This window comes from Giraffa tippelskirchi, chromosome 3 (assembly GCF_054371585.1).
Source record: "Giraffa tippelskirchi isolate mGirTip1 chromosome 3, T2T-mGirTip1v1.2.pri, whole genome shotgun sequence".
In the NCBI taxonomy this organism is placed as follows: Eukaryota; Metazoa; Chordata; class Mammalia; order Artiodactyla; family Giraffidae; genus Giraffa; species Giraffa tippelskirchi.
Genome location: NC_137277.1, coordinates 57,181,965 through 57,326,143, shown reverse-complemented (window position 1 = coordinate 57,326,143; position 144,179 = coordinate 57,181,965). Strand labels below are relative to the sequence as shown.

The 144,179-nt window shown below is 45.5% G+C and overlaps 1 protein-coding gene and 3 long non-coding RNA genes across 10 annotated transcripts; 3 read left to right on the top strand and 1 right to left on the bottom strand.

Moving 5' to 3' along the window:
- The first annotated feature begins 42,130 nt into the window (after window positions 1-42,130).
- Window positions 42,131-98,724, top strand: HLF (HLF transcription factor, PAR bZIP family member). 7 transcript variants are annotated; one of them, XR_014079956.1, is made up of 5 exons: window positions 42,131-42,787; window positions 44,930-45,265; window positions 88,833-89,053; window positions 94,435-95,113; window positions 96,380-98,724. XR_014079956.1 is itself a non-coding variant. In XM_081581671.1 (4 exons), the coding sequence occupies exons 2-4, from the start codon at window positions 44,966-44,968 to the stop codon at window positions 94,648-94,650; spliced, it is 732 nt and encodes a 243-aa protein (XP_081437797.1). In that variant the 5' UTR covers window positions 42,131-42,787; window positions 44,930-44,965; the 3' UTR covers window positions 94,651-98,724. The 7 variants fall into 7 exon arrangements, 5 of the variants coding, with proteins under 5 accessions (XP_081437797.1, XP_081437796.1, XP_081437798.1 ...); XR_014079955.1 differs by having other exon boundaries at window positions 94,435-96,576; window positions 96,879-98,724; XM_081581671.1 differs by having other exon boundaries at window positions 88,838-89,053; window positions 94,435-98,724.
- LOC145542590 (uncharacterized) lies at window positions 60,297-69,705 on the top strand. The gene is made up of 2 exons (XR_014079958.1): window positions 60,297-60,830; window positions 62,000-69,705. It is a non-coding gene; the product is annotated as an uncharacterized LOC145542590 (long non-coding RNA).
- LOC145542589 (uncharacterized) lies at window positions 63,407-73,133 on the bottom strand. The gene is made up of 2 exons (XR_014079957.1): window positions 68,379-73,133; window positions 63,407-66,637 (listed from the first exon to the last, which is right to left on the bottom strand). It is a non-coding gene; the product is annotated as an uncharacterized LOC145542589 (long non-coding RNA).
- A 32,117-nt stretch (window positions 98,725-130,841) lies between the features above and the next one.
- On the top strand, window positions 130,842-136,625 carry LOC145542869 (uncharacterized). Its single transcript, XR_014080201.1, has 2 exons — window positions 130,842-132,916; window positions 133,703-136,625. It is a non-coding gene; the product is annotated as an uncharacterized LOC145542869 (long non-coding RNA).
- The last annotated feature ends 7,554 nt before the right edge of the window (window positions 136,626-144,179 follow it).

Genomic DNA, 144,179 nt, shown 5'->3' with positions numbered 1-144,179 from the left:
GGAGATCCAACCAGTCCATCCTAAAGGAGATCAGTCCTGGGTATTCATTGGAAGGACTGATGCTGAAGCTGATACTTTGGCCATCTAATGCGAAGAGCTGACTCATTTGAAAGTACCCTGATGCTGGGAAAGATTGAAGGCAGGAGGAGAAGGGGACGATAGAGGGTGAGATGGCTGGATGGCATCACCAACTCAATGGACATGGGTTTGGGTGGACTCCAGGAGTTGGTGATGTACAGAGAGGCCTGGCATGCTGCGGTTCATGGAGTCGCAAAGAGTCGGACACAACTGAGCGACTGAACTGAACTGAAACTTTAAGAAAATATCATGCATTATTCCTTGCTAATTTCAGTTTTTTTGAAGGGAAACATAGATGATCAAAACTGGTTCAGAAGGATGTCCACTTAGTCGGGTCTATAGCTTTCGGCTCTCTGAATGACGACCCTTGTCCACCTGATCACACATCCATAGTGGGTCATGCAATTATTTTGTTTGTATGTTTTGTCAAGAGCAATCAGGTATTTCGAAAAGCATTTCATTACCTCCAAATTTTCTTTGATTATGACTTAATTTTTTAAGAACTGAAATGCACCAGAATCCAGCCATGGCTGCATTCAAAGGCTCCTCTAAAGCTTCCCCACCCCTGGCCCTTTTCTACTGTCTCTCTAGCAGAGAGGAGGTGTCCTCCATTTGCCATGCTCTATGCTCTGTGAGTTATGTCAGGTGGCTTGGGGAAGGGCCAGAGAATCATAAACGCTTTCTCAAACTGGTGACTCCTGGTGATTTCAGGCTGGTTTCCAACCTGTTTGCTGAGGTAGGAGGGAGGACGGAGTTCTTAGTGAATGCCATCCACACACACCCTTCCAGACTTATTGCCGGGCCCTGCAGACCATCTCTGCTTCTCCCTCTGGGAAGGAACCAGAGGTGAGCTCTGATGTCCCTTGGAGTCTTTCTATATCTCTAGCTGATCCCAATTTCCTCTCATGAGAAGCAAAACCAAACCTCCCAAAGCTACCCATGCCAGCTACGGCCCACTTCATCTTCCTGGCGACAGGGCCCCCTGAGGACCTTCCCTCAGGTTCTGGGAAGAATGTGAGAGAGCACAAAACCACCTTTCAGGGCGCGCACCCACGACTACAGAACGCACATCCCCACTCAGGCCAGGAGGACTGCCTTTGCGCCTGCCTCCTGCTGCGGTCTCTGGACGGAGCCCCGTCCCCAGCCCTGAGCACCTTCCTGACTTCAGTGCAGGCTCAAAGCAAGCCTGCCCCAGGAGGCATCCACGAGTCCCCCTCACAAGCGTCCAGGTCACTCAGCACCCGTGGCCTTAGCTCTCACGGCCCTCTCTCTGTCCCCCTCGTGTTAGACTGCTCAGCACAGAGAGCTCCACTCGCTCACTGGCCTGCAGGCTTCTCTGTGGCACAGTGACTGACGCACCTTTATTTCCCCCACAGGCACTCATTATCCTAAAAGCTGCCTGAGTTCCTGATGCCCTGAATGAAGCACTTACTTCCGTTTCTTCTGGGACACATCACAAGCGATTCCTCTTTCCAAACACGCTGCCACCTTCCAACTCGCTCCCAGGAGCCCCCGGCTGAGTTCTCTTTCTTAGAATCAGGGAGAGGCCTCTGGGTTCTTTCCCAGCGCACGCCCACACTGCACACACCCATCTGATGCCACCTTAGCCTGTGGGCGAGGAAGCCACAGCAGCTCTTCCTGGGCCCTCCACACCCTCTCCCGGGGTAAAGACATCAGGGACCCCCTTCAGTCAGCTTAGGGAGGAGACCAAGACCTCCGCAGGCGTGCACCTCCCAGGAGGAAGTTGGGACGGTGGTACCTACAGTGGACCACAAGCTAAAAACTCAGGCTCTCATCAAAGTCTTTTCTGAGTGATCTTTTGAAGGGCCACTTCTCTTCCAGATTTCTTCTCTGTAGAGATAAAATCAGTGCCTCCCAAGCGTTTCCAGCTTCAAACCCTAATATGAAAACGAAAACAAATAAAATACAGACTTGTCCTGACTGAAATAGAAAGGGATGTGCCTTAATCTCTCTTGCTTGATTTCTCTTTCCCTGGTTTCCTCTCCACCCGGCAGCTGGCCCCATTAGAGCTCCTGGGAACCACAGGACAGTTTGAAACCACTGCATAGATGGTCACTGAGGATCCCTCTTCATCTGAGTTTCTGATCTGTAGCTTGGACAGCAGCAATGGCCCGATATGGAGGGGAGTTGAGGGCAGCAAAAGTCGTTACTGAGGAGGACCTGAGATCTACCCAGGAACGTGGTCACTGTGTATGCACACGGGTCACATACCGAAGCCCCAGGCCACGGCAGTGTGCGGCTGCTTAGAAGCGGGGCTGCATTTATCAGCCTCTGCGTTCTCACCACTTGGCGTGTGGTTGTATCAAAGCTGCCATCTCTCTATCACATTTGACGACTTAGTAATTATGAGTTACTCTCCATGCCTCCTCTGACAGAGCATTACGTTCTACACTGCTTTGTATCTAAACTATTAATAGTTGGTTGTGCATCGGTCTTGTCACTCTGCTGTAGGATACCCGAGGTGTCCTATTCATCTCTGCCCACAACCAGGCACAGAGGACAGAACAAGCCAAGGGTGAGAAGCCAGGCGAGTCAACCTGAAGGTGTCCATAAAGCAGCCGGAGACCCAGCAGTAGTGAGTTTGAGTGGGGAGAGGATGATCATTTTTAGCTGTGATGGGGTTAGGACACGGGGCTAGACTCTGGTGGGCAAGAGGAAGGCCCCCAAGGGCAGCATAGTACTGAAGTTCTAAGTGCAGGCTCTGGACTTGTGGCGACCAGCATGGAAACTACTCTGTGCCTCAACTCATCCTTTGCCAGCTTGAGTGGATAATATTACTCACCTCAGAGGGTTCTTTTGAGAATGAACAACGTAATGCGTGTAAAGTAGTTAGCATGGTGCTGGGCACCTAATAAGTTCTCAAGCATTAACTATGATGTCATTATTTTTGTGTGCAATTCATAAAACACTTTCCCAAATCAGCCCCAATTTCTCCGAAATATTTAGTAGGTTGGGGGCTCTGAAAATAGCCATGAAAGGAAGACTCTCAATGAACTACTAATAAATAGTTGGGCGAGGTCTTACTTGGAGCAGCTGGAGCAAAATACCATAGACTGAGTTATAAACAACAGGAATTATAAACAACAGAAATTTATTGCTTAGCGTTCTGGAGGCTGAAAGTTTGGACCCAAGGTGACAGCATGATTGCCTTTGGTGAAAGTCCCCGTCCTGTTCATAGCCCATGAGTTCTTGCTCACATGCTGGCCAGGACCAGGGTGCTCTCTGTGGCCTCTCTTATGGAGCACTAATGCCATTCATGAGAGTCCCACCCTCATGACCTACACACTTCCCAAAGACCCATATCCTGGTAAAATCATCAAAAGAGAAACACACTCAGAGATAGACAGGCATGCCTGATTCTTTGCTTCTGGGTCTGTCACACACACACACACACACACACACACACACACACACACACACACACACCCTTTTCCAGATGTCCCCTGTCACAGAAAGCACTCTTGGCTCTGCCCCTCCAGGGATGATCCTTGAGCCAACATGGAGAAAAGCATTCTCAGCACAATTTCCATTGAGAAGACTATGGTTCCTTGGGATGAGGAAAGCCTATGATAAAATGTTGGGCGTGAACTGAAAAAGTAACTAGTATTACTACAGAGAATGGAGTACAAGAAACTATTCAGGCCCTTGAATGTTCAGGCCCTCCTTTCCTCTCTTACACACTGAATCCATCCTTTACAAACAAAAGTGGATACACATGTGAAATCTCTTGCGGGGTCACTGCTGCTTTCTCCTGGGCCCTGGTGAGCACAAGGTTTTGTCTGTGCCCTCCAAGGGTCTGTTTCCTCAGTCCTGTGTAAGTTCTGGGCTTTGCTGGAGCAGCTGTGAAGAGAGACCCTGCATCCAAGGTAAGAGAAACCCAGGTAAGACGGTGGGCACTGAGAGAGGGGATCAGGGGGCAGACAGACTGAAACTACAGTCATGGACAACTAGCCAATCTGATCATATGGACCACAGCCTTATCTAAGTCAGTGAAACTAAGCCATGCTGTGTGGGACCACCCAAGATGGACGCGTCATGGTGGAGAGGTCTGACAGAATGTGGTCCACTGGAGAAAGGAACAGCAAAACGCTTCAGTATTCTTGCCTTGAGAACCCCATGAACAGTATGAAAAGGCAAAAAGATAGGACACTGAAAGATGAACTCTCCAAGTCAGTAGGTGCCCACTATGCTACTGGAGATCAGTGGAGAAATAACTCCAGAAAGAATGAAGGGATGGAGTCAAAGCAAAAAAACACACCCAGTTGTGAATGGGACTGGTGATAGAAGCAAGATTAGATTCTGTAAAGAGCAATATTGCATAGGAACCTGGAATGTTAGGTCCATGAATCAGGGCAAATTGGAAGTGGTCGAACAGGAGATGGCAAGAGTGAACGTCGACATTCTAGGAATCAGCGAACTAAGATGGACTGGAATGGGTGAATTTAACTCAGATGACCATTATATCTACTACTGTGGGCAGGAATCCCTTAGAAGAAATGGAGTAGCCATAATGGTCAACAAAAGAGGCTGAAAGGCAGTACTTGGATGCAATCTCAAAAACGACAGAATGATCTCTGTTCGTTTCCAAGGCAAACCATTCAATATTATGGTAATCCAAGTCTATGCCCCAACCAGTAATGCCAAAGAAGCTGAAGTTGAACAGTTCTGTGAAGACCTACAAGACCTTCTAGAACTGACACCCCCAAAAGATGTCCTTTTCATTATAGGAGACTGCAATGCAAAAGTAGGAAGTCAAGAAACACATGGAGTTACAGGCAAATTTGACCTTTGAGTATAGAACGAAGCAGGGCAAAGGCTAATAGAGTTCTGCCAAGAGAACGCACTGGTCATAGCAAACACCCTCTTCCAACAACACAAGAGAAGACTCTACACATGGACATCACCAGATGGTTGACACCAAAATCAGATTGACTATATTCTTTGCAGCCAAAGATGGAGAAATCAGCAAAAACAAGACCGGGAGCTGACTGTGGCTCAGATCATGAACTCCTTATTGCAAAATTCAGATTGAAATTGAAGAAAGTGGAGAAAACCACTAGACCATTCAGGTATGACCTAAATCAAATCCCTTATGATTATACAGTGGAAGTGAGAAATAGATTCAAGGGATTAGATCTGATAGACAGAGTACCTGAAAAATTATGAATGGAGGTTCATGACATTGTACAGGAGACAGGAATCAAGACTATCCCCAAGAAAAAGAAATGCAAAAAGGCAAAATGGTTGTCTGACGAGGTCTTACAAATAGCTGAGAAAAGAAGAGAAGTGAAAGCCAAAGGAGAAAAAGAAAGATATACCCATTTGAATGCAGAGTTCCAAAGAATAGCAAGGAGAAATAAGAAAGCCTTCCTCAGTGATCAGTGCAAAGAAACAGAGGAAAACAATAGAATGGGAAAGACCAGAGATCTCTTCAAGAAAATTAGAGATACCAAGGGAAAATTTTATGCAAAGATGGGCACAATAAAGGACAGAAATGGTATGGACTTAACAGAAACAGAAGATATTAAGAAAAGGTGGTAAGAATACACGGAAGACCTATACAAAAAAGATCTTCATAACCCAGATAACCACGATGGTGTGATCACTCAGAGCCAGACATCCTGCATTGCGAAGCCAAGTGGGCCTTAGGAAGCATCACTATGAACAAAGTTACTGGAGGTGAATGGAATTCCAGTTGAGCTATTTCAAATCCTAAAAGATGATGCTGTGAAAGTGCTGCACTCAATATGTCAGCAAACCTGTAAAACTCAGCAGTGGCCACAGGACTGGAGAAGGACAGTTTTCATTCCAATCTCAAAGAAAGGCAATGCCAAAGAATGCTCAAACTACCGCACAATTGCACTCATCTTACACGCTAGCAAAGTAATGCTCAAAGTCCTCCAAGCCAGGCTTCAACAGTACATGAACCGTGAACATCCAGATGTTCAAGCTGGATTTAGAAAAGGCAGAGGAACCAGAGATCAAATTGCCAACATCCGTTAGATCATATAAAAAGCAAGAGAGTTCCAGAAAAACATCTACTTCTGCTTCATTGATTATGCCAAAGCCTTTGACTGTGTGGATCACAATAAACTGTGGAAAATTCTGAATGAGAAGGGGATATCAGACCACCTGACCTGCCTCCTGAGAACTCTGTATGCAGATCAGGAAGCAACAGTTAGAACTGGACATGGAACAACAGACTGGTTCCAAATCAGGAAAGGAGGACATCAAGGCTGCATACCATCATCCTGCTTATTTAACTTATATGCAGAGTACATCATGAGAAATGCTGGGGTGGATGAAGCACAAGCTGGAATCAAGATTGCCAGGAGAAATATCAATAACCTCATATGTGCAGATGACACCACACTTATAACAGAAAGCGAAGAAGAACTAAGGAGCCTCTTGATGAAAGTGAAAGAGGAGAGTGAAAAAGTTGGCTTAAAACTCAACATTCAGAAAACTACGATCATAGCATCCGGTCCCATCACTTCATGGCAAATAGATGGGGAAACAGTGGAAACAGTGAGAGATTTTATTTTGGGGGCTCCAAAATCACTGCAGATGGTGACTGCAGCCATGAAATTAAAAGATGCTTGCTCCTTGGAAGGAAAGTTATGAGCAACCTAGACAGCATATTAAAAAGCAGAGAGAGTACTTTGCCAATAAAGGTCCATCTAGTCAACCCTATGGTTTTTCCAGTAGTCATGTATGGATGTGAGAGTTGGACTATAAAGAAAGCTGAGCACTGAAGAATTGATGTTTTTGAACTGTGGTGCTAGAGAAGACGCTTAAGAGTCCCTTGAACTGCAAGGAGATCCAACCAGTCCATCCTAAAGGAAATCAGTCCTGAACATTCATTGGATGGACTGATGCTGAAGTTGAAACTCCAATACTTTGGCCACCTGATGCGAAGAACTGACTCAGAAAAGTCCCTGATGCTGGGAAAGATTAAAGGCAGGAGGAGAAGGGGACGATAGAGGATGAGATGGTTGGATGGCATCACCAACTCTATGGACATGAGCTTGAGTAAACTTCAGGAGTTGGTGATGGACAGGGAAGCCTGGCGTGCTAAAGTACATGGGGTCACGAAGAGTCAGACATGACTGAGTGATTGAGCTGAACTGATGTGAAATCTATACATCCCACTTCACAGGCCATGTTTGTAAAATAAGTTCATTTTTCCGCTAATAATAAAATCTATGACTCTAAGTTTACACTTACTGTTGAGAGACTCTTTCTCCCTGCCATGCAATTGCTTCTTTCTGTGATTCCAAATTATTGGGAGAATTAAATAAGTTATTACAGAAAAAGTGTTTACACTAGTGTCCAGCTCAATTCTAACAGAACAGCACTCACTCAATAAATATTCTTTATTATTATTCCCACAATCAATATCATTCTCAGTATTTCAGCTTGTCCAGTGGGGCTTCCCAGGTGTTGCTAATGGTAAAAAGACCACCTGCCAATGCAGCAGATGTAAGAGATGCAGGTTCAATCCCTGGGTGGGGAAGATCCCCAGGAGGAGGAAATGGCAACCCACTCCAATAGTCTTCCCTGGAGAATCCCACGGACAGAGGAGCCTGGCGGGCTACAGTCCATGGGGTCGCAAAGAGTCGGACACAACTGAAGCAACTTAGCAGACATTGGAGTCTGAATTTGGGAAGCCAGCTAGAGGAAAAGGATGTCACGGATGCAATGGTTATTGACACTGCTCACAAGTGTTCAGGCTCCCTGGTCTTCCCAGCACCAGCTAGAAGTGGACTCACTCAACTGCCTATGGTTGGGTAAGGCCACATGACTAGTTCTGGCCACTGGGTTGTGAATGAAAGCAACACATGTTCGTCTCCACGATGGAGTTTTAATTGCTGATGCAGAACCTGCCAGAAGACCAGTGATGCTGCAGATGAGGGCTGCTCCTTCTATCTCTGTGCTCAGCTGAGAACGGTGATGAGATGGAACGGAATTCCTGCCAGCTTGTAATGGCTGTATAGCACGAGCAAGAAATGTCTTCACTCTTTTAGCCACTAGGGTTTGGGTTTGTTTGTTTCTGTGACTCACTCTAGCCCAACACCAGGAACTCGATTAACCCAACACGAGCTATTGCATGGCAAGTGCATCACCAAAGGAGGCTGTGGCTTACTGAAAATTCAAAAAAGTTTTTTTCCAGTGGCTCTTTCTGCCACAGCATCAGGGCCAGGACATGGGGGGAGGTATTTCTGGGAAAATATGAGAGGAGGGAAAATAAGGTTCCTCCTTCCAGCATTTTGCTCAACTATGAGCCCCCAATGTTGTGGTCATTCCTTGCTAACACTAACATAAGTTGGTTCAGCCCCAAACACATGCTTCATCCTCAGTTTGACAAATGCCCTGTCCCCAACCAAGTCACCTCTCCATCACTGTGATATTTTGGTATCCTTTTCCACCTACTGGTTTCAGTCAGTACCATCTAAATCGTCAGAAATTTTCAAAGATGTTAAACATCAAAAAGGAAAGTAAAAGGGAGTTTCCAGCCCTTTCAAAACTTAGCTCCTTATGCAAATATGCTCAAATCTACCATCTAATCTTTAAGTTCTCTATACTGGAAGAATGGATGGCTTTGTCACACCCCAAATGTCTCCCAATTCCCACATATCAGATATCTGGTTCTTTCTCCTGGCTTTCCATAGCATCACAGCAGTGGGCAGAAACCTTTATGGACCACTTCTCAGGACCTCTGCAATTTTCTGTTTTCAAGGAATTTTCACTATGTAACATACATGGTGATGACATAGCATGGCACAAACACAGAGGATACAACTGGAATCATTCCTGACTCCTTCCTCTCCTTCCCATATACCCAGTCAAGTGATGGTGAGCTATCTTTCATCCTGCTTCCTAGGGAAGGATGATAAGAGGGGGGCCTGGGCACGGGAAGTGCAGGGAACGGCTGTGGGGTGACTGTAACCGGCTGGCCTATCACGGAGCACACGTGAAACACCCTTGGGTACTCTCTGGTGTAAGTGGATGCGACTGGGACAGGATGAGCATGTGGGAGCAGGAGCCAGGGCAATGTTCATAATTACTGTGCGTCTACATCCACAAGGGCTATAAACCTGGGACACCTGGTTTCTTACACTCCATCCTCTCTCACTCCTCTCCAATGCAGCCCTCCCCTGTGCCAATAAGTCTGGCCGCTAATCTTGAGAAAACTGGATTCATTTGTACTCCTTTGCTCACATGGCATTCAACCGTCTATATAGCTCTTCCCGTGTCCTCTGTTTATTTGACCTAATCTAAGCAATCCTTCAAAGCCCTCTTCTGTTTCTTAACTCTTTAAACTAAGCTCTGCCTATGTGGTCTCTCTCTGCCACATTGCATTATCATCCATTTATGCACTTAATTGCATGCCGTCTCATCATTATTTTAATAGTTTCCAAGTGTCTTATTTTGTTTGCCTAACTTAACTACATTTCCTTTGAGTTTAGGGGTCATGAATGTCTTCCATTTTTCTACAAGAACCCTTGTGCTTCCATATATAGTAGTAGTCTAATACTTATTGTATGTGTGGATGAAGAAATAGCGCGTACATGTGGTATGTGTGTGTGCGCTTAGCCGCTGAGTCATGTCCGACTCTTTGCCGGCCTCCTCTTTCCATGGGATTTCCCTTGCAAGAGTACTGGGGTGGGTTGCCATTCCTTTCTCCAGGGTATCTTCCTGACCCAGGGATCGAACTCGTGTCTCCTGCATTGGCAGGCAGATTCTTTACCACTGGGCCACCTCGGAAATCCTACAGTATTCGTATAATTCTTTTATATGGTTCTGCCAAAATGACATCACTTAATGTCGCACCATAACTTTGTTTTTGTAGTAGTGGAGATAGATTTTCTCTGATGTAGCACACCCTCATTAGGAAGATGTACATTGTGGGGAAAACTGCAAATTCACCGGCTGCATAACTTGGGATAAACCAAGATCTATCATCCAACCCACACCTGAAAAAGGGGACAATAATAGCAATAGTAGTAATAAAAATGGTGTGGGGGCACTGTGTTTGCCTCCTCAAGATCCACATGTAGTATGTTTGCTTGTTCTTTCTAGTCCCCCTCAAAGCAGGTGGATAATGGACTAAACCAAATGAATGAAAATAATCCTGTCTCCAGCTACAGTTGTTGGTTCAGATGTGGGCATTTGTCCCAACTCAGGCCAACAAGTAAAGGGAAGGTGTTTGCTTGCTGACTCTGAAAAAGACACATTTTCACTAAGTGAGACCTTCCCAAAACTTTAGATGAAACTGACATCATGGAAAGCATGGCAGACAGATGGAAAGAAACTAGTTACTGGTGATATCGTTTAGCTGCTGAATCAAACTGTCCCTGAAGTCCATCCTGACCTAGACTTGCGTAAAATGAGCTACCTGTTCAAGGTCAACTCAATCCACTTAGAGTTGGATTTTCTGTTACTTGCAACCAAATATAACTGGTATACCTATAAAGACAATAATAGTTCATCACAAACTCACAGAGTAATTGGGAGGGTAGAGGTTAATCACAGATGCAAAACTGCTGCATCGGTTTTACCATGCAAATATTTGTTGCTGACAGTTGCTGTGTTACAATTTCTTCCCTTAAGACACAGAACATGGAGAGAATCTTAAAGGTGTAGCAGTCTTGTTGGGGAGTTATCTTGGGCATTAAAATTTTTTCTCAACAGAGATTCCAGAAAGCTTGAAACATTAAAATACAAACTGAACGGGATAAAAAGTGCAGCAGATACTGCCTATGACAAATTTCTAGAAGGAAATGATTTATATAAAACCTGGTGCATAGCACAAAGTAAGTGCTAAATAACTTTTATCAATTTTAATTTTTAAAAATAAATTAATCACACAAGGTACATCGAAGTTACCAAAGTTAGTATCGAGTCAGTCTCTCTTCTTCCCCGGGACCCCTCAATCATCCGATATACCTTCCTTTGCGTTTCTTTTGTGTCTTTCCAGAGCTACTCTATAGGTGCCAGTAATATCCCATACACACTGCTGTGCTCCATTTTATTTTTTAGATCCCATCATGTAACCTGGAGGTGTCTCCGTTATCAGCGTCTATAGGGCTGTCCATTTCTTTTTAAACACTGCAAAGAATTTCAAACATTGCCTAAACGCAGTTTCTTTCCATGAATGTGACTTTAGAGCGTTTCCTACCGTTTGCGGATGTCACACAGTGATGTCATGATTATCCTTCTAGGGAGACATTTCACAGAATTGAGAGCGCATCTGCAGGATGCATTCTGAGCCGTGGAACTGCTGATTCAAAGGGCTCGTGTACAGTAACTTTGTTTTCATTTCTGAATTCACGAATGCTAAATTCGATGTTCTGGGGCAGCCCGTGGGGCACCTCAGCAGCTCTCTGGGCCGTGGGTAGACACTGGGGTGGTGACTGAGGAACCCCCAGCTCGCGCTGAGCTGAGCCGGGTCCCCCTTGCGCGCTCTGGGCCCGGCCCGCCACCCCGCCCGCGGTCCGGAGGAGCGGCACGTGCGAGTCCACGTGAGGCGGCCGGGGCGCGCAGAGCGCAAGTGCGCCTGCGCGGGCGGCGGGAAAAGTAGGTCAGACTCCCGCGTCACGTGACCCGTTCCCCTCAGCGCCCCCGGCGCCTCCAGCCCGGGCGCAGCCGGCAGGCGCTCCGCAGCCAACGTGAGCGGCTGGCGCGGCCCGCGAGCGCCGGGCGCCCGCGAGGATTCGCCGGTTCTCGTCCCTCCCGGGCTCTCCGCTCCTAAGTCGGGCGGGCAAAAGGAGCGCCGCTCGGCACCTCCCATCGCGGAGTAGGAGCGAACCGCAGAGGGCGGCGGCCTCCCCTCGCTGACTGGCGCGCGGCTCGTCGAGGCGCCGCCGCCTGCAGGGAGAGGGCGCGTGGCCGCCCTACGTCAGCCAGCCTCCACGGAGCCTTCGCGGTCCGTGTGTATCAGACGCTCAGGGAAACGAGCTGTGTCCAGGGAAGTCTTCCCAGCCTAGGGACCGAATCCAGGTCTCCCGCACTGCGGGCAGATTCTTCACCGCCTGAGCCACCAGGGAAGCCTGAGGAAACGGGAGAGGGTGACTGGCTCCCGGACATTTGCAGGAATGCTCCTCAGGCCCAGTTTCTAATCTGCCCCCCGACCCCTGAGATACCTCACTGCGAGGATTTTAGGCACATTTCTCACCTTCCACAGGAGACTTCAGAGGTGATGGGTGCCCATGGGGCTGGGTGTGTGTGAGGCAGCTCTGAATCAACCGAAGCCTGGATTTTGTGTATTAGAAAAAACTATTTCTTGTCTCCACCCTTTCTGATTTTAAACTTTTTGCACAAAGACAGGCTCCTCCTAAGTGGGTTGCAGACCAGTGGAAGAGACCAACAAAGTCAATGGGCCACACCGCAGTGGGCTGTAAATCCTTCGATAGAGGTGTGCCAAGGTGTTACATAAGCACAAAGGAGGAGGGGCACCCAAGCGCAGGAGTGGGTACCCTGAGTCTTGACGGCTAAGTGGGAGTTAGCTGGCAGAAAAGTAAGGCAGAGAGGGTGGCTAAGTGTTCCAAACAAAAGGAGCTACTAATAGTTACATAATGTTTCCCTCACAGAATTCTTCACTATAATTGTTTTAGCCATGCATGTAGTTGGAATGTATGTAGTTTCCATTTATGTTATTCTAAACCAGTCTTTAATGAACATCATTATGCACAATGCTTTCCCCATTTCACTTTTAAATAAATCCCAGGAAAAGGATGGCTACACAGAAGTCACAAATATTTTGTAACTTTTGTAAAGCACTGTCAAAGTGTTTTCCAAAAAGAGTTATTTTAAATTTGTATGAAGGTAGCATTTAAATATTTAGCATTGAGGCAGTAAGTCACCCTTTTAAGTATTTCAAATCAACATAGTCTGATGAGATTAATGTTTTATTTACCAAAATGCCATAAATCGTAATATATGCATTTCTAGTTTTCATGACCCATGATGAAATTCTGATTGAATTCAAGTCTGAAAAATGGAAAATATCAGATCAGTGCATTTCATCCTTATAGGGAACCAGGTAGCATGTGTACGTGTGTGTGTGTGTTTGTGTGTGTGTGTGTGTCTGTCTGTGTTGGGAGTGGGGGTTGAGGGTTGAGGGACAGAGAATAGGAGTGAGAGAAACTAAAGCAGTACTAAAGTCCAATACTTGTCTCTGGTTACTTTCTTGCTGTGAATCAAGAGGGACAGAGAAGTTAGCTCCACACAAGTCAGAACAAGCCAGGAAAATTCCACACCTTGCAGCAAATGTCAGAACAGCAGCAGAATCAAAGGGGTCCAGAGTTTGACCCAAAAGACCACTATAACTTAGAGGAAGCCTGGTCACGTGTTGGGAAGGAAATTCCAGAAACCTTCATGTTTCCCGGCTAAGTCTCTGTTGGCATCTGTACCTACAAGAAGAAAACAGTACTGTGACACTCAAAAGGATATTTAGGGGAAAACGTAATTTAGGTAATAGGGACTATGAAAGCAGAACATACCTTCCTTTTTGCCTGTATTAAGCTAGATAGTTAAGGAGAGTAGAAGCATGGTACAGTTTTGATTTTGCAGACACAAAACTATAGTTCACATCGTATTTTTCCCTAATATCTATGCTGCATATTGGGTAATGACCATATACTTTGGGGGAAGGGACTTACCTCCCAGCAGCCTCTGGGGCTGGCCTTGATTGAGTTAACGAATCAGAGTAGTCCCATTGCTGTTTCTATGAAAATTAAAAGAGTTAATTCAGCAAAAGCACTTAGAAGGGTGACTGCCACATGTTAAGTGCTCAGTGGACATTTGTTGTTGATACTGTTGTTATGGTTAGTGTAACAATGACTCTTAAATCAGAGAAAGCCTGAACTTGTTCCAGTGGTTACTTGATGAACTTCTTTCTCCTAGGATGGAGATAAAGAAGATGTGTAACTACTGGTACCATCTTTCCACCTTGAGGGGAGCCAAGCCAAGCCAACCCTCCACCTGATAGAAAAGGTGGGGCAGAGGAGGCCACACCCTGATCAAATTGCACTTGAAGCCTGCACTACCTCGTGATACTTCAGTTGTTTGAGACAAACACATCCCATTTGTTACTTTGGTCATTGAAGTTGTTGTTTGGTTGCTAAGTCATGTCCCATTCTTTGCTACCCCATGGACTGCAGCACTTCAGCCTCCTCTGTCCTCCACTATCTCTTTGAGTTTGCTCAAATTCATGTCCATTGAGTTGGTGATGCTATCTAACCATCTTATCCTCTGCCACCCCGCTTCTCCTTTGCCTTCCATCTTTCCCAGCATCAGGGTCTTTTCCAATGAGTGTGCCCTTTGCATCAGCCAAAGTATTGGAGCCAAAGTATTGGAGCTTCAGCAGCAGTTCTTCCAGTGAATATTCAGGGCTGATTTCCTTCATGATTGACTGGTTTGATCTCCTTGCAGTTCAAGGGACTTTCAAGAGTATTCTCTAGCACCACGATTCGAAAGCATCAATTCTTCAGTGCTCAGTCTTCTTTATTGTCCAAATTCTTATACATGACTGTTGGAAAAACCATAGCTTTGACTATGTGATGTCTCTGCTTTTTAATATACTGTCTAGGTTGGTCATAGCTTTCCTTCCAAGGAGCAAGCATCTATTAATTTCATGGCTACAGTCACCATCCACAGTGATTTTGGAGCCCAGGAAAATAAAATCTGTCACTGCTTCCACTTTCCCCCTTCTATTTACCATGAAGTGATGTGGACCAGATGCCATGATCCCAGTTTTTATTTTTTTTAATGTTGCATATAAGCCAGCTTTTTCAATCTCTTCTTTCACCGTCATCAAGAGGCTCTTTGGTTCCTCTTCACTTTCTGCCATTAGCAAGGTATCCTCTTGAACGTCTGGAAGTTCTCGGTTCACGTATTATTGAAGTCTCGCTCGGAGGATTTTGAGCATGACTTTGCTAGCTTGTGAAATGGGTGCAATTGTGCAGAAGTTTGAACATTCTTTGGCATTGCCTTTTTTTGGGGTTGGAATGAAAACTGACCTTTTCTAGTCCTGCAGCCACTGCTGAGTTTTCCAAATTTGCTGACAAATTGAGTGCAGTGCTTTAATAACATCACCTTTTAGGATTTGAAACAATTCAGCTGGAATTCAGACACTTCCACTAGCTTTATTCATAGTAATGCTTCCTAAGGCCCACTTGACTTCACACTCCAGGATGTCTGGCTCTAGGTGGGTGACCATACCATCGTAGTTATCTGGGTCATTAAGACCTTTCTTGTACAGTTCTGTGTATTCTTGCAACCTCTTCTTAAACTCTTCTGCTTCTGTTAGGTCCTTACCATTTCTGTCCTTTCTTATGCCCATCTTTGCATCAAAGGTTCCCCTGATATCTCCAATTTTCTTGAAGAGATTTCTAGTCTTTCCCATTCTACTGTTTTTCTCTATTTCTTCACATTGTTCATTTAAGAAGGTTTTCTTACCTCTCCTTGCTATTCTCTGAAACTCTGAATTCAGTTGGATATATCTTTCTCTTTCTCCCTTGCCTTTCATTTCTCTTCTTTTCTCAGCTATTTGTAAGGCCTACTCAGACAACCACTTTGCCTTCTTGCATTTCTTTTTCTTTGCGATGGTTTTGGTCACTGCCTCCTGTACAATATTATGAACCTCTGTTCATAGATCTTCAGGGATTCTGTCTACCAAACCTAGTTCCTTGAATCTGTTTGTCACCTCCACTGTATAATCATAAGGGATTTTATTTAGGTTATTCCTGAATGGTCTAGTGCCTTTCTCTACTGTCTTCAATGTAAGCCTGAAGTTTGCAATAAGGAACTCATGACCTGAGCCACAGTCAGGTCCAGGTCTTCTTTTTACTGACTGTATAGAGCTTCTCCATCTTTGACTGCAAAGAACATAATCAATCTAATTTCAGTATTGACCATTGGAGTTAGGTTATCTGTTATTTGCCAACAACAACAGGTAACAAAAGTGCATGTCTTAAGAATGAGATGATACTCCCATATTTGAACATCTGCCCATGTTTATTTCATTATACGATTCTTTTACTTTTCCTCCTAGAGCGAGGAAAAGGGGGAGGGAAGAAGAATTGTCCGTAGTGGAAGCCGGGATCTCAGGGAAATATTTTGTTGTTGCTTCTCAGTGTACCATCCCAGGAAGGCAGGTTCCAGCCCAAGGGTTCTTAACCAAGGATGCACATCAGAATCACCTGTGACAGTTTTTACACACATGCCCATGACTCTGCTCCTCAATATTTTGAATCAGTGATTCTGGAGAAGGGCATGGATCTGTGGAAAAAACTACAGGTATAATGCATCACACCACTAGCTCTGAACTGATGTTTGATCCAAACATTTCCTCCGAAACCATTCCTGGGTCCTTTTGGCCAATGATGCTAAAACACCTGGAAGCCTATGGACATAATCCAGAAAAACTGCACACATATATCTTATCTGCAGTTAAGAAGGACAATTCTTTTTTTCCAAAGTTACATATTAAGTATTTTAGTTGGTTGAGTGGGGAGAAAACATCCAAGTAGCTTAAATTTTTACTTATTTTGCCATTCTAATTGCAATTAGCATTTCTGAAGCTAGAAATAATGTTTTGTTACAGTGCTGATGTACTCCAAACAACAACAAAACTTTGCATGGCATTTGCAGTAGATGCAGAGCAGTATTTGGTATCAGTGTTCTTTGTTAAATCACAGGTATATTTTGGAATTACAGCACTAAAATAACAACAGGCTTGATTCCATCAACTCTCTTGGAGGGTTTGTGTAAGGAAATTGTATTTGCCTGCTGAACTGTAGATTAAACAGGTTCTTCCACTGCTTCAGCCTTGCATCTCTGTGGCTGCATAAGGAATTTGTTCTCACTGGACTTCAGTAAAGAGCACCCAAAGAGAAAAAAAGGGAAAACTTTACCCAACACATTGAAAAGCAGACAATTTCCTGCTTTCCCCAAAGTCCACCTTTTGGTGCAGTGGAATAAGCAGATATTTTGAAGTCAAACAAAACTGTTTCGAACCCCAGCTCCTTCCAGCCACAACTAGTTTACATGTGTAACTACTTGTTACTTCACCTTCTGAGCTACAGTGATTTGACTCTGTGCATGGCAAGTCACACTCATGTGGCAGGGCGGATGGCTGTGAGTATCAGAGTAAAGATGATGTATGTAAAGTGCTTGGCGTGTGATGGGTACCCTCAACTGAGTCCTGGCATCATTATTATTATTTTCTTAGAAAGAAAAAAAATATGCAAATAAGCAAGGATTTACTTTTTCTTCAAAGTTCCCTCTTAATGAGAGGAATTCAAAGGAATGAAAATAAATTTGGAAATCTCCAACTTGCCTCTTGGTAACCACAGATGCTAACTCTACCATGGCTGCTTCTTTATAGACGTGTACAAGTACGAAGTTATATAAGCACAAAATGTGTACGTGTACTAAGGTATATGAGACATTCTCAAGGGAGCGAAAAGGAGCCCTTAAACTTCCTTTGATCTGCACATTAGCTGTGAATTGGTAGTTCCACTTGAAATAGAGTGAGAGCTCAAACTCCATGGAGTTGAGGCACAGTCTTTTTCAATATGGGGAAAGTTGATTCAAATAGAATATGTAGTATTTACAAGATCTCAGATTCTTATAGAACCTAAGATTAGTAAGTACAAAGCAGGTGGCTGTAAACTATACTTCAGTTGTTAAGAGGAAAAGGAAGAAGAAAATTGAGCCCTTAAAAATATTAACCTGTTTTTAAAAAAAAAAAAAAATTAACCTCTTAAAGTTCTGAACTAGTTTGGGTCAAATTTTTGTATCAGCCTGAGTTTCCAGCGAAGTGGAAGCAGAAAGGAAGGAAGGGTTGTGATATTAACATCAGACATTCAAAACCAAGGGGAAGTATAACTACCCCAAAGTATGCTTGTGTGCATGCTCAGTCGCTTCAGTGGTGTCTGGCTCTTCACCACCCTATGGACAGCAGCCTGCTAGGCTCCTCTGTCCATGGGATTCTCCAGGCAAAAATGCTGGAGAAGGTTGTCATGCCCTTCTCTAGGGGATCTTCCTGACCCAGGATCGAACACGGGTCTCCTGCATTGCATGCAAGATTCTTTACCATCTGAGCCACCAGGGAAGCTCCATCCCAAAGTATAACTGTCACAAATGTTTTCATACGAAATAACATAACACAAAAAAGGTAAAACATGACTAATGTTGTTGAAATAAACATCAATAGTTTACCCTGTGTATAGAGAATACACATTTTTTTAAGCATTGAAACGTTTATAAAAGTAACTACAAACACTTGACAAATTATCAGACATAGACATAGTATTAGCATTGGTCAACACTAAAGGAATTTGGAGTGACATTTAGGCTTTCTGTGTTCTTTCATATTATTTGAATACTTTAAATCAACATTTTTATAAAAAAAATAAAGATTATTTTAATTTAAAAATAATGTCTAATAATTACTGGCTGCTCACTGTTTTGCAGGTATAGGTGTAGCATGTGTCCTGATACTTCATTTCATCCTCACAGGAACACCTGAAGTAATATGGCAAACACTGATGGCATCAACCTTCCCCTATGTATTTTTTCTCTACTTTATCCATAATAATAGAAGTTTTAGGTAGACATGTACCACACAGCTAAAGACAAGTTTTCTCAGCCTCCCTGGCTTCTAGGTGGGCAACTGATTGGATGTGAGAAGATACGAGTACGACCTCTGTCCTGCCTCGTTCTTTTGACCTTTCCTGCTGGTAGAATACAGACACTGGACATGGTGGGAAGCCATATTCAACCAAGACTAAGAGGGCCTCCTGCAGGGCAGAGAGAGTAACAAGAGAGAGAAAAACCTGGGTTCCTGATGCCAGGGAGCTCCAGACCAGCCTTGAACTGTTTGCATTCAGGCTGCTATAAGAGGGAGAAATAAACCTCTGTCTGTATTTCTGGCTGTGCTGGGTCTTTGTTGCTGTGCATGGGATTTCTCTAGTTGCAGCAAGCAGGGGCTGCTCTTAATTGTGGTCCATGGGCTTCTCATTGTGGGGGCTTCTTGTGTTGCAGAGTATAGGCTATAGAGCACACAGGCTTCAGCAGTGGTGGCTCCCAGGCTCCAGAGCACAGTCTCAGTGATTGCGCACAGGCTTAGCTGCTCTGAGGCATGTGGGATCTTCCCGGACCAGGGATCAAGCCTGTGCTCCCTTCATTGGCAGGTGAATTCCCAATCACTGGACCACCAGGGGAGTCCATAAACCTCCATCTGATTTAAACCACTGTTAAGTTGGTATCTGTTAAAGATACCAAATCAATATTGTGTTATTATCTTCTATTGTGTAGATTTTCTTTTGAGAATTGTAACTTTTACCTTATGTTTTATAACCACAATTATTTAAAAATTCATTTTATGCTTCATATTTTCAGTGTTTACCAATAATCCTTCTGTGCCTCAACACCATCCCTTTTGTAAGTATCTTACTCTTAATTATGCCCAGTGGCCCTCGTGGTATCTTTTCACTACAAAAGAAAGATATGAGTGACATATTCCCAGAGGTCTTCATATTTGAATGGCAATTTTTAAAAATTGAAATATAGTTGATTTACAATATGGTGTTAATTTCAGATATACAGCATAGTGATTTAATATTTTTTTCAGATTATACTTCATTACAGGTTATTAGAAGATAATGGATATAATTCTCTGTGCTACACAGTATATCCTTGTTGCTGATATATTTAATGTATAGTAGTGAATCCCATGCTGCTAATTTATCCCTCCCCCTTCCCCTTTCTCCTTTGGTAACCATAAGTTTGTATTTTATGTCTGTGAGTCTGTTTATGTACATAAATTTGTTTTATTTTTTAGATTCCACATATAAGTGATATTATATAGTATTTGTCTTTCTCTGACTTATTTTACTAAGCATAATAGTCTCTAGGTCCATCCACATTGCTGCAAATGGTAGTATTTCATTCTCATTTATGGCTGAGTAATATTCACATATATATACACATATCACATCTTCTTAATCTAATAGTCTGTTGATGGGAACTTGGGTTGCCTCCAACTTGGGTTGTCTTGCCTATTGTAAATAGTGCTTCAATGAACATTGAGGTGTCTGTATCTTTTCAAATTACTGTTCTCATTTTTTTTTCTGAATATAATAACATGGAGTGGAATTTCTGGATCACATGGTAGTTCTGTACTTAGTTGTTTAAGCTCTGAACTGTTTTTCATAGTGGTTGCACCAGTTTACATTCCCACCAAGAGTGTACAAGTGTTCCCTTTACACCTCTCCAACATATTGTTTATAGACTTTTTTATGATAGCCATTCTGACTGGTGAGGTGATTCCTCACTGCAGTTTTGATTTACATTTCTCTAATAATTAGTGGTGTTGAGCATCTTTTCATGTTCCTGTTAGCCATCTGTATGTCTTCTTTGGGCAAATGTCTGATCAAGTCTCCTGCCCATTCCTCACCCCCTTTTTTAATTGAATTGTTTGTTTTTTTGCTATTGAGTTGTATGAACTGTTTGTATATTTGGGTATTAACCCCTTGTCAGTCACATAATTTCCAATTATTTTCTCCCATTCTGTAAACTATCTTTCTGCTTTGTTGATGGTTTCCTTTGCTGTGCAAAGGCTTTTAATTTTAATTAAACCCCACTTGTTTAGTTTTGCTTTTGCTTCTTTTGCCTTGGGAGACTAATCCAAGAGAACATATCCACAATTTATGTATAAAAATGTTTTGTCTATGTTCTCTTCCAGAATTTTATGGTTTCATGTCTTCCATTTAGGTCTTTAAGCTATTTTGAGTTTATTTATTTATTGTGGTACAAGGGAATGTTCTAATCTCATGCTTTGACATGGAGTTGTCTAGCTTTCCCAGCACTTGTTTTTTTTTCTCTATCATATATTTTTGCCTCCTTTGTTGTAGATTAATTGACCATTGGTGGGTGGGTTTATTTCTAGGCTCTCTATTTTGTTCTATCGTTTTGTCATGTCTATTTTCTTCTGCCAGTATGACACTCTTTTGACTATTGTAGCTTTGTGGTATAGTCTGAACTCTGGGAAGATTATACCTCTAGCTTTGTTCTTTTCTCTCAGGATTGCTGTGGCAATTCAGGGTCTTTTGTGGTTCCATATAAATTTTAGGATTATTTGTTTTAGTTCTGTGAAAAATGTCCTGGGTATTTTGATAGGGATTGCATTAAATCTGTAGACTGCTTTGGGTAGTATAGCCATTCTAATAATATTGATTCTTGTAATCCAAGAACCTGAGATACTGTTCCATTTCTTTGAATCATCTTCAGTTTCCTTCATCAGTTTTTTATAGTTTTCAACATATAAGTCTTTTACTTCCTTGGTTAAATTTGTTCCTCAGTATTTTAAGTTTTCTGATGCAATTTTAAATGGGATTTTTTTTTTTTTTTTACTTTCTCTTTCTATTTCATTATTAGAGTGCAGAAAAGTGTAACAGATTTTTGTATTTACTTTGTATCCTATAACCTTGCTGAATTCTGTTATTAGTTCTAATAGTTTTGGGGTGGAGAATGACAATTTGTTTATTTTAGAATCCTTTCTTTTTGGCTGTATTATCTGGCATGTGGGATCTTAGTTCCATGACTGTGTCCCCTGCATTGGGAGCACAGAGTCTTAACCACTGGCTGCCAGGGAAGTCCTGTGTTTTAGAATTCTTGAGTCATTTTCCTTCCCTCTTAAGTCTCTTGGGATTGCTTTTTGTTGTTGTTATTTTTGTTACCTTCTGGGCTGAAGGTTGCTTTGAGATCAGCTTGATCATTTCTTCTTTTGGAATAACCTGACTTCTGCTGGGGCACTTTGGGATTGTAAACTTAAGACTAACAACTTGACAAAGATTATGTGATAGCAGTAGTCAATAGTAATCATTTTAAAAAATACTATAGACCCTCTATTGTGTAGTTCTTTGGTTTCCATCTTTCCATTTTCTTACTATATTAACTTTTCTTTTTATTCTTTTATCTTCAGTATGCCAACTGTCTAAACTCATTCATCCATTCAACAAATATTAAGTAAATTCTGGCCACCATTCTTAATATTACTATGTGCCAGGCATTGTTCTATATGCCAACAGTAGAGTAATGAACAAGACAGACAAAGTTTCCACTCCATGGAGCATACCTTTTTGTGGAAGGAAGCAGAAAATAATTAAACAGAAAACTAAGCAAGATCCTTTCAGATGGAGATACGTTTTGGGAAAAAAAAACCAGGATGATCTAACAGCGTGACTGCCAGGAAGTAGTGGATTAAGGACTTCAGTGTTTGAGCTGAACCCTGAATGACCTGAAGAAGCCATCCATCCATGATCCACATTTCTGCTTTCTTTGTATCGCGAAAGCCCAGTAGAGGGTTTCTGGAAGTGGATTCCAAAATATATCTCAAATCAGATCACTTCTCACCACCTCAGCTTCTACTACTCTAGACCAAGCCATCTCTATTTCTCCATTGGTCTCTCTGCTTCCACTCTCATGCATACTCTCTTGAAGCTGCTTTCCTTTACCATCCATGTAACTTCTGAAGAATCAGTCATATTGGGTCACAACCTTGCACAAATCCCTACAGTGACTTTCTATGACAGAGTTATTTTCAACCAGGAAGCATTTATTTCTTCTCCTTTTGCTAATAGAATTACCTAATTTTTAGCTAGGAGGCTTCCCTGGTGGCTCAGTGGTAAAGAATCCACCTGCGAATGCAGGAGACACGAGTTCAGTCCCTGGATTGGGAAGATCCCCTGAAGAAGGAAGTGGCAATGCACTCCAGTATTCTTGCCTGGGAAATTCCATGGACAGAGGAGTCTGGTGGAGCTTCAATCCATGGGTTTGCAAAAGAGTTGGACACAACTTAGTGACTAGACAACAATTTTAGCTAGGCACATTTCCCAGCTTCCTTTGCAGCCAGTTTTGGTTATGTGACCAAATTCTGGTCAACAGGATGTGAACAGAATTGATATGAACAATTCTAGATTGTGCCCTTAAGAAGAAAAGAGCTGTCGGGACTTCCCTGGTGGTCCAGTGGTTAAGAATCCACCTGCCAATGAAGATCCCATATGCTGCGGGGCGACTAAGCCTGTATGGCACAACTTCTGAGCTTGGGTCCTAGATCTCGTGAGCCTCAAATACTGAGGCCTGTGGGCCCTAGAGTCTATGCCCGCTCATCAACTGGAGAAGGCACTGCAATGAGCAGCCCTTGAAACATAACTCGAGAGTAGCCCTTGCTCACCAAAACCAGAGAAAGCCCACACAGTGACGAAGACGCAGTGCAGCCAAAGATAAAGGAATAAATATTTTAAAAGCAGATGAAAATAGCTGTCCTTTCCTTCTCCTTTCCCCTGGTTCCCATGGGGACCATGTGGTGGTGACCTGCCTTCCACTGTAGTTGGTGGCAAACTATGGGAGATGGTAGGAGAATGAGAGCAAAGGTGGTTCCTGACACTGTGGAGGCCCTGGGGTTGCGTACTTTCAGACTGATGAGAGCGAGAGAAATAAACTTCTGTGTTACTAAAACCATTACTACCTAGGGCTGTGAGCAGAAATGATGTGTGGTACTTCTGGGTCATGTCTCAAAAGAATAGATCACCTTGCCTTTCCCTGACTTTGCTGTCTAGGGTACAAACACAATGACAGCAGAGAGAGAAGCCATCTGAGGTTCAGAAGTGGAAGCAGTGTCCTGAGGATGGTACAGTCTGACACTAGGCTGGTATGTGAGAGAGAAATACCTTCTAACCTGTTGGAACCTCTGTACTGTTGGGGCCTCTTTGGTACAGCATCTTAGATCCTAACTAGCTGATACATTTCCTTTTACACTTAAATCGGAAGTCCTAAATAAGAAGACAGTATGTCCACCTCATAGGGAGGCCAACACCTAGCACAGTGTTTGGAACAAAGGATGTACTAAAAATAGCAGACCCCTGTCCCTCCCCCCACTTAACTCAGCACATAATTTTGATGCCTGAAAACCCTAAGGTCAATGTGACTATGTTTTAATGGGAAACTAAATACTGGTAATTAGAAAATGTTGTTCGTAAGAGGATCACATCACTGCATATGTTGGCCAGGAAATGTCTTGCTATAATTTTGACATTAAAAAGTTTCCAATTCTTTGGGAAAATAAGGCATTGTTGATTGCATGCCTTATAACTGTCACAGATAGCTCTTTATCCAATCTAAGCCTTAGTTTTCTCACACTTCTTAGAGCGCCTGCAGGAATGAATTCATCAGACATTCAGTGGCAGAAGCTTGATGTGTTAGCCCCGTGTGGTGGTACTGGTTCTTTTCTTGCACAGTTAAAGCCTGTGAATGTCAGCCCACCGCCAGGGCATTAATTAAATTGGGCAACAGTCAGAACTCTGACTAGAAAATCCGTGGAATAGTGGAGAGAGGCCTCATCTTGCTCAGCCTCCTCCAGCGGCTGCTAGTACAGGGAGAAAAAGGCAGCCAACGGGATTTCTACCAAACACCAAGGATATTGGTGCTTTACACACATTGTTTCCTTCATTCCTCACAAGGCCCCCTTAAAATCATTATTATGATCCCCATTTTATTTTTTAATTTTTTAAAAAATTATTTTCTATTTTTGGCTGCACTGGGTCTTTGCTGCTGCTGGTGAGTTCTCCCTAGTTGTGGTGAGTGGGGGCTACTCTTTGTTAACAGCGGTGCATGAACTTCTCATTGCAGTGACTTCTCTTTTGCAAAGCACAGGCTCTGGGTGACTGGGCTTCAGTAGTTGCAGCACGTGGGCTCAATAGTTGCGGTGCTCAGACTTATTGCTCTGTGGCATGTGGAATCCTCCTGGACCAGGGATCAAACCCATGTCCCCCGCATTGGCAGGCAGCTTCCCATCCACTGTGCCACCAGGGAAGTCTGATCCCTGTTTTTCCAATGAGAAAACCAAGGCTTAGGATACTTGGCTGTTTGTTCACAAATGCTGAACAAGGAAGTTGTAAAGCCAGATTCTCTTGTGTTTGTTAAAAACTCATGCTCCCTCTACCTGAAGACCCTGCCCCCATCCCAAGCTTCTGACAATGTGATGAGAGATGTCAGGGAAAGGCGTTCTCAGGCCTGGGGCACTCTGAGCTCAGTGTCCTCATCTGAAAACAGGGGCGCTGGGATGAAGCTAGATGAACTCAGCTCTTGTGGGAAGAAACCTGTGAAACCTGCAACTGGTGTAGGAATGAAAAAGTGCTTTCCAATCTGCATGTTGGACCAAGGTCTACAATCCTGTTCCTTGCAGCCACACACACCCTTGGGCCACAGCTTCCCCACAAGCCCCAAGAAAGTCAAGGATCTATGGCTTTGTTTACTAAATGTATACTGAGCACCTTCTAGGAGCCTGACCTTGTGCCCGGGTGACGCTGGTCAACAAGACGTGTGTGATTCCTGGCCTCACAGAGCTTATACTTTAGCAGGGGGCGAAAGCCAGAAACAAATAAACAAACAGTTACACATTTTTAAAAGGTGTTTACAAAGAAGCAAATAAGGCTTTGAGAAAAAAAAAGGGTAACTTGTCTTTAGAGAGAGTGGGGGTGAGGGGCAGACCTGGAAGGTCAGGTTTTGACTGACTGGTCCAGGCTGAGCTCCAGGCAGAGGGAGCAGCATGTGTAAAGGCCGAAAGCTGGAAAGAACGAACTGGATTCAAGGACCTGAGGCTTGAATAAGTGAAGCTAGAAATAGAACCAGGCTCCAGAATCTGCAAGGCAGAGACTGAGCGCTCCGGTAAGGAGCTTAGATTTTAGCTGAAGTGAAACAGAAAAGCCAGAGAAGGATTTTAAACAGGGAAGAAAAGTGATCCAATACCCTTACCTTTTAAAATCCTCATGCCTTTGGGGGATAAATTTATTGAAGTATAACTTAAGTTCACAAAAGTCCACATATTGTAAGTGTTCAGCTCAATACATTTTAACAATGTGAAGATCTTTATTTAAACAGAACCCAGATCAAGAAACAGAACATTACTGCAAGTCCAGAACCTTCCCAATGTCCCACTCCATTCATGTATCCACCCCTGACTCATGCTAAAGATGTCTCCTGGCAGCTTGTGAGCGATTAGGATCAAATTTTCAGGAGTCTATGAACTGGTTGTTAAACACAGCAACTATCAAAAATTTATATAAATTTCTAATTAGATACATTGTATTAAAAGGTTAGAAGTTTTAGAAATTAATGTATAGTAGCAGAAAGCAGATCAGTGCGACCTGGAGATGGAGGGGCAGGGAGGGAAGGAGGAAAGGGTCACACAAGGGCACCAGGAAATTTGGAGATTGGTAGGTGTATTTGTTATCTTGATTGTGGTGACAGTTTTGTGAGTATATACCGAAATCAAAACCTGGTGTGTACTGAAAATCATGTGTAGTTTACTGTATGTCAATTATACTTCAACAGAACTGTCAAAAAGAAAGGTGCCTGGAATGTAGCTTGCTAAATATTTGTTGAGAAGCTGGATAAATTCAGACAGACTAGGAGGGTTCAAGAATGACACTAATGGAGAAAGTAGCATCTACATATATACACTACCATGTGTAAAATAGATAGCTGGTATCAAGATTGCTGGGAGACATATCAATAACCTCAGATATGCAGATGACACCACCCATAGGGCAGAAAGTGAAGAAGAACTAAAGAGCCTCTTGATGAAAGTGAAAGAGGAGAGTGAAAAAGTTGGCTTAAAGCTCAACATTCAGAAAACTAAGATCATGGCATCGAGTCCCATCACTTCATGGCAAATAGATGGAGAAACAGTGGAAACAGTGAGAGACTTTGTTTTTTGGGGCTCCAAAATCACTGTAGATGGTGACTGCAGTCATGAAATTAAAAGACACTCCTTGGAAGGAAAGTTATGACCAACCTAGACAGCATATTAAAAAGCAGAGACATTACTTAGCCAACAAAGGTCTGTCTAGTCAAGGCTATGGTGGTTTTTCCAGTAGTCATGTATGGATGTGAGAGTTGGGCTATAAAGAAAGCTGAGAGCTGAAGAATTGATGCTTTTGAACTGTGGTGTTGGAGAAGACTCTTGAGAGTCCCTTGGACTGCAAGGAGATCCAACCAGTCCATCCTAAAGGAGATCAGTCCTGAGTGTTCACTGGAAGGTATGATGTTGAGGCTGAAATTCCAATACTTTGGCCACCTGATGCGAAGAGCTGACTCATTGGAAAAGACCCTGATGCTGGGAAAGATTGAAGGCAGGAGGAGAAGGGGACGACAGAGGATGAGATGGTTGGATGACATCACCGACTCAATGGTCATGAATTTGGGTAAACTCCAGGAGTTGGTGATGGACAAGGAGGCCTGGCGTGCTGAGGTCCATAGGGTCACAAAGAGTCTGACACGACTGAGCAACTGAACTGAACTGAACCTAGCTGAACTGAGCTGGTGTTGTTGTGTAACACAGGGAGCCCAGCCTGGCACTCTGTGATGACCTGGATGGGTGGGAGAGGGGAGGGAGACTCAAGAGGGAGATGATATACGTGTAATTATGGCTGATTCACATTGTTGTATGGCAGAAACCAATACAACATCGTAAAGCAATTTTCCTCCAATTAAAAAATAAATTAAAAAAAAGGAAAAACAAGAATGGTGCAAATCGAGAGGGTAGTTGGACATCTGAAGTCATTTCAATCATGTATCTTAGAAGGCATTAGCTGTTTCAAATTTGCATGTGAGTGAGGGTACAGGTCATTTGGAACATAGGAAAAGGTAATAAATACTCAAAATTCTCTACTTCCTGTGAATTCTACTATATTTTATTAGTATTTATGCTCTTGAGGTTATTTACATCTATCTGTCCAGTGGAAATTCCATATAATGTTGTGCTGCAATACAGCTTCTCCCAACTCTGCATTAAATGGCATTGTATTAGCAACTTGAAATTGGCTGAGACAGGAGTTTTTACACCCAGGAAAACAGCCAATACTGGCTTCTAGACCCATAGAAACTTTATACACAGTGCATACTCTTATGGATCTGATCTCTTTGGCTTCTTCCATACTGCATTTATGAGACATTCATATTGTTACATGGAGTGGATTCACTGAGGGGAGAATCAATAGCAGGGGTACAAGGATAGGAGAGGTGGACACCAGTGAAGAGGCACTTTTGGCCAGATTTTGCTTTTAGGATGATATCAAGGAGGAGGCGGAGCTTTGGGATGGAACACGCTGTAGTTGGCCCTGATCCCAATGTCAAGAAGAGTCACAGCTCCTGGAAATGTTGGGGGAAGAGACAGGATTGAGGATTGCATGAAAAGTAAAATGTTCACACACACACACACACTTCTGAAGATAGAGCACCAGCTACAGGATTTTTAGAAAATCCTTGGAGTATTAGGTGTACAGGAAATAAATACGGTAAAAGAGACGAGGTTCTTGTAGACAAAGCAGATTGCAGCCATGAAGACTCCCATACTTTTGTTGAAAAAGCAGGGGTTACTGTAGAAACTTGGTTTCAAGGAATTCCTTAGTTTGAAACAGGATGAGGAAGAGAAGGAGGAGGAATCTTACCTCAGTGGTGAAACTGTACTAATAAGACAGAGAGGAGAAAACAAGGATAAAGATCACAGACAGGAAGGGCTGATGTTTATTAAGGTTCAATATACAAAGGTCTGAATGAGCTGAAAGCAAAGGAAATACTTCCATTCTTTTGCGTACCTTTGTGTGTTTGTTCATTCATTCATGCATTTAATATCTATGTTTCCAGCAGAAGGCTCAGTGCGTTTGGTGAAGAGGCAGTGTCTGAGCCTGGAACTTTGCTTTTAGAGCTAAAGTTTTATTTTGGCTGGAGAGGAAAAGACCAGACATTCAACAGAGGAGAGAGACAAGGAGGAGACGGAAGAGTGAGGGAGGGGAGGAGGCAATATGGAACAGAAGGAGGAAGCCAGCCCTTCTGCTTTTCCTCCCCCTTCCTTTCTTCCACAATAGCAACTGCCCAAGTTGCTTAGTCGTGTCTGACTCTCTGCAACCCCATGTAGCCTACCAGGCTCCTCAGTCCATGGAATTTTCCAGGCAAGAGTACTCTGAGTGGGTTGCCATTTCCTTCTCCAGGGAATCTTCTCAACCCAGGGATCAAACCCGGGTCTCCCGCATTGCAAGCAGACACTTTACCGTCTGAGCCACCAGGGAAGCCCAGGGGGAGAGCGTTCCCTTTTATTTCTAATTTTTTCAACTTACTAGTGTTCTAGTATAGAACTGTCTAGCTATCACGAAGACTAGTACAAAGATAAGCTCTAAAACTGATGTAGGACCTAGGGTAGCATTTTTACAGTATAATTCCGGAACCACCTAAATCAGCATAACTTTCTGTAGTGGTTTGAATCTGGTCCCATCAAGAAGAGATGTCAAGGAACTTCCCTGGTGGTCCAGTGGTTAAGAATCTGCCTGCCAATGCAGGGGACATGGGTTCAATCCCTGGTCTGGGAAGATTTCACATGATACAGGGTAACTAAGCCCATGTGCCACAAGTACTCTAGAGCCTGTGCTCTGCAACAAGGGAAGCCCCTGCACTGAGAAGCTGGCACATTGCAATTAGAGAGTAGCCTCTGCTCATCACAACTAGAGAGAGCCCACACACAGCAATGAAGACCCAGAGCAGCCAAAACCAAAAAAAAAAAAAAAACAGAAGAAGATATGTCCAAGTCCTGACCTCCCAGAACCAGTGAATGTGACCTTATTTGGAAATACCATCTTTGCAGATGAAATCAATTTAAGAATCTCCAGGTAAAATCCTCCTGTATATAGGATGAGTTCCAAACCCAATGACTGGTATCCTTATAAGAGAAATCAGAGGGATATTTGAGACCCACATCAGAGGCTAAAGCCATGTGGAGGTGAAGGCAGAGACTGACGTGATGCAGCCACAGCTAAAGAATGTCCGGAGCCCCCAGCAGCCGGAAGAGGCCAGGAGAGATTCTTCCTGAAGGGCCTTTGCAGGGACCCTGATCTACCAATATCTTCAGTTTAGGCCTCCAGAACTGTGAGATAAAAATTCCTTTCATCTTCAGATACCACATTTGTGGTGATTTGTTAGGGCAGCCCTAGGAAACTAATTGGGCTGTGCTAAGTCGCTTCAGTCGTGTCTGAGTCTTTGTGACCCTACAAACCATAACCCACCAGGCTCCTCAAGAATACTGGAGTGGGTGGCCATGCCCTCCTCCAGGAAATTTTCCCGACACAGGGATTGAACCTGCGTCTCTTACCTCTCCTGCATTGGCAGGCGGGTTCTTTACCCACTAGGTCCACCTGGGAAGCCCTAGGAAATGATCCACCTTGATGCAAACATAGTGCAAATGACTTAACAAGTAAATAACAACAACAGATTACTAAATGCAAACTCAGCAGCAGGCCCAGGAATCTACATTCTAAGAACTCCTCTAAATGGTAGTATATAAGGCTTGACAACAGAGTGTGGCTTCTGTCTTTTGGGATGGAAGTGGCCCAATATTTCAAGATTTTTTTTTTAAATGAAATAGGAAATCCCAAAGACTGCCTTCCACTTTCTCAGCACAGAACTCAGGTTTATCAGGCAGAGGCATGAACCCAGATTACTGTTATTGGAGACGTATAATTACTTAAGCCCTGACTGAGTAGCAACTGGAGCCACAAGCCTGGAGACCTGGTAACTGGTCTCACTGGACAGGAAACCTATCTGATTCTGCAGAAACTAATGAGGAAGGAGAGCTGCACGGTCAAGGGCTGGTGTAGGCAGGTAAATAGAAACCAAGCTGGAGAGGTAATGGAGAATCTGGGAAGCTTGATAACAAACACAACTAACACTCAGATGTGGATAAAAGCTGATGGGTAGAGGCGGAAGGACCAAGCTACTGAGCTCTGTAAATGATATTTTCCACGCCTTTGAAGGTAGGCAAGTAGGAACAGTTGAAATGTGAGTAGAGAAAACAACCATTAGGCAAACTAATCAGCACATTTGGATGACCCAGGCAAATGACTCTAGATATTGGTGCTGCCCCCACAAAATCTATATGTTTATGCTTTCAAACCGGTATGTGGTGGGTACAGTGTTAGGTATGGTGACGAATACCAAGAGAAAAGAACCACACTCTAGAGGAGCAGAGAGGAAGATGGACATGAAGCCAAGAGTTTCTGGGGCACAAAGGAGGATGAAGTGTTTTTGAGGGCATTGGGGAGATTTCAACAAGGAGTGGCAGCTGTGCTGAGCCCGAAGGCCGAGACAGGCATTCCTGAGGGCTGTGAGAGCGGGACTCCTCGTGGTCATCCAGCTCACGCTCTGGGCCAGGCTCTAGTCCCAGTCCTTTCCATGTATTAATGCACTTAATCCTCCCCTGTGCAGTGGGTACAAGGGCTACCCTCGTCTAATGGCTGGGGAAACTGAAATTCCAAGAAGCTGAGGGACTTGCCACACATCATCCGACTGAGAGACAGTGGCCAGGTTTTGAGCTCCTGGGTCTTGTTCCTGAGTTATCTGATGCCTGCTGCCCTGCTGGGGGAGCTGAAGTACAGATGGCGGGGCCGGGGCTGGGGCTAGGACAAGCCTGTAAGCTGGTGCCCAACTGGGGCGGGCGTCTGCTGCAGAAGAAGGGTGGGTTTCATTCTGCAGGCAGCATGGGGATACTGAGGAATCATAAGTGAAAGAAAAGAAGCCAAATTCCAATTTGACTTTTGGAACATAAGTTTGGAGGAACACTGCTTTGGGAAGGCAGGAAGTGATGACGGAAAGTTCAGGGGCAGCAGTGGGTAAGGAGGCTCCCCTCGAAGGAGATCTGCAGCAAACCTTAACCAAGGAGTGGCAGTGAGGACGGGAGGGTCGGTTCTGTAGCTTCTAACTTGCTGACCCAGCAAAGTGGTGCCAGTGGGGATGGGGGGAGAGGAGATGTGACAAGGGGAGGGCTTGGTTCATTTGAGAGTAGGAGGAAACAGGAGTACTATTTAGAGTTATTTTGAAAAGAGGATTAGATTCTCAAACATTTGGAAAATTATGGAGTTTGGTGGCATCTCAGCTTACTTGGTTGAACAAGATAACTGTGCTAGCCAGGTCACACTGTTTCTGTTTTTTTCATATTGCAATGGTCTGACATTTGACATCTTAAAATCCTTCCTACCCCTTTAGGGGCTAGACAATTCTTTTTTAAAAAAATTAACTTGGTTGTGCTGGCTCTTGGCAGCCTGCAGGATCTAGTTTCCTAATCAAGGATCAAACCTGGGCCCCCTGCACTGGGAGGAGAGAATCTTAACCACTGGACCATCAGGGGAGCCCTGGGGCTGGACAATTCTTACAGATAGCAAAGGACTCACTGGGAGCACACTCTTGAAATACAAATGAACCAACCCAGAGCCATACCTCCTCTACCTGGCCTGAACACACTCGGGGCGATATTACTTTGCCTTGATTATCCTGGGTACTCTGCAAATAGGACCACCCCTAAAGCCTGCAGCTGATATCATTGAACTGGCCAGCTACAGACTGTGGACCCTTCCCTGCCTCGCCTTTCCGGCAGAAATTAAAGGCCATGGCCCAGGTTCTCCGCTCACTCCTGCCCCTTCAGCCTCCTGACCAGCACAGGGGCGTCCCCATATGGCCAGGCATGGGGTGCCATGCCTCCTGTCCTAGGGCCTGTGAGTACATTAAACTTGTTTTCACAAGCCTCTCCTTGTCCTTGTCTTCTCTTGAAGCCACACTTGACTGCTCATCACCTGAAAAAGCACAAAACACAGGCAAAATCACCAACTCTGTCACCAAAAGAAACTTTCCACAGCCACAGACTGTGCTGTTATCCTTGAGGGCAGAGATGGAAGAATATGGTAATCTCATTGCAAATTCATCTCTCCTCACAGAAGACAGTTCTGGGCAGAGATAGGATGCAATCCCCATATACTGAAAGCAGTTTATTAGACTATCAACTTTAATCTGGATAAAATAATTAAGCTGCATAGGGCTTGGGTTTAATTTGTCTATTATTTGGTGTTTAGTTAGCATTTATGTGTGCAAGTTGAACCCAACATTTGGAAAGCAGGGGACAACTCTCTGACAGGAAATTGGTAAGACTCGAAACCTAAAGAAGGAGGTTGAGGGGACCCAATCCATTGTCTACAATGTGGGGAGAGGAGGCCTAGGAGCTGCCAAGGACCAAGCAAGGCCCTCTGCAAGCGTGGTAGTGGGGGGCATATAGAGGAGTGGGTCATTACTCTGATAGAACAGGGTTTCTCAGCCTTAGCACTGCTGTCATTCTTGAGCCAGATCGTTCCTTGTGGGGCCGTCCTTTGCTCTGTAGAATTTGAGCAGCAGCCCTGGCCCCTACCCACCAGAGGCCAGAAGCAGCCCCATCCCCAACCCAGATTTGGGAGGAGCAGAAATATCTCCAGACATTTCCAGATGTGCTGAGGGGAGGGAGCAAAATCCTCCCTGTTTGCAAACCCCAGAGACTTAGATTAGATTCCAATTTTTGCTACTTATTAGCTATGTGGCCTCAGCCTGTTAGTCAACCTCTCAAACTTTCAATAGCCTCATTCCTAAAAAGAAAGCAGTGAGCATATGTGATTTTGTCTGCCAAGAACCCCCTCAGTTCAGTTCAGTTCAGTCTCTCAGTTGTGTCCGACTCTTTGCAACCCCATGGACTGCAGCACACCAGGCCTCCCTGTCCATCACCAACTCCCGCAGCTTACTCAAACTCATGTCCATTGAGTCAGTGATGACATCCAACCATCTCATCCTCTGTTCTCCCCTTCTCCTCCTGCCTTCAATCTTTCCCAACATCAGGGTCTTTTCATATGAGTCAGTTCTTCGCATCAGTTTGAGTAAGCTCCGGATGTTGGTGATGGACAGGGAGGCCTGGTGTGCTGCAGAGACAATGAGAAGGCAAAGCAAAGCCAACCCAAACTCCCCATATTCGCCTCAGCCAGTGTGGCTTTGGCTTATGACATCCCAAGAATTTTCATCAATAAAAAGGTATCAGTGTCTATTTCCTAGCATTGTCTTGAAGATGGTCTGTGATGATGCAAAGTACTTAGCATATAGGGATTACCCTATAGCTCAGATGGTAACGAATCTGCCTGCAATGCAGGAGACCCAGGTTCAATCCTTGGATTAGGAAGATCCCCTGGAGAAGGAAATGACAATCCACTCCACTATTCTTGCTTGGAGAATTCCATAGACAGAGGGGCCTGGTGGGCTATAGTCTATGAGGTCGCAAAGAGTAGGACATGACTAAGTGACTAATACACAATTAACACCCAGATTTCTATTCCTTACCCTTTAGTAAGATACAGGAAATGGATATATTTTCCCTACTCTGGTTGAAAGGCTATTCGGAATCTGCTTTATTGGATTCTTTCATTGAACTTCAAACTCATACATCTTTTGGAGTCTGGGAGAAACAGAAGGTGGCTACCCTGGGGAAAGGGAGAAAAATGTGAAAAAAGAAAAGGACACACACACAAAAAGGAAAGGACACGTGTGTTTGGATTAAAAGGAGCATCTAATATCATGGGCCAAATAAACAGATATGTAGATCCACAAATGGAACATCCCTGCAAAGGAACAGAAAAACAGAAAATGTGAAAGTGCCCGAGTTAACAAGTTCTCACATTTGTTTCAGTCAGTCAGTTTAGTCACTCAGTCATGTCCGACTCTTTGCGACCCTATGGACTGCAGTACGCCAGGCCTCCTTGTCCATCATCAACTCCCAGAGTTTACTCAAACTCATGTGCATCGAGTCAGTGATGCCATCCAACCATCTCATCTCATCCTCTGTCATCCCCTTCTCCTCCCGCCTTCAATCTTTCCCAAAATCAGGGTCTTTTCAAATGAGTCAGCTCTTCGCATCAGGTGGCCAAAGTATTGAAGTTTCAGCTTCAACATCAGACCTTCTAATGAACACCCAGGACCGATCTCCTTTAGGATGGACTGGTTGGTTCTCCTTGTAGTCCAAGGGACTCTCAAGAGTCTTCTCCAACACCACAGTTCAAAAGCATCCATTCTTCGGTGCTCAGCTTTCTTTATAGTCCGACTCTCATATCCATACATGACTACTGGAAAAACCATAGCCTTGACTAGTCGGACCTTTGTTGGCAAAGTAATGTCTCTGCTTTTTAATATGTTGTCTAGGTTGGTCATAGCTTTTCTTCCAAGGAGAAGCATCTTTTAATTTCATGGCTGCAGTCCCCATCTGCAGTGATTTTGGAGCCCCCCAAAATAAAATCTCTCACTATTTCCACTGTTTCCCTATCTATTTGCCATGAAGTGATGGGACCGGATGCCTTGATCTTAGTTTTCTGAATGTTGAGTTTTAAGCCAACTTTTTCACTCTTCTCTTTCACTTTCATCAAGAGGCTCTTTAGTTCTTCTTTGCCTTCTGCCATAAGGGTGGTGTCATCTGCATATCTGAGGTTATTGATATTTCTCCCAGGAATCCTGTGCTTCATCCAGCCTGGTGTTTCTCATGATGTACTCTGCATGTAAGTTAAATAAGCAGGGTGACAATATACAGCCCTTCCAAGCACCTTCACATGTGTTCTCATTTAATCCTCCTAGTGATTCTGTGAGCTTTAATTTTTATTTCACACAAAGAAAATGGAGATCAGAAAGGTTATCCAAGGTCACAGGACAGAGGAAGAATTTGAACCAGAGGGAAGCCCAGTGAGTTTACTGGATGGATGACTGTCATTCATTTACTGCATGGAGGTTAAGAGCACACGTTTCAGAGTCAAGCAGAGCTGTTTTCAACTCACAGCTTTTCCATGTCCCAGCTAGGCACAGGACCATGGCAAGTCACTACTTTCTCTGAGCTTCACTGTTCTCATCTATAAAATGGGGGTGACAATGCTCCACACCCTGTGCCGATGTTACAAGTAAAAAATGAGATAATATATTAAAAGTGTCTAATGCTGTGCCAGAACACAGTTAAGCACACAATAAATGTGACTTTTCCTTCTTTGTGTTGTTCTAATTACTACTTTAGTAGGAGCAGTAGAAGATTCTGAGGTATATCTCACCCCAAACTCTGAACTTATTCTACTGTAACACACTGCATTAATTTTTTTCTCTCCCTTTTCAACATACTGTATATCTGTTCTTTCCTTCTCATCAGCACAATTTTTCTTCACTTTCCTCTGGATTTCAATAAACCACACATACCTGGCTTACCACATCTACCGCTTTTTTTGTTTGTTTTAGAAATTAATATTAAAGAATTAAAGATAGTTTAAACAAAACCCCATGTATTTGGAAATTAAACAGCAATGTATCGATGATGGGTGTATCTAAGATGGCTTACTACCTCTTACAGGTATCTGTCTGTCCCACTCCTTATCATTTCATTTAGTAAGTGCCCCAGAACCCAGATCTAGGGTCGGAAGCCCAGCTCTGGTCCTTCACATGAGTCATCCTTTGGAAAAGAGCTTAGCCTGCTAAATACGTGTTTGTTTTTGGTTTGCATGTTCCTGCGACTCCACTTTCACTTTTCACTTTCATGCCCTGGAGAAGGTAATGGCAACCCACTCCAGTGTTGTTGCCTGGAGAATCCCAGGGACGGGGGAGCCTGGTGGGCTGCCGTCTATGGGGTCGCACAGAGTCGGACACAACTTACGCAACTTAGCAGCAGCAGCAGCAGCAGCACCAAGTGAATGGATTTGAGGGTCTCTGGTAGTTAAGCTAATTAAATATAATTTCCCCGTCTTCGGTGTTTTAGCTGGGATAGAGGTTTCAGGAAGGAGAGAGGGGAAGCTGGGTTAGGCGTACCCAGCTCAACTCCCATGTGATGTCTTTTACTTCTGAATTAATTCCCTGGATAAAGTGCCCTTTCTGGCAACAAGATAAACAGGTTCATCTAGAGGTTTGGCTTGCTGGCACATAAAGCCTTCTATAACCCCAGTGGCTGCTTCTCACCACCCCAGGCTCCCAGCTGCTGGTAGGGTACAGTGGCAGGTATTGTGTGCTCAATAAGCTTTCACACCTACTGGGAGCCTGAAACACAGACACTGCTTACCCTGCAAAGACCTTTCTGCAGACCTGCAGGGCAGTGCCAAGGTGGCAGCGTCAAATCTGCCCCCACTAGGCTGCAAGAAAGACTTCCTCAGTCTCACCCAAGTTCTGAAATGACAGGCCAGGTGGAAACCACTGGCTGGACAGAAGGCTGATTCCCACACTGTCAGGGCAGAGCAGGGCTGTGCTGACAACTTTTAAGAGGTTGTCTGAGAAAGCTTTCTTCTATGGTCATTTCTATTTTTAGGACAGTGCCACACTCCAGGAGCCTCTGCTATCCTTCCCTACTTGAAGAGACAACTAAAGAGTTTCCACTGACCTGTTAAATGTTCTCCTTATAGAATTTATTTGTTTGGATGTATGCAACAGAGGTTTAGCTTTGACCGTTTTTATCCCCCAAGCACATGCAGGTTAGGACAGGAGGGCTGAAAATATTCACTTTTGTAACAAAAAGCATTCAATAGACTTGATTATTTATTCTTAGACATAAAAAGCAAATTAGCCATAGCCTCTGCCTCTAGGCTCCTATTTACCTTAACATGGACAGCTTTGTAGAAGGTCTTGTAACAAACCAAATGGGCCATCCAAAGTGAGCCATTCATTTTAGCCTTGAACTTGGATAAGCTTTGTTCTGCTGCTTGATATGAATCAGAGCCAGGAAACTTAGAAATAGCATTATTCTGTTCTTGGAAATAAAGCATCCATTTTCCCTTGGGGATCAAAGGTTTCGATCACTCACAAATATACAGTCAAATAATTTTCAATAAATGCACCAAAGCCATTCAAGGGGGAAGTAAAAGTCTTCTAATAGTTGCTGCTAGAACAATCAAATATTCCCATGAGAAAAAAAAAACAGAGCCTCACCTCTACCTCAGTGCTATCCACAAAATTTAATTTGAGATGGGTCATTGACTTAAAAGGAAAAGCTTAAACTATAAAAGCTTTAGAAGAAAATATCTCCAAAACTCAGGATTCTTAGTTCACCAAAAGTAACAGCCATGAAAAACCTTTTAATAAATTGAACTTCATTAAATTAAAGTTACGTGAGTCCATGATTTTTGCTCATGGAAAGGCAATGTTAAGAAAATTAATAGGAAAGCCACAGACTGGATGGAAACACATGTGTCTGCCAAAGGACCTGTATCCAAAGTATACAAAGAACTCCTAAAATTCAATAATATAAAAGACAAACAACCCAATTTTAAATTGGACAAGGGACTTGGACAGAAAAATATACAAATGATTGAAATGCACATGAAAAAGTGCTTAACATTGTCATCATGAAAATTCAAATTAAAAGCACAATGAGACATTCATCCACTTTAATGGCTAAATACTTTAAAATTGACAGACGTAAATGTCAGTAAGAATTCAGAGCAATCAGGATTCTCAACTGCTGCTGGAAATGCAGAATAAGTCACCTACTTTGGGAAGTTGTTTGGCAGTTTCTCATAAAGTAAAACATGTATCCTTCCAATGAAACCAATTGCACTCCTATTTGTTTATCCAAAAGAAATGAAAACACATTCACAAGTCAATTTCCTTTCTCCATATCTTGACCAATGTCATTCCTTTCTGGAATTCCCTTTTTCCTATCTGCTTCCCTGATTTCCACATGTACAAATACCACGCATTCTTTTTATTTATTTATTTTTGATGTGTACCATTTTTAAAGTTGGGCTTTCCTGGTGGCTCAGATGGTAAAGAATCTGCCTGCAATGTGGATTCGATCCCTGGGTTGGAAAGGTCCTCTGGAGGAGGGCATGGCAGCCCACTCCAGTATCCTTGCCTAGAGGAGAATCCCATGGACAGAGGAGCCTGGTGGGCTACAATCCATGGGGTCGCACAGAGTTGGACATGACTGAAGCGACTTAGCAGCAGCAGCAGAGCGACTAAGCACAGCACAGCACAGCACATTTTAAAGTCCTTATTGAATTTGTTACAACATTGCTTCTGTTTCACGGTTTTGGTGTTTTTGGCCATGAGGCATGTGGAATTTTAGCGCCCTGATTAGGGATTGAACCCACACCTCCTTGATCACCAGGGAAGTCCCAAAATACTATGCATTCTTAATGTCTTGTTTTGAGAAATCTTGCTGGTTCCCTTCCCTTTTCTTTTTTCTCCAGACCTCTTTTGTACTCTTTCTGTGTTTCTCATGTGCGTGTGTGTTAAGTCACTTCAGTCGTGTCTGACTCTTTCTGACCCTATGGACCATAAACCACCAGGCTCTTCTCTCTATGGGATTCTCCAGGCAAGCATATTGCAGTGGGTTACTATGCCCTCCTCAAGGAGATTTTCCCAACCCAGGAATCAAACCCGCATTTCTTATGTCTCCTGCACTGGCAGGTGGATTCTTTACCAGTAGCGCCACCTGGGAAGCCCGTGTTTCTCATATACCATCACTTTTCACATTGGTTACACATGGCATATCACCAGCCAGTCTCTAAGCTCCCATCTGACCTGATCCCTCTGGTCTGACATCTTTGCATGGCACCCAGAGCTTTACACAAGTTGTTTTGAACTAGTATTGAATGAATGACTGAGTGGACATATATTCATCAAATGACATGCTGGACTTATGGTCAGAAGATCTTTATATAATGATTGATAAATTCTCTAATCTTATTTGCCTTTAAGATAAAACAACTGTGGTAGACTCTTACTTTGGAGACCTCCTAATGAACTATGCCACCCAACTTCCGCCCCCCTGTATAGTCCCTCCTCAGATTGACTTGAGATTTGGCTACATGTCTGACTTTGACCAGTGGAACATTAGCAAGCAAAATCTCAATGAGTGCTGCAGATTGATGCTTATCTTAGACAGCTGGCTCTTGGCAGCCCTGAGCTGTCATTAAGAAGTCAGACTACACTGCTGGAGAGGCCACACAAAGGCCACGTCAAAGCAGACGAGCCTTAACACTTTATGTAGAGGGAGAGAAGGCCATCTCAATGTCCCAGCTGAGTCTAGTCCAGATTGCAGAATGAGGAGAAAAAATAAAACAGCTCTTCTTTGAAGCCAGTAGATTTTTGAGTAATTGTTTGGAGATGTCATCTCTATTTACCCATTTCTGTTCCTTTAAAACAATATTGTAATGTGAATATATGCCAGGCTCTAAACTAAACCTTTTTGAGCATTAAAACTATGTCTTATTCATCTTTTCCTCCTCAGTTCCAGTATAGGTCCCTGGGATACAGCTGGTACTCGATACATATATGTGACATTAGCTTAAAGCCTGATGTTTTCGGAATTCGGTTGAAGTCTGAAACACTCTAGCACTGTCTCATCTTTCCTCACAATTTTAAAATGAGGAGAAATGTAGAGGTCACTTGATCATATGCCCAACGAGGAGGAATCTGCGGCTCAGAGAGGGAAAGGCACTCACCAGGAGCCACCCTGCCAAGGGCACCCTACACCTGGTCTCCTGCCTTCCAAATGCCATCGGGGGCTTCAGGGAAGTGCCACCAAGAATTTCCACCCCTAGAGGTAGTCTTTAAAAAAAACAAAAACTTTTTATTTTGTGTTGGGGTATAGCCAATTAACAATGTTGTGATGGTTTCAGGTGACTAGTGAAGGGACTCAGCCATACACATACATGTATCCATTCTCCAGCAAACTCTCCTCCTATCCAGGCTTCCAGGTAACATTGAGCAGAGTTCCCTGTGCTGTACAGGAGGTCCTTGTTGGCTATGCATTTTAAATATAGCAATCACTGCCCACTCTTAGTCAGAGGTAGTGTTTACAAAGGCCTTTCTGTCTTATTGCAAGATTGTATTAATTTGTGCCCATTCACTCTTGCAGACCTTTCCGGAGATGACGGTAGCCTAATCTTAGCGAGGAGATATGGGAAGGGAGGGTGAGGAAGACCCAGATGCCTGTGTATTGGGGGGGGGGGTGTGCTACCCAGGCCTGGATGCCAGCGCAACCAGACAAGCCATACCCGGCTGCACGCAGTACTCAGCAATCACCACTACCTGGCAGCAAACTGGAGAAGCACGAACCTGTAGCTTCTGTGGGGCCTTGAACAGTTATATTACTTTGGGGAAAATTTTACAAAATCATTTTAAATACCATGCAGACTTTGTAACCCAGGCACAGTTATCCGCGTTCTTTTAGAGCAAATATTCCTGAAATACCATTCGGTGTGTGTGTCTCTCCTGCCCTCACTCAACTTTAGGCCAGAGTGTATCCCTATTGACATTGCCTTGAGAGTTCTGGAAACAGTTCACAGCGCTCCTCTGTGGTTCCCTCTCTGGTTTTTATGTCTCATTTGAACTTCTGCTGCTGCTAAGTCACCTCAGTCGTGTCCGACTCTGTGCGACCCCATAGACGGCAGCCCACCAGGCGTCCCTGGGATTCTCCAGGCAAGAACACTGGAGTGGGTTGCCATTTCCTTCTCCAATGCATGAAAGTGACAAGTGAAAGTGAAGTCGCTCAGTCGTGTCCGACTCTTCACGACCCCATGGACTGCAGCCTACCAGGCTCCTCTGTCCATGGGATTTTCCAGGCAAGAGTACTGGAGTGGGGTGCCATTGCCTTCTCCCATTTGAACTTCTAGCAAGTCCTTATTTTTCCGGGGTTGTGGGAGCGGGGCAAGAGAAAGGGCGCTACACTTAGCTGGGGCCGGGGGAAATATTTAGAAGAGTATCCTCGATTGGATCCTAAAAATCCTGAAGTAGTCATTGCCGAACTTGGCTGCTCCCTAACCACTCTGGGAGCGGGAGTCACCCCAGAGGTCTGATTTAACTGACCTAGACATGCCTGGCCATTGGGTTTGGTTCTCATTTTTCAAACGCCCTAAATTATCCCCCGGTGGAAAACTAAAGAGAAATTTCTCATTCGTCTTCTTACTCTGAAAAAGTTCGCTCCTCAGCGCAGGCCCAAGGCCGGGAGGGACCTGGACTTCGCCGCCCGCCAGCGCCACAAGGCTCCGGAAAGTCGGCGCGCGCGGCGACGCTACACTAGCGGCGGGGGCGGAGCCTCTGCGGAGGCGGAGCAGAGGTGGGCGGAGCCGCGGGCCCCGCCCCCGAACGCCGCTGGGCGCGCGGGGCGGGCACTGACGTCACTCCCGGCCGGCCGCGGCACATGGGCGGCCGGCTGCGCTGGGCCGGGCGCTGCGCTGGGCCGGGCGCTGCGGGGCCGCCGGCGCGGGGGGCAGCGGCCGCGGCGCGGGAGGGGCGGGGCGGGGCGCGCGGCCTCGCGCTCGCGCTCGCGCCGGGGCGGTGCGGGCTCTCCGCCTTCTGCAGCGCTCTGCATGTTTTTCCTTTCTTTTTCGCAATTTTGAGCGTTGTGCATGACGAGAGGTTCGAGGCAGGTGAGAGCATCCCGCCCGCCGCGGAGGAGCCTGCGGGCACTCAGCGCGCTCCCCGGGGGTCGTCTGCGCTGGGAGCCCGAAAGTTCTTTTGATTTTGTGTTTTTATGCAGATGTATTTATAAAGACATAAGTAATATTTTTTTTTTCTTTTTCTTCTCTTACCTCCACCGCCTTGAAAGCTAGTACTTTTGTTAAAGGACGGAGGAAAAAGCTCAGCAACATTTTGGGGGGAGGTTGGAGTTTTGGGTTTTGTTTTGTTTTTTTTTAAGAAAAAAAAATTGAGTGCATCGCGATGGAGAAAATGTCCCGACCGCTTCCCCTGAACCCCACCTTTATCCCGCCTCCCTACGGCGTGCTCAGGTCCTTGCTGGAGAACCCGCTGAAGCTCCCCCTTCATCACGAAGACGGTGAGCGCTGCCCTGCTGGCTGCCCCGCTGGGGGCCCCCCTCCCGGGCCGGGCATCCCCGGAGCATCCCCCGCTCCCCTACTCCCGGCACCCCGGCCCCGCTTGAATGAAATTGAGGCGCTCACCTATCGCCCCACCCCCCCTCCCCCCAAAAAAGGAGGGGACGTTTCTGTCGAGGGGACATTCCGTGTTGCTAGTTGAGCGCCGGGACCCCGGCCGGGCCTTGCGGGTCCTCTCGGGCGGAGCAGGTGGGAGACAGAAGTTGACAGGTCGGCGTCCTCGAGGTCGAGGTGCACCTTCACGCGGAGCGAAAGCGCAGCGCCGGGGCTGGGGGCGCACCGCTCGCCCGGGAGTGAACCCCAGGGCCGGGCTCTAAGCGGGCGGGGGCTCGAGTTAGGGGTCGTACCGCGGAGCCGGGGTGTTTGCAATCGTGCTGATCACAGCTCTTAGTTTTAGCATTTGGAGCTCCCGAGGCGACAGCGGAGACGCCCGTTGTCCCAGGCTGGGTGCTTCAGACCGGGAGATGGGGGCTGGGGTAGGCTGGGGGAGTGGTCCCTGGGCGAGGTGCCGCGCACTTTTCCCGGTAGGAGGGGACAGCGGGGCAGGCTCACGTGTAACCGCACCGGAGCCTTCTCTGGCCTGAGCCCTTTCTGGGTAAGTCCCAAACCTTCCCCGGGCAACCCTGGCTGGGGCAGGCCCGGAGGGGTCTTGCGAGGAGGCGCCAGATCCAGTTGGTGCCGCCAGGGATTTGTCGTTTGGGCTGGCGAGTTTCCTGCCATAGGTATCCCAGGAGCAAATGTGAACTGTGAGGTGAGCCCTGCGGCTCAAGAGTGTGAAGTCTTAAAAGATCCTTTGGCTGCAAGCAGCTGGGGAATAGTCGCATTTTTCTTTCCTAGGACAACCTGTTGCGTTGCAAGAGCTGAGGGGTTTGGTTCCCAGTCTGCAGAACAGAGCTTCCCTCTTAAATCCGCTTTAAGGAGGGGCACTTAGGAGGAAGGTGCTCCCTGCAGTCTTTGGCATCTGTGGGAGTTTTGAAGTCAGATTCTTTGGGAGATGAGACTGTAGAGGATTAGAAGGGATGGCATGGAGGCTGTGTTTCTGTGAGGAAGAAAGTCAGAAGCCAAATTCCTTAATCACAGATTTCACCTGCACTTGACTGCTGGTAGACTTGTTCAAATTCAGAGCCCTGGTTAAAGACCTAATGGGGTGAGGGATACTTGCAGGTAGAAAATAGCTGCAGATCTCCATCATAGGTGCTCGAAGGAACCACCTTTTCTGGTAACTGTGCTTTTGACAGGTTCCATACAGGTATAATTTTTGAGTTTGATCATACATAAGTGTTTGAGGGAGAGGAGGAAGAAAACACTTTTGTATTTTAAACCACACCAAAACACAAAACTCCTTTTGTAGAATACAGTGTACCCCAGTGGCTTTAGCAGCAAACACATGTGCGCTAGGAAGTTCGTAGCTCTCCTCTCTGCAATGTGATACATTGGTTAAGCTCGCTAAGCCTCAGAGCCTCCGTTTCTTCATTGTGAATGGAAGTTGTTACTATTTGCAAATTTATTATGAGACTTTTTGGGGGAGAAACATATAAAAGAACCAGGTATGTTAGCAGGTGCTCAGTACATGGTATCAAAGAAGGGCAGGGAGTCCCTTCTTTACCAAAATTAGAATTACTAATGCACTGGCTTTCTAAATCTGAATGACCTCATATTGTTACTCTAATGAATTTCCTGGAAGATAAATCATGCCTAGTTATTGGCTGTTTTCTTAAAAATCACAGCAGTTGTATGTAATTGCAGGTGTTATTTTCCCACTGTAGATTTAAATTATTATTTGTCTCCTTAAATAATGCACTGAGGGCTGTACTGTCTTGTTTATATCCTAGATCAGTCTCTAGCCCTGTCCCGAGGACTAGGGCTTGCTTTCCAAAGTAAATAGGAAGATGTTGAAAAACAGGCAGAGATCCATGTCCTGCCTGAACTTTTAACTCTAGATCCACAAGAAACAGCAGCCAGAGAACAGCCCCGGTATGTGTGGAAAGTAGTTCTGTAGCAGAAGCCAAGGAGGAGTGATAAAAAAAAAAGTGAGACTTTTTCACTGTCTTTTTTAAACTCCAATATTTTCCCTTTTTTTGCAGCATATAGTAAGGATAAAGACAAGGAAAAGAAGCTGGATGATGAGAGTAATAGCCCGACGGTCCCCCAGTCAGCATTCTTGGGGCCCACTTTATGGGACAAAACCCTTCCCTATGACGGAGATACCTTCCAGTTGGAATACATGGACCTGGAGGAATTTTTATCAGAAAATGGCATTCCCCCCAGCCCGTCTCAGCATGACCACAGCCCCCATCCTCCCGGGCTGCAGCCGACCTCCTCAGCGGCCCCTTCCGTCATGGACCTCAGCAGTCGGGCCTCTGCACCCATTCACCCTGGCATCCCACCCCCCAACTGTGTGCAGAGCCCCATGCGACCAGGTAAACTCCCAGATGGTTCTGCCTTCCCTTGGGGAGGAGGGGAGCGAAGGGGGAGGACGGAGCTGATGTTCACGTCCTAATCCTCAGGGCTGCTTTTATCACAACTGAAAGGGGCATCTTGGATTTCACCCACAGCAGTGGTTATCCCATTTCAACGAGCGCATCACCCAGAGAGTTGGCTAAAGGCCGACGCTATGGAACCTACCCCCAGAAATTCTGATTTTTCAGGTCTGGCTGAGGCCTGGAATATGCATTTTTATCCAGCCCTGGTGGGGATTCTAATGCAGCTGATCCAAGGACTGCAGTTTGAGAAGTGCCAACCTGTGGTTAATGATTTGGATAATTTAGGCGCCTGACTCACCTCTGTCTCTTTTCCTCCTTCCCCGAGTACACAGATAATAGGACCTTGCGGAATGATTTGGGTAGACTGTATAATGCTGTGGTTTACCTGTATTCATTGCTTTTCGGCCTGAAGGGGAACAAGATGTGAGTGAGGGGTGTGGGACAGGTATCTCTTTCATCCATTTCATCTTGTGGTGTTGGTTGAAAATTGAGTCTTAAAGTGATTCTCACCTTAAGCATGACTTAGCCTTCTTCAGCATCAGATCCTGTCTTTCTCTTCACTATTCCTACCAAATCGTTCTTTATTTTTTTTCTTCATTTTCATCTGTTCACCACACATAATCCACTTTTATCAAAACCTACAAGGCTGGCTTTAAATGGTGTTGAAATATTGCACAAAAGCGTTACCTGAAATGACCGGTACTTCAAAACCCACCCGCAAAGGCTCAGATGTAAACACAAGCGAGGGCGCTCTGTCTCTGTGTCTTCAGCCCCCTTTCGTACAAAACACACAGTAAGAAAAGCCGTTTCATGTGCACAGGTAACCAGGTACAAAGATGCAGCAGATAAATCGTTGGGAAGGTCACTGAGCCAGGGGCCTTAGCTGCAGGGAGGCCAGAAAGCAGGGCGGTGGGAGACTTATGCCTGAGATCATTCCTGAACTCTGTGTCCTCGGCTCATGTAGAATCTCTGTGGCACACAGAGCGAGGTGAAAAGGAAAGGAAACGGTGCAGAGTGGGAAGAGAATGCCCCTGCCTCGAAATGTCCGTATTGGAGTTAAGATCTCCCATCCAGTCTCTCTGTGTGGCCCCTTCAAAACCCACTTTGAATTAGAGCTTCCAGGGTGCTGCCTGGAATAGAATGAAGTCTTAGCTCCTGCCCCCACCGGAGGCCTCAGAAGCTTACAGAGACACTCCGTTCATGGGAGCCTGACCCCCTGTTACTTAGGACATACAGGGGCGTTCTCCCAGGATCAGGCTACAAAACAAATAACCATCAGAGCAAGGAGAGTCAGGAGGAAGGGCACAGAGCCCTGCTGAGAAGGCTTAGGTTGCCTCTGTCATCTGCTCTGCAGAATGAGACGGATGGCTTCGCAGCAGTGGGACTTTACAAAGTGCTACAGCCTTTCTGGGCCTCAGTTTCCCTTTGTGCAGGAGGGTGTCGTTTTTATTTGATTGGGTCATTGTGAAATTAGAGATAAGGGGTCAGATGGTAGCACTAGATATTTCTTAACGAGAGCAGTTATGATCATTTTTCTGTTTGTGTCAGCTTCCATCATTTCTTCCAATGCTTGTCTTCTGAAATACCTTCATAAAGTAACTCGGTACAGTGTATAACCCTTTATTCTGTAGAGAAATGTCGGGAGATTTTGACCAATAGTTTTTGGCTTGCAGTGTTCTAAGCCTAACACACTCGGTTGACAAGTTACCTCTCAGTCTTCTGTTCATGTATAGGATGTGTGCCATGTTAGAAATACTGCGTTTTTTTCCCCCCAAAAGGCATGCTGGGGGGCGGGGTCCCCACCCTTAGGTTCCTACTGAAAAATCAAGAATTGGGATTTTGGAGCTTCAAAGTCATTTGAATCAGTATTGATTAATGACTTGCAGAAACATGTGATGCCCTGCTCAGACTTGCAGTCCGTAACAAAGGACTCCTGCTTTCAGTGGCTGTCATTTTGTTAGGTTGTGGAGTTAGACACTGGGATCAAAGAGGGCACTGGGACCTGGAAATAAGCTCTTCACTTATATGTCTTTTTTCATAATGGAAGCACACTTCATAAATAATACTCCTCAATTCATTTAAACTCAATGATATTCCTGACAAAAAAAGGAAAAGAAGTTAGAGCTCTTCTTAAAATACCCAGCGCAGATAAAATAACACTGCTATTCTTACAGTGATGACTGTTACAAAGGTGATAATGCAAAGTAAAATTCTAGGGAATGTGGAATTGATGGTATATCATAGGCAAACCTGAGAAAGGAGAAAGTCCTTCATTATTCTGTGTAATCACAGTGGTGCCCCGAATACCAAGTAATCCTTCAGGAAAACAAATCCTGAGAAGGGAAGAGCACAGGTGTAGCTGTGAACATTCTGGGAATTGTAGAATCTTAGTCTGCAGCAAGATTTCTCAGCGTTGGCACTGTTACGTTTCAGGTGAGTCTTTGCTGGAGGGGCTGCCCTGTGCTTTGTGGGATGTTTAAGGGCATCCCTGCCCTCTGTTCTGTAGAAGCCAGTAAACCCTCCCCACCCCAACCTGTGACCAGTAAAAACGTCTCCAGTTACTGCCAAATGTCCCCAGAGGGCAAAATCACCCCTCCCTCTCCCCACCCCCACCCCGCCCAGAACTACTGATCTCAACTTTCGACTTGAGCAGCCACATCTGGGCTTAATTCCGGATCCTGTCACACACATGGATGCTTTATACCTCTTGTAATGCATTATGGCAAAACTTTTGAAGCAGTCAGGAGACCTTAAGTTGCCAAGAAGAAATATAACATTAATAAGAGCATAGTTATCCACTTTTAGTTAATAAAACTAAGACATCAGGCTAATCAGGAGATAATTGCAAAGTAGTTTTATTAAATATTTGTTTTCTGCTCTGCTCAGCATTCATCTTTTGAGTTATACTTGGTAGCATTGTACCATTAGTGCTACCTGTGTGGCTGAAAGGAAATGCAGCCACGAGATGACAAATTATACATTTCTAGGTTTACCCCAAGTGTGTCTTGGAATAACACGGTGAGTGTTCTTGTGAACTCTCTTACTGTTCACCCCGACTGCCCTCCAAGCCCTCTCCTATTTTATACACCCATCATTATTCCTCTGTCTACCTGTCTGTTCAAAGAATGAGTTAAATATCTGAATACGGTTTTCCTTGAAGAAATAACCCAGGGATCCGTTGAAGCCTTCTCTGGCTGTGGGGTTATTGCTATGCTTTCTGGGCTGACATCTTAATCAGGAGGAGTGGTGGTTCCTGGATGCTGTAGACATCGGCAGGGGCTTCTCAGGCATTTGAGGTGCAGCTTCCTGGACATTCCTGAGCCCACAGGGACGGCAGGAGTCGTCCTGACCACTTCGATGTTTGCGTTTGCGTGTCAGATGCTATCAGAGGCGGTGCCCGGGAGTGCTTTCCTGGAGGTCTGTGCTGCATACTGGAAAACAGAAGAATCAGTTTGCCCTGAGAATTGAGTGATTGCTTTAAGGACAGCAGTCCCTTTAGGGAAAGTCATCTATAGTAGACAAAGGCAGAGTTATTTTTAAATCACATGCTTGTAAAGCCAGAATTGAAATTGTTTCCTCTGGTGGTTTTTCTTTGAATAGCTTGGAGGTGTCCTACCACCATTAGACCCATATTCAGCTGAGAATTACGAAGCTTCTCTTTCCAGTTCTGAGCATGATCTGGGTTGTGATGAAGGCTGATTATGGAGTAAAGTGAAAACCCTTCCATGTGGGGGTGTGTGTGGGAAGAGGAGGGTGGGGAGGTCGGGGAGACCCCACTGAAGCTTTGCAGGATGGAATCAGCATTGTGTCTGCTCTATTCCTCCTCTTGTAATGAGGTTCTGATGTGGAAGGGAGATATTGCCATGGGATCTGAATCGTGATGTCAGGGAGTTCTGTGCTGGGGGCTCTGAGATTACGAGGGGTCCTGCTGAAGCAACAGAATTCTTTGGGCTTTTCTGACACCATGAGACTAAGCTTCGATTTCTCCTTCCCCTTAAAGGCATGAACTTCCTGTACTTTCCCGTCTTGCGTGCTGATCACGTCTGCAGGTTGGGAGGGCTCTGAGTTGAGGTACACTGTGCCCCACATGTCTTGGAAGTGCTTTCCATTCATCAGGATCAAGGAGGTCATGAGGGGAGACCGTCAGCTTTGTCCTCGAAGCAGGCAGACTTTTTTTGGTTTCCGTTTCTTGTACGAGTTCATCTTCTCCACCTCACCCTGCAGAGGACAGGCTTGCCCTGTTCTCTTGGCTTTGCCATCTGCAACATTCCCGAGACTGCATATCCTCGCCTTTTGGCAGGAGGTGTTTCTGGATAGGGGTGGATGGTGAGGGTGACTAGGTGCTTAAGAGCATCAGCTCTGGGCCCAGGGACTTGGGTTCACAACCTGGACATACGCTGGCTTGCTGTGTAACTTTGGGTCCATTTTGTGACCTCTTTAAGCCTTGGTTTTCCCATCGGGAGAATGGACACGGGAAATAGTCCCCCTCCCATGGGCTTTTAGCAGGCTGTGTGACACATGCCTCTTTAGAGCTCGGAGCTGGAGGGATGTCGTGGCTTGCCAGCAGGGAAAGGAATGGCTTATTCCCAACCCCATTCTCCATTTAGGGATTTGTTTCATCCAGCGCCCTTCCCTCTGTAAAAATAGGACGTGGGGTGTTTTGTGGCGCCCCCCACCCCCCCTCAGCGGGCCCTACTCCATGGAGGCTGCTTGACTTTTCAGCTTCATTACGGATTAGAACAAGCCACTTCCCTGACCCAGCAGTTTCTGGGTTCGTACCTCCATGTCCTCCAGTGTAGACACGGCCGCTTGCCGGGTGCCCAGCCCCCAGCTCTCTCCCGCGTGAGCCCGGTGACCCTGGCTGCCTGCCCGCGCGGCCGTGTGCCCCGGCCACGTGGCTGAGCCCCGCGGAGCTCGCCCAGCTCCGGGTGGCATGCTGGCCGCCTGCCACCCTCCCGCCCCCACCCTCGCTTCCCTTCCCAGGCAAGCCACCGCGAGTGCCAGCGAGCGATTGTAATCCTGACCCTGGCACGAGAAGGCTGAGCTCCGGAGGGCCGTTCCCATGCCAGGGAAACCTGCTCTGCCCCACGTCCTAGCCAGACCCCAAGTGCCCATCTGCCCAGAGGCACTGTCTGCTCTCTGCCGCTGTGGTGGGCAGGCTTCCTGCAGGTCAGCTCCTGCCAAGGAGCTTGGCAGAGGCTTTTCAGTTCAGCCTGGTGTCTACCAGACGAGAAAAATAGCAGTGGAAAGACAGAACTAGGTAGAGGAGAAGAACAGGGTGGGGGAGGTGGGAAGGAGGGGGCCGTGATAACTTCCCGGTGCCGAGAGCCAGAGGGTGAGAGACAACAGTGATTTACTGGGTTTCTCAGAAGCCTCCCCGCCAACCAGCACTAATCACTTGTACCCAGGAATCATTTTTTATGTCTCAGCAGTGAAGATGGAGGGAAGCGGGAGGGTGGCAGGGGAAGCATTAAGACTGAAAAAGCTTTGGAAGAGAATAAACGAGAGAGGGATGGGGAGGTTCAGGGCCTGCATTTGGCTCTGTAATGGGAGGGACGGAGAATATTGGTGCCAGGTCCTATCCCACTTTATTATATTGTTTGGTGTTCCCCCAGCATGGGTCTTAACCTGAAACCACTCAACCACTGTTTTGGAATAAACTGAAATGTGCTTCCGACATAGGTGTTTGCTGTCTCACCATTCAGATGTCCATCAGGGTGACCTGTGTTTGATACGTGGGTCATCCAAGCAGCATGTCCCTCTTGTAGGGCACAGGATCCCATAAACAAACACACCCGGTGTAAATCCTATCCCTGCCATGCTCAGCCATGTTCTTGGACACGTCCTTTAAATGGTGTGAGCTTTGCATTTCCCATCTGGAACTTTGGAGAAATCCCTGGACCTGCCTCCTAGGGTTGTTGAAGGATTGCTGGAGAATACTTGGCACAGTGATGAGCCCAAAGCAAGTGCCCAGTAGCAGCTGCTCTGAGGGCTTCCTCATTCCAGTCTGGTCTCATCTCTCATGGGAGGACCTCATCTCTTGTTGGGTTCCTGGGGAGTCTCCATACTTCTCCCTTCCTGGCCAGTTAAGGCCTCTGGAGTTGGCATTTCTCCTTTGCTTCTCTGCTGAGTCTTGCTCACCCCCTTCTTCACCTCTGAGTTTCAATTAACCTTGGATCGCTAACTGTAGCCTTTATTCAGTCCTCCTTGCTCATGAGATTAAAAAAAAAAAATCAGACGAGCAAAATGTAGCCCAAAGAAGTTCTTGAGTAGAAGATTTCTCTGTGACATACACGGCTAGTAAAGCAATCAGTCAATCAGTTGATGTTACTATTGTGAATTTTTACTAATAGGCAAGAATCCTACTTGAAGGAAATACAGTGACCTCAAGGGTAAAGAAACCAAGCAGGCAGGTTAGGGTGCCGGGAAAGGAGGAAAGTCTAGTCTAGTCCATCCTCCTGCTTATAAGCAGGACTTTCCAAAGGCATTCCAGAATAATTCCTCCTCCCCCCCAGAGGTCCTTTAATGGAGAAATCTTGACTCTTTCCACACATTTATCTTCTTATCTGCAAAGTAACATCTTTGTTGGGTTGATGTGAGGTTTCTAACGTACATGAAGGCCAGCATGGCACCTCCCATAGTAAGCCAACCCTGACCCCGATCAACCCTGGCTTTCCTCTTGTCAACAGCATGAAGATGAGAAGGCAACAGAGGAAGCTGTCAGAGCTGGGGGCACTGGATGATCCCCAGCAATAGCATCAGCTGTGGATTTGTGCTTCCCTTTGGGGAAGACAGACAAGGGTATGATCGGGCTGCTGGTCTCAAGGAGATGGGTGTTCAGTAGGGAAGATGGAGCATTTAGGTAAACCGATGGGTGACGGAACAAGCTCACATATTCCAGGTCAAAGGATGAGTCCGTGGAGGCCTCTAGTATCTACTGGAAAGAGGAGGGTGAAAGAGTCAGCCCCCACATGAGTAAAACCTCTGAAAATTAATGAGGGAGCAGTGCTGTCAATCAGGGCTGCCTGGTCTCAGGGAAGCAGCTGCTGGCTGGGGCGGGCGGGCCTGGGGTGATGCTTCTTGGGGAGTCAGGCCTTCCTGGGTCTCGTGAGTGCTGGAGGAGCCGGGATGGACAGTAGCAGCAGTGCGGTGGAGTGTGGAGGTGGGGACGCCCGTGGGTGTCCAGGGAGCAGGGTGTCGATCCCGTTCGGCTGGTGCAGAAAACTCACATGAAGGAGGCAGGAATATGAGTCTGCAGAGGCAGGTGCCAGCCAGGCTGGCAGCTTCGTGAACGCCAGGCTCCTGAGCTTGAACTTGATCCAGGAGGCAGTGGGGAGCCATTGAAGGCTTCTGAACAGGGAAGTGGCATGTGGATGTTTCCACTTGGGTTCAAGGTTGGATTTGAAACATTTTTAAATACTTCACAACAGTTTCCTCTGGCAAACGGGGACTTCCTTATTTTTGTTGTTTGGAAAATAAACACTCCTTCTTGAACATCAAACAGCTTTTCAAAACACAATGTTCTAATGATCTAGAAAAAGTAATTCAAAAACACAGGGTTTACGTTTCACTTATAAAGCCCATAATTTTGGTGATTGGGGGAAACCCTCTTTGGCAAGAAAAGAGTTTGAGGGATGTGAACGGTTCAGAATTTAAAAGTCTAAAAGCGGGCCTGATCTCACAGAACCAGAAAAATAAATTTTAATAAACCCAATCCATTAAAATTCATGACTTTAAAATGCTTCTATATTATAAAGCTTACTGGGTTTGCAAACAAACATGTTAAACCTCTTTCTATGAGTGTAGGTTTTTGTTTGTGCCTTTTTGTGTGTGTGTATATGTGATTGTAAGAGAGGGAAGGCTCCAGTGATACAAATAGTACTTGATTATAAGGATTACCTGCAGCGGTAATATCAGGCTAAAACACTTAGGCAAGTGTTTGGCCAGCTTAGTAATTTTACTCCTGAGAGACAAAGGAATCCTCATTACAGTTGTATATTCTTGAGTCCTGACCTTGTGTTTGTGGCTCCCTTCTTCCCTGAAAACCAGAATTAATTGCATGTCATGCAGAGATCTGGTGGCTGGGGGTGGGGTGGGGCTGTGCTGAATTGCTGCTGGAGGAAAAGGACTTTGTGGGAGCAGACAGGCTCTGGGGGACTGAAGGGAGCAGACAGGCTCTGGGGGACAATGCTGCTGAATGGCACCTGCGTGAAGTAGCTCGCTCAGGTACCCCTGAAGTGTTCTCTGAGATCAAGCCACGATTACAGAAAGCAGGAGGAGTTGCTATAACCCAAATCAGTTCACTTAAGTAAAAAAAAAAAACAAAAACAAAAAAACAGTCAATGTGTGCAATTTCACCTCCAGCTATGTACAGTAGACAATTACAGGAGTGTTGGCAGAATCAAGCATCTGTTGGGAAAAAACTATACACTACTTGTTTCTGTTAAATTGGCTTCTGGTGGATACACACTCCATGACTTAATGTGAAAATTTCAAAAATGTTTTCCTTCCTTTCTGACTTTAACAAGTATTGTTACTGTCTCAAGTTCCTAACCATCCAGCTCATAATGGGAATCCAGTCCCATTGTCTGTCCTGAAAAATAGCAGTTCTGTTGTCAGACAGATCTCCTAAAAGTTTTGTTTTTAGAAGTTTAATCTAGGATTTTTTTTTTCATTAATGATTTTTAGAAGAATGCTTTGGAATTTGGGGTCTTGTAATAGATGACTCGTGGCTAATTAAGCCCCTTCCTGTCTCAAATCTTGCCTGGGAGACCCTAGATTCCTAAAATGATGAGAGCATGCTGCTGTAGAAAGATGCCCCAGGGAGCTGCAGCGCTAAGTCATCTGTGACAAAATGTTCTCTTAGACAGTGGGGTTGCATAAATGGATCAGCAGAAATAAGCGCCTTGGCAGAAGCTTCTTGAGTGGGAAACAGCAGTGCTTTCTTCTGTAATTGGCTCTGGGTAACAGTCTGCTGGGAGGTCCTTGCTGTGGAACCCACGCATGGACCGTGGAGTATAGAAGGAAAGCTTCACTGCCGCTCTGTAGGTGTTTTCACACTTAATTGAAAGAGTTAAGTGAGACTGGCCATTCAGGCCCAGTAAATGCCTCCTGAATTGAACAGGCAGAATGAAGGTTTGTTTGGGGAGGGATGCCACCAGGCCCTGACCAATGGGAATCAAAGCTGTGAACCAGATGAACAAGATCATCTAGATAGGCAGTAATCAGATTACCCAGAACAGATACTTCAATACCCCCAGACAGGAAGAGTTATTCTAAGGAGAGTGGCTAAGAGTCAAACTCTGTCTGCCCAAAGGATTGATCAGAAGACTTAGTTCACTTTAGAATGGATTTATTGTGCTGTGGGCTTAGTATCACGGAAGGAGATTATGGAGGCTTTTACTAGAGAGAACTTTTAAAATAGGATGAAGATCTCATATCCAGTTCGAATAACATTGCTTTTAGAGGCCAAATGCCACTGAAAGATTTATAGAAGAAAGAGTAAATAATATAAAATGTAAAGATAGAAATAAAGCCTTGATAGAGTTTCTGAGGATAGGAAAAGGAAAATTTGAAGAACTGACTTCATAGGAATTTGGTAGAATTCATTTCATCATGATTGATTTCTTTTTATTAATATGTTTTCAGGGGAGTTGTGGGTTTTTTTCCCTCATAGAATCTAAAGTATGTTTATTTCAAATGAGCAGTAACACCTGAATGATTTTTAAAATGATATTTATATTCAGGTCAAAAATATGTTTAGCACTGTAAATGAAATTAACCCAGACATATCAGGTCTCCTAGTGATATTTAGTTATTGGATTTCTTAGACATTTAAAGGTAAAAGATAGGAAGTTTCAGTATTACAAAAATTAAGTGTAAAGAAGCAATTTGAGTTTACTTACATTCTACTTATTTCTCTTTTTACCCTCAAGCTTACTTGGGAATAACATTGCATTGATTCACATTTTCTGATCATTTGATCTTGCATTGATCAAGCTGAAATCTGTATCTTTGTGTTCTTTGTAAAGATATTACCAAACACATTAATTATGCAAATAGAATTTTAGAAGGCACATTGAACTTATTTGAGTACTAAATAGGCTTTAAAGGCCTTCTCTGTGTATATACATTGATGTTCTTAACCATAGCATGTATCAGCAAGGAGTAAAGGACTTTCTCTCATTCAGCTGCATCAGTAATTCAGATTAGTGTGACCACCAAGTTGTGGCAGTTTGTCTCTGTCTGCCCTCCCCCCACCTTGTCCCCATCTACTAAAGTTTCATCTTTTTAAGCTTAAATTTTCATATAAGTGCATGGAACCAATAGAGCATTTTTGTTTGTTTGCATGCCATCAGAGAGGATGTCATGCAAGGGTGGTGTTTTCCCCTAGGATTTTCCTCATGAAATCATCGCCTGCTAGAGCAGACTCCTCTCCTTCCCACTTCCCCTCACTGATGCCCAGCACAATTTGGTTACAATTCCTGTCTTGGTTTAGATCTTGGCTTGAAGAGCCAAGATTGACCCGCTCTCTAACTCTTCTGCCTTTGTTTTCTCCTCTGTAAGTGGGGATGGCTAATACCCACTTCAGCTTCAGCGGATTCCTGGAGGAGTAAACGAGGTGCTCTATGCAAAGCACTTAGAACAGTGGTCCACTTTCATTTGCTCTACAATGATGGGTTTTCTCTTTTCCTACTTCCATCGTCATCTGTGGACACTTAGGTGGGAACAGATTTTGTGCTGTAGCAATCATGGCCAGCAGTGATTGCTGTAGCCACGCTCTCTGCCTCTTGTAGGGAGAAAAGGGTGATGGAGAGGCCGAGCTGGGAGCATCCTCTGTACTGACCTCAGTGAGAAGATATCCAGCCCCCACACCCCGACAGCCCTGTGACAGTAAATGCTGTCTTCCTTGGATAGCTCTGTGGGCCGGGACTGTGTCTTCATCTCCACCCCCCTTGCCATCCTCTGACTCTGTGCCTGGAAGACCTGGAGAGACTAATGGGAGAAATCAGTTCAGTTCAGTCGCTCAGTCGTGTCCAACTCTTTGCAGCCCCATGAACCACAGCATGCCAGGCCTCCCTGTCCATCACCAACTCCCAGAGTCCACCCAAACTCATGTCTGTTGAGTCAGTGATGCCATCCAACCATCTCATCCTATGTTGTCCCCTTCTCCTCCTGCCCTCAATCTTTCCCAGCATCAGGGTCTTTTCCAATGAGTCAACTCTTCGCATGAGGTGGCCAAAGTATTGAAGTTTCAGCTTCAACATCAGTCCTTCCTGTGAACACCCAGGACTGATTTCCTTTAGGATGGGCTGGTTGGATCTCCTTGCAGTCCAAGGGACTCTCAAGAGTCTTCTCCAACACCACAGTTTAAAAGCATCAATTCTTCGGCACTCAGCTTTCTTCACCGTCCAACTCTCACATCCATACATGACCACTGGAAAAACCAAAGCCTTGACTAGATGGACCTTTGTTGGCAAAGTAATGTCTCTGCTTTTTAATATGCTATCTAGGTTGGTCATAACTTTCCTTCCAAGGAGTACCCGTCTTTTAATTTCATTGCTGCAGTTACCATCTGCAGTGATTTTGGAGCCCAGAAAAATAAAGCCAGCCACTGTTTCCACTGTTTCCCCATCTATCTGCCATGAAGTGATGGGGCTGGATGCCATGATCTTAGTTTTCTGAATGTTGAGCTTTAAGCCAACTTTTTCGCTCTCCCCTTTCACTTTCATCAAGAGGCTCTTTAGTTCTTCTTCACTTTCTGCCCTAAGGATGGTGTCATCTGCATATCTGAGATTATTGATATTTCTCCCGGCAATCTTGATTCCAGCTTGTGCTTCCTCCAGCCCAGTGTTTCTCATGATGTACTCTGCCTATAAGTTAAATAAGCAGGGTGACAATATACAGCCTTGAAGTACTCCTTTTTCTATTTGGAACCAGTCTGTTTTTCCATGTCCATTTCTGACTGTTGCTTCCTGACCTGCATACAGGTTTCTCAAGAGGCAGATCAGGTGGTCTGGTATGCCCATCTCTTTCAGAATTTGGGTGTTTATTGTGAGCCACACAGTCAAAGGCTTTGGCATAGTCAATAAAGCAGAAATAGATGTTTTTCTGGAACTCTCTTGCTTTTTCGATGATCCAGCGGATGTTGGCAATTTGATCTCTGGTTCCTCTGCCTTTTCTACAACTAGCTTGAACATCCGGAAGTTCACAGTTCACATATTGTTGAAGCCTGGCTTGGAGAATTTTGAGCATTACTTTACTAGTGTGTGAGGTGAGTGCAATTGTGCAGCAGTTTGAGCATTCTTTGGCATTGTCTTTCTTTGGGATTGGAATGAAAACTGACCTTTTCCAGTCCTGTGGCCACTGCTGAGTTTTCCAGATTTGTTGGCATATCAAGTGCAGCACTTTCACAGCATCATCTTTGAGGATTTGAAATAGCTCAACTGGAATTCCATCACCTCCACTAGCTTTGTTCATAGTGATGCTTCCTAAGGCCCACTTGACTTCACATTCCAGGATGTCTGGCTCTAGGTGAGTGATCACACCATCGTGATTATCTGGGTTGTGAAGATCTTTTTTGTACAATTCTTTTGTGTATTCTTGCCACCTCTTCTTAATAGCTTCTTAATATAACGGGAGAAATGGGACAATTCATTCCTCTTCATGCCCTCAAGCTTTTCCAGCATGTTAGAGGATTTGGGACTGGGCTCCTTTCTGGTGACACCTTTGGGTCATGGACTGGAAGACTGGTTGTGGCCCAGCCGTGGGCAGTGGGGTGCTGAGCAGAGGACGTGGGACCGTGGGTTTCCATGGTAAAAAACCCCCTAGCTTTCTGCTCCCCCTGGTGCACATCTCTCAAATGTTTTCTTAACCCTCCCTGTAAGTACAAGCACGGCAGAGGGTGCCTCCAGAGAGGGCAGATAGAGCCTTCTGTCAAGGTAGAACGGAAACCAAGAAAACAGAAGTAAATTATTTGGAAGAAATTTGTGAAAATAGTTTTTACACAAAGGGGGAAACTAGAAGTCAATTAACTTAAGAATTGGGATTAACCTGATATGACTTTATCTTTCAGCCGGATTAGAGATCTGGCCTTGGCACGGGTCTTGATACAGTACAGAGTGTACTGTACACATGGGTGTGGCAGGATAAACCTTTTCAAGGTACAACAGTCCTGTGTTAAGGATGGCAAAGTACATCAGCATCAAACTAGCCAAGACTTCCCTCTTGGGAGGGGAGTTTGATTTAAGGGAAAGCTCCCTCAGCCTGTTTTCACATCCAGTCACATACCTCTGAGCTTTTATAAAAGACTAGGCACCATGCTCCTAACTGTAAATGAACTAAACGCATATGAAATCATAGCCATACTCATTATGTGTTCAAGCCAAGATGGTGCTGAGCATTTAGTGTAAGGGGTTGTACGAAATCAAGTCATATTAAAAATGAAATTGGTTTCTGGAATGTACTCTGCTCCCAAGAGCATTGGCTCTTGTGGATCCATTGCCAAAGCATGTTTCTCTTTTCTTCATCGGTCTTTCCATTCTGATTACAAGCTGCTTAAAAATAAATGCAGGCCTATCTCAGTGGCCAGAAACCATGGAGATCAGGATTAAATAATTTTAAGGCAGAAATAACAAGCTTTGATTAAGATGTTCAGAAAAACACGGTCCTAATAGCATCAGCACATTCTTTTTGGATCCTTTAGACACTAAACTAAATTGGAGCCTGAGAAGCTGTGATACCCTGGGCAAATCACTTAAACTCTGAGCCCTGTTTTCTCATCTGGAACATTGCAGTCTTATTTCATAGGAATGCTGTGAGGGTTAAATGACATTAAATGGGCTAATTAGTGAACAGATCTGGAGAGTTGTCCCTCAGTAAGTGTTAAGTCAGAGTGAGAATTTGGTATTTAAACACCACTTTCTAGAATGTATTGAACTTGTAGTTCAGAGTTCTGGAGGCTCACTGTTAGATTTCTAAGTTGCTGGGCTGAGTCTTTGCAAGCCTCCTGATGCTTCTTTAGATATACTAACAGATCTAGTGTATGGTCTCAGCTGTGCCAAGACCATCATCTCTTGGTTTATCAGCCTCTCTTGGTTTCACCTCTTCATTTGCAAGATGGGAATAATCTATGTTTTTCTAATTTACAAATAAATATAAGATAGCCAGTTAGAAAACTGACCAAATTAAATTCAAATCGAAGTATAAGTTCTGCTAGTGTTATTGTTTCCATTGGGTTTTAAGTGGCAAATGGGAAAATACATAGCAATAATTGCAAGGTGGGCTGTTTACAAAACACCGAGTTTGGAATCAGCTAATCTAGGTAGGCTACAGTCCATGGGGTCACTAAGAGTCGGACACTACTGAGCGACTTCACTTTCACTTTTCCCTTTAATGCACTGGAGAAGGAAATGGCAACCCACTCCAGTATTCTTGCCTGGAGAATCCCAGGGACAGCGGAGCCTGGTGGGTTGCCGTCTATGGGGTCGCACAGAGTCGGACATGACTGAAGCGACTTAGCAGTAGCAGTAGTAGTAATCTAGGTTCTGTCTTCCCAGGTGGCGCTAGTGGTAAAGAAGTCGCTTGCCAATACATGAGACATAAGAGAGACAGGTTCAATCCCTGAGTTGGGAAGATCCCCTGGAGAAGGGCATGGCGACCCACTGCAGTATTCTTGCCTGGAGAATCCCATGGACAGAGGAGCTTGGTGGGCTACAGTCCATAGGATCGCAGAGAGTCAGACACGGCTGGAGCGAGTTAGCATGCACACACTCACAATCGAGGTTCCAGGCCTGGTTTGCACCGATTGGTAGTGTGTCTCTGGAGACGTCATAGAATCTTTGAAGGCCTCAGTTTTCTTATCTATCAAACATGGGTGCTATTTTAATTTCCATGACCCTGTATTATAAGGCTATTATGAACTGAAAGACTAATATTCAACTTTTGGTGCAAAAAGTATAAATTTTCTTGGGTTGATGGTACCACTCCTAAGCTGGTCAGTAGATTAAGAGTCTGATGTTCTGCCACTCATAAAGGATGACAGTGTTCAAAAAGTAAAACTGAAAAGCAAAAGATATTTGACACCATCAGGGGGAAAAAGGCAACAGCATTAAAGCTCATTACTTCCTAAAACTTGGTCTTCATCCCGTTCTGAATGGGAACTACTGACTTCTCTCTGGTGTTCAACATTCCAGAGTAACCCTGAAAGCAAGTTTTCTGGCTGAAATCACTGCTGCAAGGGCTAGAGTTTTTTTTTTTAAGTGGTGTTTTATTAGCCAGAGAAATAATTTTTTAAAGAGAAGCAGGAAAACCCCAAGGCCCACAGCTAGCTCTGATGGAACTTCTCTGGAAGGGCCGCGGCCGCTGTGCCCTGGCCTGCCCCTCTGGGTGGCCAGGTTTCGGCTTGAAGGAATTCGTATGCAGCCGGTTTCACCTCAGCCGCTTCTGATGGATTAGGATGTGCCTGGAATGTCTTGGGAGAAGGCAATGGCACCCCACTCCAGTACTCTTGCCTGGAAAATCCCATGGACAGAGGAGCCTGGTAGGCTGCGGTCCATGGGGTCGCTAAGAGTCGGACACGACTGAGCAACTTCACTTTCACTTTTCCCTTTCATGCGCTGGAGAAGGAAATGGCAACCCACTCCAGTGTTCTTGCCTGGAGAATCCCAGGGACGGCGGGGCCTGGTGGGCTGCCGTCTATGGGGTCGCACAGAGTCGGACACGACTGAAGCGACTTAGCAGCAGCAGCAGCAGGAATGTCTTGAAAGACTGAAACTTGGCCTGGGCTCAGTGGAAAGAGTTCTGTGATGGATTAGGGACGTCTGCCCTGAGCGGAGGTAGGACCTTATTTTTGCCGGGTCTTTGCTGTCCCGACTGAGCGGGTTGGGAAGATCCTTCCGGACTTGTCCCTCCAGTGGGCAGAAGGTCAAGGGCTCGGGCCAGTGCTGTTCCCGGTGTCCTGGGAAAGTGCTTATCCAAGTCCCTGGCAGGTACTGGTCTGCTATCAGCAGGAGGCTTCCTCTGGTTGGTGTCGCAGGATGGAAGAAGGGAAATCTGTTGATTCTGTACCATGGTCACAGGACAGGCGTCAAGGGTGGAAGGAAGCTGTCATTCCAGCGGTCGCCATCAGGTTCCCATGGAAACTTCGGCTCGCAGACTGGGGCGCGCCGCCCCGCAGAGGCAGCCGCGCCCCGCGGAGCCGGCAGACCGCGGCAGCGGAAACCCGGGAAACCCGGCCCTCGGAAGGACCGCGAGGCTGGGCCCTCGGTACACTGCACACTGTGATTCTTGACATTTAAAACAGCAGTTCTGTTACCTGAAAGAGCATTGGAGAATTTACCAGCCTGTGTAGGTTTGAGGATGACCCTCAGGTATCCACCATGTTAGCAATTCTGTAGTTTACTTCTCTTCCCCGTCGGAATGTGCTGGATGTTTTTGTGCTCTTGATATGCTTTCCTAAGGGTGTTCAAACTCTTTAGGTTTTCCTTTGTGTAAAGCACACTCAAGGCGAGAGTAGAGCTCCCCCAGTGCGCTTCCCCCAGCGCGCTTCCCCCAGCCAGTCAATGTCTTGGAGACCTCCTAACTTCCTAACTTTAAATCCATCAACCACACTGTGCGTGCTAAGTCACTTCAGTCGTGTCCGACTCTTTGTGACCCTATGTAGCCCACCAGGCTCCTCTGTCCATGGGAATCCTCCAGACAAGAACACTGGAGTGGGTGGCCATGCCCTCCTCCAGGGGACCTTCCCTACCCAGGGATCAAACCTGCGACTCGTATGTCTCCTGCCTTGGCGAGCAGGTTCTTTACTGCTAGCGCCACCTGGGACCACAGGGTCGACCACCTCGACCACACTAAAGGATTCATAATAACTGCAGCTTATTGAGCACTTACTGTGTACTCCCAGGAGCCAGGGTTGCTGTGTAACAAGGGTCAGTTGCAGCAGCGTATGGGGCTGTGTGTGAAGTGGGCTCGAGGTTGAACATTGTCTTTGGAGAAGCGACAGCAGAGTTCACTGAATGTGGACCTGACTTCCTCTGCTACTGTGGTTTCCTGCTGTTTCCAGTGACTGCACTTGAGCTGTGCATACGATTAACTTTCAATTATCCTGAGGCCGATTAACCAGTTTGCAGATTAACCAAGGTGAAGGCTCACCTGGGCCTGGGAAGTGCTCATCAATTCAGCTGCCCCACAATTAGCTGGTTCTGGTTGACTGCATACCCCATGATCCCGGAGGCTGAGGGCTAGGCTGCTTCAGGGGAGGGGAGCTAAGCAGCAGTGTCTTCTAGGACCTTCCACTCCTTTCAACCAGAGAAGCCCACAGGCCCAGCAAGTCCCGCAACCTCCAGCATATCCCCTGAGACGTTCGGAAGCTCCTGGGGTCCCAGGGCTCTGCCTGTACCCCCAGTAGCTTCCAAGTTGGGGAGATCAAGTTGGCTAGAGGGCACAGTACCTTTGACAGTCCTGGAGAGGAAGTGACCTAGTGTGTAGAAACAGGCTCAGCGAACAGGGGCCCTAATCCCCCCTTTCCTCCCCATGAACCCCCCACCCCTGGCCCCCCCCAAACATTTGGCTTCGCAGGCTTGAATCCATGGGCAGTGGCAACCTCCTGTGGTCAAGAGGGGCCGAGGCCGCAGTGGTGGTGAGGCAGGAGTGGCCCACAAAAGCAAGGCGTGTGCCAGCCTGGAGCATACACAGTCTAACCCCGGAGCCAAACTCCTGCCATCCTGGGAGTGATCTCACTTTTGAGGCGAGGAGCCTCGAGTCCAGGGTAAACTCCACATCTTGAGAAAGTGCCCATGAAGGACTTTGGTCTCTGGCCTGTCAAGGGAGAGCAAGCCTTTGCTCAGGACATGCTTGCTGCGCTTCCGTGGATTATCTAATGTTTAAGCAGTGTTCGCGCAGGCACCTGGCACGACCTTTCACCTCTGACTCGGAGCTCATCCTGCACCTGCCCGGCCTGGCCGCCCGGCCGCAGTGCAATCAAGGTTGCCGACTGCTGCAGCCCCTTCTCAGCCTGGGCCGTGGGTTTCCTCGGGTCCTTCTCTTTGGCTCACGTTTTCCCAGGGCTGCCTGTGTGTACAGTCTAGATATCACATTTTATTAACACAAAGAAATCTGCTCTGGCTGCCTGGCTCTCGCAGTCACATGGAGAGAAATGTGCTCCTTCGCTTCGCCAGCCCGCAGCTCTGTGCAGAATCCAGCCGTGGGCTGGGCACCGCGCCAAGCTTACATTTCACTTTGGAACACACTTTCGCATCACTCCTTGGCAGAACATCCACGGCGGCGTCTATTTGGGGAGTAAGTTAGAGAAGCGTTATTTCCCTCTTATGAGTGTCGAGAGAGAGGACCTTTAAAGCATGTTTGACTGTTCCCCGTCCCTGTTGTCTTCAGGGTGCCCAGGTAATATGGTGATCCAGCGAAGCGTGGCAGCAGCGGGCGGGAGAAGCCCCCTCCCTCCCAGGCTCCCCTGTTTCCTAAATCAGTAAACATAGCCAGGACTGCCTGGGACAGAGACACTCAGGCCAAGGTAATAACATCAAAACCAAAGTCCTGGAACTCTTGAGTAAACTAGTGACCCTCCCAGATAAAACAACTTTGTTGTCCAAATCTTCCTTTCCAAAGATCTAAGACTTTTCAAATGCTGGTCTGAGGCCAGCCATTGAAAGAAAAAACTTCAGCAAGCCTCCTGGAATGGCAAACACTGTTAAAATAAACAAATGAACCTCTTCCATTCAGTTTTCCCTTACTGGTCTATTTTTATTTCTGCACCCCGCCCCCCCAGTACTTACCATTTTGTAATCCCCTCCCTTCTGCACCTCTGCTCCCATCCTCACCTCACTTTTCTCTGGGACCCGAGCTGATTGTTTCACCTTCAGTAACACAGATATCTAATTTCAAAAAGAGGAATTGGGGGAAAGGGGTGGTGTAATCTCTTCCTTTTGGTGTCAGCTCATACACCATTCTTACAAGTGGATACCTAAGCCTGATTTGGGTTTGAAAAGAAGTTTGGTTCTGGAATTTTAAACCCTTATTAGGAAAGATCAGAATGGTTAGAACACAACTGGAATCATTCTGACCTCTCTTTTTCTCAATGAAATCTCTTGAAACAAACAAAAAATTGAAAATAAACTTTTTTTCCACATTGTGCCAGGCCATACATCCTTTGAGGATTTCCCAAGTGCCAAGTCTTATTCTGATCCTAGTGTTGACTACTTTGGAATGTTGCTTTTGCTGTCAGTCCCATCTAGCCAAACAGCAACTAATAAAGATTTAAAGAAACTTTTTCATCCATAAGATGCATATGGCAGCTGCTGCTTCATAGAACAGGATGCCACGGGAACCCCTCCCCCCATGAGAAGGGTGCCCAGAATCTCGGGGACCAGGATGCAGGCTCTCCTGCCAGGTGTCTGTAGAAGCTTTTCCTTACTCTGCAGAAGGGAGGTGGCAGAAACCATGCCACCTGTCTCCAAAACCTGAAGGTAATTAGCTTTCAAAATAATGCCAAGTTCTCATACTGATGGTAGAGGCCTCAGCGCAGTGGGGGGTGGAAAGAGGGCTACTTCACAGAGTAAAACTGTTGCAATCACATTAGTCATTTCAGGTGAGGTCAGACAAGGTTATTGGAGAGATGAAAGTTGCCCTGCAGTTTCAAAGAGATCTCCTGAAAGCATTGAGAAATGGTTGAAGTTCAGAAGCTTTGTTCCCCTTCCCCTTATAAGCAGGACAGGCTTTTTTCTCTTTTGTTTTGTCTCTTTTTCCTTTTTGATGGGCAGAAGCTTTGGTGGACGACAGGGATGGTCTGATCTGCAGTCTGGCAGCTGTGTTCTGTGGGTCACCTGCGTTCTGCGTTGGCCACGGTGAATGTGTAAGCTCTTGGCTTGCTGCCATCTGCCACCCAGCAAGATGGCACCTCGAGGTGGCTACCCTCTGCCCTCGCTTGGGGGAGGGTTCAGGGAATGTAACTTCATGATATAATTAACTGATGCAACGCACACTGCTTTTCTTACTGCTTTTAATGGCAGGACTCTTACCACTCAGAAATGACTGTTTGGGGACTGCTTTGAAAATCAGTAGATTAAGTGGCTGGGCCTGAGTTTGACCTATTCTCGTGCCATTGTGGGTACTTCAATCCCGTGAGAGTTTTGCATAAAACAGGTAGAAGTGTGTTGAACCTCATGTTCCCCAGAGCACTTGTGTGGACTCTGTACCCCCGTTTGTGGGCATCTCAGAGACAGGGATTAGGCGTTTCTCTCAAGCACCCAAGCCCATGCCTTGCACCGAGGTCAAAGCGTGTTATTCAGTCAGCATTTGTTGAATGATTGAGATCGCAAAGACGTTACTTTCACCATAAATGGTTTTCCAGGAGCACTTGTGCTCACTTCAGTATCTTCAGTGATGCTGGCAGAATTTGGTTCAAAATGGCGAGCCTTTACAGAAGGTCCAGGGGATGTGATGAGCTCCTTTAGGGTAGCGCTGAGTCGGGGTGGTCTTGGAGGAGGGACCATGCATACAGACCCCTGTGGACGGTGATGGGGTCAGGGCTCACCACAGGGCTCCAGTGAGCTGCTCTTTGGGCTGTTTTATGATAGGTTGTTGAATAGCCAAGGATGAGAGATTACAAACAAAGGTGGGTACTCAGCCCTGACTGTCCATGCCCAAGTTGCAAGTCAGCAACTCCAGCCTGTACCGTATTCCCAGATCACCCGTAAGAGTCGTGAAACTCATGTAACAGGTACTTAATTGGAGTTTTAACTGGGCAAGTAAGAAGTCCCATTTTGGGTTGGGGGAAGGGAGGAATGGGGAGGAATGCCAATTTTTTGAAAAACACCAACTTACAGTTCTTTGCTCAGCAGATGCAGAGGCCTCTCCAGTGACACGTTAGGATGTAACTTCCTTGAGCATAGGGTTTGTTGGTTTGAGGAAGGGTGCTTTGTCCTCACCAGCCAGTGGCTGGGGTCTCTGAGATAGACAGGGCCCTGCTGGAGGGAGAGGGGCTTCGGGGGCCGACCCTGTGCTGAGGACAGGCTGGGGGCTGTCCTTCTGGCCCCCTGCCCCCGCAGCGGCAGGTCAGGAATTAGATTGGGTTTTGGCTGGATCTGTGATGTCCTCAACAGTCTTTGAGCGGAGTTCATTCTAAGCTCCCTGCCCGCTGTGTGCCCACACCAGGAAACGCAGTGTGAAGCTTCTGGGGCCCCTGGAGGTGTGGGACCCTCCCCCATGTGCTGCCGCTGTTCAGTTTGCTGTGTCTCAATTTAGTAGAATGTTGGGGAAAATAACTTCCCTCCTACTAGGGTGAGGTCGCAGAGGTCTCTGGAAAGAACAGAGCAGAAAATTATTCAAACAACCGAGGCATTTGAAAAATTATTTTGAGAAAGGTTGAAAATATTTTTAAAAAATTACATAGCAAGCACCCTTCTTCCATTATCCAGAGTGAATTAACAACTTGGCATATTTTCCATGTATGTTCATATATAAATGTATATATTCGTTTATGAATTTAAACGTTACAGATCAAGGTGTGATTTGGGGGGACTTTTAGAAAAGAGCCATGTATAAACTCCTAAGGCGGAACGGTAATAATTCTGAATCTGCTTTCCAGGTGCGAGTCTGTCCTGGCCCTTTGGGTCTGTCGTATTAATAAATAAGCCTGGCTTGAGTCGGTTAGGAAGGCCAGGCTGGCTCGTGGGAACACTGCGTTCCATTCGGTTAGCCTTTGTCGAGGGTAGGGGGGGTGGGCATGCGGCTCGTTGGCACAGAGTCCTGGGTGTCTCCCTTTGGAATGTCAGGGGAGTGTCCCTTCACTTCAGGGGAGACTGCACCGGCATGATCCTCTTCCCTTGGTGCTGAAGAAAAGCAGACAAATGCACAGAGTGGACGTTCAGAGAAGAGCGTGCTGCAGCCTGAAGCCGGGTGGTGGGCTGTGATGCCAACTCGCCCAGGGCACGTGGCGTCACAGGGGCTGCCTGGTAGGTGTGGCAGCCGGACCGGTCGCCCTCGTGCCTTCTTTCTTGACGGATGAAATCCTGAGAGTCAGGCAGTCTGCAGTGTGTACCAGTTTTTCTCTGAACACAGAGCTTCCATCAAACAGATGGGTAAAAAGGAACAGTGTGATTAACAGCTAATCCTTCTGTAGTGTTTACTGTAGTCTGGGCTACAAGCTAGACTGAGTGGTTTTACATGTAAGATTAAAACTCACAGCAACCCCCAGGCACTGCTATTATTGGTACTAGGTAGGTACTATTATTTATGGTCCTTGCTCAAATGAGAAAACAAAGGGCCAGAGACTGAGCAGACAGCTGATGGAGCCCGGCCAGTGGGCAGCCAGGCTGGCGCAGGCACCCCCTGGCTGGCAGTGGCACCCATGTGGGGGCCCTACCCCTCCTGTTTCCCTGCAGCAGATGCTTTGCCCTCGTGGAAGGTGGAGAACTCCCGGGACCTCGGAACCGCCATGTGGATGGCATGGCAGGGTCAGGTGTCCTGGGAACCTGGGTGTGGAGGGGATGCAAGCAAAAAGGGCCCCCAAACCAGGCCAGTCAACGTGGGTCTGTGGCGGCGCTGAGATCTCCCGGCCGGGGCCTGGGGAGGCCAGCTGTCAGAGCACAGGCTTCCCTTTCAATCATACAGGGTTTAACTAAAAAATGGATTCTGTGCTTTGGTACAGCTCTCAAAGCCAGAGCGCCTCCCAGGCCGATCTTAAAAGTGAACCTCTGTGAAATGGTAAACACAGCCATCCGGGAAGAGTCAGGGACAGCCTGGAGGCTTGGGAGCCTGCAGTGCCTCTGTGCCAAGCACATGGCGTGGTCCGCGGAGGGCAGGAGTCGCCCCCGGAGGCCGGGCTGTGCTGACCTGCCCGGGTGCAGCGGGGAGGCCTGTCAGTCCCGGGAACCCCCGTCCTCCGTGCTGAGATTTCCGTCTTCAGCCCTCCCGAGAGGCTGGCGCGGAGAACCACGCACGGGCGTGAGGCCGTGCCGGGCGGCAGCTCTCCGCTCCGCCATCAGCGGGTGGGTGAAAGGAGTGCTCGCCTTCACGTGCTTTTCAGAGACACGCTTACCGAGAGCTCCTTGCAGACTCAAAACGTGGGGGACGGGTGTTCTCAGAGTCATGTAGGTGAGGCAGCTCAGAGCACGGAGCCGGCACTTGGTAAATATTAGTTCCCTTCCCCTTCCTGTGTGTGAGGCGAGTTGTACAAGTGAAGCATCAGCAGTTCAGATGCAAAAATAGATCTCCATGTGAGGATGTGGCCTCTTTTCCTTGAGTGTGGACCAGATGTCAGGCTGCCTGGTGAGGACTCCAGGAATGTGACGGCTTCCTTCTTCAGGGCTTCGTTGCCTCTTCCCATATGGAGAAGCCTCCCTCTCCATGCACTTCTTGGATCTGAAAAACAAGAATGAAAAAGAGGATGGTATAAAAGTCTCAGGAATGAACTTTCTGTATTCTCCTCTTAAAAAAGCATTTGCACATGTGTTCTTTGGCTCTTACCTTCAGATTTGATACCTGGTCGCCGCATCATTATCCCTGTTACTTAACAACATGATAAAAATTAATGGGGGACCACAGCAAATGAACCTTTGTTTCCACTGCATTTATCCTTTTCCTTACCTGACATTGACTGAGGGCCAACTATCAGGCTTCGAACTAGATGTTGGGAATTCAAGAGATCAGGAGGATGTTATCTCTTGAACTTGAGAAGTTTATGAACTACAGAGACAGATAAATAAATGTGACTAAAGTGTTAAGGATATGGATCTTCTCTGGCGGGCCAGTGATTAAGATGCTACACTTCCACTTCCCTGGTGGTTCAGATGGTAAAGAATCTGCCTGCAATGTAGGAGACCTGGGTTCAATCCCTGGGTTGGGAAGATCCCCTGGAGGAGGGCATGGCAACCCACTCCAGTATTCTTGCCTGGAGAATCCCATGGACAGAGGAGCCTGGCGGGCTGTAGTCCATGGGGTCGCACAGAGTCAGACACGACTGAGTGACTAAGCACTCTTGCACTGCAGGGGGCGCAAGCTCAGTCCCTAGTTAGGGAACTAAGATCTTATAAGCCACATGGCATGACCAAAAAATAGAGGAAAAAAAAAATGTAGCATTTGCAAAGAAATGAATGTTGTAAAGAAAGAAAATAGAAATTAAAAAAAAAGCTGTAAAGGGTATGTACAAAGTGAAGTGAGGAAGGCAAGAGTGGTCAGCTTTGAATGAGGTGCAGAGAAACAATCAGAGATGAACTGTGTCTTGAAGAATGACCACAAATTATTCAATATGAAGTACATATTTAAATGACTTATTGAGTTTTTCTTGACTGATTAATTTCCATTAAGTACACTCAAGAATTAATTCAGATCATAGCGTTAAGGGACATGAGACTAAAATTTTAAAATGAGGGGGGAAAAGAATAAAAAAGAATGTATATGTGATAAATGCACAGAGAGCCTCACCCCCTGCTACCCAGAGAAGTGAGGCGTTGCTGTGTGGTGAGGGGCCTGGGGTCTGCACTCCAGGGCCGCTGAGGCACGTGTTCTAAACGTGGCACATTTGAAGAAGTTGGGAGGTTAGAGGCGGCATAACTGATGGAATTTGACAGTTGCTGTGGCAACACACCCACTTTCAGAAAAGCATTTGGTGGGAGGGCAGGAAAACGCGTGGTACTTGCCCTGGGCTGCCTCACGCCCCACGCTGCCTGTTCAGGCCAAAGGTGAGGACGGATTGAGAAGGACAAACCCCCCACGTGGCTGACTGTCGTCTGTTTTTGGGAAACTGACTCTGGAATAAGGAGATGAGTAAACCAGAGCAGACAGCAGGGTACCCTGTGGCAGGAGGGGGAGTTCTGAACAAGCCCACTCCCTTCAGGAAAACATCTCCCAAGCACCGTATTGGAATGTATTGAATGGCCCATGGATTTCTGTGAAAAAATGCATATGGCACAAATGTGTGTAAATCTCCCTTATGGAAGCAGCAGCAAAGAATGCTGTCGGCATAAATAAGAGTCCTGAGAGGAGCAAAAAGACTGGTTTATGAAAAATTGGTTTTGAAAAGTTTTGGCCCGTGAACTGGGTGATTGTCTCTGCGGCGCCACCTTCTGGCACATCAGAGGTATGACATGGTGTGAATCTCTATGGGTGGTGGGTTTCCTTACAGGCTTTAGTGTGCTAGCTGCTTACTTCCACGTGGGCTATTTCTTCCAGACCATTGGTTCAGGACTTAGCGACACAACATCAACAACAAATTGGTTCTCGACCTCGGCCTCGTGTGAGGCTCTCCAGGGGAGCTTTTTGAAAAAAGTTATTTAAAATAATTTAATTACAGAAGTAATGTATCAGTCAGTCAGTTCAGTTGCTCAGTCGTGTCTGACTCTTTGCGACCCCATGGACTGCAGCACACCAGGCTTTCCTTCCATCACCAACTCCCAGGACTTGCTCAAATTCATGTCCATCAAGTCGGTGATGCCATCCAACCATCTCATCCTCTGTTTTCCCCTTCTCCTCCTGCCTTCAATCTTTCCCAGCATCAGGGTCTTTTCCAAGGAGTCAGTTCTTTGCATCAGGTGGCCAGAGTATTGGAAATTCAGCTTCAGCATCAGCCCTTCCAATGAATATGCAGTACTGATTTCCTTTAAGATTGACTGGCTGGATCTCCTTAGAGTCCAAGAGAGACTCAAGAGTCTTCTCCACCACCACAGTTCAAAAGCATCAATTCTTCAGTGCTCAGCTTTCTTTATAGTCCAACTCTCACATCCATACGTGACTACTGGAAAAACCATAGCTTTGACTAGATGGACCTTTGTTGGCAAAGCAGTGTCTCTGCCTTTTAATACGTTATCTAGGTTGATCATAGCTTTTCTTCCAAGGAGCAAGCATCTTTTAATTTCATGGCTGCAGTCACCATCTGCAGTGATTTTGGAGCCCTGCAAAATAAAGTCTCTCACTGTTTCCATTGTTTCCCCATCTATTTGCCGTGAAGTGATGGGACCGGAGGCCATGATCTTAGTTTTTTGAATGTTGAGAAGTAATATATGACCAGTGTAAAATACAACTTGAGTTCCTATATCTCATTCCCAGATTTAACAGTCAGCAGTTCCTTGGATACTCTTCCAGACATTTTCTTTGTGTGTATAAATACATTTGTACATATGTTTATATAGAGATTGATTGTGTATAGAAGTATGGAAATATATGTATATGCGCACACTATACAAAGAATATATACTATATATACACAGTACATATATATTATACAAAATGTTAAGCAACTTGCCTTTTTTGCTTAATGTTTTTTGAATATCTTTCCATATGAGTATGTACAGCTCTACTGCGTGGAATTCCATTGTCTGGATATGCTGTAATTTATTTAACAAGTACCTTTAGCTTGTTTTCATCCTTGGTTGCCATTGTCCATACATTTAGCATATCTAAAGTGTAAGTCCCTAGATGTGGAATTACTGGATCAAAGTATGTCCGCTGTAAAAGACTTGTACTAGTTCATACTCCTATCAGAAGTGGGTGTGAAGGCTATTTCTTCTTTCATTAAAAAAATAGATCTATAAAACAAAGCAAAAATACAGAGTTCCAGGCCCCATTTTCAGAGCTTCTGACTGAGGTGGGAGAGGTGCTGAACAGTCTATATATTTTAAAGCCCTGCAGGTGAATCTGGGCCATAACCAGGGTTGGGGTAAAGTTAGGAGCCGTGCTCCTAGGTGATGATGCCTCGGTTATGCCCTTTCAGATCCAAATAGCACGACATCCCTTATGGTGGCCCGCTGGGGGATAATTCCTTACTGCGTGGCCTCAGATTCCATTAAAAGAGGCAGAGTTTGTGGATATGAAAGTCAATACCTTGTTCTCTGACTTCAGTATGAAGAGCCCTGGCCTGGTACGCAGCTGGCCCACTTTGGGGAGTAACAGTGTCTCCTTTCTCCTGCTTAGTTAGCTTCAGGAGATAGAGAGAAAATGGCCATCTCTTCTTCAGAGAGCCCGTTGTAAGCATTCTCCATCTCGGGGAATGACTCCTCCTTCACAGCCTGTGTTAGAAGAAAGTCACTGCCTTCATTACTTTCAGTCACTCTCACTCTGTCCGTTGAGGCTCTGCCATCCTCTTCGATGTCTCTATCCACCGAGTTGTGCCAAGAACAGCATCCCTTGCCCGCTGGCTTTAGGACTTCATGTCTTGCTTCACACCTCCCACCCACTGGAAGACCACCGTCTTCTGTCTAACCTGTCTGTCTTTTCCTTTTTGAGGAGACACTCCTGTCCCCTTCCATCTATCGTTGGCCCACATATCTTTTCAGTTGGTTCCTTTATCTCACTCCCATGTTTAGGCAAGAACTGCCTTTCGTTAGTTAAGGAGTTTGTATCAATATTAGGAAATCTGAGTTGATTTGCGGGGGGGCAGGTTGCACACTGGAATGACAAAGGTCACAGAGGCGCTGGGACACTCTGGGTCCACTGACAGGTCACAGACGCTGCTGGGGCCCCCGTCCTGCACGTGGTCCTGGCGGGCCCTGGGCTGAAGCTCAAGAAGGTGTGCCACAACACGAGGACCCGCACAAGTGTTGAATGCTGACTTAGGGCCTCGTTTCTGTTTACCCAAGAGGCACTCAGACCTCACCTCGTGCCTGGGGAATAGAAAGGCAGATTTTTGTCCCATATAGATTTTTCTACATGAGGCAGGAGCCAGATGGGTTTAGCTTGGCTAATCTTAGTGCAAGCTGGAAAATTCCAATTTTTCCGAAACAACACATTTCTAAGAAATTGTCTGGTTTAGAATATTATGCTAGTATATGTAAGGGAGCCACATGACTCTGGGCTGACTTACAGCAAGGCTTATAAATATGTATGAAAATGTACCTGCATCTCCCTTGTCCCCCACCAGCATGGTGGTAGCAAGGACTAGATTCAGTTAAGCCCCTCCATTTTTATTGCTTGTCAAAACCAGTGCCTGTTTGGCAAATATTCCCTTGTGTGGGACTTGAATTTATTTGAGAAAACCTGAGTATCTGCCTTTCCCAAGTCTCGGCTTGCATGACACATGCTCATTGAATGTTGATTCAGGTTTTATATCGCTGGAAACAGTGTATGTTGCTCCTTAGTCTTCCCTTTTCTTCTGCCCAAATAACCGAGACCAAGCTATCACTTCTTTAAAATCCAGTTCCTCCCATGATGCCTCATCAGCAAGGTGTATGCCAATCACACGACAATACCCGCGCCATAAGCACCTGCATGAGGCAGAGTGCCCGCCTCACCCTAGATGAGACCCTGGGTGGAGCGGGGGGCACACAATCCATTTTGCTCAGGTACCAGCTGACCCTGTGGGGTTAAGCTGATTTCCCCCCTCCCCGAGAATCCCCGAGTTAGCAGAACCCCACCCCACACCCCCACTGCGACTCCTGTTGCTTAGCAACACTTATTTAGTAACCTTTCAGAATTATCATTGACTAATACTGAGGAAGAGAACCTCCCTGCTCTGTGCTGTATACACAGCCTGTGCAGTGCAGACTTCTCTGTTGTGGGCTGGAGGGGTATCCATGGGCATTTTTTATCTATCAGCCTCTGTCCAACATACACTCTCCAGACCAAGAGTGAATCAAGAGATGTCACAGGGACTCTAGGGGACATCAAGGCAGTGGATGCAAAGGGGCCACTCTACGCTGGTTACTCAACATCCCTCAGCGGATCTCCCCCAGAGGACGCGGAGCAGACACAGACATCCCGAGGAGTGGGTCAGAGCCCCCGGACTCTGCTGCACGTGAGGTCCAGGGGAGGGCTGCTTGGTGGGAATTATTGGCCACAGCCTGCATTATTCCTTCTGTAGCTGGACATGTGGCGGTGGTGGCGGAAGTGTAGAGAGGTTAGGGCTTTGGAACCGACCCGAGTCTGAATGTAAGCTCTTGCACCTCACTAGTTGCTCGACCTGGAGCCAGTTACCAAGCTATAACAAGGCAAACCCTCGCTCAGTCAGCCCCATGACACCAGCCTGTCCAGGAACCAGTCCACTTCCTGCCTTTCTGTCCTCTCCAAAGAACTGTCCAGAGAATCCTCCTCAGCTCCCATCCCTGGAATGTCAAGATTCCCCCACGGCCTTTTCTTTGATTTTCTTCTTGCCCCGTATTATCTCCCAGGGGATCGCAAGGCTGTGAAATCCGTATCTCTAGTTACGATTGCTCTTCTGAAGCCTGGACTCTTGCCTAAAGCTGGGGTCCATGTCCTCCGGTGTCTCCATCTGGAGCCCAGAGGTGCCCTGAACTGGTGGATCCACAGACTCTGACTTTTCCTCCGAAAGTGCTCAGGGCACTGGTTTCTGGATCTCAGTGAGTTTTATTACCTCCTTTCTGGCTGTCCAAGCTGGAACCTGCAAGTTAGGCCTGCTCTCTCCTGCACTCCCTCACAGATTGACTGAGTCTCATATTGATCCTACCTCATCAATAACTCTTAAATCCAGCCTGCCCTCTCCCAGCGCTGGGGGAGTCGCTCACCACTTCCCATCTCCCCTCTGATGCCTCCTCCGCTGTTGCCATGGTGTTATCCCATCTCTCGCTCACCAGCCCCTTGAGGACGAGATCTGACCATCGAGGGCCCCTGTCTGTCTGGTTGCAGCTTTCCTTCCCCACCTCAACCTCTAAGCTCCAACTACCAGCTGCTTTCAGTTCCCTGCCTGATCCAGGAGTTCTCAAACATCTTCATGGCCTCACAGATTCTGTTCCCTCTGCCTCCATCATCCCTTATCTCTCGACTTGTCCAGCCGATGTCGACAATCCTCCAAGATGCCGACTCCCTCTAAGAAGGCTTTCCTGATGCCTCTGCACTCCATCCGTGGATCTGGCTTCGTGATCAACTTTTGTCCTCCACCCTGTGGTTCCCTGGGCAAAGTTCTCCTGTAGCACGTAGCACCTGCACTGTGAACGCTGTGTGCTTACACTTTCCACCTCCAGACTGTGTGCTGGGCTTTATTTATGTATCTTCAGAGCTTGGCTTCCCGGGTGGCTCAGATGGTAAAGAATCTGCCTGCAATGCAGGAGACTCAGGTTTGATTCCTGGATTGGGAAGATCCCCTGGAGAAGGGAAAAGCAACCCACACCAGTATTCTGGCCTGGAGAATCCCATGGACAGAGGAGCCTGGCGGGTCCATGGGATCACAAAGAGTCAGACGTGACTGAGCAGCTAATACACACACACTCAGAATTTAGTCCAAAGTAGGTCATAGTAAATGTTTCTTAAATCAGTGTTTCAGTCAACAAGCCTTTGTTTTACTTTATTGTTATTATTTTTTAATATTTATTTGGCTGCACCAGGCCTTACTTGCAGCACACAGGATCTGGTTTCCTGACCGGAAATCAGACTCAGTCCCCCTGCATTGGGAGTGGAGTCTTAGCCACTGAACGGCCAGGAAAAGTCCCAGCAAGCCTTTGTTAATCATCTTCTGTGCAAGGCATTGGCAAGGCCTTTGTCTGAAAACATTTTCAGTGTAGTTTGAGAACAGATAATTGCTTAAAAGCTATAGAGTCACTTAACCTGAGAAGCTTCCAGGCCAGCATATGCTTGCATACAAAATGATATAGATATTAAATGTGAGGCATGTTGGACGTTGTCACCAACACTAGGAGGAGGGCTTGACTTAGACCTTAAGGAGCGGTAGGACAGGTAGAGATGGAGATGTTGAGAAGCAAGAGCATCTGGAACAGAGCTGACCAGCATGGCTGGACCGAGCACAGGGCAGGGATGAGGGCAACCTCGACCTCCGGACAAAGCTTGGACCAGGCGGCGGAGCGAAGCCGCTGGCTGCCTTTGATTGGGCGGCGATGCTGTTCGAAGAGTTTCCTGGTGGCCGTGTTGCAGGACAGGACTGCAGGGGGCAGAGGGACCAGTGAGGAAAGAGCCGCATCGGCCCAGGTCCTCAGGAACGGCCTTCCCCCGCCTCTGACGGATCTGAACCAAGATGGACAACCTCCCCGGAACTTAAGGATGATTTATTGCCACGGCTGGAATGAGCCTCTGTTGTCATCCTGAACTCCGATGGGAGTTCATTAGGTAACCCGTGGTCAAACCAGAGCCCAGGGAGTCTCCCCCACGGTCTGCGTCACCAGCCCGGTCTCTGGATTCCAGTCATTCTGGACGAGACAAGTGTGGTTAAAGCCCAAAGCCTGATGGAAGAAGGGAAAGGAGATGGCCGTGTACAGGCCTTGGGAGACCCGGGGAGTGGGGCTGGTGGTCCCTGGGAGCTGGGACTGTGAGTTTGGTTTTCAGCAACAGTGAGTGAGAGACCTGGAGTGGCCGCGCACGGACCAGCGCAGGACTCTGAACTCTGGGGGCAGAGAATTTCAGAGCACGCTGGCCGAGCGCCAAGGCAGGAGGCTTTAGAAAAGCTTATTTACTTTTGGGTGCTCAGCTTGGAGACTCGCACAGGAAAGAATTTGTGTGGATCTCCTTGAGAAGCCGCAGAGCCACAGCCACACCTGAATCCTATTCATGTTCATCCGGAAACTCAGGCTTTCAAACAATTCTGTTTTTCTTCCTATGTTTGTTTGGACTGGTTGAGGGGCTGGGAGAGGAGGAAGGGTGTCGCTCGGGGAGCGTGGGCCATTTGTTTGCAGCCGGTTCCGGGGTTCACCGTGGACGTCAGCAAGCCCTGCGCTTACCTCGTCCCCTGCTTCACCCTCTCCTCCGAATCCAAACAAAAAACTCACATGGCCCAAAGGAGAATAGTCAGTTTAATAACTCGCCCTGGCAGCACTTTGAAAACTGCAGGTTTCAAATGACTAGACCTGCAGATTTTCACCAACTCCGACAATTAAAAAGACTCCAGGGACCTCAGCGGTGCTGATTCCAGTGGTGTGTGTTGTCATTAAAAATGGAAAGAGCCCCTGAAAATAGCCTGCAGGTATGGAGAGCCTGCTTCTCTGCTTGATGAGACGCATCCCCATCCTAGCAGGGCCTCAGCAAGGTGCCTAGTGGCTCACTTTCGCTGCAGGTACCACGTGCCCTCTGGCCCTCGGGGCTCTGCAGGGCTGTCAGGAGGGCAGGATGAGTCCTTCGAAACTCCAGGTGCACTTGAACCAGGTCCAGAGGCAGCAAGTAACGCTGGGCAGGAGCCTTTGCCGTGTCTGCTCCTCCTCGGAAACCGGCATCACCACTGTGCCCGTGTAGGGGACTGAGGAGGGGCGGAGGGGAGGAGCCCAGTCCCCACTTCATCCCCTCCAGATGCCTCTCGTCGCTTGTTCTCTGTCCCGTGGAGGTGCAGAAAGGCTTGACGTGGCCATTCTAGATTAGAGCCCCCGTTACCCTGGCGGCCTGGGGAGGACTGCAGCCACCCATTTCTCAGAAAGGGTGTCTGACGTGCAGAATGTTCGAAAGCTGAGCAAGCAGGCAGTTGGTGGGATTCAACCTTGCACTTCCCAGGTCTTCACCACAATGCGTTTCCTGCGAGTGCAGAGGAACCAGGAGGCCTGCTCTTCTGCAGCCGTGTGCCATGACTTGGGATGGAGTGGGCAGAGACATGAGAGCATGCAGGGGAGGACCGGGCACTTTGTTTCCCATTTGTGACCCTTCCGACTCACCTGTGGTTGGTGGGGGGAAGGTCAGTGTTGCAAGACCTGAAATCCGATCTGTGGGGCTGTGAGTACATTTCTGGCCACCTTATTAATCCTCTGCACCCAGCAATGCCATGAAAGCAGCAGGGAGAGACTCTCGGCCCTGGGGATAGAGGAGCTGGAGGGGGCTCTGTTACTTTGTCTCGGGAACAACAGTGCGGTGGCCAGTGGGCCTATGTGTGCCCGGTCCCCCGGCTGGAGCTTCGGTGCTGCCGCGTGGCCCTGAGTGCCAACGGGGGTGGCTCGGAGCCCCTCAGCTCTCAGTCAGCTCAAGGAGGCAGGTTTCTTGCTGACTCCACTGGCAAGATTTGCGCTGACCCACCCCCTTGGAATGAGAGACCTTGCTAATCCAGCTCTGGCCTCTGCCAAATCAGGAGCTGCCAGATCAAGTCAGGGCCATTTTGGGTACTGGAGCGCGATCCCAGAGCAGCGTGCTTGTCCTGGACGCGGGGTTACACTTGGTGACGTCCGGCAGGCTTTGCTCGGGTGGCAGCCGGTGGGCAGTGTGTGCTAGAGGGCTGGAGGGGTGCAGACTCGGCCACGTGGCCACCCCACACTGCACCCATCCCAGCCAGCCCCGAGGGACCGATGAGTGAGCAGGACCCTGAGTGGTGGAGTGGCTGGCCCCCGGTCACAGAGCTCTTTAGGGGCAAGTGCACCCTGAGTCCAGGTCTGTCTGTGCTTTCAGACGAACCAGGCGGTCTGCAAAGGACGGGTCAAAGGGGACAGACGAAGCCTGGAGCAGGAGCCTGAACGGTGTTTCCCCTATCTGTGCCCAAACGCAGACCCAGAGTTAATTAGCACACTGATCACTCAAGGGTATAGAGGTAAAATGTGCTCCTCCATGACATGACCTTTGCAGCCACAGCCCATAATGGAACAGACGAGGCATGGTCTCCAGCCGTCCAGAAGCTCTTTAAAGACACCTGCGTGAGATGTAGCGTTTCCAGGAGCCCCAGCCCTCTGGGCCATTAGTTGATTTGTTGCTGAAGGCATGTCCTTGGCATGAGCGGCCGTTCAGGAGGACCGAGGTAGTGGGGGGTGGGGTGGAGGGAAGGAAACGGGGCATCTGGCTGCCCTCATTCCTGGGGCTCTCATACATGCCGGGGGCATCCCTGCCCGCTTGGGGAGTTGTCCACGCCCAGGAGCCTGGCGACCCTGGGAGACCGAGCTCCACCAGTCTCCCTCTAGCTCTTCCACTGCATGACTGTGTGTGTGTGTGTGTGTGTGTGTGTGTGTGTGTGTTGGGGAGGGGTGTGGATTTCACCTGACCCTCCTCTTCCTAGTCCGTAAATTGTGGGGCAGGCTCATGGTTCAGTGGGAAGTTGTCCATGAGGCCAGCAGACCCAGGTCCTGGCACTGAGCTCCCAGTTGGAGAGTACAAGATCCTTTGCTTTCCTTTAAGGCATTTACATGATGAAAAACTTGGGCTTTAGAATCAGAAGAGTTGGGATATGAGATTCTGTTTCATCTACCAGTTGGGCAACCTTGGTTCATTATTTAGCATTTCTGAATGAGTGAGTGATAGTTGTTCAGTCTTTTCCGGCTCTCTGCGACCCCCTGGACTGTAGCCCGCCAGGCTCCTCTGTCTGTGGAATTCTCCAGGCAAGAACACTGGAGTGGGCTGCCATTCCCTTCTCCAGCATTTCTGAGCTTGTCTTAAACTGTCTGGAAAACAGGGATACTAATGATTCCAACTTATACAGGTATCTTGAGGATTAAGTGAGGTGGTACGTCGAGGGGTACCTGGGGGGTGCTCCTCCTGGCCACTCATCATTGTTCCTAACACTGATTCTTCAGTGGACAGGGTGGCCTGTCTACCAGCCCACAGGGCTGCATTTCACTTGCTCTCTTAGTAAACGGTAGCAGACAGACCCTTCCTTATGTTAACACGTAATGGGTTGGGTTGGTTTCCCAGTATTGTGCTTTACCCATATTTCTATGGAGAGCCTGTTACTGTGGAGAGAGTGTTAGGAAAGCGCTGCTTTGATCAGAGTGATCTTTATAGGGGACCTTTCAGTGTATTTGTTCTGCAATCACGGACAGCACTTACTGGGCACCTTGTCTGGATTTGGCACAAGGGAAGTGTGTGTGTGTGTGTGTGTGTGTGTGTGTGTGTGTGTGTGTGTGTGTGTGTGTGTGTGTGTGTGTGTGTGTGTGTGTGTGTGTGTGTGTAAAAGAGAGAGAAAGGGATTTGTTTTTGCCTCGAAGTTAGTGTATCAGCCAAATAAGGCTCAGGACACTAGAAAAGTGTCAAATGTTATGACAAATTCACAGCAGCTGGAGTTGAAAAGGACACTTGAAAATCTAATGTTTGGTTAAGCATTTTCTTGTCTTCTTCCTTTCTGGGGGCTTCTTCTCTTTGCCAAGTGAAGCAAAGTCCAATTTTAAAAGATAATTTTTATTTCTGTCTTTGAAAGTAAAAGAGGCTCATTCTCCGAATAAAAAGAAAACATAGTCCCCCAAATAGTCCTTGTTAGGAACCAGGGGTATTTATTTCTGGTTGTTCAGTAGTTATTATTAAACGTCTCTTCCATGCAGGCTCCTTCTAGAAGCTGGGGATACAGCAGCAAAGAAGACAAGGTCCTCATCCCCTGGTGCTTACATGTGAGTGGAGGGAGGTCTCTGACCAAGTCAAACAAATAGAAAAGATAATCTGGGGTTGAGATAAATTTTGCAAAGGACATGAAACAGGGTGGTTTGGTAGTTGGGGCAAAGGAAAGTCAGAGAGTGAGAGGACATGGCATTTGCACTGGCGACTAAAGGATACAGAAGGGCCAGGCTGGCAGTGCAGGGACAATGTTTAGGTTAGGGATCCTGAGAACACGGATCTGGGGGTCCTGCTTGGGGCGTGTGAGCAGCGAAGGGAAGGCCCACGGGGCTAGGCCTGTGGGGTATGGAGCCTTGAGTGGCAGTGCAGAGTCTCTGGAGGGTTTCAGATGGGAGGGTGACCAGCGTAGGTCTGTATTGTTATTTTTTTTATGTTTATTTTTGGCTGCACCACGTGGTATGTGGGATTTTAGTTCCCCAGTCAGGGACTGAAACCACACTCCCTGAAGTGGCAATACGAAGTCTTAACTACTGGACTGCCGCGGAAGTTCAGGTCCATTTTTAGAATGTTTTCCAGGCTGTGTGGAGTGTCCATTGTGAGGACTCGAATGGAAGGAGGGGGAGCAGTTAGGAAGATGAAGAGAGATGCCTCCCAGGTGGCTCAGTGGTAAAGAATCCACCTGCCAATGCAGGAGATGCGGGTTTGATCCCTGGGTTGGGAAGACCCCCTGGAGAAGGAAATAGCAACCCACTTGCCTGGGAAATCCCATGGACCAAGGAACCTTGTGGGCTACAGTCCGTGGGGTCGCAGAGAATTGAACATGACTAACCATGCATCACACACACACAGAGATGCTCAGGGGAGAAACCATGCCAGCTTAGACAAGCAGGCACAGTCTTTATTCAACTTTTTTAAAGTATCTGGGGACATAGTATTTATTTATCTATCTATATTTGTGGCTGTGCCAAGCAACTTGCAGGATCTTAGTTTCCTAGCCAGGGATCAAACCTGCAGTGGAAGTGCAGAGTCCTAACCACTAGATTACTAGGGAATTCCTCATACTCTGGATATTTGATATTTGTGTTTATATGGAGACCACTGATTACTTCCCAGGCACTGTGAATTATGTTAAGCACTTTATCTATCAGTTCAGTTCAGTCACTCAGTTGTGTCTGACTCTTTGTGACCCCATGGACTGCAGCACGCCAGGCTTCCCTATCCATCACCAACTCCTGGAGTTTACTCAGACTCGTGTCCATCATGGCATCGTTGGTGATACCGTCCAACCATCGCATCCTCTGTCGTCCCCTTCTCCTCCTACCTTCAGTCTTTCCCAGCATCAGGGTCTTTTCCAATGAGTCAGTTCATCACATTAGGTGGCCAAACTATTGGAGCTTCAGCTTCAGCATCAGTCCTTCCAACGAATATTCAGGACTGATTTCGTTTAAGATTGACTGGCTGGGTCTCCTTGCACTCTCAAGAGTCTTCTCCAACACCACAGTTCAAAAGCATCGATTCTTTGGCGCTCAGCTTTCTTTATAGTCCAACTCTCACATCCATACATGACTACTAGAAAAACCATAGCTTTGACTAGATGGACCTTTGTTGGTAAAGTAATGTCTCTGCTTTTTAATATGCTGTCTAGGTTGGTCATAGCTTTTCTTCCAAGAAGCAAGCGTCTTTTAATTTCATGGCTGCAGTCACCATCTACAGTGATTTTGGAGCCCAAGAAAATAAAGTCTGTCAGTGTTTCCATTGTTTTCACATCTATTTGCCATGAAGTGATGGGACCAGATGCCATGATCTTAGTTTTCTGAATGTTGAGTTTTAAGCCAACTTTTTCACTCTTCTCTTTCACTTTCATCAAGAGGCTCTTAAGTTCTTCTTTGCTTTCTGCCATAAGGGTGGTGTCATCTGCATATCTGAGGTTATTGCTATTTCTCCTGGCAATCTTGATTCCAGCCTGTGCTTCATCCAGCCCAGCATTTCACATAATGTACTCTGCATATAAGTTAAATAAGCAGGGTGACAATATACAGCCTTTACGTACTCCTTTCCCAATTAAGCAAATGAAAGAGCTCAGCTGTAATTCCAGCACCTCCACTAGCTTTGTTCTTAGTGATGCTTCCTAAGGCCCACTTGACTTCGCATTCCTGGATGTCTGGCTCTAGGTGAGTGATCACACCATCGTGGTTATCTGCGTCTTGAAGATCTTTTTTGTATAGTTCTTCTGTGTATTCTTGCTACCTCTTCTTAATATCTTCTGCTTCTGTTAGGTCCCTACCATTTCTGCCCTTTATTGTGCCCATCTTTTCATGAAATGTTCTCTTGGTGTCTCTAATTTTCTTAAGAGATCTCTAATCTTTCCCATTCTGTTGTTTTCCTCTATTTCCTTGCACTGATCACTGAGGAAGGCTTTCTTATCTCTCCTTGCTATTCTTTAGAAGTCTGCATTCAAATGGGTATATCTTTCCTTTTCTCCTTTGCCTTTAGCTTCTCTTTACTCAGCTATTTGTAAGGCCTGGTCAGACAGCCACTTTGCCTTTTTGCATTTCTTTTTCACATTTGTTTCTCACACACCCCTATGAGACAGGCATGGTAATCTGCATTTATGGATGAAAAAACTTAAACTCAGGTGGATTTTTAAAAAGGAAAAAAATTCACCATAATTTCTGTTCTTACTATAGACCTTACTAGGAAGTGGGGACAATTTCTTTCTGGTCCTTTACCCAAGTTTATAACATATAGGTGGCAGAATAAGAAATCAAACCTGAGTCTGACTCACTAGACAGCTTAACCACTACTCAGTACATTTTAAAACCTTGTAATCTTAATGTTATTGTATAAGCGTCTCCCCAGGTACAACAGCTCAGCCTGTAGATCCATCAGGTTGCCACGACAGTGTTTACCAAACACTCACAAATGCTCAGTAGCATTCACAAATGAAGGCTTATTATTGTTCCCTTGTCTGAAATTGCTATGAGTTGGTCAGGTGGCTCAGCTGATCTTGGCTGGACTTGCACGTTCGGGAAACAAGTGACCTGGGCTGACCTGGACTGGCCTGCCCCATCCCCCACAACCCTTCCCCACACTGCAGGCTTGAGGGGAGGTGTGACTGGTGGGGACTGAAGTGCTGCAGAGAAGCAGCAGGACATGCAAGCCCTCTTTAGGCCCAGCCTTGGGGCTGACACTGTCACTTCTGTCGTGTTCTGTCAGCCAGTGCTCATCACAGGGCCAGCCCAGATGCGAGAGCTGGGGAAATAGACTCAGCCTGGAACTGCAGAGTCGCATGTCACAGAACGTGGGTAGAGGGAGGGGCAAGACCTCTGGCCATGAAGACATTGCTGTCTTTGCAGAGTGCTTGTTAGACTGGCCGAGAGGTTCCTGCCATTGGAATAGAGACCTCAGGGCCCAGAAGCAGCCTCAGGGTCCAGAAAGCCCATATCCTTGGGATTTGCTTGTAGGGTCTTTATTTAATCTCTGTACCTAATGTGGCCGCTCACTATGGACCCTCGAATGTTACTGGAGTCTTCTAAGTTAATTGGTTCCCTGCAATATAAGGATTCTCAGAAGCAGGGAGTTTTGCAGTGAAGTGAGCCCTGATGATGGTTTTCCTCTGAAAGCAGTGGGTGCAAAGACAGTCAGAAGTGCTATTTCATACTCAAATTATGACTGTGGGGTCAAAGAGGTTGCTAGATTCTTGTTAAGTATGTAAGAATAAGAAACATCCTATCTTCAATTACGCTATCTGGAGGTTTAGGCATACCTACTCTGTGACAAAAGCAGAGGCCAATTTTTGGTTTCAAGATAACTTTTAATCTCTGTCCAGCTTTAAACCCTTTGTTCCACCCTTTCCACCAGAAATCCTCCCTGGCTCTCCTAGAAATGACTTTCACTTAGATGCTTTTAGAAGAAAGAAAACTATGTTCCAGCAAACTGCAGAGTCTACACCATGGGGTTGATCCTGTCCACCCCAGGTCTTTCAGAGAAAGCCTTGGAAAAATACCAAGCTCAGACTTAACAAATACAGAAAAGAAAAACAAAAACATGTGATCATCTCAACAGATACTAAAAAGGCATTTGAGGAAATTTATTATCATACATAATTTCTGATTAAAAAAAAACAACAACAGTAACTCTCAGTGCAGTAGGGCTGGGAAGGTTGGGACTGTTAGCTTGTCAGAAGGTTATCTACCAGTAGTCTAGAACAAACCTTAAGGATGTGAGGCATTAAAAGTTATTTAAAGTCTGGGACAAACTCTAGTCTCATCCCTTTTACTCTTTTTTTTTTTTTTTTTTTTTTTTGCAGAGCGTAGCCAATGCAGTGAGGTGTTTTTTTTTTTTTTAAAGTAGGAATTATAAACACTGAGGCAACAACTATCTCTAGAGGCAGAAAACATTATTTACCTTGAAAACTCTATTAGAGCTATTAGAACTAATAAGGGAGTAAAGTGGCCTTAAAGATATGAGAAAAAGATGAAATAATAAAAATGGAGAGTATACTAAGGATATATTGAATATTTTAAAGATATTAGTTGTCCCCAAATTAACCTATGGTTTCATTCAACCTTCATTCAAAATCCTATTAATAATTTAAAATATAATTTAATGTATCCTGAAATTCCTATTTCTGTGAGTATAAGAATGCTGAAGAAAATCTTCTGAAAAGAACAATAAAGAGGGCAGAACTTGCCCTTTCAAATATCAAACCTTGCTAATACCATTATATTAAGCCATTTGGAAAGTATATAAAGGCCCTTGCTTGTATGTTATACAAAAATAAATCATAGGTGACTCAAAATCCTAAAATATAATTATATTAAAGTATAGAGTAATATGGAGAAGGCAATGGCAACCCACTCCAGTACTCTTGCCTGGAAAATCCCATGGACGAAGGAGCCTGGTGGGCTGCAGTCCATGGGGTTGCTACGAGTCGGGCACGACTGAGCAACTTCACTTTCACTTTTCACTTTCCTGCATTGGAGAAGGACATGGCAGCCTACTCCAGTGTTCTTGCCTGGAGAATCCCAGGGACGCTGGAGCCTGGTGGGCTGCCATCTATGGGGTGGCAAAGAGTCGGACGCGACTGAAGTGTCTTAGCAGCAGCAGCAGCAGCATAGAGTAATATATATGTATATATATATATACCCACATATGTACACATATATACTGTGTATATATATATATATATATATATATATATACACACACACACACACACATATATATATATACACACGTATGGTTGTGTGCATATAGTATGATTTGGGGATAGAGAAGATATGAAATTAGAAGCCATAAACTAGAAAATTTTAAGGTATTATTACTATATTATAGTGCAAGACTCGCCAATAGTGCAAAACTCTAAGCAAAGTTAGAAAACAAATAGTCTGGGAGAAAATATTTTCTACAGAGAAAACATATGAAATGATTATATCCATAGTCGATATAAAATTCTTTCTATAAAGAGTGCTTGCAAATAAATAAGCAACAAAATCCACTTAAAAAGGAGCAAAAAATAAGAAAAGGGTAGTATGCAGGAGAAGAAATAAATACCCAATAGACACATGAGTTGTTCAGTCTCACTACTAAGAAGGAAATGTAAATTAAACAATAGTGATATTTGTGTAATCAGATTGGCAACATTTTAAAAATTCTCATTCAATTTGTACAGAAATGCACTCTCAGAAATGTTGGTGCAAGTATAAATAGATAAGACTTAGCAATGCTTTTAGAAATTTAAAAATACTTGCCTTTTGTATGAGCAATCTCACTTTTAGAAATCTCTTCTATAAAAACACTCACATACCTAAAGATGCACCAGTTGGGAAATGATTAGGTAAATTGTTATATATCCAAATTTTGGGAACTACTCACCCTTTAAAAAGAACAGAGTAGTTCTGTTTGTACTAACATGGGTAATTGCATATGGAATACTGGCATATAGAAAGAGTAATTTAAGACCTAAGGGGTAGTATCATCCTATAGGATTGAGCAGTTCACACTAAACAGTTAAAGGTATCCTTTGGGAAGAGCAGCAAGATGGATTGAGGCAAGGGAGATACATTTCTGCATTTGTTGAAATTTTGCAATGAACATCTATGGTAATTTAAAAAATTAATGATTCATTCTTAATTTGAAAATTCTTATTAATAAAAATTTTTGCAAATCCACAAAAAGTAGGATAAAATAATAAAGATCCTCCTCCCTGTTACTCAGGGATATTGTTGACATTTAGGAATAAAGGGGGAAACAAACGTGTCCAACAGAGTTAATGCAGTAGAAAATATAGACAAACAAGATGATGCAAGGGTATCTTTGGAGGAGGGAGACCTGGATGTTTCTCAGGTCCTTTGCTGGTTGCTCTGCGATGCTGGGAAGCCACTGAAAGCCATTGACTCATCTGCGGTCTGGTTAGGTTTTCTCCATGCCTCAGGTAGGGCTGACCTACTTCCATTGGAAGAAAGGGCTAAAGAGAAAGAATGCAGATAAAGGTTCTGCCTCATGTGAAGTGTTATTGTTAGAATGTCCATGAATGAATGTCAGCACCCAGCATTTCTGAGGGCCACCATTAAATGAGCAATATTCTTTGTAGAAGCAGAACTCTGAAGTAGGCACACTGGGAGAAGTAGGTGGGGATAAAATAGAAAAAAGATGAAAGATCATGTGGTCGGCAGAGGAGGAGTGTGTGTGTGTGTGTGTGTGTGTGTAAAGCTTAACATGTATAAAGAAATAAAGTATAATGTTTAAATACAACATAAGTACTTGTAGTAACTGAGCAATTAGATGGTAGGAGAGGGTATATATGCCTGTGTGTGTGTGTGTGTGTGTATGGTGGGGGGGACATTGGGTAGCTTTATTATTAAGTTCAAAGAGAGTTCCTAAAGGGAAAATAAAATACCAGTTTGAGTCAGATATGGTTCATTTTCTCAGTCAGTGTCGAGAGGCACAAGATCAAATCTGGCTTGACACCATCCAGTGCAGATCTCAGCAGCCACTAGAAGCTGGAACCAAGCAGAGCTTGGCTAATGAGAATCTCCATCCTCTGCCAGTGCCTGGGGGCCCATCCCTTCCTCTCTGGCAAGCAGGATACAAAGAGAGCTCAAAGCAGAGTGAGGACCAAAAGGTCACCCAGAACATTCATTCTGCAAGCTCCCCACCAGGCCTTTCTGAAATAGAGACAAGTGTGGTTTCACAGTTTAGCCAGAAAGCGAGCCAGCGGCTTTGCCCTTCAACCCAGAGTAGGTTCTAATGGCGCTCCAGGATGTCCCACCTGACATCCGGCCTTCAGCAGTGAAGGAGAGGAGGACCTGGGCCAGACCCAGCTGAGGCGTATCCTCTCATTTATTCTTTGGATGTGAAAGGGGTGACTGTAAAATTCAGGTGAACCTGGAAGTTAGGATTCAGAGCTCCCCACATAAACACTGCAGTCTGTTATCAAGTTCATCTTCACCAGGAAGACACCGTCCAAAATGCATTCAACTTGTTGCTCTGAGGACCTTTGTACGTTTCGGCGGTTTGGTTCACAGATCCCTCAGGTGGACGTGAGAGCATCTCCACTGTGTCTCTTCCATTTTGCTCGGTGTTTCCGGAGTGCACGTGTGGGTTAGGGTGCAGCCTGGTGCTCATCTCTCGTGTGCAGTCCTGTCCCCTTCAGCTCACTCCTCGCACTTCTTTCCAAACCTTAGCTCCGCTTGTCACTTCCATGCTCAGAACCCTTCAGTGACATTCAAGGCCTCTTGAACATCGCTACTGCCCACCTTGCTGACCACATCTCTTGCATTTCTGCCTCTCTCAGTCTCGTGCTCTGACAGAGCCACCCAAGACTGCTTGTGGTTCCTTCAAAACATGAGCCTCTGTCTTGTGTCTGCCCCTGGATCACCTCTGTGCTCGTTTCTGTGTGTAGAGATGCAGCTACGCCGAGCACCCTCTCTGGGAAGTGTTCCTTAGCCTGCTTTGTGTTGTGTTCTGTTCCTCCGCTCTCAGGAAGCACGTGTGGTTTCCTTTCACCCTTTCACTATATCTCACTGGCTCATTTTATTCTGATTTCCCGACTCACTTGGAAAAAAAACCTTAAAGGTAAAAAAAACAGAGTACCTGCCACATAGCTGGTGCTTCGGGATTATGTTATAGGAAGGGGTGAATGCGTGTATTTTTTCATTTAGCTTGTGAATATGTGTATGTGAGTCTTTGTTTCCCCCTATCTGACACGAGTAAAGTGTTCAGCCTGCTGTGCCTCCGGAGGGATGTTGGGGTCACATTTAAGTGAGCTTAAGACCCTTCACCTCATTCTGAGCGTCATCAAGTAGACGGCAGTTGATAGCCCACTCCTGGGCTTCCATAGTGTTCATGAACAAAAACTCCCGTGTTGTTCCAGGCCAGCTGCTGCCAGCCAACCGCAATACTCCGAGTCCCATCGACCCCGACACCATCCAGGTGCCGGTGGGCTATGAGCCAGACCCGGCCGACCTCGCCCTCTCCAGCATCCCTGGCCAGGAGATGTTTGACCCTCGCAAACGCAAGTTCTCCGAGGAAGAACTGAAACCACAGCCCATGATTAAGAAAGCTCGCAAAGTCTTCATCCCGGACGATCTGAAGGTAAATGGGAACTGATAACGGGGCTGTGGGCAAGTAGAGACTGGGATCAAGAGGCAGACTAAAAGGGTGGGCCCAGGAAAATCCCACAGGCTCGTGAACAAAGACTGGTAATTTTCGGCCCCATTTTTCAGCATTTGACAAGGCTAGTTGCTTCCTCTCTGGGTGTCTTCTGTACTATGCCTTTCATATCTTGATAATGCAGAGAAATAATGAAAAGCAATAAAATGAAGTGCTTTGCAGCCCATGAAGGAAGCAAGCCCGCTGCTATCTGCAAGGAAACCCATGAAAGCCTAGTAAAGTCAAATCTGGATCTTTGAAAGTTGGAAAGGAAAAAAAAAAAATTATTGGGAAGGGTACCTGGATCTCAGAGTCTTCAAAGGTTACCTTCCCTTTGGGAGTTTAATGCTAATTAACTGCTGCCATTTCTCTGTAGGCCTCAGGGAGTAACATCCAGAGACAGGACCTCTCTCCATGTTGCCAACCTTGGATGCCAGAGTGGGACTTTGTTAAGGAAGCTGGGGGGTTTCCTGACACTATTTATAAGTAATGTTCACTCTGCATCTCACATAGTGATCACTTGAGTATCTCAGCAAAAGGTTAATTTGGGGTTGGTTTTTCTCTACTGTGTTGAAGGACACATTATATGTAAAGGAAAAGAGATTTACCTTAGGAAATCAGATACAACTTAAACAAAATTAATCTGACACATTTATGATACCTTAGGAAGAGAATTCTTTCTAAAATTATGCCATGCCTACTGATACCAAAATGGAACCATTTTTGATTAGCCATTGCTTAGAATTGTCTGTGTTTATGCTGCTCTCTGATCATATGAACAATAGAGATGTGATTGTATACATTCAAGGCATTGGAAGCAGGCATAATTAGGTCTTTTCTAACTTCTCAAACCTAAACATGGTTCACATGAAGAGAACTCCTGTTGGGAAAATAGGGAGTTTGGGACATTATTCTGGAACCACTTTAGACCAGTTATGCCTGCTTTTCAGACGAAGAAAACCTGCCTTCAAATTTGTCACTGCTGTTATCTAGTACCTGAGATTACCTGCGGTGATGCAGAATCATAAAATGTCTGAGCTGAAAGGGACCTCAGAGGCTCATTAGATCAAATTGGTCATTGCACCACTGAGGAAATGGAGATGAAGGAAAGCGAAGGTGAGCCCTGGTAGTTAGAATAAGACCCAGCTGGGTCCCCAAGTCTGCTAGCTTCCAGAAACATCACTGCAGCATGTTGGTCCTGATGGGGGCTACAACATGGACCTCCAATAACTGTCATCCTGAGATTCAAAGGAGGAAAGTACATAGTAAACACACCAGACGATAGAAACTAGTCAGGGAACTGATGGTTAGACAAGATGGAATAAGAAAGGGGCCATGGGATTAGATCCTGGGCAGTTTAACTACCTTCTTTCAATGGATGCTTTTCCTCACCTTGTGTTCTTATTCACACAATTCTGTGTGTATTTTATTTTATTTTATTTTTTTTAATAAATTTATTTATTTTAGTTGGGGGCTAATTACTTTACAATATTGTAATAGTTTTTGCCATACATTGACATGAATCAGCCATGGGTTTACATGTGTTCCCCTTCCTGGACCCCCCATCCACCTCCCTCCCCATCCCATCCCTCTGGGTCATCCCATTGCCCCGGCCCTGAGCCCTTGTCTCATGCATCGAACCTGGAATGGTGTTCTGTTTCACATATGATAATATACATGTTTCAATGCTATTCTCCCAGAACGTCCCACCCTCATCTTCTCCCTCAGTGTGTGTATTTTAGAACTTGCTTCTTAAACTAAACCAGGGAGCCCATTCAGCATGGATTTCCTCTTGGTGTGGAGGCAGGTTTGAAGAGGTGCTGCTGTATAGTAGATAAAACCTCTAGCCAGACTTGTACAGTCTCTGAATTTACAAGTTTAAAGCAAGGAGCAAGCTGCTTTAATTACCCAGGGAACCCTGGCAACAGAGAGGCCACGTGAACATTGCTGTGCTGGAATTATACCTGTTACCACCACCATGGCTGGACGTGGCCTTTCCACATGCCATTGTGGGGAACAAGCAAGAACATTCTCCTGACAGGGGCCTCTGGATTCCTTCAGTTGTGAGCAAAGCCTCAGGCCCCAGACCATGAGCATGGGTGAAACAGGAAACAGAACTCTAAGATGTTTCTTGTGCAGCAGGAGGGCTGAGCTGGGGCAGGTGGGAGCCACGTGTGTGGCCTCCAGCGCTGGATGAGCAGACTGAGTGAAGTGGCCCTCACTGCCCTGCACTTCCTCTCTGGAGCTATTCATCTGGGTTAGCAGGCGTCTCCCCCCACGCAGGAAGATGAAGGGGTGGCATACTGGTTCCTGCCTGAGAATCAGTTTAATCGCCTTGGTGTCTTTCAAAGACCCATTCATTCACTTGACAAATATTTTTCAAATGCTAGTGTCTGCCAAGTCAGGGCCTGGGGATTCGAAGGTGAGCTGCTACTGACATTGTTCCTACCCCTAAGTGAGAAAAAGGGAGTGTTGATATGTCAGGAGGGGCCTGCCGAGTGGAGGTGGCATCAAACATAGACCCTCAAGAAGATGGGACTGGACTGAGGGTGCTCTGCCAGGTGGTGGTACCTCAGTAGCCAGATGGCATCCGGCCCTGGGAGATAGAGGGAAAGGGCACAGGCGATGCATCAGCCCCGAGCAATACTTCTGCACCCCCACCCCCCATTCTGAGATAACAAAGCGGGGGAGGCTGGTTTTCTTGTTGGGGACAGTCCTCCTTCCATCATTCCTGCCTCCTGTGTCCTCTGCTCCACTCCTGCTCCCAGCTCCCGTCCTACCTGAGATGGTCCACATTTTACACCTTTGCTCGCTCATCTGCTCGTGTGCACAGGAGACTGGGAAATGAAAGTACCTCAGAAGTGAGAAGAGCTCAGAAATCGGTTGTTACACTGAGGTCAGCTGGTGACTCCCTGGTCCTTAAGACCTGATCCCAAACCTCCAAGGCCTGTAGTGGTACCCCTTCTCCATCCCCCTGAAAACACAGCTTCTTCAATTTCCCAGGGCCTTGTTCTCCCTGGGACAAGGCCTCCCGACTCCCTGGCCCCCGTATGCAAGTTCTGATACATCCTAAGTTAGTCCCTCTTTCAAATCATCTTGGAAACCACACTTCTGGGAACACTGATGAGAGTGGTAGATTTCCTGATTTACCAAGGGCGTGGATCTGGGGCTTACTAACATAGATGACATCTATCAGAACTGGAGGTTTCACTGTTAATATGCCATAGACCCTCTCACCCCACAGAGTCTTAGACTCTCTTGGCTCCTCCCTGCTTCTCTGCAGCCAGCTGGCCTGGCCTCTCTCCTCTTCCTCCAGCTCCCCACGCCCTTTTCCCAAGGGTGAGCAACAAATCCTGCCCCAAGGTTTCCGAAGAATAGCTTCCTAAGAAGAATTCTTCAGCCATTATGAAGATCATGTTTTTCACTTTGCTATATATTATTATGAAATGTATAGTAAGCTGGGAGTGCTTTATAAATAAGAGAACAGTACTAACTTGTGAAAGGCAGACAGAAGGTGCCTGCACTGACTTTGTCTCACACCTCCGGTCTGCTGGGCAGTATTGGCTGAGGGTAAAGCGCAAGGATGGGGCAGACCACTGACCTTGCAACTTGCTTGCCAACTTGCCCTCAAACATGTGACCTCCTCCAATGCCAAATGCCCCTTGGAATCCTGGGGCAGGGTAAGAACTAACCTCACTCACTTATTCTGGGTGGTACTAACTGCAGGTATTAGCATTGCTAGCATTGAGGAATTTACTATTGCAATTTGTTGAAAAAAGGGGGTTGCAAAACCCACCTGGTGGCACCATAAATGGAAGAAGACTTAAATTTCTTAGTGTTTCTAGGAAGGTTTTCCCTTTTTTGGCAGAGGGAGCAGTGATGGGGGAAAGAAGGGACTGTTTGCAAGTTGACCACAGTCAAACATCGCTCAGGTTAAGAAGGCCTAGTTAACAGTTAAACAAAAAAAGTTAGAGTAAATTATTTAAATGCTAGCCATGAATAAGAATTTACTAATCAGTGACAAGTGGAACTTTGTTTTTAATTGCCAAAGTATATATGCCATTATAGAATATTTTAATAGTTCAGAAGGACATAAAAACTGAAAGATCCTATCTCCTTCAATCCCCCTTCCAAAGGCACTACTTTTAATAGCTGGGTATAAATCTTTCTGGATTTATACTATTTCTGAGTATATACTATTACTTTAAAAACAAAACAAAAAAAGTGGGATGAGAACCTATTGATCTGCAAATTGCCACTGTTTCTACCCACACAGTGATATGTCTCTAGCATCTTTCTGATTCACTGGGATCATTATTTTTAATAGTTGTGGGACTCTATCATGATGTTATCAAAGCTCCTACTGGTAACTGGGGGGGCAGGGAGGGTTGCCCATTTTTTTCTATTAGGGACAGTTCAGTTCAGTTCAGTCGCTCAGTCGTGTCTGATTCTTTGCGACCCCATGGACTGCAGCACACCAGGCCTCCCTGACCATCACCAACTCCCAGAGTTCACCCAAACTCATGTCCATTGAGTTGGTGATGCCATCTAACCATCTCATCCTCTGTCGTCCCCTTCTCCTCCTGCCTTCAATCTTTCCCAGCATCAGGGACTTTTCCAGTGAGTCAGTTCATCGCATCAGGTGGCCAAAGTATTGTAGCTTCAGCATCAGTCCTTCCAATGAATATCCAGGACTGATTTCTTTTAAGATTGACTGGTTGGATCTCCTTGCAGTCCAAGGGACTCTCAAGGGTCTTCTCTACCACTACAGTTCAAAAGCATCAATTCTTCGGCGCTCAGCTTTCTTTATAGTCCAACTCTCACATCCATACATAACCACTGGAAAAACCATAGCCTTGACTAGACGGACCTTTGTTGGCAAAGTAATGTCTCTGCTTTTTAATACGCTGTCTAAGGTTGGTAATAACTTTCCTTCCAAGGAGTAAGCGACTGTTAATTTCATGGCTGCAGTCACCATCTGCGGACAACGCTTTAGTAAGAACGCGCCCTTGTGTGCGCAGGTGAGTGAGGACTGCCCTAGCGAGAGAGCCCAGGTGTGAGGTGACTGTTCAGTTCTTGACAGACATTGCCAGGTCATCTTCCAGCAACACCATACCAGCTTATCCCGGAAAGCATGCGCGCTCAGGGAAGAAAGGGGTTGAACAAAGAGAAGGAATTCGGCCTGTCCTTCTGGGGTGCAAGGCCTGAGCCACACCTGGCGGGCTTGCGCTCTGCAAGGCAGGAGAGGCTGCCAGACGAAGGGCCGGTCTGGGGAGGGAGGCCCGGGCGGCCGCGCTCTGACCCGTCGTGTGTCTCCCCGGCAGGACGATAAGTACTGGGCGCGGCGCCGGAAGAACAACATGGCGGCCAAGCGCTCGCGCGACGCACGGCGCCTCAAGGAGAACCAGATCGCCATCCGCGCGTCCTTCCTGGAGAAGGAGAACTCGGCGCTGCGCCAGGAGGTAGCCGACCTGCGCAAGGAGCTGGGCAAGTGCAAGAACATCCTGGCCAAGTACGAGGCCCGGCACGGGCCCCTGTAGGCTGGCGGCGGCGGGCGGCCCGGGCCCGGACAGGCCTTCACCGCAGCGACTGACCTTTCTGACATCAGCACTTTACCAGACGCAGCAACACGACGGACTCACGTTTTGGGGGGTGTGTGTGTGTGCGCGCGTGCTTGTGCTCCTGTGTGGTCAGCGGGGTGTGTTTGTGTGTGTGTTTGTGCTCCTGTGTGGTCAGCGGGAGTGTGTGTATGTGCGTGCGCGCGTGCGTCCCTTTGCGCTCGCCATTTTGAAACGAAAGGTGCCATGTTTTTATTGGACTGAGGAGACCGTGCGGGTTTCCTGCTCCCCACCCTCTCACCCCACTCCCGCCCTTTCCGTGTGGCTTCATGTGTGCTCCTACCCACTCTTCCAGGACCTTCTGCTTGGGTTCACTAAGAAGGGCCCTGCTGAAATAGTAGATCTCGGTTTTTCAAGACCACAGGCTCTTGTTTCTGTTTAATCTGTAAGTTACCGTGCTAATAAGGTGCACAGAGTAATTTAGCACTACACTGCAGCTCCGTTCAGTTATAGGTTGCTTTCCTCACTTTTAAGTTTTGGTGATAATCGTCTTCAAATTTAAAGTGCTGTTTAGATTTACTAGATCCCATATTTACTTACTGCTCTCTACTAAGTTTCCTTTTAACTCTACCAACTCCAGCGAGTAAGAGTACTCTTATAGAACACAGAGTGTGTTTTGCACTGTCTGTACCTAAAGCAATAATCCTATTGTACGCTAGAGCATGCTGCCTGAGTATTACTAGTGGAAGTAGGATATTTTCCCTACCTGAGAATTTCACTGTCTTTTAAAAAGCAAAAATTACAGTAATGTATTTGAGCATGCCCAGAACATCCCCAGTACCGGGAAGCAGAGGGAAATGCCAGGTCTAAGAACAAGGGTTTAACTTATCAGTGTACAGCCAAAAATGCATCTTGGAACAGCTTTTGACATTGATGTGTTTGCTTTTGTTTTCTCTCTTTTCCCATGCCCCCAGCCCCCAAGTTTCTAGTTAACTTTTTCCACATCCCTCTTGATATTCAATACAATTCAATTACTTAAGATTCAGTTTTCCCCTATTTTTTTTGTAATGTATATATTTTTGTGAATTATACCTTGTTGTTTTTAAAAATCAGTTGAGTTAATAAGTTGATGTTTTGTAAAAACCCTTTTTCTTAGTGGTGTCATATTTGAATGCTTCATAAATTAATGATTCTGGAGCTTATGTTTCTTATTCTCTGTTTTCTTTTGAACGTATGTGCTCTTATTAAGTGGACTTCTGAAAAATGAATGTAAAAGACACTGGTGTATCTCCGAAGGGGATGGTGTTGTCACAAACTGTGGTTAATCCAATCAGTTTAAGTGTTTACTGTAGACCAAAAGGAGAGATTATTAAATTGTTTAATGTTTATACAGAGTAATTATAGGAAGTTCATTTTGTACAGTATTTTTCAGATATAAATACTGACGATGTATTTTGGAAGACATATATTATATATAACAAAGAGAAAAGGAAAACTATTCCATGTTTTAAAATTATATAGCAAAGATATATATTCATCAATGTTGTACAGAGAAAGTGCTTGGGGGTTTTTGAGGTATTAAATATTTTAATTTTGTCACTGACACATCAGCATGTTTTCTGCTTTAAATTAAAATTTTGCAACAGTATCGAAGCTTGCTGTGACGAATTCTGCTCTAAAATATCTAAGGAGTGTTCTTATTTCCTATTAGGTCTCAGAAACAAAACCCAAAACCACAAAATGGATGTTAGTCAAATATTTATTGGATGATACAGTGATTTTTAGGAAAAGCATCTGCCACAGAAATGTTCACTTCAAAATTATGAGTTCCTGAAAATGAATATCACTGCAAGCATCCCCCCAAATTCTGTTCTCCTCAATGGGCACGTGCATCTTACACAGTGTAAGGTTAATATCGGTGCTATGTGTATGATTTATAATTTGATAGCTGTCTTGTCTTTAAAGGTGATTGTTCTTTTGTTTCACTAACTTGTGTTAAGAGATTTTGCTGTTGTTACAAAGAAACATTTTCTGCAAGATTAAAATACCCTTTCATCAGTGGGATTTTCTAGTTTCCTGTGTCCAGAGTATGCGATTCTTTAATGACCTTTCATGATTCTTTAATGGTGATTTCCTTGTCAATCCGTTAGCAATGCTTCTCTCTTACTGTCATAGTCTTGGGGAATCTGAATAGTGTAATATTCCTACAGGTATCTCATTTTGTCTGAAGCTACAGATTATGATGGGAGATGGACGCATATTGGAATTGAAATAACCTCATTCGGGTATAAATAACTAATAAAATAAACAAAACTTCTAACAAACTTAAGCAGAACTAAATTAGTGGTATTCAGAGACACAAGTAAACATGGAGTTGGCCTTGTTATAGGTAAAGAGACTAATTGCAGCAGAATTGTTAAATAGTTAAATAGTCACTAGCACAGAAACAAGTAAAATCTTTAACTAGAGAAGTATTGAAGGATTGTACTGAAGACCATCCAAATTCATTGAAGTTTAAAATGGTAACTGAAAAACTGTATTAGAGTACTAGTCTTTCTGAAATTAGGTTTGTATCCGATGAGCATCACAGCTGTTTTATGCAGAAGAAATTTAAAGATTATAATAAAACTTATTCTTTGGCGTGCCAGGGGAGGTTTCAGAAACCTACCTCGTTTTAAAAATTTTAAAGCTTTGGAGTATGTACAGGTGCCTTATACGTAGGTCATTGTCACCCCACACAAGCACTCAACCCCTGAACTCGCTGCCTTCTGTCCAGGGCAGTCAGCTAGTAAATAAAGCAGTTCTGCTAAATCGCATGAGAAGGCATGGCCCAATTTGGAATGACTTGGATCATCCAGGGTCAGATGAATTCTGCAGACTGCAGCTATTAAAAGAGTCCTGTTGTCATTTTTCACCTTTTCATCATAAGCATCTTTCAGAGATTAATTACTTGGCCATTAAAAATGAATCCAAGTCATATTATGCCAACATCATTTAGACATGATTTGGAATGAGCAGCTTAGGACTTCCTGACAAGGTCACATCATCCTTTCGACTGGACTTGCAAAGGCGAAAATTGGTCAGCCTATCATTCTGCTTGTGCCACCTGCAGGACATAGGTGGGGAATGGGAGGGCTGTAAGTGATCACTTCCTCCTCTTGAGAAAGTGGACACTTCTGACCATTCCAAAACCCACAGTGAGCAGGATAGTGACAGGCCTTTCATCTTCAAATATGACAGGCTGCTGTGAAACCATCCTTTGAAGCAGAAAGACCATTTGCTTGATGAGCATGCAGATGGAATTCTAGCATTGGGTGGAGAGGAAGCAGTGCTAGAAAGCCCAGAGTTTCCTTCCAACTCACCGGTTTTGTGAGGGAACTCACAATAATTCTAAATGTACGTTTGAAAGGTCTTGGGTCTGTTTTCAGAAAAGTTAATAAGAATTTTAAGTAGAGTCACTCCCACCCCCACTCCTATCCCAAATTAAAACAAAGGTCATTTTGGGAAATGCAAAGGAGTTTGCCTCCTTGCCTCCTAATGTTCCTTTTAGGAAAACTTAATTAGTGTTAATTGGAGCAGTTTCAGAAGGTGGTAGACACCTGCTCTCAGTCTGCCAGCTTCCTGCTAAGGGCTCCTAGGCCCCCACTGGGAGGCCAAGATCTCTTCTAGGTTTTCTCTACAATCAATGTCATTGTTTTAAATGAGCAAAGCCATGTCTTTAATCTTGATGCATTGGATTTGGCAACTAAAGGCAGTACATTTTGCTGAGGGCTAAGTGTATGTAGAGGAGTGTGTGTGTGTGTGTATGCGTGTGTGTGTGTATGTGTGGGAGTAGTTAAGGCATAAAATCTTTCATGTGGAGCACCTTACCAGACGTAACAATAGTCACCATTATCCTTTTGGCAGCACCACAAAGATTGCATCTGTTAAACAGGTACAAGTTCACTTGAGGTCAGTGCGTTTGTACACCATGGTTTTGGTTGCTGTTTATGCTGTTATGTCCAAAACTTTGTCTGTTATTCTTAATGTTTAATAAAATTTGAATTGTTTCCTGTCTTTCATGTATTTTTGTTGACTGTCTGCTGGAAATCAGATTCTATTCCCAATTCTATCACCAAGAAGCCATTGACATAGATTAATTACATAGATGATAAATTAATAATACTATATAATTAGTGAGAAATGAACATTTATTGGGTACTTACCTGTCAGACCCAGTGCTAAACACTTGCAAGGAATATTTTATTTAATCCCACATTAACCTCATGAGGTAGGGACAATTGTTATCTCCATTTACGGAAGAGAAGATAGAAGCTTGGAGAGGTTAAGTAGCTGGTAGAAGTGACAGAAATGAGTTCTGGTTCATTAGATGGGCATCACTTATAGTGGTGTTTCCCTAAAACCAATCCAAAGGCTGTTTTCTGGTCATATGTATGAGAATCATCTGGAAACATATTACTAGACTACAGATTCAGTGATTCTGAATCAGTACATCTGGGATGGAGCCTGGAAATCTGAACTGCTTAAAGGCTCCCAGCTAACTTGCATGTGTGGCCAAGTAACTGGAGCCCAAGGATTTACAGACTTGACCTTCATTTGAGTTCATGACCTTGGGGAAATCCTTGTAGAAGCTTCAAAACGTAATTACCTGGAATTGCATGCAACTTTTTGTACATAAACATTTTTCTGTAGAGAAGATCCATGGGTTCCCACCCCACACAGGAATCTGTGATGCAAGATGGAATAAAAATCCCTGATCTACAGGAGAGATGATGTAGTGTGGTGGTTCCCTGCCCAGGCAACTCATTAGAGTCACCTGGGAAGCTCAGAACACTGTTGCTGTGTGGGCCACAGCCTCAGCCAAGGAGCTCAGCGTCTCTGGCAGAAGAGAAAAGGGCTCCAGTGAGGAGCTCAGTGATTCAGATCTGTCACTTACCAGGTGTGTGACCTTGAACAGCCACTGAGCATTTTTAATCTCCTCCTCTGTGAGATGAAGTTCTACTCCCCATCCCTGGGGGTTGTGGGGAGAACTAATGACATAACAAATGCATAGTCTGGCTCATCTTCCTTTCTCAATAAATAACTGCCATGGGGACCCAGGGAGTCGAATGTGTGCCTGGAGCACTTTTTCCAGTTCAGTATTTCAGACCATTCGTTCCTCCAAAGAAGGTAGAAAACAATTCTGTGCAGAAGAAAGGGCAGGTGGCTGGTTGGCAAGGGAAATGGTGATGCCCCAGCATGGGTGTGGTTCATATTCCGACACCCCTAGTAGGTCAGAGCTTTGGCCAAGTTTGGGGGACATCCATCCAGGTGGCCCCTTCCAGTTTAAGCAGTCACAATTCAGAGTTCAGCTCTATTTCACCATTAAATTGCTCTCTCCTTTTTCAGAGGAATAGGCACAATGACCTGAAGATTCTCTTTGAGTAAGGGATTCTGTGTTTTCACATCTTCAGATCTCTTAGATGAAATGACTGCTTCTCCATGCCTGGCGACACTTCTGAGTCTCAGATGGCAGGAACTGATGAGAAGCCCCGCTGGCTGCATGGATGCCCCCGTCACTCACAGTCACTCAGTCCCTGGGACCAGTCAAATGCTGCCCTGGGGATGGCTTTTCCATTCACATTTAAATATTAACATACATCAGCCCCCAAGCCCTTTCTCTTCAAAGCACAAGAATTCCATTCCTTCTTTGAAAATCACTGGCTTAGAAGTCTCTTCGGGCATCTTTAGCCAGGATCTGGGTGGAAATTATGGAAATCTTGCCTTTGTGGTTGGGAGATGGCTCCTTGTTAATAAAGGTTAATAAATAATAAGGTTAATAAATAATAAAGGTTAATAAAGGCTCCTTGTTAATTGAAGGAGAAAGTCCCAAGTGAAGAAAGTGGTGAGCGTCTTCTGCTCCTCTGGGCTTTGAGTCAGTGAAGACTTGGGTGAAAAGGCCCCTCTCTGACTTTTCACTGTGCAAAGCCTGGCACAATAGGAAAAGCCAGAAGTTACTGAGTCCTAAGCCTTGTACCTGCCACATCTCACTTAATTCTTACGCTATGAAATTGCTACTAATATTTTTCCTGTTTTACAGGTGAAGAAACAGGTTCATGGAAATGAAGTAAGCAGAATTTAAACCCAGACAGGATGTCTGATTCCAGAGCTTGTGTTCCGTGCTGCTCCTCTCCATGACTTAAACAAGGGGCTCAGCAAAGGCAAAAGGCGATTGCTGTGATTAGGAGGGTGAGCCCAGGGCAGACAAACCTGGACTTAAATCCCACCGCTGTTATTTACTGTGTGACCATAGAAAATTCACCAAAGCGCCCTGAGTTTTATCTGCAAAACAGACATACTACTACTCTCCTTATAGGGTTGTTATAGGATTAAGTGAGAACATGCATTTAAAACACTTGGATCAATGTCCAGAGTATAACAGGAATTCAATGAATATTTGCCTTTTGTGGTAATAATAGCAATTATTAATAAGTATTGCTTGATTTGATTTCACTAGCAATGTGCGACAATGGAGTTAGACCGTACATTGTGTATTTTAATGGGCACATTTTTATTTTGTAAATACTTGACTATGTTTTGGTGACATCCTTCTTTTTTGGATGAGTAAATGGGAGAGCGTGTGATCACTTTATGGGCCTAGCTCTGTTTCTGAGAATGATCTTATAAAATCCATGAGGCATCACCAATTTTAAGTCAACTCTGTTGCCTCTGATATTGTTGAGATCCTGGAGACCTTTGCTTTGAAGAATGTACTAAGCGTTGCTGAAAGGCTGACCCTTGCATTGTGAGAGCAGGCTCAGGCTCACAGAGACGAGAAGTCATGAGTGGCTCTCAAGGGTCTTTCATTCGCTTCTGCCTTCAGGCCTGCCCCAGTCTCCACACTGTACATCTACATTCATACATCCATCTGTATACTTCTGTCAATCCTTGTCAGCTCCTGCTAATCACATGGAGAGACAGGCTGGGGCCCCCATGGCCTATGACGAGAGTGAGAAATATGTCAGCAGCTTACTAAACCCATTGCTTTCTCAGGGTTTCCCTGGCGATCCAGTGGTAAGAATCTGCCTTGCAATGCCGGGAATGTGGGTTCAACCCCTGGCTGGGAACTAAGATGCCCCACGCCACAGAGCAGCTAAGCCCATGCGCCACAACTGTGAGTCCACATGCCCCAGAGCCCAAGCCACAGCTAGAGAGAAGCTCGCGCCACGTGGATCCCGCAGGTCCTGCACGTCACAACAGGACTCGATGCAGCCACGAAACCCCATTGCTTTCTCTGCCAGACATTCACCGACACCACCTTTTCCAGTCCCTCTTGCACTTTGTGTGGCCAGACAACTGGGTTCTGGCCCATGGAATATGAGCGGGAGTGAGCCGGGCATCACTTCACAACTGGCCCACAAATATCTCCTTCTTTCTCTTCTCCTTCTGGCTCCAGCAGATGCTTTGAGAAGATGCAGACTCCAGGAGGAAGGGACTGAGGTCTCTGAATCATTGGACCATTACCTGAGGGACAGAAACCCTGCTCTGGACTAAACCTTTGAGATCCTGGGGTTGGCTGTTACAGTGGTCAGTCCGCCCTGATTTGAGAACCTTCTTCTGCAGTTCAGTGTCCTTACTTGAGGTCTTCACATCTTTGCCAGTCTCCTTCCCAGGCTGGTGAGTGGGGGCTGGCTCCTGGGAACCCAGACTTATCACCTCTCACATACCAGACTTGGTGGTTGACCTGCCTCCTGGACAGACCTCCCACCCTGTTTTGGCCTAACCTGTTGGGCTGGACCTTCAGAATATCACTGCCTTCCTGTGGCCACAGTTTTTCCTGGATTTGAACAGTATCCACAGCTGTCCAGCCTCCCTCAGGAGGAGCAGTCTCTACCCCCAGGTCAGCTTTTCCAGCCTCATCCCCACCCCTAGCCTAGACTCTTTCCCCGGTTCCTTGGCCCTGCCTCCATCCCCAACCCCAGACATTCAGATACTTCCCTAGAAATGAGGCCTAACATTTCTCAGAGCACTGATCTTCCCATTTTCTGACTCACATACTCCCTAAAATTCTTTGTAAACCATGAACCCACATTGCACAGTATAAAGCTAACATGTAAAATTTCTCATCACAAGTATGTGGTACTGTGCTGCGCTATGTCGCTTCAGTCATGTCCAACTCTGTGTGACGCTGTGGACTGCAGCCCACCAGGCTCCTCTGTCCATGGGATTCTCCAGGCAAGAACACTGGACTGGGTTGCCATGCCCTCCTTCAGAGGATCTTCCTGACCCAGGGATCGAACCTGCATCTCTTAAGTCTCCTGCACTGGCAGGCGGGTTCTTTACCACTAGCACCACCTGGGAAGCCCCATCACGAATATTAATAGTTTCAAATAGAGCAATCACTGCTCTAAATATCAGCATTTTAATAAAGCACAGCATACCTCTTAATGTAGCCAATGAGGTACAAAACCCCAAGTGACTGGATACCTGCCAACATCCGCTTGAAAAATGCAGCTAGAATTTGTACATCACTCATTTTCCCCATGAAATCATTATTTTCATGGTATTGTCACTTACTGAATTTGTTTCTAATGTATATATTTGGGGGCTTATAAGTCTTGTATCAATCCTCTGTATTTTTCAGCTGTAAAACCATATCTGTAGACTGAGATTATTTTTATTGTCTCTGAAAATAAAGCCCCCCAAAGTTTTTAAATTTCTTTAGGTGTGATTTACTTTTATTACTACTTTTATTACCACTATACAATTGATCAAAACCACATATGTATGTTAAATTTCTGGAATTTTTTTGGAATTTGTTTTTATTATATGTATATAATAAAATTCTTGCCTGGAGAATCCCATGGACAGAGGAGCCTGGTAGGCTACAGTCCATAGTCTCACAGAGTTGGACACAACTGAAGTGATTAGCACACAACTGAAGCGACTTAGCACACACATACATATGTACGGCTCCTCGAATTTGAAGATTATGCTAGCTCAAAGCAGGGTGTTGCAGTGAAATGGATGGGGGCAGGGAGCAGGAAGTTCATTTGGGCAAGTCTTACATTTTTGAAGGGTTTAGGATGTTTAAGTAGGATGCTTGAGTTGTCATCAAATGAATATACACTCACAGAGATAGAATGGCAACTTTTCTTGGAACTTTCTCTGGGCACTTCTTCATCTTTTGGAATATACCTTAAAGTCCATAAAAGAGAAGTGGTCCCAAGCCTCCCTCACTCTCGGTTTCAGGGGCAGAATGGCCTCCAGGTCTGGAAAGGCTCTATAGGGAGGGTGGTGATTGAGCTGAGTGAGGGAAAGCAAGTTTGTCAGGAAACGATGGGCAAGGATATTCCAGGTAGCAGCACGGCGCAAAGAGAAACCAGAACCCTCCTAGATGATTAGAGGATTCATAAAACCGAGAAATACAAACATGAAGGAGAGCAACAATGTTTTTATGTGTTGAAAGTGACAGTGAAGTTGCTCAGTCTGTCCAACTCTATGCGACCCCTTGGACTATAGTCTGGCAAGCTCCTCTGTCTGTGGGATTTTCCAGGCAAGAATACTGGAGTGGGTTGCCGTTTTCTTCTCCAGGGGATCTTCCTGACCCAGGGATCGAACTCGAGTCTCCCTCATGGCAGGCAGACTCTTTACCATCTGAACCACCAGGGAATCCCTCCTAGGGGTGATGGCATTGTTGGATCATGGGGTCTGAGGGGCAGCGTGATGGGAAACGAGGTATGACAAGACCATGAAAGTCCTTGCACGTCACTCCAAGGCCTTTGGACTTCATCCTAATCAGGAGAATGATACAAGCAGACTCCTTATTAGAAAAGATTATTCTGGCAGCTATATGGAAAAAGGATTGCAGAGAATTAGGAAGAGTGGGGGGCTGAGGGAGGTTCTCACGTTCAGTTCATTCGCTCAGTTGTGTCCGACTCTTTGCGACCCCATGAGCTGCAGCATGCCAGGCCTCCCTGTCCATCACCAGCTCCCAGAGTTTACCCAAACTCATGTCCATTGAGTCGGTGATGCCATCCAACAGTCTCATCCTCTGTCGTCCCCTTCTCCTCCTGCCTTCAATTTTCCCAGCATCAGGGTCTTTTCAAGTGAGTCAGCTCTTCGCATCAGGTGGCCAAAGTATTGGAGTTTCAGCTTTAACATCAGACTTTCCAGTGAACACTCAGGACTGATCTCCTTTAGGATGGACTGGTTGGATCTCCTTGCAGCCCAAGGGACTCTCAAGTGTCTTCTCCAACACCACAGTTCAAAAGCATCAATTCTTCGGTGCTCAGCTTTCTTCACCGTCCAACTCTCACATCCATACACGACTACTGGAAAAACCATAGCCTTGACTAGACGGACCTTTGTTGGCAAAGTAATGTCTCTGCTTTTTAATATGCTGTCTAGGTTGATCATAACTTTCCTTCCAAGGAGTAAGTGTCTTTTCATTTCATGGCTGCAGTCACCATCTGAACAAAGTTCTAGGGATGTGATGGGTGGATAGATTCAGAGCCTGAGTCCACAGGGCTTGGTTTGCCATTTTGAAACCACAGGTCCAAGGTTTCATTTACATGACTTCAGCTGATCAGTGGTTCACAGCCAGGGGTGCACAGAGGGAACATCTGGGGAATTTGTAAAGAAACCCGTGCCTGCACTCCCCTGAGACACACAGCCTCTGGTGTGGAAGACCAGCCTGTTTTCCTAGAGAACTCTCCTAGCTGGGTCTCCTCTGTGCATCCTTGGTTGACCAGCACTGATTCCCTAAACACCCTGAGAGAGATGTGGATCCCTGACTGGCAACTTTGGCAAGCTTCAAGAAGTGAGGGATGCTGGAGGCCACTTCTATTTTATGGATGTTGAGGTACATTTTAAAAGATGAAGAGGTGCCCCAAAGGAAAACCCTACAAAAAATGTTGTCAGTCTATCTCTGTGAATGTATATTCATTTGGTGACAAATAAAACATCCTCACTTGATACCATTCACCTTTCACTTAAAGAAACCAAGGCTCATACTTCCCTGGTGGTCCAGTGGCTAAGACTCCTGAGCTCCCAATGTAGGGAGCCCAGGTTTGATCCCTGGTCAGGGAGCTAGATCCCACAAGCCGCAACTAAAGTCTCCGGGGGCCACAACAGATTGAAGATCCCACGTGCTGCAACTAAGACCCGGCGCAGCCAAAATAAGTAAATATTAAAAAAGAAAGAAAGAAACTTAGGCTCAAAAAGTTCTGCAGTCAGAATTTCTGGAGCAGAGCTTATACCTAGGAAAAGGTGTTGCCAGGATTTTGCATGAGGCTTTTTGGGCTCCCAAGCCCTCTACTGCCCAGATGTGGTGATCCTTGCCCCTCTTGCCCTACACAATCCAGTAGGGCTGGGTGTTTATGCCTTGTGGGCCCACACTTTATTCACAGCTGCCTGAACCGGGAGGAACACCTACCCCCAGAGAGGCCACTCCCCTGAGTCAGCTGGGCATTTGGCCTAAAACAGAGGCTCTTAAACCTTGCTGTGCATCTGAATCACCTGAGGGAACTTTCAAACATATCCTGATTCCCAGGCCATACTTCAAACCAGTTGATATCAGAATATCTGCTGAGGTTGGTGGAACGCAGACATCACTATTTTAAAAAATTTCCCAGCTGATTCCAATTGCAGCTTGTGAATTAGCACACTAAGGATTTGAAGTTGAATTACCCTTGAGTTCAAACTCTGTCTCTGATATCCATTTATTTAATAGACAAATATGCATTGAGCATTCATGATGGAGAAGCTCTTTTAGGCTAGTAACACTGTACTTAATTTTTCTGAGCCTCAGAGTCATTTAATGCCATCTTAATATTGTTTGCATTAAGCAACATATATAAAGCACCTAGCAACTTGAAATTCAACAAGTATTAGTTCCTTCTCTCTCACTTTCGGACTCCTCTTTTCTTTGACCTTGCAGGAGGTAAACAAGAAACTCCAGGAAGGAGGAGCCCAGGGTTGGAGTCCTCATTCTGACCTTTGAAATTCAAGAGTAACACAGGACAAAAAACAATGAGGCCTTTTCGCACTTTGGTCCCTTAGGCTAGATGTACTTCTAAGATTCCTATTCTAGCATACTGTGTGTTCGTCACTCAGTTGTGTCTGACTCTTTGCGACCCCATGGACTGCAGCCCTCCAGGCTCCTCTGTCCACGGACTTCCAGTCACCAATACTTGAGTGGATTGCTATTTCCTTCTCCAAGGGATCTTCCCAACCCAGGGATTGAACCCAGGTTTAACATACTATAGGAGAGCAAATGGATTAAAAAAGAAATCTTGGAGGGCCTTCCCTGGTGGTCAAATAGTTAAGAAATCTGCCTTCCAATGCAGAGAACTTGGGTTTGATCCCTGGCTGAGGTACTAAAATCCCACACACCCTGGAGCAACTACTGAGGCCACAGACACAATTAGAGATCCCCTACTTGCTACAACTAAGACCAGATGCAGCCAAATAGATAATAAAAAAAAAAAAAAAGGAGTCTTGAAGAACCTTTCATCCTGATTTTAAGATGAGAAATCAAACATTTGCTGGTGGAGACTAGATTCCATCCTAGGTTTGCAAACTTCGGTGTAATGCTCGTTCTGAAACATCAATCTTGCCCCCTAAAAACTGAAACAGAGCAGGGGCCTGCGGGGCTCCCAGACACAGAAGCCTTTCTGTGCCCCCATTTCTTGTTTGTAGGGTAGACTCCAGTCCCCATGACTTTCCCTGAGTTCTAAAGGGCAGATTCCAACAGCTGCTAATCAGGGAAAGGAGGAGATGCAGAGAGGAGCGCGGAGCAGTCAGGAAACAACAGCGCAGCTTGGGGGCCAGGTCCTGATTCCACCTCAAGGGAGACACTGAGCAATACCCCTGAGCTCCTGACAGAACTGAAACCCCAACAAACGGAAGATGGCAGCATTCTTCATTCCAGATTAAAGAAGCAGAGAAGCTCCTCAAGACTAAGACACCATCTGAGACCAGATAAGTGAGTGCTGGCCCTGCACACACTTCAATCCTTATCAGAAATCCTGCCCCTGCACATTGTTATAACACTCACCAAATCCCCCTGGGATGGGGCACACAGTTTTTGAGGGGCACAAGCCTGCTGGTTCCCCTTTGCCAGGCATAACAGTAAAGCTGTTCTTTTCTACTTTACTCAGAACTCTTGTCTCTGAGATTCCATTCAGCCCCAGCGCACAGAGGCTGAGTTTTCAGCATCAGAGCCATCGTCGCATCTTTAATTTTTCACTCCAATATAAACTGGTAATGGAGCAGCATGGAATTTTGAACCCCATGATCAGCACTGATTTCTGAAAGCGTCCCCAAATTAGCATGTAAAACCAGAATGCTTGGTTTACTAACACAGCTGCACCCCACTCCCCAAACAGATGGCAGCCCCTAAGCTACTTCTACCTAGAAAGTCTGAAGCCATCCCCAAAAATGAGTTCCAGGAGGTAAAGAATCAGAGATCTGTGCCCTGCAGTGTGGACCCACAGGCCCCAGTCAAATGGGAATTGTGCAGCTTTCCAGGGTAGCAGGTGGCTTCCAGCATGACTCACAAGGTTCAGCCAGAAGCCAGGTTTCTGCTCCAATTCTGTCCTTTTCCCACAGCCTCCTGTGACTTGAGAATGGGGTGAAAGAAAGGAGAGAGAAGGATGGATCTCCTCCTGCCCCTCTCACACGGGAGACAGAGGGAAGGAGACTGTGCGCAGTGCTGCCCTGTGTGGAGGCCCCCGACGTGTCTGAACACCACTGCACCGCAGAACGACGCCTCATCCATGTCTCACTGTCCCTTTCAGCCACCCCGGGAAGGGCCCAGGCAACAGGGCTGGTGGCAGCAAGCCTGCTTCAAGGCCAACGAGGAGCGCGGCCTGAGCTGCGCAGTGACTCTGATCTCCCTGCGCTCCCTGAGGGGGTGTGCGGACCCCAGGCCAGCCTGACTCTCCTCAGTGCCCTCCGAAGGTACCCGACTTCCTCAGCTGTAATTAAGGAACTGTGAATCAACTGTAAGAGATGCTTCCGACAGGGTGATGACTCCCCACCCATCGCCTCTGAGGTCAGATTAAGATCTGGGAGCCATAAACCAGGGCTCTGTTGATTTCCTTTGAGGTAGGACTGCCTTTCCTAAACGTGCGCCTTCCCACCTCAATCCTGCTTCCCCTCTCCCTAACCTTTCTGCTCACAGCTCGAAGGCCGGAACGGGGCCCTTTGAGGAGGCTTCTCCGACAGCACAGGGGCCTCTCCCCATCTCGGGCGCATCCCCTCCTCCCGGGCAGCCGGCAGAACCCGGGTCCCCCTTCCTGCAGGTGCCCTGCTGCCTGCTGCCTGCCTGAAACTACAGAGACAAGCAGACACGCACAAAAGCCTCATGAAAAGGTACCTTAAAAGACCAAAGGGCCTTTCTTTCTTTTGACAGAAGATGAATCTCAGAAATAGAAGAAGAGTGATTTTAACAGGCGATGGGGGCGGGTGAGCAGAAAGGGGGAGCTGGGGTCTGCGCGTCTGCTCCCGGGACGGCCCTTCCCCTCCTCTGCCCCCGCGGCCTCTCCTCCCCTCCCTGGCTGACCCTCTGCCCTCCCCGCTCCTTCCCTCTCTCCCGCCCGTTTCTCCCTTCCGACCCCCTGCTCTCCTCCCTCCTTGTGTGGCGGGTTGAGAGGGGATGTGAAGGAGCAGTGGGGATGGCCACAGGGAAGCGGGGACAGAGACTCAAGGCCCTCAGCAGACGGCCGGCACAGGGAAAGCTCGGACTCGCCGACCCCGCTCTACGACCCCTTAGACTCCGCAGCCGATGCTCTGAAACCAGACCTGTCCGCTGCAGCAGCTGTGCGGACAGGAAGACCAGCTCCCATGCTCAGAAAGCCACCCCAAGGCGCTTGCAGGACGGCCCTGAAGGTCTGAGCCAGAGGACGCCTTTGAGACGTTTCCTGGGGTAAGCTCTTTCGTTCTATGGCCTAGAGAAGGAAAGCGACTCTCTGAATGTCACATGCAGTTAAGGACAATTACCATGATCCTCCCCATCCACCTGGCCAGGCTCTGTTCCATAGAGCACTCTGTCTCCTCTTGGGTTAGTTTCCATGTGGACCCAAGGGGCAGAAAGGACTGAGAAATGGAGGCAGTGGCTTCTAGGCATTAGCAGAGTCTTTACCAGACCATCTGATCTGTCTCTTGAGAAACCCGTATGCAGGTCAGGAAGCAACAGTTAGAACTGGACATGGAACAACAGACTGGTTCCAAATAGGAAAAGGAGTACGTCAAGGCTGTATATTGTCACCCTGCTTATTTAACTTATATGCAGAGTACATCATGAGAAATGCTGGGCTGGAAGAAACACAAGCTGGAATCAAGATTGCTGGGAGAAACATCAATAACCTCAGATATGCAGATGACACCACCCTTATGGCAGAAAGTGAAGAAGAACTAAAGAGCCTCTTGATGAAAGTGAAAGAGGAGAGAGAAAAAGTTGGCTTAAAGCTCAACATTCAGAAAACTAAGATCAAGGCATCCGGTCCCATCACTTCATGGGAAATAGATGGGGAAAGTGTCAGATTTTATTTTTTTGGGCTCCAAAATCACTGCTGATGGTGATTGCAGCCATGAAATTAAAAGACACTTACTCCTTGGAAGGAAGGTTATGACGAACCTAGATAGCATGTTGAAAAGCAGAGACATTACTTTGCCAACAAAGGTCCATCTAGTCAAGGCTACGGTTTTTCCAGTGGTCATGTATGGACGTGAGAGTTGGACGGTGAAGAAAGCTGAGCGCTGAAGAATTGATGCTTTTGAACTGTGGTGTTGGAGAAGACTCTTGAGAGTCCCTTGGACCAGTCCATCCTAAAGGAGATCAGTCCTGGGTGTTCATTGGAAGGACTGATGTTGAAGCTGAAACTCCAATACTTTGGCCACCTCATGCGAAGAGTTGACTCATTGGAAAAGACCCTAATGCTGGGAAGGATTGGGGGCAGGAGGAGAAGGGGACGACAGAGGATGAGATGGTTGGATGGCATCACCGACTCGATGGACATGGGTTTGGGTAAACTCCGGGAGTTGGTGATGGACAGGGAGGCCTGGAATGCTGCGATTCGTGGGGTTGCAAAGAGTCGGACACGACTGAGCGACTGAACTGAACTGAACGAAGTACCGAACGCCATTCATTCTTCAGGACACATTGAAATGCCATTTTTTCTGTGAAATCTCCTCTTGAGAGAGTCAATTCTTAGGCAGGTTGTTAAGAAGTCCAGGGTGCCCGTGGAGAGAGGGGTCTGAAGTTCTCGAGGAGGAGGAAAGGACAAACCTTTTTTTTTCCTCTACATTCTTTAGTCTTAGTCACATTAAACGGTGTTTTCCTTTAAGCCCAGAACTGATGATTACACAAAAAACTATTCAGTTAAAACTCTACACTAGGCATTATATAACAACAATGTATTCTGCTTGAGGACAGTTTCTCCTTCCTGAAAACCTTCTGACTAATCCTGATATTTTAGAATTAAATTATGGGAGTGGGTGTGGTAGGATCTTTCTATTCTAGTGGGTCTTTTGAGGATCTTTCTGGTAGGATCTATCTTTCTAAGTTCTACTTGTGTTATGCTAAAATGTAAATTGTGGGAGTGGGTCTGGTAAAATTTTCACAAACTTGAGACATTCTTTTGATTTATTGTAATAACTAATTAAAAAGCATATAATTTCCTTGCTAAAGACTTGCAAGGGGGCACTCTCCACCCCCTTCTGATGTTTATGTCAGAAGTTATTTCTGTCTCTTTTCACTATGGTAAACTTCTGCCACACAAGAGCCCTGACTGATCAAGCCTGGTCCCTGGTCCCGAAGCTAAATCTTTTTTTTCGGAGATCAGGAATCCGACATCATTCACTGTAAGCTATCACTCTGATCTCCTAGTTGGACGCAGTTACTCCCTCCTCTGAACCTCACCCCATTTCCAAGGCGAGCTCTCCACCTGTCCCTCTCTTGTGATGTCTAATTTCCTACAGTCCATAAAACAGCCCCTCCACAAAGACACCAGCATCTTTGAGGGCAGAGACTGCATGTTATGGATGGAAAACCAAACATAACCCTAACTAATAAATGTGTCATTTTTATTCTTTAATTTGTTTCTGTATTTGCATGTTTTTATGCCAAGGGTGAAAAAAAGGGCGGGCGGATCTTGTGGTGGAACACTGATTCCTTGAAACCTGACTGACCACACAGACCTTTCTCTAACAACATCAAGATGGAACTTACCTCCTCCAGGAAGTGTTCACTGAGAGCTGGTTGGCCAGAAGGCAGGACAGGTCAGCCCAGGGTGTAGGCAGTAAGGGGCTTCATTGTCAGAAGTGATTTTTAAAATGATAATATCAATGTTGTGTTAATCAGCCATTTTCTCTTTTTGTGGAAGAAAAATTTTCAAAGATTTACCCAGATACAATGAAATTTAGTGGACTTTCTGTCGAAGGTATTTTAGTGGAAATTTTCAACTGTGGAGACTTTGGAAAGCTTTTAGAATAAATCCTGAAGAGAAACAGGACACAGAAAGTATTGTAGTCTCTGGAATTTACTGAGAAATGGTATGTCTTCTGTGTCTCACCCAAACTTACTCTTAGGTATGAAGATTTCTACTTGCACACCTGTTTCTTTATGTGAAAGAAAATTTCAAAATTAAGACTAATAAAAAATTCTTTGATCAACTACAAGTGAAGATAGCTTGACAAATCTGACTGCATTGTCTATCAAATAAGAATATGCAAAGATTAATTTTGACAGAGAAGACTAATTTTAACTAAATCATTGATAAATTTGTAGAACTCAGGGCATGAATATAGAATCTGTAATTTTATTATTCATTATTTCAATATATCAATATACAGGTATAGTTTTTCCTTTGAAAGAAAATGCATTCATATAATTTAAAGGTATTAATACAGTACTCTTCCTTTTTCACTGCATGTATATTTATCTTTTTATTACTGACATGATTATGTATGACATAAAAAATTCAGTTTTCTGATTGTCATGATTTGTTTTAATTTGATTATCACTGAAAGTAATCATGTACAGAGGAAAAGAAGTTAAAAATGATCTGTTCTGAGTATGCCCCAAGCACCAGCCTGCCCAGGGTGCACAGTTTCTTGTTGATCTGACAAAGCCTTTGACTTATCCATTTGACACAGCATTTTAGAAATGAAGCTGCAATGGGGTTATGTCTCTGGGGAAATAGAGGTTTATCAGTTGTGTCTTCCTTATTAAGTAGTAATCACCTTGGCTATGGGTTCCTAGTCCATTTTCACAAATATGAAAGGAGAGATACAACTTCCCCCTTTGGAATCAATCCCCCATAATACATGTGTAAGAAGGTTGCTCCATCTTGGGGCTAGACATTTGGAGCCAAATCATTCTTTACTGAGACTGTTCTCTGAAGCACAGTATGTTCACCAGCATCCCAGCCTCTACCCCGGGTAGAGTGTGACAACCAAAATTGTCTCTAGAAATGCCCCCCTCCGAGAACCACTATGTTAGACAGAGATTCAGGAGCTTGTTTTGAAATGGGCCTGGAAGGAGCCTTCTTCTAGATTGGTGAACTTGAATAAGGCCCTGACCATCACTGAGCCTCTGTTTTCTGCATCTGTAAAGTTGGAATAAAGCATCTACTTTGATTTGCCATCAAGTTCAAAATGATAATGTATGTGAAGATGACTCAGAGACTCTAAATCTATTTGTGGATTTGTAAAGCAATCATTATAGAGAGGTCAAAGTTTTTACATTGCAATTCAGTTGTGCAAAAAAAAATGTGGCTCTAAAAAGTATAATTGATTTCATCAATTTATTTGATTCCCTAAAAAACTTAATTGGCCAATTAAAAGTAATTTCTTCTTTTCCAATTTAAAATAGGCTCATTCATTCAACTTGACAAGTTTGGGTTAAGAATCCAATCAATTCAGGGCTTTCCTGGCAGTCCAGTGGTTAAGACTGTGCTTCCATTGCAGGAGGCACAGGCTCCATCCCTGGTTGGGGAAATAAGATCTCATATGCCATGCTGCATGGTCCAAAAAGAAGAAGAAGAAAGAAAATAATTCAATCAGTTCAAAATACAAAGGTCCAGGGAAATTTCTCTCAAGATATCTCTCAACCTTTCTCTCTTTCTCCGGGTTGTGTCTCGGTAGAGGCCATGAGGAAGGATAGATGGGCCCCTGGGCTGAACAGCTGGAGCTTGTCAAGTAAGTTGGAGCTTTGTTTTCCCTAGACACTTCAAGGATAAACTCAATGGCAGGAGCTGAGCTCTACTGGAATAAAAAGATAAGATGACCACATCTATGACTCCTGAGGTCAAGGCGCCCTCCCCAACTTCACATGCATAGGGAGGCTTCTCAGAGGTCAAAAAGGGAGGGGATGCTGCTTCATAATAGGTACTGTCAAGCTCCCATAGGCTTCTGCACTGGAATCCATCTTGGCAAAAAGATGTGCACAGATATAGGGGAGGGCCCCAGGACAGATCAGATGTGGGAAAAGAAATATAATTGGCCAGGTGAGGACAAAGACCCAGAGGAATTGTCCCTATATAAATGATTTAACTGCCTCTTTACTGCACTTCTCCTCATTGGGGAGGATGCCCACACTCTTTCTCTCCAGGTATGTATTCCTGTTTGTTTCTGTCCAAATAAACTATTTCTATGTGAGCTCTCCCATGTGTTGTGCTATGCCAATAATAATAATACTCACTGCCGAACAACCATTGACAGGAGAATGTTGGATCCCACCAAGAAAATATACCCCATGTCCAAGGGCAAAGGAGAAGCCCAACAAGACGATAGAAAGGGCTTTGTTTAGATTCAAAGCCCATAACTGCCAGAGATGCTTGGAGGGCTTAAACAAAACCTGTGTGCACCAGGACCCAGAGACCCCAGAGAGACAGAGCCAGACATGCCTTTGAGTGTTTGAGTGTCTCCTGCAGAGACAGTCAGCAGTGGCCTGCTGTAGGGACAGGTCCTCTGGCTGCAACAGACCTGGGAAGCACAGTTTGTAGCCTAAGTCCTCTTGGAGGAGGTTGCCATTAGCCCCACCATAGAGCCACTGAGCCCATGACCTGCAAACTGGAGAACAATTATACCAAAGAAGCTCTCACACTGTTACAAAAATTCTAGGATGCACAACAGATTTCCCAACCTGGGGACCTGGCAAAGAGACTGAGAACCCACAGGGAATTTGACTTTGGAGGCCAGTGGGATTTGATTACAGAACTGCCACAGGACCGGGGAAACAGACTCTCGGAGGGCACAAACAAACCCTTGTGTGCACCAGGACCCAGGAGAAGGAGCAGTGATCTCACAAGAGACTGACCCAGAGTTGCCTGTGAGTGTCCAGGAGTGTCCAGCAGAGGCGTGAGTTGACAGTGGCCTGCTGCGGGAACAGGGACACTGACAGCAACAGTCCTGGGAGCAACAACAGAAGACTGGTATAAGTCCTTTTGGAGGTGGTTGCCATTACCTTATCCCTACCAGAATTTGATGTTGAAGCTGCAACTCCAATACTTTGACCACCTCATGCAAAGAGTTGACTCATTGGAAAAGACCTGATGCTGGGAAGGATTGGGGGCAGGAGGAGAAGGGGATGACAGAGGTTGAGATGGCTGGATGACATCGCCGACTCGATGGACATGAGTTTGGGTAAACTCTGGGAGTTGGTGATGGACAGGGAAACCTGGCGTGCTGTGATTCATGGGGTCGCAAAGAGTTGGAAACGACTGAGTGACTGAACTGAACTGAACCATAGTTTGGCCTTAGGCCAAACAACAGGGACAGAACACAGTTCTGACCATCAACAGAAAATTAGATTAAAGATTTACTGAGCATGGCCCTACCCATCAGAACAAGACCCAGATTCCCCCACAACCAGTCTCTCCCATCAGGAAGCTTCCACAAGCCTCTTATCCTTATCCTTCAGAGGGAAGACAGAATGAAAACCACAATCACAGAAAACTAGCCAAACTGATCACATGGACCACAGTCTTGTCTAACTCAATGAAACTATGAACCATGCTGTGTAGGGCCACCCAAAATGGACAGGTTATGGTGGAGAGCTCTGACAAAACGTGGTCCACTAGAGAAGGGAATGGCAAACCACTTCAGTATTCTTGCCTTGAGAACACCATGGACAGTAGAAAAGGCAAAAAGATATGACACTGAAAGATGAACTCCCCAGGTCGGTAGGTGCCCAATATGCTACTGGAGAAGAGAGGAGAAATAACTCCAGTAAGAATGAAGAGATGGAGCCAAAGTGAAAACAACACCAAGCTGTAGATGTGACTGGTGATGGAAGTAAAGTGAGATGCTGCAAAGAGCAATATTGCACAGGAACCTGGAATGTTAGGTCCATGAATCAAGGTAAATTGGAAGTGGTCAAACAGGAGATGGCAAGAGTGAACATTGACATCTTAGGAATGAGTGAACTAAAATGGACGGGAATGGGTGAATTTAACTCAGATGACCATTATATCTACTACTGTGGGCAAGAATCCCTTAGAAGAAATGGAGTAGCCCTCATAGCCAACAAAAGAGTCCAAAATGCAGTACTTGGATGTAATCTCAAAAATGACAGAATGAACTCTGTTTGTTTTCAAGGCAAACCATTCAGTATCACAGTAATCCAAGTCTATGCCCCAACCACTAATGCCAAAGAAGCTGAAGTTGAATGGTCCTATGAAGACCTACAAGACCTTCTAGAACTAACACCCAAAAAAGATGTCCTTTTCATCCTAAAGGACTAGAATGCAAAAGCAGGAAGTCCAGAGATACCTGGAGTAACAGGCAAGTTTACCCTTGGAGTACAGAATGAAGCAGGGCAAAGGCTAATAGAGTTTTGCCAAGAGAATGCACTGGTCATAATAAACACCCTCTTCCAATAACACAGAAGAAGACTCTACACATGGACATCAGCAAATGGTCAATACTGAAATCAGATTAATTATATTCTTTGCAGCCAAAAATGGAGAAACTCTATACGGTCAACAAAAACAAGACCAGGAGGTGACTGTGGCTCAGATCATGAACTCCTTATTGCCAAATTCAGACTGGAATTGAAGATAGTATGGAAAACCACTAGACCATTCAGGTATGACCTAAATCAAATCCCTTACAATTATACAGTGGAAGTGACAAATAGATTCAAGGGATTAGATCTGATAGACAGAGTGCCTGAAGAACTATGAACAGAGGTTTGTGACATTGTAAAGGAGGCAGTGATCAAGACCATCCTCAAGAAAAATAAATGCAAAAAGGCGAAATGGTTGTCTGACGAGGCCTTGCAAATAGCTGAGAAAAGAAGAGAAGTGAAAGGCAAAGGAGAAAAGGAAAGATATATACCCATTTCAATGCAGAGTTCCAAAGGATAGCAAGGAGAGATAAGAAACCTTCCTAAGTGATCAATGTAAAGAAACAGAGGAAAACAATAGAATGGGAAAGACTAGAATCTCTTCAAGAAAATTAGAGATACCAAGGGAACATTTCATGCAAAGACAGACACAATATAGGACAGAAATAGTGTGGACCTAATAGAAGCAGAAGATATTAAGAAGAGGTGGCAAGAATACACAGAAGGACTATACAAAAAAGATCTTCATGACTCAGATAACCACAATGGTGTGATCACTCAACTAGAGACAGACATCCTGGAATGTGAAGTCAAGTGGGCCTTAGGAAGCATCACTACAAACAAAGCTATTGGAGGTGACGGAATTACAGCTGAGCTATTTCAAATCCTAAAAGCTGATATTAAAGTGTTGCACCTGGTATGCCAGCAAATTTGGAAAACTCAGCTGTGGCCACAGGACTGGAAAAGTCAGTTTTCATTCCACCCCAAAGAAAGGCAGTGCCAAACAATGTGCAAACTGCCACACAATTGCCCTCATCTCACACTCTAGTAAAGTAATGCTCAAAATTCTCCAAGAGAGGCTTCAACAGTACGTGAACTGAGAATTTCCAGATGTTCAAGCTGGTTTTAGAAAAGGCAGAGGAACCAGAGATCAAATTGCCAACATCTGTTGGATGATAGAAAAAGCAAAAAAACATCTACTTCTTCTTTATTGATTACGCTAAAGCCCTTGACTATGTGGATCACAACAAACTGGAAAATTCTTCACGAGATGGGAATATCAGACCACATTACCTACCTCCTGAGAAACCTGTATGCAGGTCAAAAAACAACAGTTAGAACTGGACATGGAGCAATGGACTGGTTCCAAATCGGGAAAGGATTCCATCAAGGTTGTATATTGTCACCCTGCTTATTTAATGTATATGCAGAGTACATCATGAGAAATGCTGGGCTGGATGTATCACAAGCTGGAATCAGTATTGCCCCTGGTGGTCTAGTGGCTAGGAATCCTGGTTTTCACCCGGGTTTAATTTCTGGGCAGGGAACTAAGATCTTGCTTCAAACCACTGCTCACTGCTCTGTCTCCAAGATCAGCACAAGTTGAAAGTGTGTGGTAGCAGCAGGTAGTCACACTTCCATGTGTTAATCATAGGTATGTGCCAACCCATGAGCCATTCTTGTCTGGTTCCTGGGTATCGACCTTGGTAGGGAATCCTACCTTGTCCTTTGGAGCTTTGTTGGGGCCCCCAACTTGGCATTCAGAGGTGAGTCCCTGCTCCCTGCTGCCATCTTATCTACCACCCCGATCTATTTTGATCATTTATTTCAGCCTCCACATCCCCCTGGGGGTCCAGGAACTCTCAGATATGGACTCTGCATCAAACTGGAGTGTACAGGTCTCCACAAGTCGGACCTCCTGGAAACCCTCCTGAGCCCTGGTTCCAGCTCCCTGGGGGCCAGGCTACAGGAGCTCTTGGCCCACCTGGGCTAAGATATTTGCATTTCCCTGGGGGTGAGTCATCCTATTTCCCTAACTGGGTGTTTCTAACCCCTGATAAATGCCTTTGGTTCCATTCCACCCTCAACAACCTAGGTGTGACCTGGAGCTGAGGAGCAGAAACACCCACACCTCATACTCCCTGCCCTGTTTTCTCTCTTTTCTAAGCTCCCTTCTCAGGCCTGCAAATGCATTTCCTCCCCTTTCCTACTGGGTGTGGAGGTCCCTTAATGTCCTGTCTTCTTTCTTTGCTACTCCATAGCTTTCCTCTCCATCTCAGGGGCCATATCACCAAAGGGATTCTGGAAAAGAAACATATTTATCAATAATGAAAATACATTGAGATATATTTCAAAAACATTACAGTGAGGGCTTAGGCCTTGGTGGTGGGAAAGAGGAATCCTCTGAACATGAAAAACATGCTTCAAACTGTCTTCACCCTTCAGCTTACTGTTCGCTCCCATGGAGACCAACTCCTGCCCTGGCAAAGCAAAACCTGTCCTCAGAGAGAATGTCTCCTAAATCTTTCACTCCTCCTTGTCCTTCTAAGCTTTCCTTTCTTCTCTTCCTCCTTGTTTTTCCATTGTCCTCTCCTCTCTATCTGGATTTGGTTTCCTGTATTGTTCGCTCTTGGGAGCTGTCCCCTGGAAAGAGGCCCCTGGGTTAGCAGAGGGAGGTCTGCTTGCTTTCTCCTCTTTGCTAAGGAAGCTGGGCTGATCCAGCTGCTCTGGCAACCAGTTTTCCAAGGAGAGCCGCCAAACACGTGGAGCCTCAGCACAGGGAGCTGGGACAGCATTTCCTGATGGAAAAGTCATTCCAGTGGCTTCCTTCAGAACCACCTAGAAAGGCCAAGGCAGACCCCAGAGTTACTCACCAGCCTGAGGTGCTCAGCAAGCAATCCCCAGTGGCTCCATCAACAGCTCTCTTTGAATTTCAAAGGGAATTCATATCCTACAACCTATTCAGGGCCAATGTTGCATTCTTGATAGCACTCCAAACACACTACAGGCACGTGCATGCATGTACATGCACATGCATGCATGTACATGCACATACACACACACACAATGCACACACATGGACACATCTCCCCTCTAGCTCTGTTGAAAAGCCTGGATTAATATAATGAAACTTCTCTGCCTCATGAACTAAAATAACTCTGGCATCCCCTTCTGGATGGATTTTAATTAGGAAAGACACAGCATTTAAATTATGCTTATTACTTGCAGTTGCTTGTACAGGCTGTGGGCTTAGGAAAAGGCAATGTAAGTCATGTGAGCTGGAGTTTTTAATGGGATGGCTCTGGAAGGGGAAAAACAGGCCAAGAGCATTTTAAATCTTTTTTCCCCTTGTAGTCAGTCTGGCTGAGAAAAGAAGTTCAGGTACTAATATCATCCTCATCATCACTAATATTCCCTGAGTGCCTCCTCCATGCCAGAATCCCACCTAATAAGTATTTTATATGCATTATCTTATTTAGTCAAAAGAATTAGAATTTGACCAACAGAACTTATTAGAGGCCATTTCTAGGGGAGACCAGGGACAAACCCTTAGCATGAATCAGGGATTCCTTTCCTCCCTGGAGCTGCCAGGTGCCTATTACAGTACCTACCAAGAGTACATGTGTGATGAATCAATGTAGCAATAAATAAATGACTGAATGTGGATGTGCTCAGGATGAATCAGATGCAGAAGAACTGTGTGTGGAAATAGAGTTTATCACTCCCTGGGTCTGAGTCCTGGCCACAGACCTTGCTTTTGTGTAGACCAGACAGGCAGTGCATTATTCCATTAACTCCTCAGTGGATGGATAATGTGATAGTGGGATTTAAAATTTGGAAGAATAGAGAGAATTTCTTTCCCCTGCCTCTTTCCCCCAAAGGTCTATTGGTATCTCACTGGGGATAAACTTCCAGGCCACAATTATAACTTTAGGCAAATTGTTAACCTCATTTGATCCATTTCCTCAACTATAAAGTGGCTGTCTGTGATGGTAACATCTGCCTCAGGGAGTTTTCTGGAGATAATGAAAGATCAGATGTGTCACTGAGGAATGGGGGTACCAATATATTAAATGGTTTTACCATCATTACTTATTCAATCATCCAACAAATATTTGATTATCTATTATACATCCCCTATTCTAGATGCCTCTTCCTTTTTTCTTTCGTTCTTCATGTACAAGTGTGACAATTGGACCATAAAGAAGACTGAGCACCTAAGAATTGATGCTTTTGAACTGTGGTGTTGGAGAAGACTCTTGAGAGTCCCTTGGACTGCAAGGAGATCCAACTGGTCAACCCTAAAGGAAATCAGCCCTGAATATTCATTGAAAAGACTGATGTTGAAGTTGAAGCTCCAATATTTTGACCACCTGATGTAAAGAGCCAACTCATTGGTAAAGACCCTGATGCTGGGAAAGATTGAGGGCAGGAGGAGAAGGGGACAACAGACAATGAGATAGTTGGATGGCATCACCTACTCAATGGACATGAGTTTGAAGAAACTCCGGGAGATGGTGAAGGATACAGAAGCCTGGTGAGCTGCAGTTCAAGGGGTTGCAAAAAGTCTGTCATGACTTAGCGACTCAGCAACAACAGTTCTATATGCTGGGGGCACAACAGTGTATGGGACAGACAAGAGTCATTAGTGAGGCAGGGGAGACAGACAATAAACAAATAAAGTAGGTAATTTCAGATTACAACAAATATGAGAATAAGAGAAAACAGTGAAAAGGCTGTGATGGAGTAGGGTAGGGAAACTTTAGTCGAAATCCTCAGGGAAGAGCTCTAACAAAAATTGCGTTAAGCAGGGATCTGAATCAGAAGAGGAAGGAACCAGTATATATATGCCTGAGTCCTTCACTGTTCACCTGAAACCATCACAACATTGTTAATCAGCTATACCCCAATACAAAATAAAATAAATTTTAAAATAAAGAAGAGGAAGAAACTATGTGACTGGTGAGGAGCAATTCAGTCAACAATAACAGCATGTGCAAAGGCCCTGAGGCAGAAAGGACATTACAGCAATGCTGAGACAGGAGGTCAGCGAGCTTGGTGAGTAAGAAACAGGGATTCCAGGAGAGAGCTAGACAGGTAGACAGATGCCAGATCATGGGAGGACTGGGTAGAGAGTTTGGATTTTATTCTAAGTGCAGTGAAAATATTTGCAAAATTTTAGTAGAGGAGTGGGGTGTTCCGATTTACATTTTAAAAGATCCCTCTGGCTGCCACATGGAGAATGAATTATAAGGAGACATATGTGGAAGTTAACTGGAATAGTTGAGGGCAGAGGTGATGGTAGCAGGACTGGGGAGCAGCAACATGATGGAAAAGCTTGGATCCAGGCAGTAAGAGAACTGAGGCTAGAGTCTGGCCTGCTACAGCACCTGCCCCTCTGGCGCACTGTGTGCCAATAGAAATATTCCTGCTTTTGTTTTAAGCAGACTTCCCATTTAACAGAGATTCCTGCAGAGCCAGAGGTCCCTGGGAGCTGCTAAGGTCTACACCTGAGGGAGATCTATGTGCCAATGTGATATGCATTGCTAAGCATCTCCGCAGTTCACTCTCTACTGTGCTGGACCTGAAAGGGCCTGGGACGCCCCGGGAAGGGCAGGAAAAGAGGGGTGGGTGGAATCTTGGGGCTCCTGCAGAGCCCCAAGAAGTGCAGGTCTGAGGGTTCAACCTGTTCCCATATAAGGGCAACTAGCTTGCTGGCAACACAAGGAGAGAGACCCGTGTGAGGGGTGTTGGGGGAACAGCCAACGGGTGACCCTGGCCTCCAGCGCCGTCTGGGAGCGCGCCCTTCACTTGAAGGGCTCTTTCTCTTCAGCACTTCACGCCCTCGGGAGGTGAGGAGGAAGGGCTGCCAACACTTTGGGGGGCCTTGTCTCTCAGTGCCCTGGTTTAAACGCCACCCTGAGTTTTACACATCATAACTCTTTGTTCACGGGTCCTTCTCTCTCATGGGAGAGTAGTCTCTTTGAAAGGTATCTTATTGACTTTTGTATCCTTGGACCATAGCAAAGGAACTGATAGGCAACCGGCAAAAACTGCTGAACAGTTAATCCTGGAAGCACAGAGTTGTCATTGTCTCAAGCTGGATGATAAGAATTTGTAAATCCTAAGTCCAGGAATTCTCAGCCATTGTCAGTCACAGACTCTTTTGAGAAAACAACAACATCCATGGACCCTTTCCCCCCAGAATTTGTGTATAAAATTTTTTAATATGCATTTTTTTTTTAACAGATGGGGAATATGGAGGACCAGAAAACAGAAATGACTTATCCAAAGGCACCAAACTTTTCTGTTTCGGTCGTAGCCAGAAGCCCAGATGTCTTGACTTGCCTACCCCTGCACTCTGCCACAGGTTGACTCTGCCAGGGACGTCAGCTGGAGGGTACAAAGATAACGACCGGAACCACTCCAAGAACTGGCCCTGGGGAGGGTACTCAGAACGCACCTGATCGCAGAGATAAGCTGCCTGGGGCTGCCTGATCACCTGTGCCTGTCCCGGGCAGGCCGGAGGAGCCCAGAGGGTATGGGAGTCCAGAAAACGAGTGACTACTCAATTGTCTCTGAAAGCAAGGCAACAATACCAGGTGTGTGTTCAGGAACCCAAACCTAATCATAACCATTGATGAGCTCATTTTCAACCTCCGGGCACAAACACCTAGGCTCACCAAAGCTCCACCCTTGCATACAGGCTTATTTTAAGAGGGAGTCGCAAAGCACAGAGGGGTTGAGGGGCCCCTCAGAGCCTTCCCTCTGCGTGGCTGAAGCGGGAAACACACGTCTGGCGGGCGTATCCCCCTCTCCTGCTTCCTGAGAGAGAAGGAGAAACAGCATGTGCTGGAAGAAATGAAGCCAGAGGAGAAACAGCGGGGACGTCGGAAGACGAAGAGGGCACGGCTTCCCTTCTCTGGGGCTTTACAGCCTAAAAGCGCCGTCTTAAGGCCGAGTCACAGACTCCCCCCAGCACTGGTTGTAATAACTGAGGAGGCCTGAAGGGTAAAAAAAAAAAGGAACGTTCTCTGTAACCATCCTGACCATTTTCTGCCTTCAAGAGCCATAAGGCTGGGTTCTTAGGAAAATAGAACAAAACAACCAAAAAAAAAAAAAGACAGCTTCCCTCTGAGGACTGTCGTTAAACATCACAGGTCCAGGAGGGCAAGACCCCACACCGACCCGCCGCGGCCTCCCGACTGCACGGCCTTGAGCCTTCCCGCCCGACGCCCGATGGCAGCTCGGCCCGCCCTGCCGGCGGAGGAGGCCCAGGGCTGCTGCCTCATGACAGGCTCCCCCGCCTCACCCTTCTTTAGCCCACCAGGCTCCTGACCAATTCTCTTCTGTCTTATTCAGCTCAGATGTTACCCTTTCCATGTTGCTTTTATTCTTAGACCCACTCTTTCCTCTGCGGAAGATGAGGACGACTAACATTTATGTGTCTATTGTGTAGCCACCATGTGCGACATACAGTCTCTTAAGTCTCAGATCTAGGAATAGCTGGGCTTCTTAAGAACTCCTCTGCCTTTAGCTCAGCGGTCTGAATCATAACTAAACATATTTCCTTTCTTTACTGCTTTGGATGCTGAGAATCTTAAAGCCGAATTTGTGCCCCCATCACTAGCAATTACATAGACTCTTAGGATGGGATCCAAAATTCTAAATTTGTCCAGAGCTTTACCTATCCTTGATTTTAAAACTTATCATAAAAGAAAAGGTCATTATGTTAATTTTTATTTTGAGTAGGTAAATTCAACTCCTATTTTAAATGGGTCATGATACAAATAAAAAGTTAGAAGTATTATATATACCTTTTGTGTGTGTGTGTGTGATTTGCATGATAATCTTGCAAGTTGCAAGGCAAGTGGAGCTCAAAGAGTTTACATCACTTATTCAAGATAAAAGCTAGGTGTCAAATCAACATCTGACTGACTTCAGAGTTCAAGCCTTTGACAGTCAAAATTGCCTACACAGGCAGGCTTGCTTATTTTGTACCAGGCTTTGTGCTGCTTCTCCTAAGTATATTATCTCATTTACCCTTACAACCATTCTACAAAACAGCCACGATGATTACAAACATTTAAGAGATGAAGAAATTGAGGCTCAGAGAGATCAAACATTTGTCCGAGTGTTCTCAGCATGCTAAGATTCAAATCCATATGCCTGAACTTTGAAACTCTGCACTTTTTTCAGGTTCTTCAACTTACAATAGAGGTAAACATATAAAAAGGGCTTCCCAGGTGGCACTAGTGGTAAAGAACCTGCCTGCCAGTGCAGGAGACACACAGATTCTATCCCTGTGTTGGGAAGATCTCCTGGAGGAGGGCTTGGCAACCCTCCTGCCTGGAGAATCCCATGGACAGAGGAGCCTGGAGAGCTACAATCCACAAGGTCACAAAGAGTTGGACAGGACTGAAGTGACTTAGCACATACGCACACAAACATATAAAACACCAGACTCCTAATTGTTTGACTTATTTGGAATGCCCAACTGCCTGATTAAATCACAAAGGCTTATCCACTGACAAATTCTGGTGGAGAAATGGGTGTCTGGGTAGAAGTAGGTATTTCTGATTTTCACAGTTCTTCATGGAGCAGATGGATCAGAAGCACAAAGTCTGTGTGCAATACTGGATTTTAAATACCAGCCTAAGCACTGACAGAGGAAGATACCTCGCACCCAAGGGGTGGAAATGAAAGCCTTTGGAAAGGGCAGCGCTGCTCACAGGCGCCATCTGGCAGCAGAGGTGAGAAATTGCTCCCAGAAAGAAACCCACACACAAAATGGGATTACCCCAAAGTATGACGTAGTCGAGTATGGATCTGAGAGTTGGACCAGAAAGAAGGCTGAGTGCTGAAGAACTGACCCTTTTGAACTGTGGTGTTAGAAAAGACTCTAGAGAGTCCCTTGGACAGCAAGGAGAGCCAACCAGTCCATCCTAGAGGAAATCAACCCTGAATGTTCATTGAAGGGACTGTTACTGAGGCTGAAGCTCCAATCCTTTGGCCACCTGACGCAGAGCCAACTCATTGGAAAAGACCCTGATGCTGGGAAAGACTGAAGGAGGGAGGAGAAGCGGACGACAGAAGATGAGATGGTTGAATGGTATCACCGACTCAATGGACATGAGTTTGAGCAAATTCCAGGAGATAATGAAGGACAGGGAGGCCTGGCGTGCTGCAGTCCATGGGGTCGCAAAGAGTCGGATACGACTGAGTGACTGAACAACAACAAAGTATAATGCATTGGGACTCTTGTGTTTTGAGTGCATAATGTACATATTTTCTACATACCTATCCTTAGGGAGATATGATTACCTTTATTTTATAAATGAGAATTTTGAAACTCAAAGATACTAAGTATCTTGCCTTAAGAAGCTTGACCACAGTGTGCAGAACCTCTCTCAACCTCTATTTCTGCTGGACTAGGCAAACTCTCAAAAGCTCTCAAAAAACTCTCAAAAGTTCCTCAGGCCTCCTGCCTTCTCCAGTCCTTCTCAGCTGGAATCACAGGTGGTCTGCACTCCACCTTAAGCCGTCTGTCCAGGCAGGTACCACATTAGCAGTAGGATCAACAGGGCTGGTGTCCCCTGTATCTACAGTTGCCTGATTCATGGCACAGAACTTCTGCCCCAGGAACTGTGTCAGACGTTCCACCCTGAATTGCAGGGCTTTGTTACACTATTCTACTCTCAGTTAGCACGGCTTTATTATCCCATGCTACTCTCAACAGCTCCCTTCCTAGAGAGTGGGCAATGCTGGATTCTCCTCTCTGTCCACCAATCGTTGACGAGGTGCTCTCAGGATTACAGAGAAAAAGAAAAAACTTATCCTCATCCTATCCTCTCTCCTGCTTCAATCCTGAACTCCACCACAGCCCTGAGTGCGGTTGGGAACTCTGGTCTCATTGACCCCCACGACACCACACATGGAAGTGTGGATTATCGGCCCAGGCTAAGCCGCAGCAGAACCAGCCTCTGCAGCGAGGCCCGCTTCCCCAGACCACCCCTCCCAGCCCTCCCTCACCGGGGAACTACTGAGGCTGCAGTTAACTTTTCCTCATCAATGTCCTCTGGAAAATATGTGGAGAGATGAAAAAAAGGCTAGAAACTTGAGGGCAGACCTATGCTGCCTCAATTTTCGAAAAGAGACAGTGATGGCTCCTTGATATTTCACCAAGTATAACATCCTTTAGAAACAAAGGATGTGTGAACAGTAAAGAAATAGTGAAGCATGAGGGCTGGAAATTTTTGCTATGAATAAATCATGTAAAATTAACCAACTTACTTTTTGAGAAAAAAGTTGTCTTACTGGTAGATTTTGTCATGCCAGTGGCACAGGAGGACAAGTCCTCCTGGAGGTGTACCCAGTGAAATACAAAAAGGCTGGTCTGTGCTATGACTCGGCCAGTGAATTAAATGAAACCAAGAAACATCCTTACTGATGCAGGATTCACAGTTATTTGACATGTTGGAACAACAACAATAAAGAAAAATGGAGTTTAATTAGTGAAAATGAAAAGTCTTAGGCCTCCTTAAAAACAACTGAAGGACGCTGTTCCTGGCTACTACAGGAAGGAGTAGCCAGCAGTTCATGACAAAAGATAGAGACTTTTGATCACCACAAGCCACGTGTAAGTGGGAGTGTGACGCCATTGCTTAGAAAGTGCTGCAGCCAGGCTTCCAGTTTGCACAACGGCAGAGACTTGCGAAAATCTGCTCTTCCCCAAAGCTGTGAGAACACGGAATCAGTGCTTTTAGAACTATGGAAATGAACAAAAGTATTGCAACATTCCAAGGAATATTTATTCAGGAAAAATGTCTGGCTCTCATCAAAAACATTGTGCTTTGTGCATTTAAATTTGTCCTATTCCTGCTTCCCTCATATTTATATGAATATATATGTATATATTTCCCTGGAGGAGGAAATGGCAACCCACTGCAGTACTCTTGCCTGGAGAATTCCATAGACAGAGGAGCCTGGCGGGCTACAGTCCATGGGGTCACAAAGAGTTGGACATGATTGAGCGACTCTCAGTCATATGTATATATCTAGATATATATACATGTATACGATCTTAGCAATGCCCCTGGTACATAACCACCACTTAATAAATATTAGCTTAACGATAATGCTTCCTTCGTCTTCCCCTTCCTGTTGTTGTTCTGCCTCCAAATACATATACATATTTGTATATGCATATACATAGTATACAATACCATATATAACATATATGTATATCCACAGTATATCCACAGTATAGTAGTTTTGCCTCCATATATAATCAGTTGCTAGATCGCCTTCAGTTTTCTTTCCTAATTTTCATAGGAGCTAGAAAATCCTGGCAGAAGTAGTGGCCTCCTAGTCCATGCTAGGGCTCCCATGTACAGGGCTGGGGCAGGCTAGGTTTTCTCTGCGAAGTGAGATAAATGTGGATTATAACTTAGGACAAGAAGCAAGATTAATGCCAAAGGGTGGCTCAGACCCTGAGCCCGTGCTGGTGTAAGACAAGGGGCAGAACACGAGGAAGCGGGAGAAGTGGGGCAAGCGGGAAGGGGATGAGGGGCCCAGGCTGCAGGGGGCTTAGGAAGGCATGGGCAGCACCCCTCTGCGCCCTCCGAAGCCTCACAGGCATCCTTCACGATGAATCTCCACCCATTCACTGCACTATCTGGACCACTGAAGGGGTTTGCAAATTGTGCTACCCAGAGGTACACCCAAGGTTCTCCCAACATTTGATTTTTAAAAATTGTGGCCAGTTTACCTTTTGGGGGCTGCAAGAAGGTAAGAAAGAGGCATAGTAGGTGAAGACCCGGGTTCCATACTCCTGTTTCAGCCAGAACAATGGCTTCATTTTCACTTATCTTAAATACTGGAGTTTCTCTTAAAATTTAGCTTTGTTAAGAGTTTTCACTGCAACAGTGTTTGGCTTCACATTGGTCTACTAAAACATTGCCTGGGTGTCTCTGACTTTTGCCACTCTTTTCCCCTGCACTCTGCTCTAAATAAGTCATGCTAAGTGCTTCTTCATTAAGGTACTACTTCCTGCTCCAGAATATCTGTTGACTTTTTATTATTCTCTGAACAAATCAAATCCCCAGCTGAGCCCCCGGGCCCTCTTCAATCAGAATGAAAAGAATGGGGTAATACCTGACGCTATTTAGAACCCTTAGTGCTTGGCAGGCACTCAATACGTAAATACCAACTTATGATATTTGATTGTAACTCAAGGGAACTTTGCATCCTCTCAACTTCTAGAATATGACCTTGTACACAGGGCCTTCACAGCATACTTCCTTGTACCCAGCTCAGTTTCCATGGGGAAGCAACTGGGCGATGTTTAGGAAGATCCTGAGTTTCTATCTTCTGTAAAAAATGATGTGGTAATGTCTAGAAAGTGCCTTCAACTTCCGTCTTCTGTTGTCTGGAAAAATACCTACTTCTGGTTGGTCCTCAATGGAACTGTTGGGATGACCCAACTGAATCCCTGGAGTGGCTCATCACTACACCTGGCTCTTGGTGCCCCCTTGTGGCGATTTGTTGCCATGCAGCGCTCAACAAGAGAAGGCGAGAGCTATTCTTTAGTGGGTGTTGAACTCTGAGACAAACATCACACGAGAATTGGCTCCTTTATCCTCACCTCACTCCTCTGAGGTTGCTGCCATTGGCTTCATAACCTATTCTAAGTACCATACCTAACAAGCAACAGAATAGAAACTTGGACCCAAGCTGGTTAGACCAGGGCTTGTGTTCCTGACACCAATGCTAACATGCCAAGACACATTATAGGAGGCATATAAGGAAGAATTAAGAGAAAGAATTTCTGGAACAATGGAGTAGAAAGCTTGTCAGGCTTTCCCCCAAGCAAAATAACAACTGAACTGAGGATATTGTTTAAAACAGTCATCATTGAAAGCCTCTGGAAAAATGTCCTAAGGGGATATAGCAAAAGAGAAACATTTGTTAAAGAAAATCTAAAGTATCTCAATAAAAACAGTGAAAAATCTGTGGTGTTTGAGCCCCACTCTGTTCCACTGCCCTCCCCACTAGCTCCAAGTTTTGGAAGTTCTGCCCACGGCACGTGCAGCCAAAGGCTCCCTCTTTCCTGAGACCCGGGTCTGGGGCTGTGGTTTGACCCCAGAGGAGGCAGGAGGCTGGTGTTTCTCAGCCTCTAGCTCCATTTTGCAGAAGTTGCATTCCAGAGAGTCATGCCAAGAGGACTAGGTCTCCCTCTCCTCATCCAGCCCCACTTGTGGGGTAGATGCTCTTCCCCAGGCAAGTTGAGGGTCCCAGGACCCTGGTTGCCCACACTTCAGGGCAGAGATGATACAGGTGTCCACACCGCCTCCCACAGAACACACTTGTTAACAACCCCAAGAAAAGAGGGTCTCTGGCCCAGCTTCAGTGCCCTGGTACCACTCATCTGAACCTAGCAGGAAAGGCAGGCCATAAGAAGAAAAAGCTCCACAGTTCTGAATTTATTTGGAATAAAGAGTGGAGAGCTTCATGCCTAAAAGCATTGCTGAAAATACCCGTGATCTTCATGGAGAACAATGGAGGAGACTGTTATCTGTGTGATACAGGCAAAATGGTGGACCAGCCAGAAGCCTAATTGAGAAAACCAGGGAGAGAGAAGCCCAGAAGAACGCCCCACTGATCACAGCTGGCTCTGGGGGTTACACTGCCCACCTCGGGAACAGTCAGAGCAGGGCAAGGACAGAGGAGTCACCGGGACTCGGAGAAGAGACACTCTGGAGTGGTGAGTGGGGGAGCAGGCCAGAGGGGAAGTCCGCACGTGGAAAGAAGACCTGAAGACCGACTGCCCCTCTGAACTAAGCACGGGGGGTGAAGAGAAAGGGGTGGAGCTCTGGGGGGCGTAGTGTCACTAGTTTGTAAGTTTTTTAAAGTGGTGGCTCTTCCATCATTTGTGTGTGGACAGAATTGTGTGTGACCCAGGTAAGAAGCGGAGAAGGCAATGGCACCCCATTCCAGTACTCTTGCCTGGAAAATCCCATGGATGGAGGAGCCTGGTGGGCCGCAGTCCATGGTGTTGCTAAGAGTCAGACACGACTGAGCAACTTCACTTTCACTTTTCACTTTCATGCATTGGAGAAGGAACTAGCAACCCACTCCAGTGTTCTTGCCTGGAGAATCCCAGGGACGGGGGAGCCTGGTGGGCTGCCGTCTCCATAGACGTCGCACAGAGTCGGACATGACTGAAGCGACTTAGCAGCAGCAGCAGCAGGTAAGAAGGGGCAATTCATGACGTGTGATGTAGAAGGGGTGTGGCCTTGGAGTGAGAAAACCCGGCTCGTTGAGAGGGCGGCCTTTCAGAGGAGGAAGCAGAGGACTGGGAGGAGGAAGAAGGTGTCTGCTCTCCTGGACCAGACGGGAAAGAAGCTGGATGCAGACACAGGACGATGTCCCGCATGGTCAAGGAAAGAAGGTCACACTTCCATGTGATGCCCTGGATTTTAACCAGCAGAACCTAGAGATAAGCCGGGGAAATCTGAGGAGTGAACAAAAGGGGTGGGGTCAAGCTGATCGAGAGAGAATGTGGGAATCCCTGGTAGCAAGATGTACCCAGCTGAAGTCAGTTACTCAGCTCTTCATTTAAAGTGACAACAACTGGCTTCATTTCGTGGTTTTCTGTGGCTATTCCTGGAAAAGTTGGTATATACAAACTGCTCCAGCTGTGAGGTGTGTGTGATGAGAGGAAAGAAGGATAAGAGAGACAGTGGCAGGGGAGTGATGGAGCGATCCATGAACCATTAAGTGAGGGAGACTGAAGTGATACCAAGAAAAGGCAGATGAACAAAAGAAAAATTAAATCAGTTCAGTTCGGTTCAGCTCAGTCATCTCTGACTCTTTGCGATCCCATGGACTGCAGCACGCCAGGCCTCCCTGTCCATCACCAACTCCCGAAGTTTACTCAAACTCATGTCCATCGAGTCGGTGATGCCATCCAACCATCTCATCCTCTGTCATCCCCTTCTCCTCCTGCCTTCAATCTTTCCCAGCATCAGGGTCTTTTCCAATGCGTCGGTTCTTGCCATCAGGTGGCCATAGTATTGGAGCTTCAGCTTCAGCATCAGTCCTTCCAATGAATATTCAGGACTGATCTCCTTTAGGATGGACTAGTTGGATCTCCTTGCAGTCCAAGGGATTCTCAAGAGTCTTCTCCAACACCACAGTTCAAAAGCATCAATTCTTCAGTTCTCAGCTTTCTTTATAGTCCAACTCTTACATCCACACATGACTACTGGAAAAACCATAACTTTGACAAGACGGACCTTTGTTGGCAAAGTAATATCTCTGCTTTTTAATATGCTGTCTAAGTTGATCATAGCTTTTCTTCCAAGGAGCAAGCATCTTTTAATTTCATGGCTGCAGTCACCATCTGCAGTGATTTTGGAGCCCAAGAAAAGAAAGTGTCACTGTTTCCATTGTTCCCCACCCCATCCAATTGCCATGAAGTGATGGGATTGGATGCCATGATCTTTGTTGTTTGAATGTTGAGTTTTAAGCCAACTTTTCCACTCTCCTCTTTCACTTTCATCAAGAGGCCCTTTAGTTCTTCTTCACTTTCTTCCATAAGGGTGGTGTCATCTGCATATCTGAGGTTATTGATATTTCTCCTGGAAATCTTGATTCCAGCTTGTGCTTCATCCAGCCCAGCATTTCACATGATGTATTTCACATATAAGTTAAATAAGTAGGGTGATAATATACAGCCTTGACGTACTCCTTGTCTAACTCAATGAAACAATGAGCCATGCCGTGTAGGGCCACACAAAATGGATGGATGGGTCATGGTGGAGAGTTTTGACAAAATGTGGTCCACTGGAGAAGGGAATGGCAAACCACTTCAGTATTCTTGCCTTGAGGACCCCATGAACAGTATGAAAAGGCAAAAAACATAAGTAGTTGGAAGAATAGATTGGAGGTCTCCATGAGGCTGAAGAATTCCTGGCAGGAGAGGAAGATGTGATCCAAAAATTGTATCATCAGGTACTTGGAGACAAAGTCTGTGGTGGAATCTCAGCAGGCTGCGGTGGCTGCTGAGGAAGGTCCGCAAGTGGATGGGTGGGGCGCTGGGCAGTTTGCCCGCCTTCGGAAGTCACTGAGCCCAGTGCCTGGACCAGGAGACAAAGCCCGCGGATCACGGGCTAGAGTCTGGAAGTAATGTGACCACAGAGGAAGAGGAAAGAAGGTAACAGAGGGCAGCACGAGCCCCAGGCTTGTTGTTGCTCTTGTACGTTTTTTTGTTGTTTGTTTAACACCAAGGTAGAGGAATAACTGTTGGAAGCAGCAAGGACCCACACGGAGGACCGTTCTCCCATCAGACCCCGAGCTGCGGGAGAGTGAGGGGCACACTCTACCTGGGGTCTCAACTCTGGTAGAGAGGTGAGAGAATTCTCAGAGGAATGTCTGAGGATGGATGAGTCTGCTGATTACTCAGTGGAAGCTCTTGGTGGCAGAGTTAAGGGTTGCAGGGAGAGGAGGAGTTAAGCGTTGGCTGGATGGGGCGGGGCTGTGTAAAGACGGGCTCTTATTTTTCTAAACAGCACTAACATTGCTGATTGTTTGGTAGATGACTTACTATTACGTAATTTGTTAATGATATACATTTGTGGTCAGTCACCTCTGACTCTTTGTGACCCCATGGACTGTAGCCTGCCAGGCTCCACTGTCCATGGAATTTTCTGACAAGAATGCTGGAGTGGGCTGCCATTTCCTCCTCCAGGGGATTTTCCCCACCCAGGGACTGAACCCGCGTCTCCTGCATTGGCAGGCAGATTCTTTACCTCTGAGCTGCCTGGGAATCCAGCAACATTTATATGTATATAAAAATTATCTCCTCCTACTCAAAAAACTGACTACAGAAAATCCCATTGGCCTCCAATTTTCTTTTTATTTTCTAGCATTTTTAATGGCTTCCTCTGTTCTTTTAGACATTGTGGGCCCTTGATGGTTGTTGTAGTTTTGATTCTATTCAGCGCATTTGGAAAACAAACCATTAGGAAGTGCATTTGAGCTTCATTTTGTGAAAGAAGCAAAAAACCCCCCACAGTATCTATTTCATTAGCACATCAGGACCTGGGGAGAGGTCTGAATACTCTGGAAAGAAAAGTACAGCAGGACTAGGAGAGAGATCAGCCAAGACCCACAATTCAATTTTACTCTTTCCAGATCCCATCTCAATCAGAGCAGCTGGACTAGATAAGGCTCTCCGGTTAAGATGCTGAAATTGATATTCAGATGAAAGGTAATGTGAGGAGGACTTTCTCTCTCAGGTTGAGAAGTGTTTTGTTTAGGGGAAAATAGCAGGTGAAACAAAGGAAGTGCTGAGGCTTTCAAACAAAATGCAAACAGGAGAGGGTGATGGAGAAAATGGTTTAAATGTCCCAGAGAAAGGCTGTGCTTGTCTGCACAGGTCAGGTCTGCCTGACAGTCAAGTCAGAACTGTGTCCAGCCATCTGTGGCTCTGAATCCATGATAACAAATCCCCTGCAATGGTCCAGCTTTTGAATGCCTCAGCAAGGGCATTGTTTGTGACCACAGAGACCCAGTTACTCTTCCTCTTGCTAACAAACACTTAGAGTCATTCACTGGGGCCTTATTTAAAGATATTACACTGATAAATTAAATGGAATAATATATCCAGCTTGCCTAGCACATAGGAAGGCTACTTTCTTTCCACTTCAGTTGTTATGCAAGTGCAGTGAAACAATGGACAACACACATTGATCTAAAGAATTGTTTTTCCCTTTGAATTTTAAAATTACGATAACTGTAATACTGAAACTATTATTGCTCTTGTTGACTCTAAATCACTCTCTTGGCATTGGCTGGAATTCTATGTGAAGTGAGTCTTTTCTTGGCCTCTCCCTTACAGGCTTGGTGATGCAGCCTGGTCTAGAAAGTGGTCTTAGAGCAATTGTGGTAATTACCACCCGAATTGAGGTGCTCCCGCATGTCAGTTAGGTGCTGTTTGATATACATTCTGCCCATTTCCACAGAATCTCTGTGAGCGAGGTAGCAGCATCCTGATCTAATGGATGAAGAAAGTGAAGCTTAGGAGAGTCTTAGCCAAGACTGTTTTATTAATGATGAAATTCATAAATAAAAGGTTTTATTTAATAGCTGCCATGTCAGTGGTGAAGCATAGCTAGCCCTTGATTAGAATCTTCTGAAGAATTTTAAACTCTTTTCAAATTATGTTTTAAGCTTGGGTCACTGTGATCAAACACCAAAGGCATACAGGTGAAAATGGCAGGTGGAAATTCTTACCCATCTTACCTTCTTTTTCCTTGTGTTGGCCATGCTAGGTCTTCGTGCTGCACTGGGCTTTTTTCTAGCTGTGGCTAGCGGGGGCTGCCCGTCACTGTGGCTTCTCTTGTGGAGGAGCACTGGCTCTAGGCATCTGAGTTTCAGTAGTGATGGCTCGAGGGCTCTGAAGGACACAGGCTCAGTAGCTGTGTTGCTTGGGCTTAGTCGCCCCGAGGCATGTGGGATCTTCCTGGATCCCAGACCAGGGATCAAACCCATGTCCACTGCATTAGCAGGCAGATTCTTAACCGCTGGAACACCAGGGAAGTCCAGGAGGCAGATTTTTTTTAAAAAATTATTTATTTATTTTGGTTCTGCCGGGTCTTTGTTGCTGCGTGCAAGCGTCTTCTAGCTGGTGTGGGTGGGGGCTACCACCAGAAGCCTGGTGGTTGTGGGCTTCTCGTCGGAGTGGCTTTTCTTGTCGTGATGCGAGGGTCCAGGAGCACTTCAGTGGTTGCCTTGTGTGGGTGGGCTCAGTAGCTGTGGCTCGCTGGCAATAGGGCGAGGGCTCAGTTGTGGTGAAAGGCTTTAGTTGCTCCCGCCAAGTGGGATCTTCCTGGACCAGGGCTCGAACCCGTGTTCCCTGCATTGGCAGGCAGATTGTTATCCACTGCACCACCTGGGAAGTCCCTGTCTTATCTTTCTTGAACACTGCTGATTTTGATCAAAACATAGCTCCAGCTATAGGGGTCTGCCTTTGGGTTTTCTCTTCTCCTTTGCCACTGTCTCTGGGCAACCTCACTTATGCTTAGGGCTTTAACTGCCAACTCTATTCTGATGACTTCCAAGTCTTTAATTACAGTTCAGTCTCCTTCCTGAGTTCCAACCCATTTAGTCTTATAAAACTTTATTTTTGCTGGCTAACATATACATTTTACACTTAGCAACAGGTGTAAACTCTGACATCTGAAACATCCATCAGGAAAGAATGTCCCTGAGGCACTTACACGAGAGGATGTCAATACACATTCACACAGTGACATTTCAGACGGATAACTGCCCTTATAGCAGGACACCAAATGCGAAAAATAAGCATGAACGGAGAGCACGTGACATATAATGAAATACATATGTAGAGACTGACCATCATTTGAAGCCAACCCATTTATATCCAGCTACTCATGAGATGTCTCCTCCTGGGTATTACTAAGGGACCTCAAACTCAATATGCCCCAAACTGAACCCAAACCATTCTCCCAAACAAGCGCCCCCTCTTCCAGTTTCCTTATACCCAGACAGTCACGGCTGGAACCAGCAGGTCACAGAATCCTCCCACTCTTTCTGTCTCTCTTCCTGTATCCTGTTGGTGGCCAAGTCCCGCAGAGGAGAGATTCTTGGAATAAGCTCTCCAGACCACCTGCAGCAACACCATCTGGAAACAAGTTAGAAATAACGATGCTTGGACTCCATCTTTTTTCAGACGAGCATCTTTGGGGCTGGGACCAGCAATCTGTGGTGTAACAAGCCATCCACGTAGTTCTGGTGATGCTCTAAACTGACCTTGTTTATTAGCTAATTACTGCATTCCTGAAGCTCCTAAGTCAGGTCCTCCTCTTCTCACACCTGAATGAGTACAGTCATTTCCTAACCATGTACCTTTCTCCAGCCTTAGACCCCTGTGAGCTCCCCTTTCTTGCCAGCATGCTCCTTCCAAATGAAAATCTGATCATGTCTCTACCACACATATTACGTTGGTGCAAAAGTAATTGCCTTTTGTAATGTTGAACTTTGCCATTTGATATTGGAATACATTCTTAAATAAATGTGGTTATGTTATACATCATTTTAATGCACATTTCTCACTTTTTTTTTTTGCTAATGACTTATTACTTGCTGTGTATTTTATATTTATTTTAGACTATGGAAATCATGTTAGACAAAAAGCAAATTAGAGTAATTTTCTTATTTGAGTTCAAAATGGGTTATAAAAGCAGTGGAGGCAACTTGCAACACCAGTAACACATTTGGCCCAGGAACTGCTAATGAATGTACAATGCAGTGGTGATTCAAGAAGTTTTGCAAAGGAGACAGGAGCCTTGAAGATGAGGGTGTGGTGGCTGGCCACTGGAAGTTGACAATGACCAACTGAGAGCTATCAATGAAACTGATCCTCTTACAACTACACGAGAAGTTGCTGAAGAACTCAACATTGACTGTTTTATAGTCATTTGACATTTGAAGCAAATTGGAAAGGTGGAAAGGCTCAATAAGTGGGTGCCTCATGAGCTGACCAAAAGTAAAAAAAAAAAAAAATCATCGTTTTGAAGTGTTGTCTTCTCTTTTTCTACGGAAGAACAGTGAAGAATTTCTCAATTGGATTGTGATGTGAGATGAAAAGTGGATTTTATACAACAACTAGTGATGACTAGCTTAGTGGCTGGACTGAGACAAAGCTCCAAAGCACTTCCCAAAGCCAAACTTGCACCAGGAAAAGGTCATGGCCACTCTTTGATGGCCCATCTAATCCACTACAGCTTTCTGAATCCTGGCGAAACCATTACATCTGAGAAGTGTGCTCAGCAAACCAGTGAGATGCACTGAAAACTGCAGTCCCTGCAGCCGGCACCAGGGCAGAAAGTGCCCCGTTCTTCTCCAGGACAACACCTGACCACACGTCGCGCAGCCAACACTTCAAAAGTTGAATGAATTGGGCTATGAAGTTTTGCCTCATCTGCCATATTCACCAGACCTCTTGCCAACTGACTACCACTTCTTCAAGCATCCAAAAAGTTTTTGCAGGAAAAAAGCTTCCACAACCAATAGGAGGCAGAAAATGCTTTCCAAGAGTTCTTCAAACCCTGAAGCACAGACTTTCACGTTACAGAAGTAAACAAATTTATTTCTCATTGGTAAAAATGTATTGATTGTAATGGTTCCTACTTTGATTAATAAAGATGTGTTTGAGCCTAGTTATAATGATTTAAAATTCACAATCTGAAACTGCAATTACATTTGCACTAACCTAATAACTTTCTTCAAAGTTTCCCCACTGCCTAAGGGGCACTGTTCCCAAGAAAATATAATGCAGGCTCATAGAATTATTTAATGTGGCTACTAGAAAATTTTTTAAGTTGAAAAAGAAACTGGACTTCCCTAGTGGTGCAGTGGCTAAGAATCCACCTGCCAATGCAGAGGACGTGGGCTCACTCAGTCCCTGGTCCAGGAAGACCCCACCTGCCTCGGAACAACTAAGCCTGTGTGCCACAACTCCCGAGCCCACGTGCTGCGACTCCCGAAGCCCAGGCACCTCTAGGCGTCTGTGTTCCGCAAGAGAAGGCCCTGCAGTGAGCCACAGGGAAGAGTAGCCCCAACGAGAGGAAGCCCTCAAGTGTCAGTGAAGAGCCAGTGCAACTAAAATTCATCAGTTAAAGAAGAAAAGGAAAAAGAAACTGAAAGATCCCACATGCCACAAGTAATGATCCTGAGTGCCACAACTAAGATCCAGCACAGCCAAATAAATAAATATTCTAAAAGTAAATGAATTTAAATAATAATTATTAAAACCCTACATTTCTAAATATTATTTCAACATGTAATTAATATAACAATCATTAATAAGATACTTTACTTTTTTTCCCCACATCACTGAAATCTGGTATATATCTTCACGTTTACTGTGTAACTCGTTTCAGATGTTGTCATTGAAAATATTCGGTTTATATTTAGATTTCATAAAATTTGCAAGTTGAAAGACTTGAAAGAGTAGATGTACTTATCCAAGGTGCTCCAAACATACTTAAGGGTTTTTCAATAGCTGAATTGAATACCACTTTTAAACTTTAAATGAATTAAAAATGAACTTCTCAGTCAAGCTTCCAGATTTCAAAAGCTCTCTAGTCACCTGTGGCATTGCCACCAGCCATCAGCGTGGCCTGGAGAACGAGCCTGACCCTCAGTCCCTCTCTGGGACCTGCTTCCTTCCCTGATCTCAGTGTCCTCCCCCTCCCAGCCCTGCTTCCTTGAATGATTCATCACAAGGGAGTGTGTCTCCTGAGATACTTCATGTCGTTTCACGCCTCTGGACCTCCGCCCATGACACCTCCTTCCCCTCATCTCCTTCTTGATGTGGTAAAACCCACATTTTTTAAAGTCAGCCCAAGAGACACCTCCTCCATTAAGCCTCCATCTCAGCTCCCCAGGACTGACCAATCCTTCCCTGAGCTGAATTGTTTATCAACTTCTAAGACTCATATAAATATTGAATTTTATTTATTTGCTCATATTTCTTTTTTTAATTAAAAAAAATTTTATTTTATATTGGCATATAGTTGAGTAACAATGTTGTGTTAGTTTCGGGTGTACAACAAAGTGATTCAGTTATACATATACATGTATACATATCTCTTGTTGCTAGTTAGTAAACTTCTAAAACCTTGATCTTTTTTTTTATCAGTAGCACCTAGAACACTACCCCTAATAGACATTCATAAATGTTGTTGAATGAACACATGATTAATACCCAAGTTTGTGCTTTTTTGTTATCACATACTCTCCTCCATGGACCTGAAGAACAGCAGTTCACTATCACTGAAGAATTAGTAAAAATTGTAGCTATGTGAGATGATGGATCTGTTAATTAGTGTGATTGTATTAATCCTTTCACAGTATACACATGTATCAGAACATCACACTGTATATCTTAAATCATATTGTACAACCTAAATATATACAAATTTTTTGAATATATATATTTTATTAAAGTATAGTTGACTTACAATGTTTCAGGTGCACAGCAAGGTGATTCAGTTATACAAATACATATATATTATTTTTGAAATTATTTTTCATCATAGGTTGTTACACGATGTTGACTCTGGTTATCTATGCTATATGGTAAACCTTTGTTGCTTGTTGCATATTTATTTTTTTAATTAGAAACTAGCATTCTATTCACACTAAGTCAAACAAGTGGAATCAAAATGTCATAATTTTTTAATTAGGCAAAAATTCATGAGTTTTCTAAAATATATATATTATACTTATTTTTACATAGGTATACAAAAGCTTTTCTACTACACTTGATAAAGGCTTGAGGAAGAAGATTAAAAAAAAAGAAGAGATGGAGAAATTGGAGAACATTAAATAAAATGGGAGCACTGAATATGAAATAGGAAAAGTGAAATAAACTAGATAAAAGTAAAAGATCATCATATAGTCCAGTTGTTTTTAAACATGACTGCTCATTAGAAACATATCTGGAGCTCTGGAGGAAAAAAGCAATACCTGAACTTTTGTATTTTTCAAAAAATTTCAAGATAATTCTGATATGCACCTGGATTTTAAAAAGTGATTACAGGTTTTTCTATTATATCCTAGTTTTGGTGATATAGAGTTCTATTATTTTTCTGTTGCCCAATCATGATACAACGGTATTGAGTAATAATCATAATAGTAAAAGAAGTTTGTCAATTTTCACAATCAATAACCAGACAAAGAAGAAATGATAATTACAATTGTAAGCCATAATGGGAACATGATTAACTAAACAATATGAAATAATTACATTAATTACATACAATTTGGGGGGGGTGAAGCAGAGTGATGTGGTAAGTGCATGTGGTACATGCACATGTTTTCATCCACCCAGCCAGTCTATGTCTTTTGGTTGGTGCATTTAATCCATTTACATTTAAGGTAATTATCGATATGTATGATCCTATTACCATTTTCTTAATTGTTTTGGGTTTGTTTTCTATATGTCTTTCCTTTTGTTGTGTTTCCTGCCTAGAGAAGATCCTTTAACATTTGTTGTAAAGCTGGTTTGGTGGTGCTGATTTCTCTTAATGTTTGCTTGTCTGGAAAACTTGATTTCTCCATCAAATCTGAAGGAGTGTCTTGCTGGGTAGAGTATTCTTGGTAGTAGGTTCTTCCCTTTCATCACTTCAAATATATCATGCCATTCCCTTCTGGCTTGTAGAGTTTCTGTTGAGAAATCAGCTGATAACCTGATGGGAGTTCCCTTGTATGTTATTTGTTGTTTTCCCTTTTTGCTTTTAATAGTTCATCTTTAATTTTTGTCAGTTTGGTTACTATGTGTCTTGGTGTGTTCCTCCTGGGACTCTTTCTGGGACCCTCTGTGCTTCCTGGACTTGATTGACTATTTCCTTTCCCATGTTCAGGAAGTTTTCAGCTATTATCTCTTCAAATATTTTCTCAGGTCCTTTATCTCTTTCTCCTTCTAGGACCCCTATAATATGAATGTTGGCATGTTTAATGTTGTTCCAGAGATCTGTTAGGTTGTCTTCATTTCTTTCCATTCTTTTTTTCTTCTGTGGCAGTGATTTACACCATTTTTTCATACAGGTCATTTATCTGTTCTTCTGCCTCAGTTATTCTGCTATTGATTCCTTCTAGTGTATCATTCATCTGTTTGTTCTTTAGTTCCTCTAGGTCTTTGGTAAACATTTTTTGCATCTGCTCAAGCTTTGCCTCCATTCTTTTCCAGAGATCCTGGATCATCTTCACTATCATTAATCTGAATTATTTTTCTGGAAGGTTACCTATCTCCACTTCATTTAGTTGTTTTTCTGGGACTTTATCTTGTCCCTCCATCTGGGACATAACTTTCTGCTTTTGCATCGTGATTAACTTTCTGTAGTATGGTTTTTGTTTTAGCTGCTGTGAGGCAGTGCTTCTTCTGTCTGCTCTCTGATGGGTGAGGCTGAGGCTCCTGTAAGATTCTTGATGGGATAGACTGGTGATGGGAAAAACTCGATCTTGCTCTGGTGGGCAGGGCTTTGCTCAGTTCAGTTCAGTCACTCAGTCATGTCCGACTCTTTGCGACCCCATGAATCGCAGCACACCAGGCTTCCCTGTCCATCACCAACTCCCAGAGTTTACCCAAACTCATGTCCATGGAGTCAGTGATGCCATCCAGACATCTCATCCTCCGTTGTCCCCTTCTCCTCCTGTCCCCAATCCCTCCCAGCATCAGGGTCTTTTCCAAAGAGTCAGCTATTCACATCAGGTGGCCAAAGTATTGGAGTTTCAGCTTCAGCTACCAGTCCTTCCAATGAACACCCAGGACTGATCTCCTTTAGGATGGACTGGTTGGATCTCCTTGCAATCCAAGGGATTCTCAAGAGTCTTCTCCAACACCACAGTTCAAAAGCATCAGTTCTTCGGTGCTCAGCTTTCTTCACTGTCCAACTCTCACATCCATACACGACCACTGGAAAAACCATAGCCTTGACTAGATGGACCTTTGTTGGCAAAGTAATGTCTCTGTTTTTTAATATGCTCTCTAGGTTGGTCATAGCTTTACTTCCAAGGAGTAAGCGTCTTTTAATTTCATGGCTGCAATCACCATCTGCAGTGATTTTGGAGCCCAAAAAAATAAAGTCTGACACTGTTTCCACTGTTTCTCCATCTATTTCCCATGAAGTGATGGGACCAGATGCCATGATCTTAGTTTTCTGAACGTTGAGCTTTAAGCCAACTTTTTCACTCTCCTCTTTCACTTTCATCAAGAGGCTTTTTAGTTCCTCTTCACTTTCTGCCATAAGGGTGGTGTCATCTGCATATCTGAGGTTATTGATATTTCTCCTGGCAATCTTGATTCCAGCTTGTGCTTCTTCCAGCCAGCGTTTCTCATGATGTACTCTGCATATAAGTTAAATAGCAGGGTGACAATATACAGCCTTGATGTACTCCTTTTCCTATTTGGAACCAGTCTGTTGTTCCATGTCCAGTTCTAACTGTTGCTTCCTGACCTACATACAGGTTTCTCAAGAGGCAGGTCAGGTGGTCTGGTATTCTCATCTCATTCAGCATTTTCCACAGTTTATTGTGATCCACACAGTCAAAGGCTTTGGCATAGTCAATGAAGCAGAAGTAGATGTTTTCTGGAACTCTCTTGCTTTTTCGATGATCCATCAGATGTTGGCAATTTGATTTCTGGTTCCTCTGCCGTTTCTAAAACCAGCTTGAACAACTGGAAGCTCGTGGAAGTTCGTGGTTCACGTATTGCTGAAGCCTGGCTTGGAGAATTTTGAGCATTACTTTACTAGTGTGTGAGATGAGTGCAATTGTGTGGTAGTTTGAGCATTCTTTGGCATTGCCTTTCTTTGGGATTGGAATTAAAACTGACCTTTTCCAGTCCTGTGGCCACTGCTGAGTTTTCCAAATTTGCTGACATATTGAGTGCAGCACTTTCACAGCATCATCTTTCAGGAGGGCTTTGCTCAGTAAAGCTTTAATCCAAATATCTGCTGATAGGTGGGGTTGCACTTCCTCTCTGGTAGTTGTTTGGCCTGAGGCCACACAGCCCTGGCATCTATGGTAGGGTTAATGATGACCTCCAAGAGGGTTTACTCCAAGGCAGACCTTCCACTGTGGGGCCCCTAGTGACCCACACCTCCACAGGAGGCCCTCCAACACTAGCAGGTGGTTTGGTTCAGTCTCCTGTGGGGTCACTTCTCCTCTCCTCTGGTCTTGATGCATGCACAACTTTGTGCCTTCCAAGACTGGAGTATCTGTTTCCCTCAGTCCTCTGGAAGGCCTATAATCAAATCCCACTGGCCCTCAAGGCCCGATTCTCTGGGGATTCCCAGTCCCTTTGAAGGGACTTCCTGATTCCCTGGGAAGCCTGATGGAGGGCTCAGAACCTTCACAACAGTGTGAGAACTTCTTTGATATTACTGTTCTCCAGTCTGTGGGTCACCCACCCGGTGGGTATGGGATTTGATTTGGTCGTGACTGTGTCCCTCCTACTATCTCCCTGCAGCTTCTTCTTTGTCTTTGGAGGTGGGGTATCTTTTTTTTTGGTGGTCCTCCTGTTGATGGTTGTTCAACAGCTAGCTGCAATTTTGGTGCTCTTGCAGGAGATGAGCAAATGTCCTTCTACTCCGCCATCTTGCTACAATTCTCATTTGAAAAATCATACTTCAATAAAACTGGAAAGGAAAATAAATAATATTTTGAAAAAAACACACAAAAAAGAATTTGAGTTCTTGCAATTGTCATGTTATGGCAATATTCCTAAAGCTAAGGACAAGAGATGGGCTTTCTGCCTTGCCATTTGTTCTTTCTCCAAAGGTGATGAGGCACACTGCTGAGTGTTCCCTTCAGAATTAGAAAATGGAATTAGAAACAGAAGATTGTAAACTCTGGTGATTGTTATCTTTCTCTGATTTTCCTGGGCTAAGTGCTTTACCTTCTCTGAATCTTGGTGTCCTCCTCTGTAAAATGGATGATGAGTACATGCTCAGTCACTTCAGTCATATCTGACTCTTTGTGACCCTGTGGACTGTAGCCCTCCAGGCTCCTCTGTCCGTGGGATTCTCCAGGCAAAAATACTGGAGTGGGATGCCATGCCCTCCTCCAGGGGATCTTCCCG

Coding starts and splice junctions, on each gene's coding strand:
- HLF (XM_081581670.1), top strand. CDS start 42,673: ATGGAGAAAATGTCCCGACCGCTTCCCCTGAACCCCACCTTTATCCCG. Junction 45,266..88,832: donor GCAGAGCCCCATGCGACCAG/GTAAACTCCCAG, acceptor GTGTTGTTCCAG/GCCAGCTGCTGCCAGCCAAC. Junction 89,054..94,434: donor TCATCCCGGACGATCTGAAG/GTAAATGGGAAC, acceptor TCTCCCCGGCAG/GACGATAAGTACTGGGCGCG.